Source organism: Sapajus apella, unplaced genomic scaffold, assembly GCF_009761245.1.
Source record: "Sapajus apella isolate SASKATOON/1434 unplaced genomic scaffold, GSC_monkey_1.0 scaffold19, whole genome shotgun sequence".
NCBI lineage: Eukaryota > Metazoa > Chordata > Mammalia > Primates > Cebidae > Sapajus > Sapajus apella.
The window spans coordinates 21,592,377-21,703,269 of NW_022436959.1; the positions used below are offsets into that span (position 1 = coordinate 21,592,377).

The following is a 110,893-nucleotide window of genomic DNA, read 5'->3' on the forward strand; positions in this document are numbered from 1 at the left end:
TGTGTGTGTGTGTGTGTGTGTGTGTGTGTGTGTGTGTGTGTGTGTGTTTCTCTCAAATAAATTCTGGAATCTGTTTAAGAAATAAAAATCTTGGGCCAGGTATGGTGGCTCATGACTGCAATCCTAGCACTTTGGGAGGCCAAGGTGGGTGGATAGCTTGAGGCGGTCAAGAGTTCAAGACTAGCTTGGCCAACATGGCGAAACCCTTTGTCTACTAAAAAAGAAAAATTAGCCGGGTGTGGTGGAGCATGCCTCTAATCCCAGCTACTCTGGGAGGCTAAGGCAGGAGAATTGCTTAAATCTAGGAGGCAGAGGTTGCAGTGAACCGAGATTGCGCCACTGCACTCTGGCCTGAGCGACTGAGAGAGACTTCGTTTCAAAACAAAAAGAAAACAAACAAAACAAAAAAATAAATCTCACAGTACCAATCTTTCAATCTGTAGATGTACATCTTAGAATTAACATCAGTCTATTCTTTTCTTAGAATTACTGCAGTCCAGTCTACTACTAGTCTTACAACAGTAATAAATAAAAATTATTCTAAATAAATTTTCATAAAAATACAATGTAAGTGAAAGGAGTATTAAGCCAACACTCTATGGCTTCAAGTGGAAATCTGTCACAGATCAATAGTCCAACTTACCATAAATTCTATCATACATAATACAATGTGTGTGTACAAACATATGTATGCATGTATGTGTGTATATGTGCATACACACACTGTATTATGTATATATATAGAACTTATGTATATATAAAGGCTGCTTCACTGCTTCAAGTTTTTCTCATAGTACAGTGGCTCCCCTAAGAGGGTTACAGTATTCCATTGACCGCTCTGTGAATTCATTTTCTGTGAGTTATTTCTGGCCAGCGGAAAGCATGCAGTTACCTTTTGGGTATCATTCAAGTAGGCATTCTATGATTTTACCAGAGGTTTTTCCTGTAGAAATAAATCTGTGTATTATTTGTCTAGTCAGAAACAGAGGATGCTGACATGGGATCAGTGGGGGATTGGAAAATGGATCTGAGGTTGAGAAGAACATGTAAGAGGGAATGTACTTATTTTAATAATACACCCTGGACAAAAAACCAAAATTTATTCTTTGAAGTTATAGAAATAATGTGTGTATGGATGCAGGAAAACCTTAATAGGTTTAATTCCTCTACACAAGTACTTAACTCTCTTTTGTGTATGATGTAATTTTATTGTCATTTGATTTCCATTTTCCTTATTAATTATTGTATTTCACCACTTTTAACACCATCTTGTTGTGCTTGATTTAGGAAGAGATGTAAATATGGAGTGTTCAAAATCCTAAAAAAAAATTATCTACTCATCTCCCATCATACACATACCTTAAAAAAAGCCTATGTATGCACACATGCACACACATGCCACAACTTTTGACTTTCCATCCTAAGAATACACACAAAAATGACATTGTTTGCCTATCACAATATCAAACAATAATGCTTTAAAGCTCTTTCCATCCTACTTCCTTTTAAGATAAGTGAATATTTTTTACATTGAAAGGATACATAGTTACCATCTAAAGTAAACCTCTAGATTTAGAATATTTTGGCAGTAGTGTTTTTAGTGGGTATACAGTGATCAATACAGACATTGTTAAAATTAGAGGCTGAACATGTTTGATGTTTATCTTCCCTCCTTCTCTTCCTTTCTCTCATCATTTTATGAAAGCAATGACTTGGATTTTATTATAGAAATTATGCCATTCTGTTTAGAGACAGTATTTTAAAATTTAGGTTTAGGTATATATTTGTCTAATAATTACTAATACTACCTGAGTTGATAGTAAAATTACCATTCAGTCAAATTCAATAAGATCTAATTTAAAATGTGATAGGGAAATGTTTTCAGTGTGTTTTCTTTTTACTTTTATGAAAGTTTTGTATGCATATCAAATGCCTTTATATACAGTTTTCTTTTCATAGACATTGTGCTACCTATAATTCTTGATTATCAATTATATTATATTATAACTATCAAGCCTTGGCCTTGATAGTTACATCTAAGGTTAGATTTGCATTGTATGTCTAAAATAAATCTAATAGAATTTATAAAGTTTTTAATCACAAAAAGGCCAAACCGACAAACCTTATAATCTTAGTACTAAGCTGGACACCAGAGTTTGTGCCTATAGTCCAGCTATTTGGGAATCTGTGGAGCCCAGCCTGCATGACAGAGTAATATGTCATCTCTCTAAAACAAACAAATGAACAAAACAAAACAAAACCCACCTCACTATGACTGGACAGTCACATGCCAAAAAAAAATAATAATAATAATTTAGACTCAGACTTTACACTCTTCACAAAAGTTAACTCAAAACTGACCACTGACATACATTTAAAATACAAAACTATAAAACTCCTAGCAAATAACATAGAACTTCTAGACAATCTTGGGCATTGATCACAACTTTTAAAATATAACACCAAAGGCAAGATCCATGAAAGAAATAACTGATAAACGGGACTGCCTTAAAATAAAAAACTGCTGCTCTATGAAAGATGCTGTCAAGAGAAGGTGAAGATAACCACAGGCTGGGAGAAATTATTTGTCCAAGGCTTAACTGATGGGCTGTTTTCCAAAATACACAAAGAACTATTACAACTCAACAATAAGAAAATGAACAACTAATTTAATAAATAGGCCAAAGTGCTAAACATTTCACCAAAGAAGATATACAAATGAAAATAGCATATGAAAAGATGTACTCCATCATATGTCATCAGGGAAATACATATTAAAACAACTGTGAGATATTTTGACTACTAAAATAGCCAAAATCCAGAACACTGACAATATTGAATGCTGGCGGTAATATGGAGCAACAGAAACTGTCATTCCTTGCTGGTGGGAATGCAAAATAGTACAGAAACTTTGGAATATAGTTTGGCAGTTTCTTACAAAGCTAAACTTACCCTTATCATATGATCCAACTGTCACACACTTTGATATCTACCTGAAGAAACCAAAAACCAAAGAGATTTATAGAAGCTTTTTCATAACTGCCAAAGCTTGAAAGCAAACCAGTATCCTTCAGTACATGAATATATAAATAAAATGTTGTACTGTCAGACAATGGAATATTATTTAGCACTGAAAAGAAATGAGCTACCGAGTCATGGAGAGATGTAGACGAAACATAAATGCATTATTACTAAGTGAAAGAAGCCAAATTTTTAAAGGCTACATACTTTATATTTCCAACAATATAACACTCTGCAAAAAGCAAAACTATGGTGACAGTAAAAAGAACAGTGGTTGCCTGGGGTTTGGATAAAATAAGGAATGAATAAGCAGAGCACAGAGGTATGTTAGGGCAGTAAAACTATTCTGAATGATGGATACATGTCATTATGCATTTATCTAAACCCGTAGAATATAAAACACAGAGAGTGAATCCAAATGTCGAGTAAGACTTTTGGTGAAAATACTGTATTAATGTAGATTTCTTTTGTAACAAATGTACCACGATCATGCCGAATGTTTAGTTGCGGAGGAGGCTGTATGTCGAGGTGTGGGAAAGGAGAATATAGTAATTTTCTATACTTTCTCATTAAATTTGCTGTGAACCTAAAATTGTTCTAAAAAATAATGTCTATTGCAGAAAAGAAACAAAAAACAAAACAAACTATAAACACACACAAACAAAAAGCCTTAGTAAAATGTTTTCTTTTAAGGAAATAAATAAATCAAATTACATTAAAAAAAAAAAAAAAGTATCCATAAAGCACCTTCCTGCCCAGGTGTCAAAGTACTTTTTAGCTGTCAGCTCTTAACGGCTATGTCCTTGAAGGCTTGTCAATACTTGCCAGGAATTTTTATTAGTCATCACCATAATAATTATTGAAGTCAATTATAATGCTTAACTTTTATTTTACAGATGAGAACATGAATGGATTTCAAGCCATTACATATAAGACTACTTGTTGACTTTTGGCAATGATGTAGAGAGGGAAAGAGTAAAGCAGACCTTGCAAAACTGCATATTATCTGAAACTTGCATGCTAATTTCAACTTTATTTTCTATTAAATCATTTTTCGAGGTGATAATCAAGATTGGGCAAATTCTGTCCCATTTATGCCTAGTGTTCCATTATTGGAATGCTAACCATATGGGAGTTATTTATATCCTATTGCTCAAGAAGATCGCCAAGGGCTGATTGCAAAAATTCGAGAAATTGCAACTTCAGGCATAAATGGGTTAATTCATTTAATGCTTTCTCTTTTTGGCCCTGCTGTCTTTTCTTGTCCATACTTTTTTCTGCCTTGTCCCTACCTTTTGAAACTGCAAATTAGTAATGAAAAAGTCTAGAAGATAGACAAATAGACATAGGAGAAAATCAGTGAGTTTGGATTTCTCAATACTAGGCAATTCAGATTTAGCTGAAGTTAGCAGAATTTTAGAAATTCAAAATTTACAGTCCTCAAAACTTATCTAATACTGGGATATGTACAATAAACCTGATTTCCAAATGTAGATGAAGTCCAGTTAATTTTTCATGATTTTCCAGAACAGTTTAAAAATCTTAAAAAGTCACCATTTGCTTTATTTTGATTAAGCTTTTGTTTTGTTATTTGACTTATAAACCCTTTGAAGCAACCAGTTCCCTTTCAGGCAATCTGTAATTCTGCCACCTCTAACCATTAATAGCTACAGATATATTTCCCAAATAGAATACAAAATCCATGACTAATATAAATGCCAGTGGGACAGATGACTAGGCAAATCTTTTCCACTATGAGAAACAGTATAGCAAGTGTTGAACATATTTCAGTTAATGAGTGAATGACCTAATGAAATTATGAATGGACATTCCCAAAGAATTCCCATAAATAAACCTAAAAATCATCATTTAACATGAAGATTTTTAATGCGTGGGAGTGAAAAGATAATATGAGGGTTTTTTCTTATAGTGAATTTTACGATGGTAAAATTTATATTGATAATACCCAACATGCAGGATTCTAGGAACTATTCCATTTGTAATTCTTTAAAATCCTGTCTGCTGCTGGATGAAATGGGAACTGTTATAACCACAGGCTTCCTATAGCACTGTAGTATGAACGGTCTTTTTCTAAGTGGCATTTCTATCATGTGGATTGAATTTTAAACTTTTTTTTTCAATGACCAATCAGACATTATAAAATAGTAATGCTACTGACTTGGTATGTGTTCAATGTCAAGCCATGTTTTTCCATTGACAGCTTGAGAAGATTGTAAAACCGCTAAAAATTTAAACTTGTGGTTGAAAGATACTTCTGCAGTTAGGCTGCTTTTAATTTTTCTCATTCCATTTAGTGAACACCTGCCTTTCATTGGATATTAAATCAATGCAAAACCTTTTAGATTTTGTTTGGAGCCTAGGTAAAAACAAAAAAATTAAATATTTGGATAAAATAAAAACAAAAGGATGGATTTATGTATAGTAAGACCCTACATTCTCGTGAGTATGTACTTGTAAGACATATTTTTTAAATTATGCTTCTTGTTACTTAAGATAACGGAATATTATTTAAGGAAGAAAAGGCTTGCTATTTGATTAAGGTTGGAGGCCTCGAAGAGTAATTTAGGATGTCATGGCCTGATGCTACTATTACTATGATCATAATTGCTAACTTGTTGGCACCTAACTAAAATATTAATTCATTAATCTACCATGTATAACAACAACTTATATAGAGGCCAGCACGCAGAAGGCATTTGGTTTACAACTGTTAAATTGAATTTTACTAAACGATCTTTTGAAACTCAGCATTTATTTTCGATTAACAAACTTTTGAGCACTAACATTATATCAGATGTTCTTTTAGATATTTAGGCTACCAGGATAAAAAACATAGTCATCTCCTCAAAAAACAAAACCCTAGTAGAGGAGAAAGAGAAGTGTGTCCTAATGATCGGATATGGCAAGTGATCAAGAACAGGGTTCTAAATCTTCATGTCACATTATGACCAGCTGAGAAGTTAAATAAATCTCAAACCAGTTGAATCAGAATGTTTGAAAGTGGTTTCAGGCCATCAGAATTTTGAAATGGTCTGTAGAGTAATCATCATTTTTAGGAGGCTGAGGAAGACTGTGCTTGAGGCAAGCCAGGTGATAAGAAAGGTGCTCTTGATTCCATCTGGTAGAAACAGGGCAATAGATCCAGGAAAGGCGATGCTTAAACTAAGCTTGAAAGAATGCTTGAGGTCAGTCAGATGAAGACATGATGAAGGTCATTCTTGGCAAAAAGAAAATAATGACTTTAGGAGAGGAAGAACATTACACATTTAAGAAACAGAAAGTAGTTGCTGTGATTAGTATTTAGAATATGTGTAGGCAAATCTGGAGCAATAACATGCAAAAATCTAATGTTACATGAAATATGCAATTAATTATTCATGTGAATATTCATTCAATATTTATTATGCACCAGATACTTATTCTCCAGATATTGATAAATCTATCATAGTAATCTTATCCCTTCTTTTATGATTGGCTCAGGAGTAGATTTATCTAAGTAAATTTAAATCAAGGAGAAATTTTCTTCAACTCCATGGAAAAGAGAAAAGCCTTTTCTGCAACCAGAGGGGTGGTGAGAGGTGTTTCATGGTTGCTGCTCCATGAGAGAATCCAGATTGAGAATAATTAGCTGATACTGGGTTACAGGCAGAGTCAAGAAAACCTGAGAAGCAGGGCTGGAAACTTGAGGTATCAGAAACTAGAGTCCTTAGCTGTTTCTAAGCTTCATGTGATGTGAGATTTAAAATATTCTTCTTGTGAAGCCATTTTGGGTCTGGATTTCTTAGGAGTGAATTCATCCAATTAATTCATCGAAGAATTTTCATTATGAAAACAATGAGGTAGCATTGCAGCAATCTAGGAAGAGGATTTTAAAAGATAGAAACATTCTGCTACCTTAAAGTGGGATCTTTATATATACCAGGTAGTGTGTGTACATTTTATATATGTGTAAGAAATCATAACCAGATTTGAGTTTATTCTTCTGGTAGTAACATGTAGGTTGGATCTGAAGAATCCTAAGCTAGAAACAAAAGAATATCGAAGTTCTTTTACAGACTCAGCTATAGAGATAATTATGAAGAGAAAAACGAAAGAGCCAATATATATTTAGGAGATGAAAGTTCTAAAATTTGACAAGCAGTAGAATTGTATGGCTAAGAGAAATGGAAGATTCTAGAATAAACAGAACTACTTGTTTATGTCTAAGTGAGAATGGACTATACTGAATGTGAAACACTGGCTGATTAGCCCTGTTTTGGAGCAGGAATTTAACTTGAGCAGAGCAAATTATGCACTAATAAAGTTACTCAAGCTTTCAAATTATTCTGTGCATAAAGCGAGTGTAAATAATTATAAATTGTTAAATCCAAAGATTTTATGCACAAAGAAAATACATTTAAAAAAATCTGACAGAAATTCCAGCAAGGACAGGTCTTAAAATTTTCCTATTGGGCAGGTGTGGTGAATAAAAGTAAAATGCCTTGTATCTATTTTACTTACTCTAAGTGTGTGAACTATAGTGGAGAATCCTCTTATATCATGTATTATAGTTTTATTTCAAAGGTTGTAGAATATTGGTCAAGGTTTTCAGTCACTTTAGTCCCTTGGCTTTCAATTCCTTATGTAATTTTCATTATACTGGTAATTCTCCTTCCCTAGGAATTTTCATTACCTTCAGTTGATGAAGTATATATAGTATGATTCATTGATTCATATAATTTCTCATATATTAGTTTCTATAGCTTTATATTACATGCCATTATTCTGTACATATCACATATATTAAATGTTGACTTTTATTTACCATCAACAGCACAGTGACATTGTACTTTTCCCCAATGTTTTCTTTTTTTCCTTTTTCCTTTTTTTTCATTTGAGATAGAGTCTTTGTCACCCAAGCTAAAGTGCAATGGCACAATCTTAGTTCACAGCAACCTCCACCTCTCAGGCTCAAGTGATCCTCCCACCTCAGCCTCCTGTGTAGCTGGGACTACAGGCCTGTACCATCACATTCACTAATTTTTGTATTTTTAGTAGAGGTGGGGTTTCACCATGTTGGCCAGGCTTGTCTCCAACTCTCAACCTTGGGTGATCTACCCACCTCAGCCTCCCAAAGTGCCGGGGTTACAGGCATGAACCACCATGCCCAGCCTCCTCAATGTTTTCTATACAGAAATCTATTGATATTACTGAATGATGTTTTTGAAATCCAGTCTGGGATCTTGTATCTGTCACATCAGCACAATTTTGAAGTTAATAGAGATAAGTACCAAAGCTAAAACATGTACATTGGAAGGAATGTGCCTAGAAGCCAAAATTGTTTTTAACATTTTACATTATATCTATTTCCATCTATTGATAAGCTATTAATCAGGAAGTCCTCAAATTCATTAAAGTAACATTTGGAATACACATTTTCAATTAATTTTCAAGTTAAATTGTACTATAAGTCAGCACTAAGTCAGCTTTAAATCAAATTAAATATTTCAATGATCTCTTAAAAATGAGAAATTATACAAATGATGTTTATTGCATGCTTTATGCTTGAGAGGCTATCAGAGTTATAGAATAATACTAACAATTGAGAGTAATAATTATTACCCTTTGCCAAACACTGCACCATGTACCTGACATGAATACTTCATTAAATCCTCCCACCAATAATCTTTCAGGTATTATGCCCACTTGACAGATAAGGAGACTTAAGTAAAAAGAGGTGAAATAACTTGCTCAAGGTCATGTAGCTATAATGTGGTAAAGCCAGGCCTCAAGTCTGTGCATTTTGGTCTGCTCTTAAGCCGTTTTCTCCCTAATGTATCAAACTGCTGCTTCCAACTATAAATCTATAAAGATAAGACAATCAGAACTGAAACAATTCGGGTGAAACATTTTCCAAATTCATATTACCAGTTATAAATGCTGTCCATGCTTGGAGAAAGTAGAAAATCAATAAAAACTTCAAGTCATAAAGGCATAGATTTTGATTTGAAAATGTTGAACCTCTGTGATTTTTGCTTCTAATTGCTGTGGAAACTTGGAAAAAATATTTATTAACATTTTATTGGTAATTTGTTTGAGATGTAACTATTCTCTATGTAAGCATTTTGTTTTTAGATGCAATATATACATATAATATATATATATATATAATATATATTTTATTTTAAGTTTCCACGCAAAAGTAAGTCTTAAACTCAGTCTTAAAAAATTTAGAAAGCAGAAAAAATAAAAAGAGAGAGTGAAAGAGCAGAGGAAGAATTATCTTGCTCTATCTCCAAGCTCTATCCATCTAATGAAGATGGGCATACTCCTGTGTTTAAAGGAAAGACACAAACACTTCAGTGAAACTCTCTTTATGGAGATTTCAATGGGTTAAACTAGATTTGAACTCTCTGTTTGAGAAAGAAATATTTATTTTGCTTTTTCATACAAAGTCTGCCAGGTATAATTATCTCTGTAAAGTTTAACAACTTTGTTTTCATGTTGTTTTAAGAATCAACCTAACAGATCAAAAAACATTTCTGAGGGGGCAGAAACCATTTGATTCACCAGACTACCATTTATGTCAAAATATAAGTTCTTTTATTAATAGGAGGATGCAAAAGACAGATTTTGGCCAGTTTTGGATACATAAACTTTTAGGGATATAGATAAATAGCCATGTCTGTTTATATTATTTAATGTATTAATTTTCAAAAATATACTAAAAAATTACACACCAAATTAAATTATATATGATTTGGAAATGTAATTTTAGTCAACTCTCTACTTTTATTATAGAATTTCATTCACTGCATTGGTCTGAATAATGTGTCTCCAAGATTTATGTGCACATGGAAACTCAGAATGTTCTTTTATTTGGAAATAGGGTATTTATAGAGGTGATTAGTTAAGTTAAGGCCATATAAGATGAGAGTGGGCTCTAAATTCAATATGGCTGGTGTCATTATAAGAAGAGAGACATGGTAATCAATGCCATGTAACTATTGAGGCAGGGGGATGTAGCTGTAGTCAAAGAACACCTGGAATTTCTAGCAATCTTCAGAAGCTAGGAAGAGGCAACCAAGGATTTTTCCCCTGTGCCATCAGAGGGAGCACGGCTCTGCCAACACCTTATTTCAGACTTCTAGCCTCAAGAACTGTCAGAGAATAAAATCCTATTAAGTTACACAGTTTGCAGTCATGTGTTATAGAAGTCATAGGAAACTATTTACTCCTGTAATATGCATATTTAACACCAGTTGATTCATCCATGGTCCATAATGGAGTCATGTCTTGTGTTTTTCAAGGCAGTTTTCGAGAGTACATAAACCTTACCTCCTTTTAAAAGAGACAGAACGCTTTTAAGACTGCATAATTATCTCACTCAATATTTTGTCTCAATTCCTACACCAGTTTAAAAAATATTAACATTTTGTTTTTCTTGAAAATTATATATGCTTGATCTCACAACTTCACCACACTCTATTTTTAAGTAATCTTTAAAAGACTTCTTTGCAGCATCCTAAACTAACGTGTTATTCTGAGGTAATTTCCTGGGAAAAATGTTAAAAAATTTATTAAAATTTTTTCCTCATTTTAAATTATTAATTTAAAAGTATGATAAACATTAAAAGCATGAATTGACATTGTTTTAGGTTAACATGTCTCTCTGAAAAGCGGTTTATAGCTAAAAATAATGTAACTGAGAGAATGAGCCATATCAGAGTATGTAAAGATTCAGTGATTCAAACTATGACATCCTATTTCCTGTAAGATAATATTGGGAAAATGCATTGTCCTAATGTTTGAACAAATATGAGTGTTGCTTGACATAACTCACTGGTCAATTCCACATTAATACATTCTTAGAAAGATGCTGAAGCGATTTAAATTTAACAAAGTAATTTACATATTTGTGTGAAAGATTAGATCTTTTGCAAAATTCTTGACTTGTAGGGCTTAGCACTTTACTCTGACATGTGCCTAAAATTGCACATGTAACAATTTCCTGAACACCTAATGAGATAAACACTTAGCTTTTTTTTTTTTTTTAACCAAGTTCTTATTGGTCAGAAACTTGATTCCCATATTTCTATTACAGAATTACATAGCAGAAAATTTAGCAATTGCTTTATGTATTGTTGATTTTATTATTTTTTCTAGATTTAATTACAGATACATAAGGAGAATGCTGTATGCCAAATTCAAACATCTTTAAAATGGGAGGTCAAAAAGAGAAATACCCATGGAAAAGAGAAACCAAGACTGCCAAGCAGCATATTATTATTTAAAATCAAAGTGATAATCTTTTCAAAACTCCACAATCCCGTCCCAACATATGGAAAAAAAATTCAGATTTTTACTATTTTTTGTGACAGAATCTCGCCTTGTTGCCCAGGCCTGAGTGCAACGGTGCAATGTTAGCTCACTGCAACTTTCACCTCCTGAGTTCAAATGATTCTCCTGCCTCAGCCTCCCAGATAGCTGGGATTACAGGCGCCCGCCACCATGCCCAGCTAATTTTTGTATTTTTAAGAGACAGGGTTTCACCATGTTGGCCAGGCTGGTGTCGAACTGCTGCCTTTGTGATCTGCCTGCCTCGGCTTCCCAAAATGCTGGGATTATAGACATGAGCCACCATGTCCAGCCATATTATTTTAGAAGTAACATGTCTCTTCTCTCTTTTCATTTAAAGGAAATTTTCCACTTGTATTCATCTTCTCTGACTTCCAAAAATATTGGTGTTTTCATATTTTTTGCCATTTCCAAGTATTTCTCAGTTATCCACTCAACATATATTGAGCCCAGACTTGTACAGCCATGACAGCATAATCACTTTCTTTCCTTTGACTTAAATTTCGTAAGGATTATTTTTTAGGACAAACTAAATAAACAATAGCAAAAACATTTTCATTGTCTTTGCTTCTCTTTTAGATGGCTGCCTTACATTTTTTCCTGTTCATATCTAGATTTTTGATAAACCCTGCATCTGTTTTTCCTTTTCTTGCTATATTATAGGTCCTCTGTTGTTCTGATGAAACATTCTCTATACTTAATCGCATCCTTCTCTGGGGCCTTTCTCAAATATTATCTTGCACAATATCTCTACTTGAAGCTCTTCATCACCCATTTCTAGAATTTTTCTCTCCTCGTGGCTTTCTGGATAATGTACGTGCTTGCCCCTTGCTTCTCTAATCATTTCTCTGATAAACCTTCCTTATGAGATTTCATCCTTTTCTTTCTTCCTGAGAGTGAGAGCCATTATTTTTGTATTGTCACTCTATACCATCTCAGAAAGCTTATTTATAATCATAGTCTTAGTGATCATTTGGCAATCAAGCCCTAATTTTATCCTTACTTCTAATGCAAGTTCCAAATCATCAAATAAAGAAATAGATTCAATAGGCCACCATCCACTCGAATTGCATGTATTAAATACATGCAATAATAATACATAAAATAATACAGAAGCACTCACCACCTTCCTCTCTAGATAGGTCCTTGTTGATATTTCTAATTCTGTCAAATATAACATCTCCTACTCCCAGGGGGATGAACTGCATGGCTACCAATTACTTTTAAATCCTAAAATACAATCAATTGATAATTCTTACCTAACTTTCTGCTTCAAACAATGCACAAGCATTCTCTCCAAATGAAATTTCAAACTCTCTTAAAATTTATGCTGTTTTATCTTTCTAGAAACCTTTTGCAGGCCACTCTAACATGTAGTCTCTGTTTCTCTCTTTCTCTCTCTCACTCCCCAATCTCCTCCCTCCCTCCATTTATGAATTACAGAAGACTATATATATTCTTGTATTATTGTCTAGCTACCTCTTATATGTAAATCTTATCTTTCTAGAAATCCAACAAGTTTTCTCAGGAGAGCAATCTGTCTATACTTTTCAAATCTGTCTATACATTTACAACTGAGTACCTCATTAGACTTTCCACTGGAATTTTATCATTTTATTTTACTTTAATTATTAGATGATTAACAGTTGTCTTGCACAGCTAGATTAGTGTTTAGTAATTAAAGCTAACATACAAACCTGAAATGTTTTAGTAATCATTTATATATAGTGTACATGTACTTATGTATAAAGTATAACTTATGTACTTACATATAATGTATATTTATTTAAAATTATGAAATTGAAATGGGAAAAGTTGAACCAGAAAAGTATGTTTTGATAAACAGTTGTCACTTATGTCAAACAAGAACCAATGTAACAAAATGATGGCAAGTTTAATAATCTGTGTATGCTTTGGTGCCTATGAAGTAAGCACTGATTCCCTGTTTTACAAATGTATAGAAATACATTTTATATTTTAAAGTATATTTATTGATTGTTATTCTGGGATTTTTACTATAGAAATAAATTATTAAATTAATTTCATAATTTTTGTTTGCACTAAATAGTAGAATATACATGGTTTATATGTAAATTATCTCTCAGATAAATCAGTAATATTTGTCTTCAAGAAATATGGAATGATTTTTACTTTATTTAATAATTCTGGTTCAGTATTGACATATTTTGACTAAAAATGTAATGTCATCATTAAAGTTATTTGCAGGTCATATAATCGTTAAAACCTATCATGTTAAGAAAACAATTGTGGGCATTCGTGCTAAACACATTCTCCTATAAACTCCGTTATTTCAAACCTACACACATTGGTGAAGGCAGTCTTGTTTACGGTTTCTACTGATTCAAATGCTAATCTCTTCTACCAACACCGTCATCAACACACCCATTAATAATGTTTTACCACCTATCTGCCCATTCCTTAGCTGAGTCAAGTTGATACATAACATTCACCATTGCAATTCACCATTGGTTGTCTGCTTGGCACCCATATGCATGTCCTTTAACCCGACTTAGTTTCCAAATAAAGACATAACAAGGCCATAATTCTGCCTTACATAATACAATTATCTTGCATAAAATGGAAATGCGCTAATCCCTTCCATGTCTATAATCCCAGCACTTTGGGAGGCCAAAGTGAGAGAATGGCTTGAGGTCAGGGGTTTGAGACCACCCTGAGCAACATGGTAAGACCCATCTCTGTAAAACATTTTTAAAAATTAGCTAAGTGTGGTGGCACACACCTGTAGTCCCAGCTACTAGGGAGGCTGAGGCAGGAGGATCACGTGAGCTCAGGAGTTTAAAGCAGCAGTGAGCTATGATTGCATCACTTCACCCCAGACAGAGCAAGATCTTGTCTCTGAAAAAAAAATTAAAATAATGTTGCTCAAATATTTGCCCCAAGAATGTACCTATTGAATTAATAGACCAAGAAAACACAGGCATGGCATTTGAGGGGCCATTTCACTGGCTGGATTGCATATATTGGAGAAATTAGTGGTTGGTTTTTAGCTTCTATCTCAAGATCCATTTGTTTCTTGGAATGTGTTTCCTAAAAACAAGCCAGGTGCAGTGGCTCATGCCTGTAATCCCACCACTTTTGGAGGCCAAGGCAGACAGATCATGAGGTCAAGAGATCGAGACCATCCTGGCCAACGTGATGAAACTCCTTCTGTACTAAAAATACAAAAGTTAGCTGGGCATGGGGGGCATGTGCCTGTAGTCCCAGCTACTTGGGAGGCTGAGGCAGAAGAATCTCTTGAACCAGGGAGGTGGAGGGTGCAGTGAGCCAAGATTGCACCACTGCACTACAGCGTGGCAACAGAGCAAGACTCTGTCTCAAAAAAAAAAAAAAAAAAAGAGCAAAACAAACAGGTTTCTTCTGATATTTAAGATTTGGAAACTTCTCCTTCGGAAGGTTCTCATGTCTTTATTTTACATTATACTTTAGTATATAATGTATTGACTTAGTTATTTAATGTATAGTCTTTATTCTACATGTACATTTTGTTTTATCAGATTGTACTGTAAATCACCACAAAACATTTCTGGAAGTAGGGATTCAATTATTAAAGAATGTGTTGTAGTTACTTATTACAAGTCGCAGGAGCCAAAATGGCATGGGTTTAAACTGCTTGCCTGTCACATCAGAGAAAGCAGTTTCAACAAAAAGCTAAAGTATAGTTAAAGTATGCAGTTTTATAAAACTTTTACCATGTCACAAATGCACATTTTAGTCAGTACTAAGCAGTACATTGAGCTTATTTCTGGCATACCTTATATATAGTCACTGTATGAATCAAGCATAAGTTATGTAAATAGATGTTAAATCTTAGGTTCTATGTTGTTCGTTTTATGAGTATTTTATTTCATTGTTAGTATGCTTATTTATTTCGAGTTAAGGAAGTTGCATATTACACTATAATTGAGGTTAGGGTTAGTCCGGTAGATACTATCTCACTACACCTCTGTCATTATAGCACAGTTCATTATCTTTGAACTAAAGGCTACATCCTGTACAACATAAAATCAAATTCCACTATAAATTTATCAAAAGTGCTTTAGATAAGAAATGACATATGGCTTTTTCTTTAGAATTTAATAGTCCTTTTGACCATATGAAGCATTTTTGTCAGGCATCTCAAATTCCAGGTTTTTATATGGCAACAGTTTTTGTTTCTGTTCAAAAACTATGACTTCGAAGGAAGTGAAATATGTATAACCTAAATGTATGATCATTTAATTAAAAATGTTGATAAGTTACATTAATCATTAGCATATTATTTATTTGATCAACAAGTATTACCAGTGGAGGATGTCTAGGTTCCTGGCATTTTGAATAAAGACTTGGACAAAATGCACAAACAAAGCAACGAAGGAAGAACACAGGTTTATTGAAACGGAAGTTCACCCCACTGAGTGGGAGCAGGATTGAGCAAGCTGATGGAGACCACTGGTTACAGAATTTTCTGGGGTTTCCATACCCTCTAGATCTGAGGTTTCCCATTGGTTACTCTGTTTACACCTTATGTAAATGAAGTAGTGGTCCACAACCAGTCTGATTGGTTGCGGAAGGGGACCAGTCAGAGGTACTTTTTCATTTTTCATCTGCCAGGTAGAAAAGGGACAGGTTGCAAAGGGAGTATAGCCTCGATCCTTCTGTTACCTGGGCGAAAAAACTTGGGGTTTTCCTTTAGATTTTATTTTAGGAAGTTAGTGTGAATTGGCTTTAGGTTTCCTCCCTCCAGACCCTGCCTCACGAGCAGTTATGAAAACTTGACCTAGACAAGATTTCTCATTAGAGTGTTATTTGGGAAAAAAGGTGGAATGAATGGTTAGATATAAGTAAATACTCCAAATTTTTCTTACAAAGCTTGTTTTAGACAGAGTGTGGCTTCTTTTTAGACGGAACATGGACCTGAAAATTAATGATAATGATGATAATAAAAATTAACATAAAGATAACATCTGTTATTTATAAATACATTATGTATCAATTTACTATCTAGTTGAATAACATTTAAATTATATAATGTAATTGTCAACATAAAGCTATAGAAATAAACATCTTTATTTTAGAGATGAGGAAACCTAGACACAAAAATATTAATTACTCTGGCCACAATCAAAGGGCTGAAAATGGACAAAAACAAGACAACCCAAAGTATTCTCTTCAGAGGCAACACTACTAACCCCTATAAAATAGATAGTGTTGGCTTCAAAAATATATAATGTCTCACTGGCAATAAGTCTGGTTTACATGGAGATTGGCATCACAATTGATGTCGCAATATGACTGCAGACACTTGTAGGCAAATCCCCAAAGAATTTGAAACACTGTCATTGCATAGGGACACAACTGTTGTTCTAATTTCAATGAGAATTAGAAATGAACCTCTGCTCAAGGGCAAAAAAGAAAGCAAAAAAATACTAAGTAAAAAGAAGCAAGCAAACACAACACAATACAGCACAACACAAAACAAAACCCTGAAGCTGGGATGAGTATTTAATCAGTTAAAATTAGTTAAATTTTCTTTACAGTTGTAGAAGCAGTTACATTTCCCTGATGTGCCACAACAGCTACTTGGGTACTAAAATCTAATGAGGAGGTAAAACGCTTAGATCTAAATGCTCTGTTAAATATATATACTGAACTCTTATTTTGTGCCAGACATTATGCTAGAAAATGTTAACATAAGATGCCAGCAAGACACAAGAAATATAGAGTTTAGTGATATGAATTATGCCTATTAGGAGTAAATTTGAAGTTTGTCAAAACCTGGTGTAACAGAAATATTTACTGCTCACCAAAGAGCCCTGTGCTTCAGAATTATTTTCTAGTCCTTTCACAGGTATGTATGGCTTTGTTCTGGCCCAAGAGCTGTGAGCAGAAATGGCACCTATCACCTTTGCCTCAAAGTATGTAACACCAAAGTATGTGACCCTCCACCTCTTTTTTCCCTTGCTGTGGATCTTGGAGACACATGCTGAGATGACTGATTCACAACGCCAACTGCTGACTGGAGAGCCAACCATCTTGTGCCACGCTATGCAGGAAAATTTTCCAAGGCAATGAGGTGCAGAGGTAAACTTGTGACAGCATTGTCTAGTCCATTCTGAATAACACACCTGGCTCTTCTTTCTTCAAAAAGGACATTGTCAAGCAAGCCCTTTCAAGCCTGTCAGCAGTTAACAGTGATGCTCCTGATGAACAGAGGAATAACAAACGTCTTCACGTAGGGGTTTTTGCTGTTTCAGGAATTTCCTGTATTTCCTTGAGATGTTGCTCTGGAGGTTTCCAGGTGTGGTACCACATTGTGAAGCTCCTAATCATGGGGTCAAGAAGATCAACTTACAGAGAGACTTTAGATCCTACATCATTTTGACAGATATATATGTAATTTGGTACCTTTTTGCAAGGGGAGGAAATAAAAGAGAGAAAATCTAAATGACATCCTCTGGCCTGGCACTGTCCAATGTAAATCATATAGGTCATTTTAAGTTTTCTAGCATCTGCATGAAAAAAGTAAAAAATAAAGTTAATTTTAATAATTTATTTAGCCCAATGCATCCAACCATGGTTATTTTAATATGTAGTCAATGAAAAACTTGGTTAATTTCACAAGAAGTCTTTGCGATCTGGTGTGGACTTTAATCTTCAAATAAATCATAATTTGGAAAAGCCACATTTCAAGTGCTCAACAACCACATGAATCGTATTCCACAGTGAGGTCTAGATAAACAGACCTCAAATAAAGTACTGGTCTGATGATGGAGGATAAATAGACCTCAAATAAAGGCCCCAAAATAAAGTACTGACTGGTGACTGAGAGGAGTGTGGAGTTAAGTAACATTAAAGAAGTATAATTGGGAATACTGTACTTGATGATTGATTGCATGGGGGGAAAGGAGAAGGAAGGAGGGGCTTGGCAATTGTGGGTTTCTACTTCTGACTTAAGCAACTGACTTGTCAATAAGGCTGTTTAGAGAGAGACTGACACGGGCTTTGCTCACTTAAAATTGAGACAGCAATTTTTGATCACTGGAATTGCTAGTACAGTACAAGGAAAATAACCCACGGTTCAACCCATGGTTCTAGTTATGGCAATATTTTACACAAATGCCAGATTATAGTGATCTAACAATTGCTTTTTAAGAAAAATATTGTTTATATAACAGAACTATACATGGATTAGCAAGTCTTTAATACTGTTACAGGAAGAGACACCAACAGCTAATTCAATAACTTTAGATTTGCAGTGCATAATATTTACAAGCTACTACGTGCTTCTTTATATCTTTCTTCTCTAAAAATACACACTAGGCTTTATTGCCACATGTGCAACAGTGAACATTTTTGCAGTTTTATACTTATGTGCTTGTCTTTGGTTCTGGAAGCAATATTCCAAGTAATGCTACCTGGGCCTGAGACCTTTCCCTGGCAGGGTCTATCTGATGAAGGTATGATCAGATCTTAAAATCCAAAAGACTCAGCTTTCAGCTTTGATCAAATCACATCATTAACTGCAAGAGGTAGGATACCAGAGGTAACCAAGAACAAAATTTGTAGAAATTCAAACATTTCATAAGCTGCTGGCAGGTACTGGTAACCCACAGATGATAACTATGATGAAAAAATAAAATAATTAACATGGAAGGTCACAAATGTGCTGTTTTTATTGCTCTATAGTTACTATGTCAAAGGAATATTCTTAAAGTTGTTTGCAATACATAGAGGTATTATTATATTTGATTATGGGTCAAGTCTATTTAATTTGACCTTGGTATATCTTCAGAGAAACATTGCTGTCACTTTAACCAGCACATTCAGTCATCTTTAATAAGTTATTTGCAGAAATGCTGCTGCAGATTACTACAGATGCCCTAAATTAGAGGAAAAAATTGTCAGTATTCTTTTACTCATAAAGTCCATTTTCAACATCAGTTGTCAGTTTGATTCTATTTTTTCATGAAGGATTACAAGATTGTTTTGACCTCTTCAGTCACTGTTCTGCTTTTTTATTCATTAGTATTTTATACCCTCAAGAATGAGTTGTTAGAGTGGAATTGGACCAACGTGGAGTCCCACAACTTTGAGCTTATAGGACAAAGGCATGCAAAATGCATGTCTGGAGGAGAAAAATGAATCTTTTCTAGTCACTCTAAGTGTTGAAGAGGTTCCATCTAGCATTTATACAGCCTTACGTAATATAAAGAAAGCTTTGTTTTGATCACAGGTCCTTTTGTGGATGAAAACAACTGTTAGCTGGTGGTATGACAAATTGGCTTGTCCTGGGCCTTTGAGCTCAGAGCTGGTATTCCTCCTGGGTTCTGGTTGGTGTTTGGTACAGAATTTCCTTACTTGTGCTTTGAAGTACTCTAGAGTGCAGTTGGCCCAAGACTTGTTTTTTCCCTCAGACACTAACAGCTGTTGAAAACCAGCTTATTATCTTCCCATATACTATGACCCCAACTTAACAAAAATCATCCTCTAAAAATAGAAAAAAAATTTAGAAAAAAACCTTTCGATTACAAGGAGTTTCAGGTTACGAATTTGTAAGATGAAAAGGCAGTGATTATTCAAAACTTCAGATATTCAGTAGCCTACACATGTCTAAGCGTTGATCACATGTATATCCACATTTCATATTAATTATTTGAAACTGCTTCTCAGATTAGTAATATTTCATTATTACTTCTATCAAAAATATATATGCTATCCAGTTAAATATGAACCTTTCTGATTATTTATTTTTAAAATTCCAATTAAACTAAGATATGAACCTGAAATCTTTTTACCATGATCATATGTGGCTTACAATTTATGTATTAACAAATTTAAAATTATTTTTAGTATCTTTAAGTTTATCTTACTTTCTGCCTTTTCACCTGCTAAATACTGTTCTGATTTTTTTTTTTTTTGACCAATTCTGACCTTGTTTCCTAGGTTAATTGAGACATACATAGACAGTTGTCATTTAATCATTTCATTCTTGATTTTATCTATTTCCATAGGGCCATTTCCTTGTATGAAACAGTCCATATCACTCTCAAAATCTTCAAAAAAACCCTGTGCTGCATCAAAGTACTATTATAATATTAAACTCTGAAAAATATGCTTTTATAAGAGATCATGTATTTGGCTTTAGCTTTTCATTTTGTTTGGTATACAAATATACAACATTTTTCCTTTATCCCTAAAAAAAAATATTGACATAAAAGGCAGCTGGTGTTTCTTTGTTGAGTCTGAATCATATAAAATACGAGTGTGCAATTAAATATTTTGGAGACTATACTAACAGCTAAAACACAGAGATTTCTAGTAATCCAAATAATAAACCTGAGTTCAAAATGGAAAAGCCACTTTAAGAATAAAACTGTCTATAAATTGATGAAGTATGAAAAATAACAACACACAAGAAAAACTTATCATAATGCCTCAATTACATAAGTTATGTTAAACTCTTCAAGTTGGAAAATTTAAAACAAAAGACTAAGGTTTATTACAATTCCCATCTGTATTTTCGATTCCATTTTTCTTCTCTGAGATTTGTGAACTTTTCTAAATTCAGTTTATATAAAAAGCATTGCTTTTTTAAAATATGGAAGAAATACATGGTGTGATTCTCTTAAATTGTGGATAGAAATGTAATGGTTATGAGTTTGATGCTATAGAAAATATAACAAAATATAGAACATTTCATTATAGAATTATCTTGAATTAGTGTGGCTATACATCTCCCTGTTATGGAAAGGAGACAATTTTCAATGACAAAATTTTGAAAAGGCTTACATTTATCAATAAAAATAACAAATGAGGTGAATCCAAATGTAAATGTAGAAATTAATTATTGTCTATTAACATTATTATGAGGTAACTATCAAATAATTATGGATTTAAACGGGTGAACAAAAGGAAGTCCAGTTAGAAGTTTTTGATATTTGAGAGGCAATCAATGTCTTCCCAGTCTTACGACTACTCACAAAAAGAGAAAAAGAAAGAAAAAAGATCATTAGAATTTTATTAACTGTATGAATACATGTTATGAAAAAAATGCATATATTTTGAATTTTTAATTCAATTGTTAAGATTTAATTTTATTAGTCCTAATCTGTATTGCATGCTGGCTTTCTAAAGATTAGCTGTTAAATTGTTCTAATTTTGATATATTTTGTTTCATCTCTTATTGCTTTAGGCAGAATTATATTTAGTGTTTAGTACAGTTTCATTGATTATACTATACAGTAATTGAATTGAAGAAAACCACCAATTTCTGAAGGAAATAAATTTAAATGCTGGAAGACCTAGAAACTAGAAAAACAAAGTGTGCTGGATTTTTTTACAGTTTAGAAGTAAGGTTTTAAGTATTCATTTCTTTTGGTACATGTAAAATGAATGTAACAAGTTTTATTGTGAACCTAACAATTAGTGTTATGTAAAAATAATAACACTTAAAAAATGTGTATAAGTATATGGAATCAGTATGGCGTTAGCCGTAGCAAAATTGTTCCATAAATTTTATAATGCATAGTTCCTGGGGAAAGTCAATTCCTTAGTTTTATAAAATGAAGTACGTCATAAATCACATAAATTACCATTGGGTATTTAGCATATTTGGATACATTTTCAAAATTCTTTATTTCAGAATAACCAACTGAAGGACATAACTGCTACTTTTTGGCAAAATATAGCAGAAATAATATTTCTATACTCAATAAAGTTTTCTGAGATAAATTCCAATATTAATGTAATTATCCACACTTAAGTTCATATATTATGACTATATGTTGCCAAGGAAAATTTATCTATTAGTTAATTCAAAGTAGAGTTTTGTATTTAATTTTAAATATTTGAAGTTCCATGATAACTCATGTCATACGTGTGCAGAAGAATGGCAACTTTTAAAAGAATCATCATAAATCTTAAAGTAAAATTTAAATATAATTTTGTTGGATTGCTTAATATGTGTTCTATTCGTTTTAAAAGAAAATAGTCCTAATAAAATAAATCTCTACCTTTACTCTTAAATGTCATTTCATTTAAGCTGAGGAACCAATAAATATACACACTTACCAAGTTTAAAGAAGCTAGCCTAAGTTTAAAATAATTATAATTGTGAACCCTACAAGAGCTAAGGAGCTTACCTTTTCACATAATCAACCTCTTTATAAGGTGTTACTTGATATTGAAATCTTTCATGAAACATTGGCATCGATATACCTTTTCTTCAGGAAAACTCAAGTATATTGTGAATGTAGGATAAATACTACGTAATGTATGGTTTTAAATGATGTTTATATGGAAATTTTATAATAAATTTTATAATTTTTACCATTCTTCTTGATATCATTAGGTAAAAAGGCATCTTTTCAATGTTGAATTTTATGGATGTGAACACTGAAGTAGCTATTATAGGAAATGCTAGAGATTTTTTTTCCTGTTGTTATTACATTTTCAAATTTTCTCTATAACCTACAACATAAAATTCAGTATTCTATCTTATTCCAAGTAATATAATAAATGAAAATTTAAAAATCTTTATATAAAAATTAATACATATTTAGAAATCCAGAGAAAATTGAAGTCATATTTAATTCTGGAATTCACCAAGACTTCCTTTTTAGTCCTTCATTTTTTCTTTCCAAATATTTTCCTTATATTGTGTTTTCTGTAAGAAAACTGGACCTCATAATTTTTGCTGATATTAAATGTTTTCTGTCTTCAGTTAAAAAGACCTTTCTTGCTAGCTTTGTTTTCATTGCATGCCTTCAGAATGACTTCCTCCTTTTCTAACCTTTCCTAAATTTTTCTTCCCAGGTTCCTGGCCCCACAGTTCCAGAGGCTGACTGACTGGGGCAGGTTGTAGAGAAAGTTCTGGACATGTTGTTAACATCTGACACAGTGAGTGAGAAAAAAATCCAGCACAGTCACTGGGCAGGTTTAAGAAGTGGCAGCTCCTGGAGATGAAAGGTTTGTGTGGGCTTGTTTCTAGTTACCTGCAACACACTGGTTAAATTCAAATCCAATCATTTAGTAATTGCTTAGCTTCCTCTAAACCATTGTAATGCAAACCAAAAGGACCATTGTGGATGTTTTGTACTGATGTCTGCAGATCATGTGTTATTTTAGTCTGTCTTGTCTGACGTTTTCCACAATGCTTTTGGTTGACAGCATTATATTATGTAAATATTTCTGGTTAGGTTTATTGAGGTGGTTGCCTAAATCTCACTTTAAATAAAGCCTTTAATGCTTTCACCTAGAATCCATAGAGAACCTACATGAATTGGGGAAGTTTGGGGTTGCTCTTTGTACTTTAACTTTTAATATTAAAGCACATATTGAAACCATAAACACAATGAAAATACAAAAAATATTCCAACGATATTGGAGGACTATAACTCCCCCACCTCTTTTTATTCTTAAAGAGCCAAGGGCATGGGGAGTGGCAGGAAGAAATATTCTTAAGATCTAAGTCCTGGACGCCATCCTGCGAGTGCTTAAAACCCCTAGAAACGTGCAACCTGAACATCACCCCCTTTCGAAGTCTAAAACAATATTAGATTCCCAAAATGTCGGTAAAGAAAATCTTACCGTCAAAGGCTTGCAGCAGGTTTCAGCTCAGACCCAGACTGAAAAGCTGAGCAGCTGGTGAACAAAAGTTTTAGTTTTTTTTTTTTTTTTTTTTTTAAACGAAGTCTGCAAAACTAATTTCCCTCAAAATAGAGCTCAATTTCCGTTAAAGAAAGCAGCGCTTACAAATCTCAGAATTCCTGATCAACCCCCACTCCACCCCACCTCTAAGCAATAGAAAACAATTCGATCTTTCACACGAATGTTATTTCGAAGCCACCATTCTGCAGCGTGACTTAAAAGAAAAGAAGATAGTCAGGCTTAAACAGTGGGGCTGGAAGAAGAGGGGAAAGGTTCTGCTTTGGGGACACCTCTCAAAGATTAATCAATACTTTTTCCTAATTCAAACCAGATGTCTAGCCCAGTTTGCTGTACCCATTAATCCCATTAACAACTTCAAAGACCTGGTCATCATCCTCTGGACACCTGAGACAATGAAAATAACAGGGCGACACTGCTGGTGGTGCATTCGGGGCCCTGGGCGAAATAGGTGACTACAGATATTCTCCTGATGCGACACGTCCCAGATGGGACATGACTATTCCTCCTGCTCATTACAGCACCATTCACTTGTGTATAAACGACTGTGCCCCAGCGGATCTTGTCGCCCACCAAGCAAGTGGCAGTATCAAAGTCCTGTCCTTGCTCTCTCATGCTTACTGGAGGCAAGTTATCGAGTTTATTTTCAGGGATGCAAAGATGTAACCAAGTGCCCAAGCTTAGTGAATTCTTAGAGCTATCGAAATTTAAGATTTCTCAGTAAATGGAGCCGTGGTGGTAAGAGATACGATTAGTGGATTTATTTTTGAGCAGAAGAGAGTGGATTTCTGGAGGGAACTGAAGAGCCCTGGGCTAGCTCCTGAGGGGAAAGGCAAGAAATGTGCGTGCAATCTACACATCTCATGTGACCGGGACAAAATTGCTTGGAAATAATTCTTGACCCACGAAAATTTCTTCTTGGTGGACAAGTGGCTAGGAAATTAAGCGAGACCAGGAAAAAGGGGGGAGGGAGACCCCACCGGGCATCGCACGTGAGGATGCCAGGGAGCAGGCATCTGCAACCCTCTCAGACTCACGCTTTCCTCCCACTTACCCCACCAGGTCTTCCTTCTTTCCACACTGAGAACCACACTTTCCAGGCCGTGGTGCACATCCCCGAAACCTCAGACCTGGCGTCCCAACCCATTAACCACCCACCCACAGAAACTAGCTGCGAAAACCTAGGCGCACTGCGGCGCCCAGGGCACGGGAAGAAGCGAAGTTTGAAAAACTTCGAGAGTGCGCCAAACTAGCTCTGATCTTTTCCCTTAACCCTATCACTTCTTTCGTGTTCCTCAAAGGCTAGGCGTAATCCCTAGCTTTTCCGCAGGTGACACTTCCCAAATGACACTGAAAAATTACGTTTTCCCAAGAGAAAAGTTAGTAGGTAGGAAACAGGGTGCTCGCTTGGCGCTGGTGCGCGCCGCGCCCTGGCCTCCAGAGTCTGAAGGGTAGAGCCGCTGCCCTCCTGGGCGGGATTTAGACGCTGGCGCGCCGCTTGTAGTCCTGGTAGCTGGCAGGACTAGGCGGGCGTGGACGCTCTGCGTCTGTCCAGCCGGCGATAGGAAGTGGAACTGGGAGCGCGCGCGTGGCTCAGACTGAGCGGGAGTTTTGGAGGGAGTTTGCATGTGGTCAACTCTGGGCTCCTAAGCCAGCCCCCAGCTCACGTTACAGTCTATTTATAACCTCTCAGAGCCATTTCCCACTGAAGGCAGTTCACTGGGACCACCTTCTTTTGGCTTCAACGTCTCCCACTCTTGACATCTGAGTAGCTCAGGGAAGCTCTTCCAGGTCCGACTGTTCATATGTAAAGGAGACTGGCCGCTAGGGCTCAGGACCGGGATTATCCGAGGTCCGCAGAAGTGCACGGCTATTGCTTTGAGAGGGGGAAAAGACATCACACGGTTTCCAGTGAAAAGTGACAGAGGGTGGTGGCCTTTGGAACCGTCGTGAAGTCTTCTGCCTGGAACCCGAAACTTGCATGCTATGGAACACCCGCTCTTTGGCTGCCTGCGCAGCCCTCACGCCACGGCGCAAGGCTTGCACCCGTTCTCCCAATCCTCTCTCGCCCTCCATGGAAGATCTGACCATATGTCTTACCCTGAGCTCTCTACTTCTTCCTCATCTTGCATAATCGCGGGATACCCCAACGAAGAGGGCATGTTTGCCAGCCAGCATCACAGGGGGCACCACCACCACCACCATCACCACCATCACCACCATCAGCAGCAGCAGCACCAGGCTCTGCAAACCAACTGGCACCTCCCGCAGATGTCCTCCCCACCGAGTGCGACTCGGCACAGCCTCTGCCTCCAGCCCGACTCCGGAGGACCCCCAGAGTTGGGGAGCAGCCCGCCTGTCCTGTGTTCCAACTCTTCCAGCTTGGGCTCCAGCACCCCGACCGGGGCCTCGTGCGCGCCGGGGGACTACGGTCGCCAGGCACTGTCACCTGCGGAGGCGGAGAAGCGAAGCGGTGGCAAGAGGAAAAGCGACAGCTCAGGTAAGAGAGCGCCAGGCACCCTCGAGAGTGCGCGCCGGCCTGGAAAGGGGGCGGGGAGATGCCAGGGAAGAGTCTGGCACTGGAGGGTGGCGGCGGGGAAGATGGGAATGTGTTAAATTCGGCGGTGAATCTTTGGTCCTGTTATTTGGGGACACGTGTTTATCCGAGAGCAACACAGCTAGCAGCTCTAAGCTCTCCAGGGTTCTAAACTAGTTTACCAGAAGGTTGATAAAAAAGGACAAGTGGCTGTGAAATCGATTGCGAAGCGTGACCTTCCATCCCAGCGCTGGGGAGGGAGGGGCGTGTGCCCAGGGATGCGGCGTCCGTTGGGCAGGCGTGCCTGCGGGTGCCGCTTCTTGACTTTTCTCTTGCAAGTTCCCGACTCTGAGTGGCTCGATTTTTCCCATCGTTAACTGGATTTCCAAATTATTGCACAACATTTGGAACTTGCAATGGAACTTGGCAGAGCGCATGAGAAAAAAAAAGTTTTAGTTTAAAAAAAAAAAATTCTTGTTTGAGAGTTCTTTAAATAGCACCCTATTTCAAATGGTAAAAATTTCCCCTTCTTGGGGAAGAAGACATTATCTAGGAATTCAGATTTTAAGGAATGTGTCAGAGAATTGTAAATAAATACATGCTCACGCTGGAAGAAAGACGAACCTTAATATAGTACACGTTCGTGTGGTGTAAGTTAATCACAGAATCTAAATTTCAAGAGTGGAAAATAAATCCTTCTACCAAGTGGGTTTTAGCAGCGGCAAATACTGGGAAGCGAACAGCAACTCGGGTAGTGTTAGTTAGCTACGTGCCTGAAGGTGGTATGCAAGGGTGCGCGCAGGAGGCGCTGGTTTCAGTGGGGATAATTTGAGCAGCGACGCAAAAAGGGAACCTTCCTGACCTCTGGTGCTTGAAGGGACAACTTGCCGAGTAAATTGTAGCAATCCAGAGAAACTAAAAGTTTTCCAGGCAACTTTTCAAAGCTCTTACCTACTTCTATTATCATAAAATTGTTAAAAGATACTTTAAAATTGAGAGACTTGTGAGTTTTCTTTCGTGGCTATGGTGCAGACTGGCTTCCATCTTTTTGGAAGGTGTCATTTGTTTAATCTAATATTTGTATATTTTTCTTCCTCTGCGGAACTGGGTTAATAATAGTCCTAGTAGGTAATCCCATATATTGGTTTGAAGGATTGGAATGTTTATCCTTTATAAAGCTTTAGGTGAGATGTCACATAAATGAAAATGATTGACCACATGTTTAATATTCCTCTCCCCTTCGCAGCAATATCAGTCGTTCTTCAGCGTTAGCATGGGATAGATTCTTCTGTCAGAGTTTCAAAAACTAACTTTTATTTTCCAAGGTCGGGGTGAACTTTTAATGTTCCATCACAAATTAGTTTTTATAAGAAAGTTAGCAGTGGTGTCACTGATATTTACTGTATTTTCCTAACTATAAGTGAAATTCCCTTTAGATAGTGAAAGGTTAATCGTTGTAAGAAGGTTTCAATTTTTATTAGAAAAACCATCGATTTTAGAATGCAGTGACAATTTTATAAACTGAACATTCGATATCAGTGTAACTTTTGAAAGAGATCCCAGTTCAGGCTGATGAGAGTACTCTTGCAATTCCCATAAGCGCTTACTGTTCATTTTATTTTTCTGCAATGAGAAACCTACGTGATAGCCTTATGCTTCCAGAACTGAGCCATTGCCCCTAAGTTTTTTAGGGCAAACTGAATTTTCATACAAGCACATGTCATTTTGTTTGGGGGAAACCAAGAAAGTGGAATTCAATAACTGATTCCCTTAATTTATTTTAATAAAACGTATTTTTTTTAAAAAATGGAGTAATTTAACAACACTTATTTATCTCTTCCCCCAACTGTGTGGGAAATAGCCATTTAATAAAGTTAAGTTCATTTCTACATGTTGAAGCGGATAATGAGGGTAATGGAAAAACAAACAAATATAAGTGTTTGCGTCAGCTGAATAAATTATGAATAAATTAAAACTTGAGTGGAAAGTACAATTAGTCATCACCAAGGATAAAAATGCTGGGTACTTAGAATGAGCTTTTCTTTCGTTTGGTATTGTGAAGCTATATTGATTAAAAAGAAATATCACAATATTTTCTGTTTAAAGCTATGTGTATTTATTGAAAATAAAATTTTATTTGCTAATTTCAGCTTGAGGTAATTAATATTTGTCAGATATTCAGATAGATTTAAATTAAATATATATTTCTCTTTAATGATGGCATTAGGTTTTCTATAAGTAAAGTTGAAAATGATTATGATCCTGATATGCTATTAATACATATATCTCTCATTGCTTATAGCACATTTTAGTATTTCAGTGTTTCTAAAAAATAAAATTGAAGTGAGCTGTGAACTGAAATTTAAACTTGTGTTAGATAAAAATCTCATCCTATATAGTGAGATGATTTGCATGTTGTTAGGTAGTTTATAATTACTTTGTATTAATAGTTGAGAGAAAATTTAGTACATAAATCCAGGGTTAAGTCAGGACCATAATTCTGTATCCCTGCATCTAATAGCTAGACTGTATGTGTCTGTGCCAATTACTGTGTTAAATTCTAAAAGAATTTTAAGCACCAGAAAATATTGAAAAGCAGCTTTAATATTTATAAACCTTAAAATTTTATTCATAGTAACGATTTAAGACTGTAATATGTAAGCTTCTCTAGCATATATTTTTATGCATTTTCCCTCCACAAATGTACATGGACACACACATATACAAACTCTAGAAGCTTCATGTTTTGGAAGCAAATTTTTATGGACTTTAGGCTTCCTTTACAGTTTGTTGACAATTGAAAATAACCAAATTTAATAGAAAAGCACACTGTTATATTTTATATGTGTTAAACATTTTTGTAACTTTGAACCTGCTACGCTTTCCATCATTATTAGCAAAGCCAACATCTGCCACGTCTTCAAAGGGACTCTTAAAAATCAAAACTTTACAACTGTGCTGAAAAAAAAATCACTACAAAGCAGGTGATTCTGAAAAATGTCTATAAATAGTGTGAATTACTTGGCTTCAATTACATTTGATTGCTCTTTGAGCAACCTAGTAGTAGGCATAAACTGCCCACTTTTAGTTAAAGTAACTACAGTTGATTCATTAATCTAAACTTTGCTTTTCTGCATGCATTATACATTGTACATATCTAGATATTTTCTATTCAAATTAATTTATGAATACATATTTTATAAAAAATGAAAAGTATATCAAAAAAGAAATGAGTGATTTGGGGAGGTAGACTTTACTAGGTTTTGAATCATATTAGGTTCTTGTAAAATGACAAATATTTTATTTATAGCTACTATATCATAAAGCCTTTGCTGACAAATTATATCTGTCTATATGCTTGGCTATGCAGGATGACAAGCAAATATTACATTTAATAAGCTGGAAGTTAAACTCAGAGTAATATCTTACTCAACTTCATTCAGAATTATATTGTAATATTTCCAAGATATTTCAGTCATTGTGTGTTCTGAAAGGAATAAAGTAATGTTATTCATTTCTGTGTTACTGGATTGTGGCTTTTCAGCATTTGCTTTAGAGTTTAAAAAAAGTATACTGGACCTTGAAGATTATAGGGAAGTACTGAACAAATCAAATGGAGTAAGAAAACACCACTTTCATTCTTTTTCTTGGAGTGGTAGATTAATTTTAGGTGTGAACATTTAAAAATGTTAATCTTTTTGTCCATTTAAAAATGGACATAAAAAATTCTAAGTATCATCATTGACAAACATGAGTGTTCTAAAATGATTACACTCAAGTTAAAAGCAACAATTCCTTAGGAATTAACATGTTTTATTATTGAATGTTAACAATGAATGGAGGGAGGAATGCAAATAAAAGTAGGAATAGTTTCTACTTCTGTGTAAATTTCTTTATTTATTGTTTATTTTAAAAGGAAAATCATACATGGAAGGCATGATATTGCACAAACTTTCACTGGGCTTGGAATTCCAGCACTTAGTATTTAAAATTTTAACATTTGTTTATGATAATTATCAATGGAAACCATTACATTGACCTCTTACAAGCTGATTTTTACTAATAAACTGAAAAACAGTACTTCAATTAGTAACCCATTTTCCCTCTGTGTTTGAAAACATAGATAATTGATTATAACCCTGGAATTTATAAGTTGTAATATTTATAATAAGATCTAAACATTCTAAGAACCTAATTTTAAGCAAAAATGAAATAGCAGAAAGTATCAATCCTTTCTCTTAGATTCTGGAATATTTGGGAGGTGAATTCTGTATGTAATGGAATAATTACATTTATTTTTGCACTTAAGAAATGTAAATCTATAGATGAATCAATAGCTGAATTATGTAAAACATTACCATCTATAAGACCACTACTTAGCCTGATAATGCTGCCTTGCTTGTAAAATTTTATTCATTTAGTATTTTTATAATGGCAGCTTAACACACAAAATCAAACATGAAGGCTTTTTAGATTTTCATTTCAAATGAGAAAAACCAACATAATAAAACAGTATATTTTAGTGTTGGACTATAGTTACTTCAGTAATTTATTTCTAAATTTTCAGAGCATATCTCTTTTTTCAAGCACTGCTATGAGGGTTGCAAATGTCTATGAGTGATAAATACTAAGGATGATGCAGAAATATTAGAAAATAAATTACAAGTAGGAATTTCTTAAATACTATTTTAGTTGTGGATGATTGATCTCTCCCAAATTTTCTTTATTTTTGTCACTTTTTAAAAATAAATAAAACATTTTGCGTGGGAGGATACATAAGCACATGAAGTGAGACAGCAGTACTCCCTTTGAGTGTAATCATAAACATTTTCCCCTTGATTGTACACGTAAAATGAGAAGGCTTAATTCTTAACTGGCCAGTTATGTTGTATTTCTTGGCTTACAGTGTTGGTGAATGATTTCAATGGTTAAAATCAAAAGCAAAATAAAACAAAATAAAATAAAATAAAGCACAAACTAAGGCCCAAGTCCGCAGATTAAAAATTGAACTAGATGTGATATATTTCCTATTTAGCATATTTAAGAAACAAGACACATTTTATAATCACGATTTGTGCTTTAGATATTATGTGCTTTAGATATTAATGTGGTTTACTGACATACACTTTTTGTAAAGATTGTAAATATAATGAAGCACTAACATTTTGCCTACTTATGGTGCTCTTATGTCGATTTCTTTTATTAGCGTGTTGAACTGAACCCCCAAATAGAGAAGGAATAATGGTATAGGGTAAAGTTTGTTTCAAAACTCTCTGCAATACTCCTAAATCATAGTCATCCGTGAGATTCAAAATCCCATGGAGAAAACCTTGCAGAATATTTCATTTGTTTTAATGTGGTAAACATACAATGGTCAAGGTCATACAGGACTCAGCCTTCAATTTGTGTTAGAGGCAGAATTAATCTAAATCTGATGCCCTTTTAGCTAACAGTTCTTCCTATTTTTTTACATCATTATTAAAATATTGGATTTTTTTTCCTCTAAAAATGTGTACTAGATAGTATTTTGTGATACAAAATAATCAGTATTGCATCTATTGATCCATTTGTGTACATCTCAGAAGTTGTTTTTATGTTTCAGCATAAGTAGTTTCATTCAAAACCTTTTGACATTATTTATTACTATATTAACAGTAAGTTACATGGCAAGTGTATGATCGAATGGGTTATTAATTTTCATGTGTGATGTGTGGGTCATTAATATTCCTCTATATTTGAGATTTTTGATATATAACAAAGTATCTCATTATTCCCGAAGCTTTTATTTATAATGTTTTATTGTCTACAAGCAACATAATATTTTTAAATTTATACATGTGACTTGCTGTAAATTGGGTACTATATTTTTTAATATTGGTTTCCATAGTGTTATGAAAATAATTTACATGTTTTTGGTTTCTTACATCGGCATATACACAAGAATGATCAGTTAGAATCTGTATTATACCTATACATTTTTGGAAAGGGTTTGTATGAAGGAGAGAAAAAGCCTTTCAAAAATAATTCCTTGTTTTATCAGTAGAATTAAAAATTAATAAACTAGATCTTAACTTGTATGATAATATTGCTATCTTATTTTTAAACTTTGCCATTTATTTAAATGTTTAATAATTCTAAAATATTTGTGTACCTTGATGACAATTCCTATGTCCTTAACATATTTGCTAGGTAATAACTCACTGTGGTAAAATCTTTAGGGTATTGATTATAGCTTTAAATTCAAAAGCTGTTATTCTTCAAAATTTCATAGAATCAATTCAATTTGAACGTTTCAAATGTATTTTTAAGTATTCTGCTGTTTGTGCTCATAAGCTTTCTTTCTAAGATGTTATAGGTATGTTTCTTAAAGCTTGTGTAGGCTTCATTGATCAAAATTATGATTATAAGCTGCTTATTTTTCATAGTTTTAATTTTTATTGTAGTCTAGTAGAGAGGATAATGGCAAGGAAAGGATAAAAGGGAGGGTGCTGAATTAACTAGGACATGGAAGCTATACTTAAAGCACATCTTAAAAAATTACTTTATATATGTATATATGTAGATATATATATACACATACGCATATATATATATATGCATATATTACTAGAACTCCAAATTTAATTTCCTGACAATAGTAAATCTGAATTAGAGAGGCCTTATTCAATACCATATGATTATAAATGTTCCACTTATAAAATTAAATATTAAGCTTGAAGCATATATGGTTGTGTGAAGAGTCCAGCAGGCTTCAGCTGGCAATCAATGATAGTCATAAAAGTCAAACATGCCAAGTCCCCTGCAGTTTTTATTTTCTTTTGTTTCTTTTCTTTCTTTAGCTTATTATTCTCCACATACTTCAAGAGATTCCCATAATGCTACAAGAAAAAAATAAGTTTGCAGTTATCTTACATGACTGTGGGCAAGAAAATGACTAAGGTGAAGTCATCTGTCAGGCTCTGCAAAACTTACAGGAGGGCCCAGCTTCGGTTGGCAGATGCCAGAATTTTAAAGGCCTAGAATTTTACTCTTTGAAAATATAGTGTTCAATTTTTGCCAGAAATGACACCCAAATGAAAACTTATTTTTGCAAAGTGATAGTTATCTGCAAATGCAGTGGTGAAATATATTCAGAGTCTGTTGAGGTAGCTTGTCCATTGTCTGGACTGCACAGTAAACATTTGGATGATTATTCTTAGCTACCCAAAAAACTAGCCAACTAAACTGAGGTGTATTCTTATTAATAGAAAAAAATTAAATGGACATGACTCTTATCAAATTAACCATGCATGCAAAACAAATTTCACAAATCATTGATTTAAGTTGGTAGGTAACACATGCAGTTTAGGAAAATAAATATGTGTCATCAAAAACGTAATGGGGACTTGCTTTGATTTTGTGGGACAACAGGAATTTAGCAAATAACTTTCACATTTAAAGAACCATCTAAATAGTGCTTTAGCATTCACTGTGTTGTTTGGAATCAAATGATGTCTTTTATTTAATATTTTTCAAAGGTAAAATGAAATCTTAGTATGTTTACTGCCTTTAACGATTAAAATTTTCTCACCTGTAGGCTCTGGTAACATGAGAATTTCTTTTTCTTATTTGAAGTATAAATGGGTCTGGATTCATTAAATTAGGCAGAATAGATGTAAATGATTGAGACAGATTGAAATGACAGGAAAGTCAGAGTTTAGGTATTTTTATTTAGAGGCTTGCTGCTGTCCATATTTCTAGGATTAACATCTTGTGAATGTCCACACTCAAAATTCAGAGAATTATAAATAATTTTTCCTCCAGAACTAGTCTTTGTTCCTGGAAATAGAGCTTTATAATTTATTTTTCTAGGATTCCCAGATGTTTAGGAAAATATAAAGAAGTGGCAACACTTTTGCATATTTAGCCATTAGTTGATAAATTATAAATGATGTATCCTATTTCTTAGTTATCATATTAGACAAGGAAATAAATGTCACACTCAAAGGTATAAGTGAAGAGAGTTTGATGATGGCAATTTGATGATGGGTAGAATGTAGGGAAACCACAGGAAATGATGAATCACCCAGGGTCTGTCCACAGTTGGAAAATATTAGCTCCCCTAACCTGAGGGGGCAAACACAGGGAGCTCTTCCCGGAATCCAATGAGAGTAACAGGACAGAAACCTGGAAAAGCTGGGACCTCAGATGGAGGATTGCAGCTCATGTCAAATATCATCCAGTAACCCGTCTTCATGTCTTCCAATCTCCTTTTGTTGCTTCCATTGACCAAACAGTATCTGAAGCCAGAACCCCAGGGGGCTAGGTGGATGAAATCCTAAGAGTCACCTAAAGAAGAAATGAGGCCAGTCAATGCACCAGTTGATTCTCTCTGGGAGAGAGAACACAATGGTTAGGGCTAAACCCCCACTCTGTCTCTTACTAGTGTCACCCCTTGGCCACAAATTTAACTTTTCTGTACCATTGTTTCCAAAAATAAAATTGAGTTAATATACACAAAGCAATTAGAACAAAGTCTGGCTTGGTTAATGTTAGTTATAATTTTTATCATCTACCAGTGAAGGTGCAATTATGTCATACATATGCACCGTCTGAAAACAATTTGTTTTATGCCACCTGTTTGCATTTTATTACAAATACTACTATAGGAAATGTAGCTTGCCTAAATGATTACTAAAGATTTAAAATAATCATTGTCCTTAGAATTGTAAATGGCATGAAAGTTCCCTGAAATATACGGTGAATTCTAGCCAAGTTATGTAAGAGGCTCAGGTTGCCTTTCCCACCCTTATCCTCAGCCTCCTTGCTTAGGGCTCCCCTAACTGCCTCTTCTCTTTGTCTCCTGCTACTTGGCTATTGAAAAGAACGTTTTCAGGAAGAGTACATATTGAATAAAATAAAGAATAAAATTAGGACTTTTTCTTTTTCAAGAACAAGTCTTGCTCTGTTGCCCAGGCTGGAGTGCAGTTGTGCATTCACAGCTCACTGCAACCTCTGCCATCTGGGTTCAAGCGATTCTCCTGTCTCAGCCTCCCAAATAGCTGGGACTACAGGCACACGCCACCACACCCAGCTAATTTTTGTATTTTTAGTAGAGACACGGTTTCACCATGCTGGCCAGGCTGGTCTCAAGCTCCTGACCTCATGCAATCCCCTTCCTCGGGCTTCCGAAGTGCTGGGATTACAGGTATGAGACACCTCGTCCAGCCAGGACTTATTTTTTAAAAACAGTGTATGGGGAGTGAGGCACTTAGTCAAGAGGAAACACAGCTTAAATGAAAGGAATTCAAATATGACAATGAAATTTTGGGTCTCTGTTTTAGCTGTTAACTAGGAGGGTGGAAATGACATTTTCCTTCTATGTTAGAAACTTTATTGCAGAGAGAATTTTCTTATTGTAGCTCTGCTATTTTTAGCGGTTCCAGTTGGAGACCCTTAAGAATGGCAGATGTGCAAATATTACTAAAAGCTGAAAACATATATGTCCCACACAAAATGTATAAAAATTATTTTATTTTGGTGATACTTCTTTTTACAAAGCAAACATTTTAATTATTTGTTTGTTCACGTTTGCATATTTATACGTTATTGAGAAACACCACTTAGATTGAGGTAACAGGGAACAGCAAAATTCCCTGGAATTGCAAGTCCTGGGTGGCTGACTGCGTTGACTCTATTTAGTTTAGTTACCTCTCCTACATCCATAATGCAGTGTGCAGAATTCTGAAATGTACGTCAGAGAAATTTTAAATGATTATATATGCTAGACTTCTACAGTGCTTTTGAATAAATAATAGAATCAAACATTAAGATCCCAAATGTAGAGTTAACCCTTTACACATTCTCAGATCCACAGCAGTTTGATCCCTAAAATGAGAGAAGTGTAAAGGAATAGAGACTGCTTCTCTGTTATATAATAGAAGAACTGGGAAGGAATAGGGAGAAGAGTACAGGAAGAAGAACAAAATATTAAATGTTTGCTAATACGCAGCAGGGACAACAAGGGTCCAACGGTATCAACTGGTGCATTGACTCCTTGATTTTAGAGGAGGCTTGATTTGCCGAAGTTTTCTTAATGAATTGTAATCTGTATTGTTTAAACAGATCATTAGAATCAAAATAATCAAGACACTAGAAGAGACTCAAGGCGCTACCCAGTTCAATGAATGTATTACCTAGATGAGGGACTGTGCCCAGAGAAATTAAGTAATGTCTGTCCATTTAGCCAAGTAGTGGCAGCTGAACTTCCATATCCTGACTTCAGCCTAGTGCCCTTAAAAGGAAAATCTCATAAAATATTTTGAAGCCTTAAGTTTTTAGTCTTCCCAATAAAAATAAATTTCAGCATCACTTAAAATGTTGGCTACTGCTTTTGAATGAACAAAATGGAATTTGACAAAGTGCTTTGCTTGGGTGTGAATTACCTCTCCCAGAATCTGATTTCATGATTCCCTCAGTCATTTTTCAGGCTTGTTTTATGAATGTAAACAGTGATCAACTTTCTTAGCTTCTAGTTTTTAATTTTTTACTGATGTAGCTCTTGTGGTCAATTACCAAAGTACCTGGACATATTTGACACCTCAATATACCACTGCATTTTAAAGTTTAATATCTGGCAATGTGCAGATGGGCTTGCTATAAATAGTAGCATTTATGTAAACAGAATTAGATTTTAGGTAGCTATTTGTGAACTGAAGAATCTGTTTTCTGTTTAAAAATTTAACATTTAATCCAAGTAAATTTTGTTAAGTTGAGCATTATCTATATTGTATTTGTCTTTTTTTGTGTTTAAAGTAATAAAAAACATTGCTACAAGTAGACACCAGGTAACCTTCCCTTATCTCAAGTCCTTAACTTTATTCTCATTTTTAGAAAACCAATGATTTTAAAAAATTGAATAGTCTTTTTGCACAGAGTATTTTGCTGAAAAATATTAGTGATTAGTCATTTTTCTTATGCTAACCAGACATGCTTTCCTTGTTTCTCCTCCTCTCCTGTTCACACCCATCCTCCCCACAATCTGTAAACACCAGACCCATCTGTTCCTCTCTAATACAATGAACTGTGTAACCTTTGTAACACTTTAACATTGACCTCTTTTGTCTATTTCAGATCCTTAGCTCTTACTGGACTCTCAAAACACAGAATTAAATATCAGAAATACCATGAATTATTCCATAACTTCTTTCCTTTTATTTTCTACAGACAACTCCATTTTGAAACACACACACACACACACACACACACACACACACACACACACCTCTTTTACCTGATTTTAGTTTACATTCAAAATGCTTTCACATTTATAGTCTCAACTGATGATTTCTCCTTTTCTGTTAGACTTATATTAAGACTGTTCCACTACTTCATCTTACCGGAGTGTGGTTCAAATCCGTTCTATTCCAATTCTTCTACATCGTTTCTCTACCTACTGTCAAGTCTCTTGCACTTAATTTAGTTCTTTGCCCAGGACTCCTGAATTAGGTATTCTCTGAGCATCTTTATCTCTTGTCATTCTTCTCTAATTAAATGCTATAGAATAATACAACATGTAGTAGTATTTTGACCCTATCATTTCTCTTCATGAAATTCTACATTAACCTGAAATTATTCTACACTTAAAATACAAATATTTAATTATTGGCTTTGAAACACATGACACACAGAGTGGCTAATGTCAATCAATAATATGTTTTTAGATATTACTTGTACTGACTCTTGTACGGAACTAAATTTTGTTTAATTTTATAACTATAGACAGATATGTATTATTATATCTATATATCATCTATCTATCTGTCTATCTATATACACATACACATACATGCGTGTGTGTATATTTAGAGCAGTGCTTTTCTGGAAAAGTGATGTTTTCACTTAGCATTTGGAATATGATGCTAAATGTTAAGAATTTAAGGCAATGTTCTGATATTTTCTAATGTGACTATCTAAATGTTTACAGTTTAGCTACATTTAAGTTTTCTACAGAGTTTTCCACATCTGTTAGTCAAGAATCTCCAGTGACATGCTGTTTTACTTACTATCTAATTTCCCCAGAAAAGAATTTAGACTATATTTTCATGGATTTCTGTCTACAATCTCTCATCCTAATTATTACAGTCTTTATTGACCAGTTAGGGCCATTGTTGTTGATGTTGGTTTTGCTTTTGTTTTGACCAATCTTTTATTTTTAATGTAGACTTGTTTATGCGTATTCTTCATCTAAAAAAATCTTTATTTTGAGATAATTGTAAATTTACCTTCAGTTGTAAAAAGTAATACAGCAGGAGCCCTTATTCAGATTTCACTGGTTTTATATGCACTTCTGTGTGTATATTTAGTTCTATGCTACCTGCCAGATTTATTTTTTATTTTTATCCCAGAGCCTATAATATATTTTTCCAATCAATAAGAATCATTTTCATTACAATGTGGATGGTTACACCTTTTGAGATCAATACCGCCCTACACTAATCATTACATTTCCCTTGCCATGTAATAGCTATAAAGTGCAGAACACACTTACATTTTCCCTTATGGTTATCTTTGTTTTCCATAGTTCATGTATCTCTGCTTTTTTATTTGGATCAGAAATATGCACTCCCTGAGGAAAAATTAGTGTTTTCTTTTTCTTTTAGTGTGTTTTCCAACATAGGCTTAGGTGCACAGTTCTTGGTAAATCCTGTTTCTGGCATAGAAAATGTTTCCCTCATAATGAGTGAATTCTCTTTGTTAGGGGTGTTTTGAAAGTCTTGGTTCCAGGCTTTTAGTACTAGGGCACATTTCCAAGATGCTTGGGCAATCCATATGAGAGCTGAATAACTCTCCAGGTTAAGTTTAATTATCTATGTTTGTGTGTAACTGATATTTATGGATACTTTCTAAAGTGAAGTACCTTTGATTATATGTGATATATTTACAGTTATTAGATTAATCTGGACAAAAATAAATATGCATTTTTAAAAGTTTACCACAAACCAGCGAAAGTCTATATTTTAAAAGGTAAGATGTCCATATTTTTAAGAATTTGGTAACTGTCAAGCCCAATTTTCTAACAAATGAGACTGCCTCATTACATTATTCTTAGGTAAGACATAAGATTCTATATACATTCTGTGCTGTTATGTTAGGGTTTGTTGAGCTTTTGAGCATTACATACAGTCAAGAAACATAATATTTAATATGCCAGTCTAACGGAGCCAAAACATTAAATAAAACATGGAATTATTGGACGATTGAGAAACATTAGGAATATCAGGCAATCTGCATTATAGTATTGGATGGTGATGCAAATAGTCGATGATTTGAGAATGCAAAATAGATTAATTTCAAATTGACCACTTTTTTTTTGAAACGGAGTCTTGCTCTGTCGCCCAGGTTGGAGTGCAGTGGTGAGATCTCGGCTCATTGCAACCTCCACCTCTTGGGTTCAAGTGATTCTTCTGCCTCAGCCACCCATGCAGCTGAGACCACAGGCATGCACCACCATGCCTGGCTAATTTTTGTATCATTAGTAAAGACGGGTTTTACCATATTGGCCAGGCTGATCTCAGACTCCTGACCTCAAATGATCAGCACTTCTTGGCCTCTCAAAACTCTGGGATTACAGGTGTGAGCCATCATGCCCAGCCCAAATTGACCAATTTTTTTAAGAAACTAATGAAAAATCCTCCTTTATGAGGACCTTGCTACAATGATACTGATTTAAACTGTAATAGCTGTGTCATATCACTCTACTTTGAGTGTGACTGATTAACCGTATTCATCAATGCTGTTTGTTTAGAGAATGTGGTTACGAGACACTGACAAGTAACCACACTGTGGCCTGGCTTGTAAAGAAGGAGCAATGATAGTGAGGGGTGCGCAAGCTAATAAAGTCATTTCAGCTGTGGTTCTGGGCTTAGTCACATAAACTGTCTGATAAAAGGGAAGTGGGCAATAAGTCTACTTGTGCAATTGAGTTAGCATTTATTTCTGTAAGGAACTAAAACTCAATCTGTATTGCAGTACATTTTGATAGGTTTTAAAACATCTGTTAAATCTGATTTTTTATGTTCCCCATTACTCTGATACTGATTACACTTTAGCAATTTCTTTAGTTCATAAGAACAGATAACTGTCAGACTCTCCATGCTTATTTAATTTGTCATAAAATTATTCTGCTTAGTAATTCTCTCTCTCTCTTTTTTTTTTTCCTGTGACAGAGTCTCACTCTGTCACCCAGGCTGGAGTGCAGAGGTGTGATCTTGGCTCACTGCAACCTCTGCCTTCTGGGTTCATGCGATTCTTCTGCCTTAGCCTCCTTGGTAGCTGGGACTAGAGATGCATGCGACCACATCCAGCTAATTTTTATATTTTTAGTAGAGACTGGGTTTCACTGTATTGGCCAGGCTGATCTTGAGCTCTGGACCTCGTGATCCGCCTGCCTCAGCGTCCCAAAGGGCTGGGATTACAGACGTTAATCACTGCGCCTGGCCCTGATTAGTAATTCTCAACCCTGATGTTAAATTGGAATGATATGGGCATTTAAAAAAAATATTGGTACCCCATAGAATATGATTAAGTTCATCTAGAATGGAGCTGGCATTTAAAAATTTTATATTGGAAAATTGCGGCATTTAAAAATAGAGACAATAGTATAATGGACTTCTGTGTTCCCATTATGTTCAATATTTATCAATCCATGGCAAATCTCATTTATTTGTACTGTTTCACTACTGCCTCATATTGTTCCAATTATTTTGGAAACATCTCAGATACCTTATTATTTTATCTGGACATTAGTATTTTTAAAAAGGTTCCAGGTGTTTGCAATGTAGAGACAAAGTTAAGAACTACCAGTTTAGAATAGTCTTGTCGCTGAATTGAAAAGTTCTGAGAGTCAAGGACCCCGTAGTCTAAATACAATCCTTTTCTGCACATGGAGAACAGTGTCAGACAGGATTGCTCAACAAATATTACAAATGTGCTAGAAATGACCATTTGTACATATATGCTTAGCATCAATTATTGTAATAATGCTTTATGCCATGTAGTATGGTATGTAAAGCCACATGTTGCTATCTAAATTTAAATTTTAACTAAATAAAATTAAAAATTTGATTATTTGGCTCCACTAAGCACATTCCAATTACTCAATAGCTATTTGTGGCTGCTAGCTAATATATTGGGCAGTACAAATATAGAACATTTTCATCTATTAGTAACTCCAATTGGACAGTCATTCTAAACAACAAAACAAACTTTCTTACCCTTCAGTTACTGAGAAAGGCATCAAGGATGGGGTTCCTTTCCCACCTCAATGGACAAAGAAATTGTGAGAGTCAAATACCACAAGAAGCCAATTACAATGAAAAGTTGAAGCATACCTAAAGGTGAAATGTGAAGAACACTGTTTTACCAAATGTCTTTATGGATAAATTTTTGCTTCTAGAAACCAAATATTGATGAACATAAAGTGCATTCATTGTTTTGAAGTGGCCAAAGTGCATCCTAAAATAATTATTAGTTAAACATAATGCATATGCCTAAGATATGGGGACTTACCAAAATAAAAGCAAAATCAGAAATATGAAATCATTGAATTGTAGATATCAAATTAAAATGAAGTAAGGCACAACATAACAATGGAAGTGAATGTAAAAAAAAAAAAAAGGAGAATTTTGGAAGTGGGAAGGCAAACAATAAAAGCATATTCAAGAATGTAAGGTCAACTAGGGAGATTCTTCCAGGCCTCTTGAGGAATGGGGAGGAGACATTTTTCTGGGAAAGGATGGGGAACATGCCAGGAACGAGGCTAGATTTTCCAGGGGGAAAGTATGAAAACTTAATCGAATCAGACAGTGGCAACTAATGACCTAGAATCATTAGCCTTAAAAGCCTCTCAAAAGATGTAGTCTTTAGTAATCCCTGGTCTGAATTCCAGAATTGCAACTCAGGTAGCTGAGAAACAGGAGAAGCTACTAGAGAAGTTTTTAACTTTTTAGCAGGAAAATGGGAATAAAGTATTCATCTTGGCATTAGAAAAGAGCAAATGCAAGTAAGAGTGACGTATAGTGAGTCTCTGGTCTATACCGTGAAACATCTGGGTCTGTTTGGCTGTGGCCATACATTACACAATTCAGCTGCCACGACTGCAGAGTTTTGACTATGTGGGAAGCAGGAGGACTATTCACCAGTGAATTCATTTTTAATAAAGATTAATTGGGAATTAATTGATGGTTAAACTGCCAGTGATTTGTGGTGGAAAAGGTAATATTAACACTACACATTAGGGAAAGATATTATGGGACATATTCACATTAGAATTTATGAGTTGAGAGTGTGCATTAAAGTATGAAAATGTAGAAAAAATCATAAGGATGGCATTCAGGATATCTTAGTAACACGGTAAACAAAAATACATATTATAGCATGGAGCCAAATATCAATAAGTGCCCAGGCACCCCTCATTATTCATAAGGAGTTTTGGAACAGAAATAAATCCAGACTAAATGTAATTTGTAGTAAAGTTTTATTGGCAGTATAGAAGAAAGGTAGAGAAAACCTTTCAGTAGTTTTCATTGAGTTACATTTATGAGTTTACTTTTATATTGAAACGTTACTCATATGATATTGGTGTCGTTGGTGTGTAAATGTGTGGATGCAGTAATGTGTATTTTTAATGTCAATTGTTTTTTACTTCAGATTAATCTGACTTTTTGCAAATTAAGAAAATGTGCTATTGTTTTTTTCCATGGACATAGTAAGGAGAAGTAAGAGGTGATTTTTTAAATGGAAACCACTTAGAGGAAATAGTTTACATATGTATAGCATCCTATTAGAGACACTAATTAAACTTATGTTAATTAAATGCAGTAAAGTACAGTTGACCCTTGAACAGTATGGGAATTCGGGGTGCAGACCCCCATGGGCAGTTGACAATCCATGTATAACTTCTGAGTTTTAACTGCTACTAGCCCAGAAGTCTATTGCCCAGAAGTCTTATCAATAACATAAACGTAGGTTAATATACATTTTTTATGTTATATGTGTTATATACTGTATTCTTACAACAAAGTAAGCCAGAGAAAAAAAAACGTTATTTTAAAAAATCATAAGGAAGAGAAAATATGTTTACCATTCATTAAGTGGAAGTGGATCATCATCAAGGGCTTCAGTTTTTGTCACCTTCAGGTTGAGCTGGCTGAGCAGAAGGAGCAAGAGAAGGGAAAGGTCTCCTGTCTCAGGGAGCAGAGGCAGAAGAACATCCACGCGTAAGTGGACCCACACAGTTTTACTCCTTGTTGTTCAAAGGTCAACTGTAGTTAAATGCATGTCATTACACAGTAAAAATAGTTGGTTTCCACATTGCTTGGCTCTACCTTGAAAACCTGGGCTGTGAGAAAAACAAATTAAACCAATAAGAAATTTAAATATGTTATTCAAAGGAGATGGAATAAAGTCAATCTGTTATTTAATGGAGTCCTGAAGAGGTGCTGAACTAGGGAGGGACTGCTTAACACAGGAGTCACAAACAGTATGTGATTAAGGGATGTTCTTCATGAAGTAGCTGTACTATTCTAAGATCAGATATAAATACTTCCTCACATGTTCTCTACACTTCTAATGCCTTTTTAAAACTTTCTCCTTTTATATTTCCTGATGAAAACATACTTCACTTAAAATCACCTATTAACCTTAGGAAGCACATTAGTATTTTAGCCCAGGATGAATTGGTAGCTCAGAAAAGAATGGTTTTCATAAATGGTTATTCGTTTCAAATTGCAGCCTACCCCCAACACACACACACCAGTGCAATAAGTGTTTCAGTAGCATTGTAATTAATAAACTTGTACATAATTCCCTAAGTTCTGGGGACTTGGCCTATGCTTTGCGTACGCTAAAATGAAAAGAACACCTAGAGGTTTCTGGGAGGGTCCACAGCACAACAGGGAAGCCAAAAATGGAAACAAATGGTGACAAAGTGTAATAGAGGGTATAATTACGCAGCAAACATGATGCAAATATACAGAGGAATATCCAGGGAGGTTCCAGGAAAAGGGTGGCGACTGCCTCAGCTCCTCTCACATCTTATTTCCTACTTCTAAAAAGTGATGAGTACATGAAAATCTAGTAGAAGGTGGCTGGGACCAAAAGCATTTTGAGGAAAAACATACGGAACCTTGTCAACTGATGAGGATATTTAATTCAGTGTAGCTTTTGGGTTCCTGGAATCCTGCCCAAAATCTATTCCTAGGATATTCTTCTTCATATCCTCAGTTTTTAGCATTTGAATATTTCTTTGTCTCATGTACCAAGATTTGTGAAACAGTAATTGATCCAAAGTTTAATTGAACTAAACTTTCTATTTCAAAAATACAATTCTTATAGGACATCATTAGATAAAGTCACAATGAAAGGCAGGAAATTTTCGTAGCTGGTTAAATATATATAAAGTGTATTAATTTTGGCATGATATCAATGCCATTTTGATAAGGTAAGGGAGGATCTGGCTTATGAAAGTCATTGAGAATCACATTTACAGGCATGACTGTGACTGTATAAGCTCTCCCGTGTTTCAAGTGCTGACTTTAGGTGAAAATTATGAAACAAGTGATGTGACTTTTAGCCCTTTCTGAGTTTCTCTCCATTGGTCTTGGCATTTCTTCCTTTCTTTCCATCTTTATCTTGAGGGCTGTCAATACTTTCATGCAAGCCACATTTGAACACATTCGCAGAATTGAAAGGAGTTCTAGAATCCATCACAACCACCCTCTCAATGTTAAAGGTGACAAAAATTGAGGCTCAGAAAGTGGCACCCCTAAGACCATATATGCAGAGCTGGGACTAATAGCATCCAATTGAGATCTTCTGTAATCTGCTGTTTGAACATTTAATTTCATTTATTTATTATTGTGTCAAGTCGATGAAATTTTACCTTTGAGGATTATTCAGCTGATCACTTTTAGCAATAAGGTAGATATGAATATGTGGCTAGATTAGGAAAGTAGATTCATATCTACTTTCCTAATCTAGCAACATTATCATTACGTTACTTCTGTCCACTTGATCTGAATGAATACTGTACATTAGTTTGCCAGTACTTTAAAAATTGAATCTAAAAGGGATATAATTCTTATTGTTAAGAGCTCAGTGTCTGACCCGCATGACATTTACTACATGGTAAAATTGGTCATTTTTGGGGAAGAATAATTTGGACCATTCTGGACTTGATATTTATTCTTCAAATTTATTTTGAAAGTTCTACTTAGCATTAATGTATTTCATTAGTGACTAAAATGACAAGTAAATCTATAGTGCTGTTGTATTTGAAATACTTCAGAATCTGGAGTTTCAGGGTTTTTCTGTATTCTCTTTCTAAGTAACAGACATCTTACTTGAACTCCTGAAATTAATCTCTTTTTGCTTTTAGTATTCCTTCAAGTATTTTCCAAAAGACAATCAGTGTTACTAATTCATTAAGGTACTTTTTTCCTCTTAATTTAAGGTAAACTTAGTTTTCTTTGCTCATTTTATTTTCCCTAGATTATTCTGGAATGTTTCCAGAGGAAGTCAAACAGATTCACAGATTTGGTGATACTGAATCACATGGCTCTGGTTCACCGAAATGTGTGACATTGTCTTGACCACTTAGAATGTGGTTAGAAATAACTCTGAACTGTAAGAAAAGTAGAGGCTTTGTGTGTGTGTGTGTGTGTGTGTGTGTGTGTGTGTGTGTGTGATGTCCACTTAATAATAAATCTGTCATCACTGACTGGTTTTCATTTCCTCTGAAATAAACAAATCACTACTAAGTCCTTTGAAAAAGGAGACTGCCAGGAAACACAAAAGTCACTTTTGCTTCATCCTCTAAGATAAAGTATTTAATATGTGGAAAGGAGATGCAACAGAAAAAGTGGTGGCGTCTTCACACCTGCTAGAAGGCCCAGCAGTTATCCACAGAGCACAAATTCAAACAAATCTCAAACCTAGACATTTAGCAAAAGTGCAGGGACTAAGCCATGAAAGAAATCTATACAGCCTTTGGAAACTTCTTAATTAGAAAGACTGGTTTGTGGGAACATAGGAAGTTTGAAGAGAAAATGTTACGAATTATAGCTGGAGGGCTGTCTCCCCCATCCAAGAATTGGTCCTCAAGTATTTTTATCTTTAAATTATTTAATATTCTACTGTACATCAAATGGCAGCTGATCCATATATAAGAACTTCTACTAGAAAAGTGGGGTCTTGCTTAAGGAGTAAACATCAAGCGTCTATTGCTAAGCGTTTTTGTTGTTTGTTTGCTGGCATATTTGCTTATGTATGTATGTATGTATGTATTTTTGAGATGGAGTTTTGCTCTTGTTGTACAGGCTGGAGTGCAATGGCACAATCTCAGTTCACTGCAACCTCTGCCTCCCAAGTTGAAGTGATTCTCCTGCCTCAGTCTCCCGAGTAGCTGGGATTGCAGGCATGTGCCACCATGCCCGGCTAATTTTTTGTGTTTTTTAGTAGAGACGGCGTTTCTCCATGTTGGTCAGGCTGGTCTCGAACTCCCGACCTCAGGTGATCTGCCTACCACAGCCTCCCAAAGTGCTGGCATTACAGGCGTCAGCGACCCCACCCAGCTTGCTGGCATATTTGATGTTGGAAAATTTCAGAGATACGATTCATTGTTATTTACCTCAATCAAAACAAATGAGTACCTCCAAAGTAATTGCATGTATATTCTCGCCAGCAATTTAATAGGGAAATACAAGGTCAGGTAAGAGGTAAGACAAAGAGAGAAGCCAAATGTACAACATCTAGAGAGATCAAAAAGCAAATAAAACACAAGCAGAAGAAACAGACATTAAGAGGAAGACCGAACATGTATTCAAAAAATTAAATTTTGTATTATGCTTTTAAAAGCATAATACAGTGCTTTTAAATTTAATTTTTGTTCATTAAGTATTTTTTTAATCCCTTAATTTTTTATTAATGAATTTATTTGTCTCAATGACAGAACAAATACCTCTTAACCTATCTCTCACATTTGTTGGCTCTTTAAGTACAGTCAACTGTGATTTATATTTGATTTAACCATCATGATGCTAAAGTAAAAACAAAACAAAACTTGATCTGAACTAAAATTTTCATTTGAACTCAAAATTTTCTTTTTCTCAAGATTTGATAAATTTCTTAACTCAGTTATCTATGTCTGTCTGTCTGTCTGTCTGTCTGTGTGTCTATCTACACATTTCAAACAGAAGGTATTGAAAAGAACAAAAGCCTAATTAGGAGATCAAATCACATGTTACTTTGTCTTCTCCAGCAACTTAGTGATTGAAATGATGCCGTCACTTTGAGATATGATTTGCTTCTACTGCCTGCCTTATACTCATTGATCTTTCTCTTCAGATGCGTGCTACTGTGCCATTATTTATAATAGTCCCAGCCTTGAGAAAGCTTGCACATTGTTTTTGCCTTTCAAAAAATAAGTTTAGTGCCATGTCACTCATATATATTAAAGATTCTTATAGAAATTTATCTTGCTTGACATTAACACAGTTGACTACAAGATGAGTCCTTATTGTCTTTTTTGAAAATTGAATCTTCTTACTCATTAACTGTCAATAATAAATTTATAATTATACTGATTTTCAGAGATTCTTGATATTGTTTAAACAAAATATTATTTGTGGCTGTGAAAGAGTGTCATGCCTGTGTGTTCTGTGTGCCCTCAGTCACCGGGAACTTCAGTAGGAAAGCTGATAATCTATCTGTAGAATAGATTTACAGACTGGTTATTTATAGATGTGGGAATGACCACTATGTCAGTATAGTTAATGCCATTTACATCCATGAATTATTGGATAAAATGGTATGGAGGTCTTTTAATTGTGGGTCTTCTGTTCCCAGAGTATTGATAATAACTTAGACTTTGACCTCCAGAACATAGTGCACTGTCTGTTAGATTATTGTTTTCTAACCATGGGAATCATTGATTGGTTTCATGAACTGTGCTTTTAAATTTTCATATGGCCTGCATTCAACCATAAATCTTTTGGAGTGGTTTCATTTTTTTAAATCAATCTCAGTATGAAATACAAATAAATTGACAAAAAATACTCTCAATCACTGCACAGTGTGGAATTTAAAGAGGATGTGGAAAAATTTTGAAGGAATGGGGGCCTGCTCCATTGTTCAAAGCCAAAAATATCAAAATTTGGCTTGTAACACTATGGAAACTAAAAAGTCTGTGTATTTCTATAGGGGATTAATGCATTACTCAGCATTGAAAAATTATATTGCCTGGCACCTACAAAATATGTTTAATCTTCCCAGTCCTTCTGTCTTTATTTCTTTATTTCGAATCTAGTATCTTTCAAAAGTTCTGTTCTGCTGACAGTTCAAGTCTCATTACATTTGTATTCATGCTATTGGAGCAGTTTGGTGTACGTACTTTTAAAATTAACTATAAATAGAATTGTCTCAAGCTTTCCTTCCTTCTCTACTTAATTGCTTTTAATTTAAGAAAATGGAGAACTGAAAACCCCTATAACTGATACACATCCCTAAAGAAAAATATTATGTATAACATTAATATTACATTCTTCTTTGAAGACCTCAAAGTTTCTAAATTTAGAATTCTCTAAATAAGTCTTTGATGGATTTTACTTTTCCTTTTCAAAAATTAACTGAAATGCAAATAGCAGTAGTAGTGCTAATTTTCTGTTGTAGATTTTCTTAGTCAACAACAGAAAAGAGAATAAACCAAGTTGGGGTCATGGGGAATGGGGGAACACTGATCTTTTCTTGCTTCATATGAAAATGAAATTGTTAACCTTGCAAAGTTCTGTCTAAATACAAAACAAGTTTTTTTTTTAATTTTACCCTATTTAACTTGACTCTTTCCACTGCATAATGCAATTTTATAGTATATGGTTGTGCAACTATGGAGGTAGTAGCATCTATGCTTCCCACCCCAGCCAGTTATTATCTGTAACTGAATAATTTGTCAATGCTTAAGCAGGTAGAGTGGTACTAATAATGCCAAAACCACAGGCTTAGGTTTTGAATGAACGTTAGCTTCTCTCAGAGAATGACTTTCTTTTGTGGCTATAGAGCACTGCCCTAATCATTACCAGCCATATAATAAATGCATTCTGTGTTACACAGAGAACTTTGTGTGTTTGCCTTACCGTAAATGGAAAACCCATCAAGAACGCCACTTTGAAATGGCTGTTCATATTTTTTAGGATGATTGATTCACCTCCCCACTCCTTCAGTCATTCAGTCACTTATAAAGTGCATATTGAGTCCCTCCCATTGGCAAAATGATGGACTTCTAAAAACATGTGGTTGATTTTAAAAGCAAAATGCATTCCAAAAGTTCAAGCCCCATGTGTAGGTGGCCATTTGATCAAGTCAGTTTGGTAAATATATTAACATGTTAATCAGTTATAAAGAAAATGGAGAAATTGGAATATTCCTCTCTCAGACCGTAATTAGCTTAACTCTAAGAAAAATTAGAGATGTGAGTGAATACAGTTCTCAGTTTGTGAAGTCGCTTAGCTATACGTCATGGCAAATTTGATAAGGAAAAAAGCCACTGATCAACAGAAAAGCTATTTATGGATTTTTATCAAATTTACATTCTGAGCAACTGTGTAATATTTCCCTAAATGCAGTTTAGAAATGCAATTATTCACCTGTCCCTCTTCAGTGTATTCTAATGCTTCCTTCAGGATCTCGGCTCACTGGAACCTCTGCCTCCCAAGTTCAAGCAATTCTGCCTCCTCAGCCTTGCAAGTAGCTGGGATTACAGTCACTTGCCATCATGCCAAGCTAATTTTTGTATATTTTTGTAGAGATGGTGTTTCACCATGTTGCATAGGCTGGTCTTGAATTCCTAACCTCAGGTGATCCACCAGCCTCGGCCTCCAAAAGTGCTGGGATTACAGGTGTGAACCACTGCATATGGTTCCTTTCTCATTTTTAATGCAATTGTGACCATGGATTTAGCCATCATTCTTTAAGCACTGTATGACAGCCACGGTGTTGAACCTTTAATGTGGGATCAGTGGTTCTCAAATCAGAGTGATTTTGTCCCTCAGGAGGCATTTGGTAATCTCTAGAGACAAATAGTTGTCGCAAGTCGGAGGTAGGAACAGTGCTATTGGCATCTAGTGGTTAGGGACCACATTGTTGCCAAATATCGTACAATGCAAATGGCAGTGCCCCACAAAAAGGAATTACCTCATCCAAAAGATCCATAGCGCCAAAGTTGAAAAATCCTCGAGGCAGTAGGGTGGACAGGATTTAAGGAATAGGGTCAGGTTTCTATTCCTCAGGCACCCTCATCTAATACTGTGCTGAGTAAAATTCTTGATTTTTATTTATACTCCCTGTTGCTCACAGCCCACACTCTCTTGCTAATTTTTTATACTATTCTCCAGTATTCTCCACATGCTGGTTTTAGACCCAGGAGAGTATGTTTTTCCGCTGGACATTCTGTGCTCTTTTGTGTTTCTAGATTTTGTTCTTGCTATTTCCTTTGTCTGGAATACCTTTATTTTTGCATCTCTAGAAATCTCGCACATTCTTTAAGATCCAGCTCAGGGATCACTTCCTTCTTGAAGCCATCCTTAGCTTACTCAAGGAGGAAAGGTATTCACCTTTTCTCTCAATACTATTATAGATCATTGCATTATGCTTTTATTTTTGAATAAGTCATTTTGCAATGAAATCATTTACTAACTTGTGTCTCTAAACTTGATTGCAGAGATCAAGCCTTTAGTTCTCTGTGCTTAAGACAATGACTGGTACAGAGTATCTACTCAAGTATTTGATACAAGAATAAAATAAGTATTTGAATAGTTGTGAAAAGAGAATAAAGAATCTATATTGCATAAAACTTCTAAAAATCAACTGGTAGTAATGAGTTACTCATCCTTTACCCCACAGGGATGGTTTCAGAGCAGGCCTCGTAGAATCCACACAGTATTAATGAGGAACCACGCAGTGTTGATGAGGATGACTCCCTACACCCTGCCTCCGTGGTATTAGTGAAAAGCTAGTCTTATCCTTGCCAGCTAAGATGGTGTTATCAGAGGCCTAGTGGGGAGCTAGAAATCTTACCTCCAGTTGGCAGTAATCAAGACCACATTCCCCACTTTTGATGTAAGCTGAGGCTTAGTGGGGAACTTATATTTCTACTCTCACGTAGCAGTAAGGAGCCTGCGCCACCTACCTCACCCCCTCATTCGCTTACTATCACAGCAGTGTCAAAAGAAGGCTGCTGAAACAGAAGGTTTAAATGAGATCCATAGTACCATACATAATGCTATAACTATCCAGGTTTCAGTGAAAAAAAGCACTCATTATACCCTTACCAATAGCCAGATAAATATAAAGTTGAATAAAGAATGACCATCATTGCACCTTAAAATTGAAATAATAGAGAAGTTAGATGTCTTAATTAGCTGAAAATTTTTTAAATCAATAATCATAAAACCTTTCCAATGATTAAGTACAAACATACCTGGAACAAATGATAAAAAAAATTTCAGCAAAGAAGAAAACAATTCAACAATGCTCAGGAAGACATAAAGGAGAACCAAGTGGAAATTTTAGAACTAAAAATATACTAACTAAAATAAAATTTCAATGGATGAGCTTAATAGCAGGATGGAGAGGACAAAGGGAAGAACTGGTGAACATGAAGTTAGAACTACAGAAATTAATCCAATAAGAATGACAAAAATGAAAAAAAAAAGATTTTTATCTTATGGATCTGTGAGACTGTGACCAAAAGCCATCTAATATTTGTGTAATTGGAATTCCTGAGGAAGAGGAAAAAGAGGGTGAAACTGACAGAGTAATTGTTGAAATAATGGCTGAAAATTTTCCAAATTTGGCAAAAGACGTAAACCTGCAAAAACAAGCAACTGAGAGAATACCAAGCAGGATAAACACAAATGCATTTGTGCTAAAGATGTCACAGTCAAACTTCTGAAAACTAAACACAAAGAAAATAAAATTAAGTCTAAAGCAGTGAAAGAGAAACTACACCTTAGCAATGGAGGACATTTTTTGAACGATAGTAGACTTCACCTTAAAAACTATGGAGATCTGAAAGAAGTAGTACAATATTTTTGAAGTGCAGAAAGAAAAGAACAGGCAACTCAGAATTTGGTACCCAGAAAAAATATTCTCAAGAATGACAGGGAGATCATGACATTCTCAAGTGGAGTAAGACTAAGATAATTTTCTTACCCCAAAAGAATGACTAAAGAAATTGTTTTGAAGAAAAAAAGAAATGATGAAGGAAGTAATCTTGGAATATCAAAAGGAAGAAAGAATAATGGCAAGGGTAAAATTATAGATAAATGCAATACATTGTCCTTCTTTTTTGAGTTTTCTAAGTTATTATTGTTATATAAAGCAAAAGGTATAATGTTGTCTTATGTGGTTTTAAAATGAATATAAAGGATATATTTAAGACAATGTTTTTAATAAATGGGGGGGTTAAAGAGGAATAAGAGAAGGTCAGATTTCTACACTTCACTTAAACTGATGAAATGAAGATACCAGTAGACTGTGATTATTCATATCCAGCACAACCTCAAAGAGATATGCTGAAAAACATAATACAAATCAAAACTGTATTATAAATAAATATTCAGTAATCAAGAGAATGGCAGAAAAAAAGAAAAACATGAAAAACAGGAGGAAACAATGAAAAAACAAAAATTAAAGGGCAGACTTAAGCTCTAGCATTCAAGAATTATATTAAGTGTTAATGGTCTAAAAACACAGCAATTAAAACTCAGAGATTGATAAAGTGGATTAAAAAAGCAGAAACCAACCATTTGTTGCCTACAAGAAACTCACTTTAAATACAATGCTAAATGTAGGTTGAGAGGAAAGAAAATTTAAAAAAAGATTTACCAGGCAAACTCCAATCAAAAGATAGAGTGGCTATATTAATATGAGATAAAATAGATTTTAGAGAAAAAAATTACCAGAGAGACATTAAAAATGATAAAAGTCAATTCATTGAGAAGATATAGCTATTCTAAATGTATATTCATCAAAAAGCAGAGCTTCAAAATATATAAAAGAAAAACTGATAAGAGAAATGGACAAATCCATTATTATAGTTGGAGATTTTAATATCCCTCTCTCAGTCATTGATAAAACACCTAGACAGAAAACTAGCAAAAATATAAAAAAACTTAACAACACCATAAACCAACAAAATCTAATGGACATTTGTAGAATAGTCTATCCTGAAACAGTAGAATACACATTATTTTTAAAGCTTACTAAACATATATCAAGGTACACCATAACCTGGACTATGAAACAAATCTTAACAAATTTAAAAGAATTAGAATCTTACAAAATGTGTTTTCTGACCAAATTGAAATCAAACTAGAAATTAATAACAAAAAATTTCTAAACACAGATATTAAACAGACTTCTAAATATTATGGGTCAAAGAAGAAATCTTGATGGAAATAAAAAATACATTGATCTGCATGAGAATGAAAATACAACATTGTTAATTTTATGGAATCTAGTTAAAGCAGTCCTGAGAAGGAAATTTATAGCAGTAAATGAACATTAGGAAAGAGAAAAGGTTTCAAAACAATTGTCTAATCTCCCACCTTAACATCTAGAAAAAGAAGAGCAAAATAAACTCAAAGCAAACAATAGGAAGGAAATAGAAAAGATAAGAAAAAAATCAATGATGGTGAAAATATAAAAATAATAAACAAAATAAGTGAAATAAAAAGCTTGTTCTTTGAAATGATTTATACAACTGATAATCCTCTAGCAAGACAGATAATGAAAATCAGAAACCACAAAATGCCAACATTAGATATTATATAAGAGGTATTGTTACAGATCCTGCAGACAGCAAAAGGACAAAAACAAAATACCATGATTAATTCCACTCATGTAAATTTGACAATGTAGAATAAATTGACTGATTTCTTTGAAAGCACTAACTAGTACAATTCACCCAATATGAAAAAAAAATAATTTGAATAGTTCCAAATTTATTTAGGAAATTGAGCTTATGATTTAAAAATGTCAAAAAAAAAAAAAAAAAAAAAAAAACTATAGGCCCATATGACCTAATTTGAGAATTCTACCAAACTGAATTAAGAATTAACATAATTCTGTATGTATCTGCCAGAAAATAGCAGAGGAGAGAGTACTTTCCAATTTACTTGATGAAGATAATATTATCTTGATATCAAAAGCAGACAGTATAACAGAAGAAAACCACATGAATATAGATGTAAAATTATATTGGTGGCGGAAAATTATTTGACAAATTTCAAGATGCATTCACCATAAAACCTCTCAGAAAACTAGAAATGGAAGCAAACGTCCTTACCTTGATAACAATGAATTTACTGGCAGCTTACAACTAACATACTAATGATGAAAGTCTGAATGCTTTACCCTTAAGATCAGGAATGTCCTGTCAACCCACTCTTATTCAACATAAGACTGAAAGGTATAGCCAGTTCAGTAAGGCCAGAAAAGGAAATAAAAGGCATACAGATCAGAAAGGAAGAAAAAACGTCTGTCCTTATCTGCAGATGATACATGTATTTTCAAGACAAAACCATGGAAATTACCAAAAAAATACCCTAAAATTTTATAACTAATATGTGAGTATAGCAAAGTTGTGGAATGCAAGATAAACATACAAAAATTACATAATTCTATTTCTATTTACTGGAAATTAACACATGCACTCCAAAACTGAAAAACAATTCAATATTCAATAGCTAAAACAGAAAAATATTAGGTATGAATATTACAAAACACTCGCAGGATCTGCATGTAGAAAACTACAAAATGCTGAAGGAAACAAAAGAAGATTTGAATAAATGGAGAGACATGTTGTGTTTATGGAAAACGTAACATAGTAAAGATGTCAATTTTCACCAATTTGCTCTGAGTTTTACATCACTCCTATCAAATTCCCAACGAGAATTTTTGTAGACATGAGATTTTTTTAAATGTATATGAAAAGCAAAGACACTATAATAGCTAAATAATTTTGAACAGGAAGAATGAAGTGATAAGAAGTAGTGGATTATATTTCGATGTATTACATGCCTACATTAATCAGAACTATGTAGTATTGGTGGAGATATAGAAACATAGATTAATGAAAAAAAATAGAAAATCAAGAAACAGATACAAGACCAATATGTCCAGTGGATTTTTGACAAAGGTGCAAAAACAGTGGAGAAAGCATACTCTTTTCAACAAATGGTGCTAAGGCAGTCGGACAATGATAGGTAAAAAAGAATCTTGATCTAAACCTCAGACCTTATACAAAAATTAACTCAAAATGAATCATAGATGTAAATACAAACATTCACCTATGATATTTGTAATAAAATATATGAGAAAATCTTTTGAATCCGTAGAGCTTAGTAAAGAGTTGTTAGACTTGACATCAAAATCATGATCCATAAAAGGAAAAATTGATAAAGCAGACTTCATCAAATTTACAAATTTTTGCTCTGTAAAACATTCTGTTAACAGGATGAAAAGACCAACTGCAGAATGGGGGAACATGTTAACAAACTGCAAATCTCATAAAGGACTAATATCAAAAATACATAAAGAACTCTCAAGTCTTAATAATAAAAAAATCAAACATGAAAGTGGGCCAAGGATAGAAAGAATTTTTTTTTATCAAACAGGATATGAAGATGGCAAATAAATACATGACAAGTGTTCAACTTTATTAGCTATTTGGAAAGAGCAAATTAAAACCACACTGAGATATCACTACATAGCTACCATACCGGCTAAAATTTAAAAATAGTGATACTAACACATGATGGCAAGCATGTGGAAAAACTGGATCATCCAGACACCACTGCTAGTGGGAACATAAAATGGCCCAGCTACTCTGGAAAAGAGTTTGACAGTTTCTTAAGAAAACAAAACATGCAACTACCATATGACTCACCAGCTGAACTTTTGGGTATTTATTTCAGAGAGATGAAAATGTATTTATACAAATATCTGTGTGTGAATAGCCACAGAAATTTTAATCATAATAAACAAAAACTGGAAACAGTACAAATGCCCTTCAATAAGCAAATGGTGAAACAAACGGTGGTACATCCAAACCATAAAATACCACTCAGCACTTAAAGATAAAGGAAATGGGTATATATTTACAGCAACTTGGATGGATCTTCAAAGAATTATGGTGAGTGAAAAAAGTCAATCCCCAAAGACTAACAATGTATTATTCCATATAAATAGCATTCTTGAGAAGACAAAAATTATAGACATAGAGAACTTCCAGAAATAGAGATTGCATGTGAATCAACAACTATCTCAAAATAAAAAGATGAACCTAATTAAAAATATAATGAATTGGTTTTTTAGAATATCTTTATTTGTATTATATGCTTATTTATTTATATTTTTACTTCTTATATGGGCCATGATACGCTTTGTACTCTTTGTAGATTTTTTTTTCCAATGTGGTAATATTAGTGCTGCTTTCAAAATGGAAAATACTTCTGGCTGAGAATAGAAAATCTGCTTACCTGACTGGTGTTTACAAAAGATATTGCGACATATATTACATGCTTTTATGCCACTTACATTTTGTTAAACATATTATAGATTACTTAGTGAGAGTATTCAGAATGCATGAGTAATTACATAAATGTTTTCTGCTTTATAACAGGTTTCTAAAGGGGCATCCTAAAATATCCTATAAATCAGTCACAGCTAATTCACCTAAGACTTCTTTTGATCAGTAAAAACATGTAACTGAGTTTGAAAACTAATTTTCAGAAAAGTCCAACGAAAATGAATTAATTGCTGAGAAGCCTATAGGTTCAAAGCAGTTAAGTCTTATCCCTATTATCTTAAAAGTCTCTTTCTTTTAAAGATGGTGTTTGTAAGCTCTTCAGATCCTTTGTTGGTAGAGCCTGAGACTCGGAAGAAGATGAGTTAATCATTGAATGTGTTCTAGATTATTCCTTCTTCCCAGGATATGCTTGTTAATATTCAGTTGTCTTATGTTGGGGAAGTGAAATTACTGAGTAATGTGTGGGTCTGTTAATGATGTGGTAACCAGTGTAATTGAACACCCTGAGATTTTTGAAATCGTGTGTGGCTTTGAAGTTTTTCAGTAGGGAAAGTAGAAGCCATTAAATGTTGTTCATGTCTTTTCTCCTTATTTTTTTCCTTTTTTTTTCAGTAGTCTTTCTTAGTATGGGTTCAAAATAGACCATGGACAAGGAGGTCTTGAGCACTGATTAAGAGCACAGAGTCTAGTGGAAGATTTCTCAGAATTAAATCCCACTGGCTGTGTGACCTGGCATGTGCTTCTGGACCTCTTGTGCCTCATTTTCCTTATTCTTGACATGAAGCATTGTGTAAATAAATGTAGGTGCTTAGAATACTGCCTGGTACATAGTAAGCACTCTAGAGATTAGGTATTATTAAGTCAATATCAAGAACACTGTAGAAATATACTATATTCTAAACTAATTTCTCTTATTTTAAATCAGAGACATTTTATTATTATTTTTTGACGATTAAGATCATGGCAGAGTTAACTAATTATTTTTTGTTCAATATGTACAATGTAACAGCAATTCATATATAATTATCTGTCTCTAATTATTCTGGGCAGGATAACTTCTCAGAATATCCAAGGAGCATGAAGATTTTCATAGCAGTATTAAGGGAAAGTATATCATATTTCATCTATACATACCAAAGTTAGACATTCAAACATATTTTATTACCTGCTCGCTCTCAATTTTAAAAATTACCAATGGCTTCCTATTAACAAGACAGAATACTCAGTATGAAAATCGAGGACTCTCACAGGCTGTCCCCGGCCTCATCTCCCGTTTTTATTCCACATCCTTATTTCTAGCACTTTCAGGAAGTGTTTCCAGTATATTCCACATGCTCTATCTCAGTTCTCTGTTCACTTGTCTAAATGCAATCTTCCCTCATTTCTCTTTTAGGCAAACTCCTCTCCACTTCCAAGTCCTGACTCATACTTACCTTCTCTGGGAGTCCTTAATAAAAGGCAGGCAGATTGAGAGCCTCTGTTCTCTTTTCTTGTGTTCTCTTCTTAAACCACTGTGGAAATCCCTCCATGCTAATAGCACTTCTTTCATTGTACTGAATTCAAAATTTTAAAACTATGGAAAAGTGCAAAAAAAATGAGTGTCAAATTTCTTTTTTCCCTATTTCTTTTCTCCTCTTTCAATGCTATGATCCTTAAGGGAAGGAATAATTTCTCACTTATCTTTGTGTCCCTTCAGTGCCCTGCACAGTTACTGGCATATGGGAAGCATTCAGTAAACATCTACAAATAATATATTCACAATAGACGGAATTAGTCTGAAATATGTAACGAGATCAGCATCACTTGCACTTATAAAATATACAGTGGTAAAATCGAAACAATTTTCAAAGGAACAGTAAAACAAATTGAAAGGTATCTAGACGGTAGGTTAAAAAAGTGTGAATGGTACTAAGAGATTATTGCAGTAATCTTAGCACAAGATGCTGAATCTGGCTCAGGTGTTGCTTGCCATCTCAAGGGCAAATTACACAGAGCATTGCAACCAGGTTATTGGGTATGGAGAAAAGTGGAAAACATTAAAACTCTTTAATGATTTTGAGTCCACAAAATTGGGAGAACTGTGGTGCAACTTACAAAGAGGTTGGCAAAGAAAGCAAGTGTAGCTTTTGTGAAGAAGAGTTTAACTAAATCAGTTGACTTGTAAGGGATGGCCAGACATCCAAGTGGAATTTCCTAGTAGGCAGTTAAAAGACCTGGACTGGTAATAACTCTCCTGAGATCGACCTCTATTTATTCGTGATCCTTAAAACCTTTCATCTATAGGCCTGGGCCTATCTGGTCACTAACTTTGAGGGAACAAATTGCTTTGCAACAATTTAATATAGTTCTAGCACTCTGCTTAGTTTCTGTAGTGTTGGCTTAATAGGGAGAGCTTCTGCCTTGCTTATCCAAAAATACTAGACTCTCTTCTGGATGATATGCCTCTCCTAAGTTCCTGATGTCTTACTAGAAGCATAGTATCCTGATCTACCACTCAGCCCCATGGTACCATTGCCCAGAAACCTGTACTTTTGTAGTAGCCCATACTTGCTGCTGTCACAGAACAGTTTTTCTGCTCAGAAATGTTCCACTTCGTGCCTCAGCCTGTTATTCATTCAAGGCATTGACATGGCCTGAACTATGTCTCTGAAATGAGCTTTACCATCTCTCCCATCTATATTCAAGATTCTCACTGTTTCTTGTACCCACTAGTCAGTCCCTAACCTTAAGTTTTTGTTCTTATTCTTCTTGTCATCTAGAAAGCTCTTTTCAGCTATTGTAGAAGGTCTGTCCTTTCTTGAAGAACTATCATAAATACATTCTGTTTGTGAAACTTCATAATTCTTCATTTACATGTTTTTTCCATCTTTCATTATCCATAGATGCTTGTATCTCTTTTCGAGTACTAAGTATGTTCTTTGATGTTTTTAGCTGTTTTTTGAAATTGTTTTTATCTCTGTTTCTGATGTCTCCACCCACCCCTACTGCACACTATTTTTATAAACTCATTAATGAAGTTACGTAATAGATTACTTACAATTTGTTTCCTAATGATTAAAACAATATCAAGCATTGTAAGTATTCAATAAATACTGTATTTGTTGAGTGGAATTCATGTGGTAGTTAACACCTTAAAAACTGAGAACTGTTTAAGATGTAGAAATTATTTATAGAAAAGATCAGCATATGCATGGCTATTGCAGAATTTTCCATTTTGGGCGGAAAGAGTAGTGGAAACAGAAATGAGGACTGCTAGAGACGGTGACTAGCTTTGTTACTCAGGGAGTTGTGTAAGGGCCTCCCAGAATTCAGGTCAACTGTGTCTCAGCAAGTGAACAACTTAATTTCATGTAAATCAGCTATTATTAATCATTTATAGAGTGAGGCATTTCTGCTCCTGTTTTATAGTTGTGCTGGCAAGTGGGTGCCAAAGGAAGAGGGAATTCCCTGGGTAACTAAACTCCAACCTCAAACCTCTTTACTTCCTCTGGGTGATAAATTATGTTACAAGGTTCTAAACAAAGAACCCTTGATTCAGATTCTGAAGCGCTAGGTTATTGATGCTGCAGCACTTTCGCTGCATCCTAGTTCAGTTAGATTTTTCTCAAAGCTAGTTTCTATTTCTGGCAGTAACTCTTCAGTTCTGGAACCTTAGTCCCAGCCAAAATAAACTATTGTCTCAGGTCTGTATTTTTCCTGAAGCACCATGGCATTTTTATGGAATGTGGAGACAGTTTTATGTAAGACTTTAATGGTAACAATAAAGGACCCAGATCCCTTTCTCCGGCCTGCTATCCTTTCCTCTATATCCCAGCCGTGATTATACAGTTTCCAAAGAAGAGCCATCTTAAACCCTCCAAATACAATCTCTTTTTTATATACTTTGGCATGTATTTTACACATTCTTTTTATTCCTTTATCCACACTGGCATAAAATTATATTTTATGTATAGTTGGTTACAATTTTAAAGAAAAAAGCAGTTTCCTATATTACGAATATAGGAATAAAATCGCTTTATATTCATTTAAATAATGCTAATTCAGTTTTACTTCTTTAAGTAGCTGTGTTTTATCTGTAAATATTTATTCATGCTGTTCATAATAATTCAGAGAAGCAAATATTACATTAAATCTTAAAAACTTAAAAATATAAAACTGGTAAAGTTTGTCTACTTTTGATTTTTTAAAATTAACTATAAATTAAAAATACATGTTGTTAAGGATGTATTTGTATGCTATGCTAATATCTTTAGCCTGATAGTATCAACATCTTAATATTCAGCATTTAGAAGGCCAGATTCCCCAACTTCAAAGATTGAGTAAAAGAAATGCTTCTGACACTATTATGTTTCTATTATTTGAATTTGTCTTACAAGCCCTTCAAAACATGGTCTGTAAACTGAGAAGTTTAAAAATAAAGTAGAGTTCTGAAGTCATTTCTTTATTAGAAGATGAGCTAATGTGTACATGATAATCCTAGAAACATTTCTTAAGGCCAATTAAATTTTAAAAGTCCTGCTGTTTTATTAAGTGATTATCTTTTAAAATGAGAAACTATACTTTAGCAAATTCAAGAAAATTGGAATCATAAAACTTATCATGATTTGTTTTTGTTGTTGGCTATTACAAACAATTATAAAGTTTCAACCGTCTAGCATTGCCACTAGCATGCAGTGAGTATTCACAGCAGCTTTAGTTTCATGTTCCATAAAATTGAGCTTCCTGTCTTTACATTTTAGAACCTAGATCATTATCCTTGAGAATGTCTATGCTAATGCATAAGGTTGCTAAGGAAAGGAAATAGTGTAATACGAGAAGACAAAGAAATTGAACCATCAAAGTAGACTCTTGCATAACAAGCAAAATCTTAATGCTTATTGAGCTTAGCTAGAGAATTTACTAAAATGTAGTTTTGAGCCACATGTCTGGAAATGTCTTACCATTTAATGCAGAAAGCATGAGAACCTCTCTGGGATACTGCTATGGTGGGTTCGTGAGGCAAACTTGGATTATTGGTAAAAATAAGCAATTGTGATGTTCTTCCCACACTCATTTTATATATGTCTAAGTATCATAAATTTCTGGGAATTGGATGATTACTTTTTTCTCAACAGAAACTTTAATATTTTTAAGGCAAGGTATCTATCAAAAACAACTATACTTAGCTAATAAAAACTTTCTTCCTGTAGAATTACTGAAATACCTAAATTAAGGAACATTTCTAATATATTAGTCTTAGGAGCATCAAACAAAGTACAAGCTTTAGCTATAATTTAACATAATAAATGTATACTTGCTATATTTGTTACTTGGGTGGGGGGGAGGGTTGTCCAGATATATAAATGTACTGAATGTGTACATAATAATGTATAAATTGCCTTTAATGTAGGAAATATATTTTGACATAAGCACTTCAACATAGCCAATATAGTGTTTTGAAGATAACAGAATACTAATAAATGGAAAACATTAATTGAAATCAACTGTCACCTTAGAGAAGAAGAGTAAATACTGATTCATTAATTTATATATCAGTCTTTCATATTCTGAACATTAGTTCAATGTAATTTTTTTAAAGTGACAAACATTGGCGCTGTTTTCAAATTTCTGATTAAATGTAATTATGAATTATGAAGATTTCTCCTCCCATTATAAAAACCTTCTTATGTTTCTTGAAGTACTTTCTTTTTAGAATGCATTGCTTCAGAGATAAATATGATAGGGTTCTGCTTGTAAAATAATAAAGATTTAAAATATAATCAAGCAAATAATATTTTCACTAACCCAGAGTTTTAGCATCATGGATTTTAATGACTATACTTTGTCAGACTCAAATTTTGAACTTTATATGTTACAAAGAGGATGTCCTTCAGTTGAGAAATCATATATTCCAGAGCAGAAAAAAGTAGATGTGTAGCTATGTGAGAGATGATAATGGGATAATGGAAAGCCAATGTCACTTCATCTGAGGTTTGAGAATGAAAAAATACAATTATATTGTGAAGATATATTTTCAAAGTGCTATAGAATGTTTTCAAAGATGAAATTTATGTTTCTTTATGGGGCAGTTTATGAAACATTTTCACATATATTATCCCATTTGTTCATTTACAAGAATCTGTAAGTCAGGGAGTAAACTAAGAATAGAGGTGTTAAAACTATCAGACAATCAGGGACTAGAACTGAGGTTTTTTTTATGCCAAGTTTGTTGCTATTCTTATTTTCATAACTATCACCACAAAATGTAGGGTTTTAGTGCAGAGTAATGAGCATTTATTGTGTGGCTACTAACATAGATATTAAATCACCTAAACATCCTTCTTAATTTTGAATAGTAGGTGTCTAATTATGAAAGATTCCCTTTGATCCTGTACTTAAAGAGAATGTATAAAACAGAAACACTTTCCTTTAGTACTGCCATGAGGGCATACACACATGCACACACAAATGCTTGTGACACAAAAACATTAATATACATCCTCAGAATACAAGGTTTGTATATATTTCTGTGATAATTTCCCTTCTTTTTACTACTTGTAAGTTAACTCTTTCTAGTGGTCAGGCACTCTGTATATTTTACTTACATTGTCTAGTACTTAAAATAGCATGACAGTCAAGAGACCACTTGAGAAATACTTCTTTCTTTGTTGACAGTCCCCAGATAATTCAAGTACTCAATTACTACCAAGGGTGTTTTTTACCAGCCAGTTCTTTAAATTTCTGTTTGTTTTAAGTTGTAAATTCCTTAAGTAATTTCAGTATAGAAATATTTTCAAGTAAAAATAATTCAAATATCCATCTTAAAAGGAAAATATTATTGCAGTCATTGGGAATTTGGTGTTTCTTTTCACTGGTGTGAAACCATGTCTATAGTTTTACATTTTAATATTTGGATATCAAAGGATAGTTGGTTTCTCCTTGATATCTTTTTTCAATGCTTTAGATTTGTCATGGGTATTATTTCATTTAAAGAACACTGCTTTCTCTGTGTTGCACATAATTAAAAACAAATCTTTTGCACTTATGTATGGCGACTCCTAGCATTTTCCTTGCTCACAATGACATTTTCATAGCCTCTGTTATTTACCTATTTTGGTGAATTGACTGTCAGATTAACAGTACAAGAAAGGTTATTAATGAATCAGAAAAATATTGTCAGTTTTATAGATGAACTTTTAGATATAGCTTTTAATACTGCTCTCTGATCATTGAGAGAACTTTCAAATTAGCTAATCATACATCCTGAGCCTAATCTTTCTTCATTAGGTTATCATTAAGGAGACTGGCATCTATCATTTTATGGCGACTTCTGAATACCAGGATTTAGTTTATGAAATAGTAAGGGTTATTACAGCAGTGAGTGTTCTGGGGCTGGTGAGTGTTAGGGGCTCTAGGAATCTGTCTGTTAACTTTTCAGGAAGTTTGTGACCCTGTTGATAACAACTTAGTTTACTGGTTGGAATCCCCTTTGATGGGCGTGTTTACTTCATGGAAGGTGGCAAATTGTACAAAACGAGCATTTCTTCCCTCCTTCCAGCACACAACTGGGTATAATTTATTGTAAATTACTCTAGTAAAAGATTCATGTATTTTATAAGTAATTGACAATTTTAAAAAATCTAGATATTCTTTTCAAGGCCAGGCTTGTGTTCTCCTCCTTCTGGGTTCTGCAACTATACAAAGCACGTCCAGAGCACCTTCCTCAAATCCTGGAGCAAGGAGGTGAGCTGCAGAAAGTGACATCATAGGAAAGGCTGTGCTGTAGATGTGCCCAAGGTGCAGGAGCAGATTCACCTTCTCTTGGAGAACTTGTCTGGATCCAAATGCTTCTCTATCCTCCTCTGTTTCAGGCCTAGAAGTATTTTGACCTTTTAGATTCCTTGCAAAACACTTTGAACAAATATTTTTAAAGAAAACACTGAAATTCTATAGTAAGGGGCAAAAGAGAAACGCTGGGGCATCATATTCAGCCATGGACCTCTGAGATCCTAGCTATAGGAACAGGAATTTCTGCAACCCCTATAGACCCTTGGACTGGCAGAGGGAGCCAAATGAAGAACATATAGAGGCATTGCTTGAACCTGCATAGAAGGCTTTACTATGCTGGGCAGCTGCAGTGAAAATGTGATTCTGAGTGCTCATTTCTCATGGTCCTCATCCTGCACTGTATAGCTGCTGCTTCTGCTGTCTGCCTGGCTAGGAGAAAACAGCACAGGCACTCTCACGCACCTAAGGCAGGTCGACTGTCATTGTCAGGGGACCAAGATGCATCTTAAACACATATCTTCTTGCCGACCAGCCACCCCTGCAACCAAGACTGCCTGCTTGGCTGTTCCTGAGGTGGGGCCACAGCATTGCCCTGTTTTGTTGGTGGCCTGGTAGTAGCTCACCAACCTCATCACAGTTGATGCTTGACCCCAAGGGCCAGAGGACAAAACTGCTGATCTGGTCCCAGTTCCCCAGGACTCAAGCACACTGCATAGCGGCATGAAAATGGGATTGATGGCTTGATCTTCAGTACAGGAGGAGCCCCCCACTGTTAGAAAACAGAAGAGTGTGGCAGCACAGGGGCTGGGCACCCCTCCCTTCATGAGACTGGAATGTGAAGGATGTGTGGCCTGATAGCTGCAGTTTTTCCCTCAGCGAGTCTCATAGTCCAGAATGCCTAAAATGGCTCAGTGATCTGAGGACAATCAACTTGGGGTGAGCTCAGTTCTGTTGCTGGGCTGGTTGTGGGAGGGAGACTCCCCTGGGCATCTTTCTGCTGGGCTGAAAACCCCAGGTCACCCCTGTTCCCTTATGCGAACTCTGTGGCACAGTCCTTCCCTGAAGGGTTGGCCCGGTGGCCTGAGAGCTGTCCCTAGGCCCTGACTGAGGTCCATGCTTGTACCTGCCTTTGATAGCCTGGTGGCTGTGTTGCCTTACCCAGCCCCACCCAGCTCTGCCACCTCCAGATACTTTGGTAGCAGAGTGTAGAACATACTCCCAGTACCCTGCTTCAACAGAGACATACCAGTACTTCCTTTGATCAACAAAGGCCAAGCAAAAATCCCATTGCCAACTGCAACAGCCTCTGAGCTGCAAGCATTACCTAGTGGCTGGGAGGTCAAACTGCATGTCCCATCACAACTTCTGGCATCATTGTAAGGCACTCAACTGACTTTTACTTGCAAGAGCTACCTATTAGCCTGTAGCATAAACTGCACAACTCAATATAATTGCTGACAGAACTGCATAGCACTGAGGAACAAGATAAGCCTCTCTAGGCCACGAACATCTTATCTTTGCAGGAGACAGTGAGTCTGACCACAAGCACAGCACATCACTACTACAACATACAAATACTTAACACTTGAGCAAACCACTAAACTAATGTTCTCCATAGCCAAGGAATTCATATAGAGCCTTGGCCCCCTAAAAGCACAAAGAAGCAAAGCTAAAAGACCCTACCCAACATATGCAATAGTTACACCCTCAAGTGGGGGAAACCTCCACTCAGATGAAAGTAAATTCAAAAATAAGAAGTGACAGTTCTGCAGATGAGAAGGAACCAGCATAAAGAATTCTAGCACCATGAAGAAGCAGAATGCTGTGACACCCCCAAAGGACCATGTTAGCTCTTTAGCAATGGATCCTAACCAAAATGAAAACTTTGAAATGAGAGATAAGTAATTCAAAACACGGATTGTAAGCAAGATAAATGAGATACCAAAGAAAGTTGAAAATCATCACAAGGAAACCAGAAAATCAATTTAGGAGGCAAAAGGCAAGATAGATATATTAAATAAAATGAAACAGAACCTTCAGAAATGAAAAATGCTCTGGAGGAACTTCAAAACACTGTGGCAGACTTAACAGTAAAGTAAACCAAAGAAAAAAAAAATAAAATTAAGAACTTGAAGACTGTACTTTCGAATTAACTCAGTCGGACAAAAAAATAAAGGAAAAATAATTTTAAAAAATGAACAAAGTCTTTCAGAAATACGGGATTTTGTGAAGCAACCAAACCTATGACTTGAAGGCTTTCCAGAGAGGGAAGACAAAAAAGTAACTACCTTGGAAAACATGTTTAAAGGGATAATTCAAGAAAATTTCCCTAGTATCTACACAGGTAAACATCCAGAATGAAAAATGGAGGGAATACCCACAATATACCATACAAGATGAACATCAACAAGACATACAGTCATCAGGCTATCCAAGATCAAAATGAAGGAAAAATCTTAAAGACAACTGAAGAAAAGAGTCAAATCACCTATAAAGGAGAAGAATTTCCTTTCTAACTCATTCTACCAGGATAATTTTGATCTCAAAATATGGCAAGTCCACAACAACAACAACAACAATAAAAATGAAATTGTAAGCCAATATCTCTGATGAAAATAGGTGGAAAACTTCTCAGCAAAATCATGGGAAGCTAAATCTGGCAACCTATCAAAAAACATAATTCATCATGATTAAGTAAGTTTAATTCCAGGGAAGCAAGGATAGTTCAACATACACAAATCAATAAATATGGTTCACTATGTAAACAGAATTAAAACAATCACCATGTGATAATCTCAGAAAAAGCATCTGTTAAAATCCAGCATCCATCATGATAAAAACCCTCAATAAAAGAGGCATCGAAGGAACACACTTCAAAATAATAAGAGCCATATATGACAAACCGGCAACTAAGATCATACTGAATGGGGAAAATTTGAAAACATTCCCCTTAAGAACTGGAAGAAGACAAAGATGCCCACTCTCACCATTACTATTCAGCATAGTACTAGAAGTCCTAGTTGGGCAAGAGAAAGAAACAAAAGGCATTCAAATTGGAAACAAGGAAGTCAAATTACCTCTGTTCAGATGTCATGATCTTAAATCTGGAAAACTCTATTCCTTCAAAAGACTCCCAGACTGGATAAATGACTTCAATAAAGTTTCAGGATTCAAAATTAATGCATAAAATTTAATTGCACTTTATACAACAGTGCTCAAGCTCAGAACCAAATCAAGAACTCAGTACCATTCACAGTAGCCAGAAAAAACCAAAACCCACAAAACCCCAATGCAGCATCGACAACAACAAACCTAGAAATACATTTAACTAAGGCAGCAAATCTGTAAAATATGAAAAACATAAATGCATACAGACTTTCATAACCTATTAACTTTTTAAAAGTAAACATACCCAACTTTTGCTGATTGTCTAAAGAAATTATGAAGATTGTGGAAATTTTAAAATACACATGGGTAGAAAGAGGTAGGAAATAAAACTACCTTCTTTCTAAGTTCAGTATCACTAAAAATGAAATAAAGATGTATTTCGCTAAACGTTAGGTGTTAAATGAGAGTTAAATGATTCAAACAAAATTTGAAAACTAATAAACTTGACTTAGAAAAGGCCAAAAAATATGACAGTACCATCTTACTAATGGTACATTTTAAGTTTAACTTTACTAATAGTAGGTTTGTATTATTGAATTGATACTGTGTCTCAGATATACACACTTTAAATTCCCTAATTCTCCTCTTTTCAACAATCTTGTGGATTCTTAGATGGGGAATCTAAATTTCGAAAGACTTACCAGGCTCAGATGACCACACAGTAAGTAGCAACCATGGATGTCCAACTCAATTCTGCTGGCTTCAAAGCCCCTGATCTATTCCCCAGTCTTTTTTTCTTCTAAATATTAGAGTTTTAAACAAAACTATATAAGTTATACAGGTATAATTATAACTACAATTCTGTTTAATCAATGAAAAACATAAAAACTGGATAATACTAATATTTTTCTGCTTATTGAAAAGTATTGCAAGATTAGCAGATGGTGTGTTTTAAGTGTGTGCATGTGTATGTGTGTGTGCGTGTATTGGAAAATTGTATTTTAGGAGTAAGCATGTACCCTTTGTGGCTGGCAGCATAAGTGTTAAGTAAAACAAAAATGTTTATGCTTCAAGTCCCTTTCTCTCCACCGTGTAATGGAATACTGAATGCTATCTAATATCTAACTAACTGTAATAAACTTAAGAATTATTCCAAAAATTATAAGCTGTAACGTATGACATTTGAAAAAAAATATTGTGAGTTTTAATGGAGTGCCCGAATTTGTTATAAAATTACAACTCAAGGATTGCCTGTAAGACTTAGATGAAAGCTTCACATTCACATAAACTTTAATGCCGTATCATTTATATGCTGTCTTGGTAGAGATCAGCAATAGGTGTAGAAAATGTTTTACATTTAATCTTAGCCTCAAAAATATCATGAATGAATGGATAATTCTGTGGTCTGACTGTGTTCCCTAAAATTCATGTGTTGAAAACTTGATCCCCAGGGAAACAGTGTTGGCAGGTGAGGCCTTTTGGGAGATGTTAAGGTCATGAGGATTTCACCCCCCATGAATGGATTAATGCCACAATAAAAAGGGCTTGTATGGATGGGATCATGCTCTTTTGCCCTTCTGCCTTCTGCCATTAAGGATGCAGCAAGAAAGCCCTAACCAGATGTTGCTGCCTTGATCTGGCACTTCTTCTCAGCCTCTAGGATTGTCAGAAATAAATTTCTGTTTTTTAAATAAATTACCCACTCAGGTATTCTGTTATAGCGGCAAAAAATGGACTAAGGCAGATAATAATTGCATATAAGTTCTTAAATTTCTATATAGCATGCATAATTGAATTTAAGATTTTTCAAAGAAATGGTTTAGATGCTCTCTAATTGGGAGAAATCTTTGCAAAAACAATCACAATTTGATTATAAGGCAGATTCATCAACCTGAGATTGTTTTCCTTCTTTCCAGTACCTCCGAAAACATGAAATAATTCACAAAGCATTTAACTTCGCTAGTACAGTCAAAAGGAAACTGATGCCTGGGCTAGAACCTTATGTTGTTTACTATTTTTAAATTAGGTTTATTTCCTTACCTTTATGCATTGTTTATTATTGTTTATAATTTGTCTATTATACTTTCAAAATAAAGCAAATCAGTTTATAAATTCTTGGTCATTAATCTTCCAATATGATTATTTCAGAGAAAAAAAATCTAAGTGATTTTCTTTTCAAATCCTTTATATGAAGAAACTCGTAATTAGAGAATAGTTCTAAGTAAACAAATAAGAACACAATACTTAAGAGAATTGGCTTGTGTTTTCAGTAAATACTTCTTATCTTGGTTTTTCTAAAAATCCACTTAAAAATATTAATTAAACTTTTTATACCCTAACAACTAGGTAGAATGTGACTTCTGTGGTCCTAAATGTTTGTACCTGTATGCCAGGACCCTAAAGGACGAGAAACACACACACTCACACAAACACAAGCATACTATCTGGCTCCGCTTTGTTGGACATGCCAGGTTTGGTTATGTTTTGTTGAATATCCCAATAAAACTTTCAGAGGAAATAAAATTTCATACGTTGATACAACTAAGACTTGTAAAGTGTCACTCCCCCAGGTTCCTTGGAAAATCATAATTAAACCTTTAGCTTCATTTGTACATTAGCCAAAAATAATACACAGCTACTTTCAGGGACCCAATCATTTTTTCAATGTAAAGTAGAACTCTGCTTGTCACTATGTAAATTCCTAACTTCTTAGATTTTTAGACTGAGGTTCATTTTAAAAACAAAATTTTCCTACACTTTAAAAAACTAATTCTGATACACGATTTTATCAAATGCATAATTTTCAATTGCTAAAGCCTTAGACCACAGTCCTCTCCTAATAATGGCAGAATTTATAATTGATTATTGAATACCTGCAATATGTAGGCATTGTTCTATGTGATTTGCTTCATTTAACCCTCTTCACTTAAATTCTGTGTTAAAGATGAGCACAGTGAAGGCAATAGGGGTTGAATAAGCAGATAAGTAGCAGAGACCATGCTCTTAATATCTGTGTATTTGGAATCTGTGGTAATCAAGATTCTGTTTAAGTATTTTAACTTACATAACCATATTTAGTATCACAATTAAATGGTAGTGCTCCTCAAATCCTTGTTGTGAAAAGGCCATGCAGTAGATAAAGGATATTTCAGGAGTTCATAAAATGTATTCCTGTTGGTTTCTATAGCTGAATGACACAGGCCTAGAAACACTGTGTGACTATATGTGACCACTGATGAGCCCTTTAGCTACTTTGAGCCATACCTTTCTCATGTAGACAGCAGGTGGAAATTGATGGTTTTTAAGAATCTCCTCAATTTCTAAAATGTGTGCCTACAAAGTCAATATTTAATAATTCAGTCAGTATTTATTACATTATATATATGTAATCAAATAATTGATTTATTATTAGCTCTTATGTGCTTTGATGCATCATAGAAACATATTTCCCTCTGAAATTGATTGAAAAGATCACACCTCTAAGGGATGACTTAGGGACATGGCAATTTCTATGGTGATGCTGTATGTGTCATTTTACTGTTCTGTGTGGAAAGTCCTCTGAAGTTATGAGAGGCACTTATTCTGTAGTTATGTATTTGGTGAAATAGCAAAATCTCTTCTTGGACTATTTTATCAGCAAATAATCTCATCAATATCTTGGAGGAGATAAGGCTTGACCACAGTATAAAGGTGGTGTTATTTGTACATAAGCAATGCACTCTAATTTATGAATCAATTTCTAAAATGTGTGTCATTTTAGAAATGAATAAGCAGATAAGTAGCAGAGGTTGGTCTCTCCTAGAGAGAGTTGTATAACTGAAAGTTATTGATGTCTTCATCCAAATATTATCTACATGCAATGATTCTCCACTGGGAGCAATTTTTCCCCTTAGGGTACATTGGCAATGTAAGATTGCCAAATTTAACCAATTAAACTACAAATATCTGATTAAATTAGAATCTTCAAACAATAATAAACATTTTAAAATATAAGTATGCTTTGTGTAATATTTGTAACATGCTAAAACTTTATTGTTTGTTTGAAATTCAAATTGAACTGGGAGTCACATATTTTATCTGACAACACTAAAATTAGTCTTGGGGTTTGCTACAGGCATCTAGTGAGTAGAAGCCAGGGATGTTCTAAACTTTCTACAATGCTCAGAACAGTCCCAACTTCACACTGGATATCTTTATTTTGAATGTGTTTATGTTTCATTGAATATAAATGTGACAAGAATTATCCAGTCCAAAATGTGAATAGAGCTGAGGTTCAGAACTCTGATCTCTGTACAATATGTTCCTTCCCTTGATATAGCATTCAATCATTTTGGTTTTAAGTTTGTAATAGGGACACTGATTTGGTACTTTTATATGTGAACATGTTTGGAGATATCATTATATATATAGAATTAAGATAATATTACCTGTCTGCCATTAGTTATATGAGATATGTGTAAACATGTCTTAAAAGTTAATAGAAAGCAATATTCAGTGATTTTCCTTTTTGTCAGCTGAAGGTCAGTTAAATTTCTATACCACTACAAGTCTCCTTAGGTAACTATTTTTGTCATTGTAGTCTATAACCAGGTCATAAAATCAAAGATACAGCAGAATATTAGGTGTTTAGTATTAGAAATACAAAGATGAATAAGTCAAAATTCGTAATCTTAAATTACCTAGAGTCAAGAGTCCAGAGAAGCAAAGCAGACACGAAGATAAATGAAAAGTTCAATACTTTCTATGTCACTACTTAAAAATACATTAAAGTCATTATGATGACTTGCTACAAAAATGGCTCAGAATTACAGCATAAATGCAAGTCCTTACACTGAGAAGGTGTGAGCTTGTCTTCCAGAATATAAATGAAAACCTCTATGGAAGTTTTCCTGTTACATGTCCAAGGGTTTTACTGCACTACTAGCAGAATTGGTGCTGAATTTTCTGGCATCCCACTGCACATCTGTATGGTGTTATCTGATGCCATAAGAAGGCTCGGTCCTTTATGCCCTGTTGACAGCTGTAAAGTAGAAGTGTCATAATTCTTTTGGCAGTTGCCAAGTTATCATTGTCCTTAATTTGTGAAAATAGTTTCTTTCCCTCCTCATCTTCTCAAAGATGCAGTAATATCATGTAATTTCAGGCCATTTGCTGACATAAGAGCTGAATAGTAGGTGAATGGGGGACACATATGGAAGATTGAGTTCTCTTCACTGAATTGCTTATTGCTTCTGCATGTATTAAAATGTAAGTGTGAATGAAAGTATTATTATTATTATTATTATTTTTTGAGACAGAGTTTTTTGCTCTTGTTGCCCAGGCTAGAGTGCAAGGGTGTGATCTCGGCTTACCGCAACCTCCCCTTCCCAGGTTCAAGCAATTCTCCTGCCTCAGCCTTCCAAGCAGCCGGGATTACAGTCATGCACCACCATGCTCAGCTAATTTTTGTAATTTTAGTAGAAACGGAATTTTTCCATGTTGGTCAGACTGGTCTCAACCTCCCAACCTCCGGTGATTGCCTGCTTCAGCTTCCCAAAGTGCTGGGATTACAGGCATGAGCCACTGCACCAGGCGCAAGTATCAGTTGTGTTGACTTCCAATGTCTGAATAAACTAGAACAGGAGATGGCCTCAAAAACTTACATTCTAGTATAAGAAAGAAATAATCTGTACAGTGGCAGAAAGTAGTAAGCATTGTTAAGAAAAGAACAAAAAGGGTTTGAAGGGAGCCAACAAAAAGGGTGCCCTCTTTAAACTAATATAAGCAGGGAAAATGGAATGAAATGTTTTACGTCAAAAAGTCTTAATTAGGACCTCCAGTCCCACTGCAGGTTCAAATGATGACCTTTGAGAAGTCCTTTGCTATTAGGCAGATTCAGACACATGTGCCTTGTTTTGTTGGATGGATGGCCATGATCTTTCTCTAGTTTATGTTTTCTCCCTGGATATAGCAAGAGCCATAAAGTCAATCCTGGGCCCTGTAACATCTTTCTAAACCTAGAAATGTGTAGCAAAATCTACAAAGTTTATTTTTACCCAGAAGACATGGGCTGGTTTTGTTTTTGTGTTGTTTTGAAGTTGGTAGTTAGAAGAATGAAATCTGTGTCAAATTTGACTGAAGTAAATTACTACTTTGTGTGTATCTGGCCTTTAGAAATATTTTTAACAAAAATACTTTGTGTTAAATGTTTTTGGAATTGTACATTAATCATGCTATTCATTTCATCAACAGTTTTAGTTCTTTTTGACTTTGACTTTATACTTAGATCATGGAGGGAGAACCATTGGGTTGGCAGCTTCATATTATGAGGAAGAATTGCATAATAATAAATTATAGAAAAAGAAGGATAAAATTAAAACTAAATGACACATTAAAATCTCATCATTTAAAATTAAGGGTCTCCACTAAACAGGCTGTAAGGTAAAACTGAAATCATATATTGATGGGCACAAAAAGTAAGGAATTAAAATGAGTTATGTACTAGGTGCCTATTTTAAAATGGCTAAAATTTCTGTGGAGAAGAGAGGAGGAAGCAAAAAGAAAGACTTTTTTCTAGTACTTGCCAGTTTATTCCAGGAATGTAATGCAATACCAAGGAAATATTATTACCTAATTCAAGGAGGCACCTACATCTAAGGTGTGGAGGACTTTAGAGACCTAAGTATTTTATTTTTGTATAAACTCTGAGATGTGTGGTTGCAAATTTTTCTTATACATATTCATTCTAAGTTACTAAATTTCTACCATTTTAGGAAAATCTTGTGCTATTTTCTGCTCTGTTTCTCTCTCTGTCTCTACATACACCCCCCCCACACACATACTGTACACAAACACACACACACACACAAACATATTTAACCTTGGCTTAACTTGCTCTTTTCTTTTTGGTAAAATTTCATAGCCTATGATAAATGTGTGATGAGATATTTCCAAAAATTAAAATTATCTTTCATATTAAAATAACATATAACTATATAGATTTTATAAAGCAGCTCAAATCTTCATACTTTTATGTTTTATATCATTGCTTTATATAGCATAAATTGTTTTATGAGTTAGCAGTTGTAATATTTTCTTATGTAAGCAGATATTACTAAATACTGATGCAATTGTGTGCATAAAATTTTGGTTGGTCTCATTTTAAGAATTAGTGGTGTAAACACAAGCCTAAATAAATATAAGGAGAAAAAGTCAAGTCTGTAAACTTAAATTGAAGTACTATTACAAAAAATTTTTAGCTATTCAGTTACTCTTTTAATATAGACCACTAAATATGAACTTAAATTCCTTTAACAGGAATAAATAGTGTATCCTCTATAAATTACTTGTTCAAGACATATAATCAGCTACAAAAATATAATAAAAACTAATCTATCTTCAATTTTACTAATTTGGGATTTATTTGATTTATTTCCCCCCTGAAAGCACATAAGACAATCACATGAATATCAAAATGTGGAGCAGAAAGGGCAGATAGTGAAAAAGAGTACATCTACCAATTGATAATCACTGCTCAGCAGGCTCAATGATTTCTTATTTTGCATTTTGAAGACAACTATTGCAATAATAATTACAAATTTATGGAAATTCCTTTTTGGGTGTGTGAAATTTGGGTTTGCTTTATAACAGAAAGTATTATTATAGCTATCAAAGAGGTAGAAGAAATAATAGATGTTTTCTGTGCTATCCTATTCTAGATCTAACAGTGGTTTTCCATTCTATTTTTAACTCCTCACACACCTTATTGTATAATAGACACATTCCTGAATCATTGTAGCTCACTATGACTGTGGTTCTCAAATCTGGAGAGTGGATTGGCAAGAGGATTTAAAAACTCCCAGAGAAGGTTATTTACTTTGAAAAAAGAAGAAACACTGAGAAGCTGAAATGCCTACTCATTAATAAGCTGGAGTAGCAAGTTGGATGAAAGCCCATAAAGAAGGCAATTTCCCTTTTAAATGTGAAGATTACTAGCACCAATAGGATGATTTCACAAATTTTTCTGCCTCCATCCATAATCCCTATGCCTACATAAAAATTATTCGCTTTCCATAACTACAGGCTTATGCAGTTTTGTTAATAAATAACAGAATATCTCTCATTTTGAATAGTTTACAAAACACTGATACAAAAGTTACATCAATATGCTGAGGCTTAGTATTAATTTTTCTTCAGGATATGAAATAAGAATTTATATTAGTCCAAGCTATATAGACATTGCATTCCATTTTGATATTTTACAGACATAGGTAAATTATGTTCTTCATTTAAACGAGCTAATACTTTTACCCAGAGTAGCTAAAAATATACTCAATCATTCTTTTATTTCTCTTTTACTAAATGGCACTCTGCACCACTAGTGAACAGACCAAGCTCTCCCGTTACTTGTCTTCAATAAAACATTATTATCTTTTGGCATTCTCTTGCACTAGGGGAAATAAAAAGTCACATGTGGAGAAGTTCTAAATGCTAGACAGAAATGATCCTTGAAGGGCAGTTTTTATCCTCCACGGAAGTACTGCAGACCTCTTCCATTAGCGTAGTCCCAGGGAGCAAAAGGTTAGAGACCTGGGACTGCCAACCATACCTGATCACATAAGTCAGCATTTTCCCGAAGTGGTGAGAGAGTGTGTGAATGGACCCACAGGTGCATTAAAGTATCTGAAACGAAAAACAACAACTGTAGTATTTTACATTGGAATATGCTGTACAGAAGGTGACATTTTGTTTGTGGTTGTAGGGAAGAAAGGAAGGCAATATTCAGATTCCGCCCTCAAAACGTACCATTTGGCATAGGTTATGGGAGGTTGAAGACAAGGGAGGGAGTTTTGCCTCACTTAAAACAGCTGGGAAACAGATGGAAACTGATGTGAAGATTATCAAATGCATGGTGCAAACCTTCCACCCACTTTCTACGAAAGAAAGTCCTGTTAGGTGATGGCAGTAGAGGTCTTAGGGTCAGCAAGTGATAGGCTTTGGAAACTGTAAAGAAAGAAGTAAAAAAAAACTTTCAAAAACCCCTAAGATTGTATGAAATACGAATCCAGAAATGCAATTCTAAGAAGCATGTTTTCATAAAAGAGAATGAGAGTTGTGATGGAAACCACAAAAGAATCATATGTACAAGGGTAAAAGTAGTGGCTGGATTAATCAACACATGAATGTTCTCTGTCATAGGAAGTGATATTAAGAAGCACTCATCCACTCTCTGTCATCTAATTTAATGTAATTTAATTATAATTTAATGGTTCCTTCTGTGGCTATCATAAATATGAGGAGTGTGCACAACTTACTTCATTTTAGTCATTGGGTTTCACTTTGTGAGCAATTTTTAGTTTGGTATTCAGGCACTCAGTAAATAATTTATGGATTTAAACACTGAATTACAGCCAGATTTTTGTTTAAATTTAGTCACTGGCTGTATAAATCTCCTGTTGTATATTTCTAGTTACAATGGGTGTGTACATAGATCCATTACATGTGAGTGTTCTTCTGACCATTGGCCCATATTTTGTGTTTTTGTTTTTGTGACTTTGTGATATTTATGAAGTATTTTTGAAGATCGCAAAGTTAAAGAAGATCACTTTCAAAGAAACTCAAATAAATAGAAGTCAATAGGCTTTCCTCAATTTGAATTTGTTCATTCATGCTTACATAAGGGAATATGCTAACCATGAATCATTCAAATTGAATTGCTCATGAGAAAAAATGTGCTGGTTTTACTGTCAGTTTCCAGAGTTGCTTGGCATAAAGGAAAAGAGCATTGTTTCCACATAAAGAATAATCAGCCACATATTTTAGGCAAAGTGGGGATCCAAACTGGCAAAATTTCTTTCAATTCACCTGAAAACATGGATGCTTATGAGAGGGTCTTGTTATCTGAATATTCTGTACTGTGACTGAGTTTGCAGACTGCAAGAACAGCCCACAGAAAAGTTAAAAAAATTCAATCATTTGAAAATGTTGTTCACACAGTGTCAGAATAGCTAAATGCTCCACCAATGTGAATGTTGGCAAATCTGTAGCTAGAGGCAAGTGGATGATAGACTGTAGTTTTTACTTTGTAAGTTGGCACTGTGTAAACATGGCCTACCTGAGAGCACACAAATCATCTCTTATGTCACTCACCTGGTCCCAGTGGGCCTGTCAACCTGTGCATGACATGTCACAAACTACTTTTGTGCTGGCTAAAGCCCCACATGCCCTTCTAAGGTTAGAAGCTAGTCGATACAGGGATAAGTGACATCCCAGAAATGGGGTCAGTGAGTGAATAATTTTAGATAGTGCCAGTGCACCAGTCAGTGAAACAATCTGTGATCCTTCAGAGGATAAGTAATTGTCAGTTTGCCAAGTTGATGCAAACCTATTGCTGCTGCCGCTGCTGCTAGATCTAGAAAACTTTACATCTGGCTTACTTAGATTCTGCTAAGAATCAAAACAAAAGTGTTTACATTAAAGTGCTGTGTCTAGTGACTTGCCATTATGTAGGATCCTCTCTAGTTCAGTTAAACATCCCTCAGGCAGATAGAAAGAAAATGAACACTAAAAAATTCATTTTGTACTTCTTAGCATATTTCAGCATTATTGCATGAAAAAACATAATGTAGAAAGATCCTTTATAAGCCATGCCATCTTACCTTTGTCAATTAAAAAAACAATTAATATGTCACTCTTTGAAACCTTTGGTTAAATGGTCATCTTTCTACGTCAATTTTCTATCATTTGGGCTACTAGAAAAGTTAATTGTATTCACACTTTGTTAAGATATCACAGCTTGTGTGTACATGTGTAAAAATAACTAAATACCAGAAATAATTTTCAGGAGAGCATTAATGTGCTCCCTTATCTTGATTATGTTGATATTTCAATGAGGATAAATTTGCCATAATTTATTAGAGCTGGGTATGATTACTTTGTACTTGGAGTGTGTATGTTTGTGTGTATGTGTGTGTGTTTTTACTATTGATACACGTTCGGTTTTTAGTATATTAAGAATCTCTTCTAACCCCCATTTCAGGGATACTGTGAGGATAAAAGAAATGCTATATGTTAATTATGTCTTGAATCCTTATGAGGAAAAATGGAATGATATGCTCAAAATTATTATTGGTATTTTACATTGCATTATGATGTGAATAACTGGTGTTACGTGTTGTGCATTTTATGTTTATCTTATATATAATGAAAAACACATTTAAAAATTCAGTTCATAGTTTAAGTCATATGAACACAATTTTATTTATAGATTCCATGTTGGACTAAGTATTATATAAAATAAAAGAACATTGCTATTGCCCTCAAGACTTTTACTTAAATACAGATAAAAAGGCCAATAAATACACACATACTTTTATATATGCTCAATCTGAGCATAACATTTTTTATGGTCCAGTTGCTAAACGTTTGAATTCTCAAATGCTCATATACTGAGATGCCACTTTTTAAAGGACTACTGTGTTCAATCTTACTTAGACCTCAAGTACGTGTGTTCAACAAGTTATGAAACAAAACTTCGTGTCTAAAATTGTTTTCTAGAGAGGTTTTTGTTTATATTAATATATTACAAGCAGTTAAAAATTTTGTTAATATTTTATAAGAAGAAAATTACATGCTTTCCCAATTAGGCTGTGAATTACCTGCTGGAAGATGAAAAACATAAGAAGCATATCTCCCCCTGTTGAGCTGCCATCAGTCTTACTGTCTTTTGTCTCTCTTTATTCCATGTCTGGCACAGTACCTGGACAAGTAGTAACTCAGTTACTGTGAATGATATGATTGCATGTGTTTGAATAAATGAGTTGTTACCAATTCTGTCTCCGTTTTATTTCAGACTCCCAGGAAGGAAATTACAAGTCAGAAGTCAACAGCAAACCCAGGAAAGAAAGGACAGCATTTACAAAAGAGCAAATCAGAGAACTTGAAGCAGAATTTGCCCATCATAATTATCTGACCAGGCTGAGGCGGTATGAGATAGCAGTGAATCTGGATCTCACTGAAAGACAGGTAAAGCTGGACATTGTCATTATATGATCTTTTTTAATTGCTTTGGGTCCACAGTCTTCTATGCCATTTTTGAAATACCTAATCCAGAATTCTTGAATATCATTTGGAAGACAGATATACTATTCTGTGATAAAATTTGCCAGCAAAATGAAAAAATGAAAAATAATATAATGATATTTAGAAGAAAACCATACTTTTTGAGTTTAAGAAAGAATCCTCCTGATTATGATCCTTCTGTATTTTTTGGTTTTAAAATGTTATTTCTTTTACATAATGGTGGCATGCAATGAGGAATTGTGTGTGCTTATAATTTAAAATCTTGTTTGGCATATTAGAAAGCTGGTAACCCTAGATTAGTTTTCTGTATTGCTCAGGATAGGATATGTTACGTTGCAGTAACACATTAACCCTCAAATCTCAATGGCATAACACTAAGATATTCATTACTTACTCACCCTCCATACAAACTCTACATGTTCAGCATTCCAAATAATCACTCACAGACCCATTCTGACTCTCTTACATCTCAACATGTGGTGTCCATGGTAACCACAGGAAATAAGAAAGAATTGGAAGTTTATGTAGTGACCCTTAAATGTTTTCGCCTGTAAATTACCCATGTCACTTCTATTTACACACCAATGTCTTGACTAGTAAAATGGTGCAGCTTAGGTGCAAGATGGCTGGGAAATGATGAAAGGCAAGGACACATAGATTGTTGGTAACTATTTCTGCCCCTTTATCCAAAATTTTTTTGAAACTGTATTGGTCTCAGTAATTCAAAATTCTGCTACCCACTCAGAGAATACTTTGAAAGTATTGATGTTTTTGGACCCCAATTAATGAGACCTAAATAATATTTTTAAATTAATTGCTTTTTAGGTCCCTTTCTTACATTTTTTTGAATGGCAAATGATTTGCTCTAATAGTGCTCCCAGTGGATTCCTTGTACTTATTCTGGTTTGACTGAGAAGAATCTAGCCTATTGCTGGCTAACAGTTGCTAATCTTTACAAAAACATTCCTGAAAGGCAAATGCAAACATCTTTATGGACAGTGCAGTTATGATTGGCACTCTTAGGGCTAGAGTCTCATTTCCTCTTTCACTGTGTGTACCTCCTCCAGGATCCCATTGGAACCAAAGAAATATCAACAGGGTGTGGACAAATGAATGCATGTCTTAGGAGAGCAAGTTATTTTATCCAATTTCTTAAATAATCTGCTTTCTTTCTGTTAATTTTTACATTTCAGCTTTGGCAGGTTATTTATGGGTAGTATAAATATGCAGAGGAACACTTTTTATGTGGTTTTATTTATTGGCAGTTTATATTTTATTAAATATTATGACTGGTACCTATGTTACGGAGCACATTTTCCTTCCCTTAAACTTCACATACAAAATTCCATCTATAAGTGTTCAACATTTGGCATACTGCAAAGCAGGATCCAAAATCTACATCATCAGACCTCTATTTTATTTTTAACAGAGAACAGGAAAATAAAAAGGTGTGTGTGGAGGGAGAATTACACACTAATGTTCTTATATAGAGATGGTGAACTCTAGGAAATGGAACCATATTTTATATAGTGCATGCAGGAAACTAGGATTTGCTTCCAATCTGTAGAAATGGCAGGATGCAGTACTGTGCTCTCAGCCACAAGGAAAAACAGGATTCTGTACTTGCTAATTTGGGGACAGTCTGTGGTTATCTGTCATTATTTGACCATGGAGGAGAAGTTTCACTTTTGTCTAAGAATCATTTCCTTTTAGAAGCAGTTTTATAAATCTGGTTTGAAAATTTTGAAGATGTCTTGGATATTTCTCCTTTCTAACTGACTTGATAAGCTTTGTAAAGGATTGCATGCAAGAATTATGTATACCGATACATACTATTTTAAGGTTTTTTGAAAGATTCTTTTAAAATTTTGTGTCAGTTACCCTTAACTGTGTAACAAACCACTCCAAATCTTAATGGCTTCAAATAATAACGAAAGTTTTATTTGCTCTAGATTATGTAGAGATTTTGACTGGGCTTAGTTGGACAGTAATACTGCTGGCCCCACATAGAATCCTCATGGAACTCCCATTAGCTGATGGGATGACTAAGAGATGGCTGGGCCTCAGCTGGGACAGCTAGTCTCTTTTGCATATGGTTTCATCTTCTTATAGGCTAGTTTGGGATCCTTCCAATGGTGATAGAAATATTCCTGGGAACACTGAAGGGGAAAACTTCAATGAGCGAGGGCTTTTCAGGCCCCTTACATCATATTTACTAATGTCCCATTGTCCAAAACAAGCCATGTGACCTAACTCAGTGTCAGTGCAGGACAGGACCACTTCACTGGAAGTTGTTCCTGAAGTAATCTAACCACAACATTATGGGAGAAAAATAGCAAAGAACATGAGAGAGAATTCAGTTCATTGAATTGAAAATTTGTTATTGTGCGCAAGATATTTTTATTTCATAAGTTTCTATTTGTAGTTTTGCAAGTGAATGCAAAAAGATGTGTACATGCAGAATTTAAATTTCTAATCAAAACTAAGTCTTTAGAGGGCCTCCGTGGGTTAGTAAAAAATAATTTTATTGTTATGAAAAAAATCTGAATAAAGGTCCAAGATTTGTCCATTGGATTTGTGTGTTCTTAAGTAAGTAACAATCTCCCTAAGGCACAAAAGGGAAATTAAAACTACCTGCTCTTTCTTCTACTTAGATTTATATATCATAATGGATATGAAATAATTTTTAGCATAAACTGTAAAACAGAGTTATCACCTAGGTGGGAAAAACCTTTGCTCTGCAAAGCATGTTGAATTAATCCTTTTGTAACACAAATATTTGTTGAGCTAAGTGCTGGAAATAAAATCTTAAAATATGCTAGATAAATACTTGTTAGAATTCACAGAAAAGGTAAAAATCAAACAAGCATTCACAATTGTTATGAGTGTAGAATGTCACAGGAGAGGGATGATATAATTGTATTGGATAATGTTTCTGATTGCACCATTTCATTCCAACATTTCTGTGCACACATATTATCTTAAGTTTCTTAAATTAATCTGTGCACAAAATATCCTTAATTAAGAATCAGGCTGGCAGTGGGGGCTCACACCTGTTAATCCCAGCACTTTGGGAAACCAAACCAGGTGGGTCACTTGAGGTCAAAAGTTAAAAACCAGCTTTCACCATGGTCAACATGGTGAAACTCCGTCTCTACTAAAAGTACAAAAATGAGCCAGGTGTGGTGGCAGGTGCCTGTAATCCCAGCCACACGGGAGGCTGAGGCAGGAGAAAAACTTGAACCCAGGAGGCAGAAGTTGCAGTGAGCTGAGATTGCCTGACTGTACTCCAGCTTGGGTGACAGCAAACTTGGTATCAAAAAAAAAAAAATCACATACTTAAATTATGTATCTATCTTAAATTATATTTGTATTTTGGGCTGAATTTTACTGTGTTGAATTTATCAGAAAAATGTTGTATGATGTCAGTCATCAACTTTGCTATTCTTGAAGGTCAGATGGCATATTCTTTCAAAATGCCAGGGCTCTGATCCCAGTGAAATATTTTCAGTTCTTTTATTTATTTATTTATTTATTTTTGGAGGTTGGGCTTTTAACGTTATTGACAGAATTACATATAAAATGCTTTAAAATCCACCTTCTCTAATTTGCAGTCCAGCTTGTCTTAGTCTATTGGGGCTGCTATAACAAAATACCATACCCTGGGTGGCTTATAAACAACACACATTTATTTCTTATGGTTCTAGAGGATGGGAAGTCCAATATCTGGTATCAGCAGATTCAGTGTCTGGTGAGCAGACACTTCCTCATAGGCTTCCATCTTCTCACTCTGCCTTGACATGGCTGAAGAAACTAGGTAGCTCTCTGGAACCTCTTTAATAAGGGCACTAATATGAGTAATGATAGATTGGTTCTTATGACCTAATCTCATTTTAAAGGCCCCACTTCCTAATGCCATCATCTTGAGGGTTAGAATTTTAACATGATAATTTGGAGGAGTCATAAATATTTGGACTGTAGCACAGCTATTCCATTACTTTGATTTTTTTTATTAATCTGTAAATACTCTGTTTATCTATGTAATCTATTTCTTGACCCTATATAATCTTAAACAACATCCTTCCCTATGATTGCCACATGTAAAATATCTAATTATAGGTATGCTGTCTTTTCATATCCATTCTTTAAGACTTATTTTTTTCAAATGTTAAAATAACCTGAGATTCAATAAAATAAGCATATACAGCAAGGAATATTACATCTAACCTCATATTCTTCCATATTTTCCTTAGCTTTAATAGAATTCTTTGAATATAAAATAGTTTTCTTAACATTGTCAAGGTCTTTTGAGATTCAAATGCACAGACAGGACTTATATATATCCTGCAAATGGGGAAAAACAAGTATTATTTTCTAGATCTATAACAGAATTGTTTTTGAGAAATGATTTTCTCCTACATGAAAACTTACTTGATAATCAGAACTAGTCTTTTGACATATTGTCATGTTGAAATTGTACATGATTGGCTGTAAAATATGCATGTCTATAACTGATGTTATTTGTGGCTATCCCTACTTTACTTATATCAACGATCAGTATATCTAACACAAATTTTATGGTGGGTTACATATGTGTCATGAAGATTTACAGTAATAATTATATCTGCTTTTAGAAAAAGTAAGATATGTTAAATCCTTAAATATCACTGAGGACTTGAATTTCCAAATTCCATTCTGAAGAATAGTCATGGAATCACACCAAGATGTTACACTCTTACGTTTGCATCTCCCAGAATGAAATGTCAGGGTAGTCTGTAATTCTCTTTGAATTTCATCTGGCCAAAGAATAAGAAAAAAAAGAGGTTCATTCTGAAAAGTAATTCCATGTTAGACCACAGGTGTTAAAGAAAATTATTTTACATTAAATAAAAATGCAGAACCTAGAAAGAAGCAGAGCTTCAAATATTTTTATTATGCAATGTTGTTTTGTTGAATAGTTACAGATCACTCCAGTAAATCTTCCAGCTTCTAACTTACAGCTTCTAGTTTACAACATATTCTCGTAAACCTTTCAAGATCAACAGCTAATAATCTTCAATTGTCAGGGTTATCCCAAATGTTTTGCAGAGAACTCAGTCTAAAGACACTGCAGTTTCAAGGTATTTTTAAGTTGGATAAGCTTATTCTGGCTTTTTTCTTCATCCAGATAAACTTGGAGAAAACTCCCACCAGATTTTTAATATCTCACAGTGGGAAGATGAGAGAAAGCAGCTGCAGAACATATAAAAGAAGTGGTAAAATGGACATTTTTATAGCATTAAGGCTGCCAAATATAGAAAGAATGGGAGATCCTTTCACTTCAAAAAATCTTTTTCACAGAGCTAATCAAAGGTGCAATGTTGCAGACTTGTAAACTAGTTAAGATTACTGGAATAAACAGACTGAACTAATGATACTTCTGCCGTGATAAATGGAAAATCCCACCTAGCTAGATCATACTCCATTAGTGGAAATGAGAGGGATTATGTTTTGTTTTTTACTCATAAATCATCAAATGGCCCAATGCCAAATGTTTTCAAAATAGCTATCCTTTTTCTGATGACTATGAAGGAGAAATTTTTTGTGTGCCAAATGGAGTGGTTTTGTCTTTTGCTCAGCTATTTTATACAATTTATCTGCTTCATAGTTTTATTTCTACAGATTTATACACTTAGTTACTTAGCTAATTAAGTCTCCATAACTAGATTTATTGTCTATTCAAGTTAATTCAAATCTACCTATGTAGCCAGTGATTTTAGAATATTTCTTCATTTTACAGCAGTATATAGCAGTCATCTAGAGAAACAGTAAGATGTTTTATTTGCTTAATTCACAATATGACAACTATTAAGTATAATTTGACCACAACTGGAAAAATGGGAATAGTATAGGGTAAAGCAGTTGATGATGGGTTATGAGAGGGAATTTTAATGTTAAATGAAAAGAGGCATTCCTGATAATACTTTTGTTTAAATAAAGAAATGCATATTGACAGTATTTGGTAAACTCCAAAAGCCAGGCTCAAAACTACTTTAGCTTCCACAAGAAAAAGCTTATGATACATGAAAAGTAACTTAAGAAAGATGAATAATAAAGTAAGATCTATTCAGTGCAAACAATATTTTAACCTAAAATTCATTTTCAGAAATATTACCTGTATAAGATAAAAGACTGAGAAATCTATTAGAAATTAGATCCCTAATAAATGCAAATATTTAAATTTCAAATAATATTTTGAAAACCAAAGAAAAATAAACCGTATCTTTATTGAACTGGCCTTGAGAATATATAATCTGTTTTCTTTTAAAATGTTATCTTTCTTTTGATGTAGATAGACATATATATACTTAGAGGTATGAATATGTATCTATGTATCTAGATATCTATATGTATACACACACACACATATATATTCTGTGTATTTGTGTGTATGTATTTGCATATGTATACACACACACACACACACACACACACACACAATAAGCCTTTATTTTAGAAATGTTAGTGAAATTTGCTCCATGATTCTTGCTGTAAATGTTCATCAAACTGGTGTAATAAAAGGATAAAGATAATTCTTCCCAGCAGTCTAAGAATTTGCCACATTTTATTTCATAATTTCCTCAATAGGGAAGCAAAAATATCAATTTATATTTAATTAACAAATTGACAATAATGTTCTGAAACATATAATGCATTGCATCACAGGATCATCACTTAAAGTGTACTACTAAAGAAAGAAACTTCTGTTATGGAATATCACTCCATGCATTCCTTTTCAACACTATTCTTGCATCCATAAGTTCTTTTCATGTTATTAAAAAGAATTCTAAAACTGAGAAGCTTCTGGATATTTTGAGAAACTGGTGCAAGTTTTGTGTTGGCATTTTCAATGTTAAGAAAATTTTCTATCATCTTCATATGTATATGGAAGAGTATATACATATGTTCTGTGACGTCTATAATATAATAAACCCAAGCCTAAGACAACTGACAATTTCTAGAGACTTTGAGTATAAAAGCATTTGTACCAATTATTCTTCATATTTCCATGTCTCCCCATGAAAAAATCAGAGATACATTTAATTTAGAATAGACTTTGAACCTCAGATCCCTCTTATCACTTCCAATTTTTTATGCTGAATGTATGCTTTTAAATTGTTGAAGGTTTTGAAGTTATTAAAATTATTGACGTTTTGTGCATCAGTGTATACTCACTCAGAAGTAATGATTGTCTTTATAAGTTCATATAATAAACTTGGATCTAAGGTGATAGTCTCTAAATCTAATAAATGAAATAACCAGGGCAGTAGAGGCTCACATATATTCTGATAAAGAACTTAAACAATCAGAAATGATCAAAATATTAATATTTACAATCAGAATATAACTTTAGATTAAATCACAGTAAAGTTTCAATATTCTACTTTATTTATAAAAAGGGCAAGTTCCTTTGTTTCAGCTAAATATTTATATTCGGTAGGTTATACTTAGAAGCTGTTAGCTAAAATACTGATGGTCTTATGTTGCTAATTGTTGTTAAACATCAGCCAAGAGATTGGGCAAGATATTGAGATCAAAGACCATCATTCTAGTTGGTCTTAGTAGCTTGAACAAGATAAATATGAAGTGGTGGCTCAGAATATACAAATTCCATGTCTTCAAGTATTGCTATTCAGTAATTTTATAACACAATAAAGAAGAAAAGTGCCTAATTTAGTTTTAATTTTTTCATTCAATTCGATATAGTCTTTTATTCATGATATACTTAACAATATTTTACTTAAAATAACTAAAAGCCGTGTCTATTTTTTATGTTGTGTAAAAATAGGATTAAGAGTAGTGAATTTTCACTGTAAATGTAGTGAGACAAACCATTTGAGTTGAATTTTACCAGGTATGAGAGAAAGAGCAATGCTTTACTATTACTGTGACTTTTCTAAAAGACTGAGTTAAAATAAATCAACCAGATAACCACTTTGCCTCATCATGTGAATGGTTGCTTTTGGTTCATTTTTGGAAAGATGAATGAGATCATAAGGTTGGCTTGTAATTGTGCCTGTGAGATTTAAATCTGTCATGGAGAATTTCATCTGTTGCCCCAAGAAAGGGTTAATCCTTGTTCGAGATGTTATTTGTCCATGGCTGTCTATAGCTAATGTGTATTCAGTTTGATTTAAAAACATATGAAATATATAATTATAAATGTTATAATTACATTAATGAACCTGATTCACAAGACTTGGAAAGAGAAAAAGAAGAGGCTTCAAAACTAAAAATTACAGACGTGGGAAAATGATTCCCAACGTGCTAAATTAGAGGATAAAGGTGAGAGGCAGCCCTGTAAACAGGACTTCAGCCTTTAGTTGTGAAATATGTCCTAAGCCTCCACAGCCTCCCTAACACACACAAACACCCTTTAATTCTGGTAGAAACAACAGAGTCAATTAGTGGCTCCAGAAAGCTTTTGGAAATAGCTGAAGAATTCCTTCTTTTAATCAGATATAAATCTATCTATTCAGGAAGAGTAAAAAAAGTTTGATTTTCACCATTTTTTACTTTTAAGCATTCTTGGTTCTAATTCTAATATTAATAAATCAGTAGTTCAGCTGCTTTGTCATTGAATTACTTGAATAGGTCTTTGGATTTACTAGATACACTGCCATGACCAATTTTAATCACTAGAGATTCGATTAAATCTGAAAATTTTATTTATACAATTATTATTTGCATGTTTTCACATCTCAAAGGTGTAAATAAATATTTGTTAGACAATGTCTACAGTATTCCAAATGCTCAGGTAAAAATGGAAACAGTTGGAATATTAAATCTACAAATCCCAGATGTTTAGAGGCATCTGAGTATGTCACTGAAATTTTTATTTTTCATCCAGTTGTTTGGTGTTATGGTTGATTCTTCAAAACACAGACATTTATGGTATTATATAAATCTGAGTTATGGCATTATATAGATTTAACTTTCTATCAGCCTATTTGCCTCTGGACACCTTAGGAAATTGTGTGACAATACAGATTCAAATTTCATTTATTTTGCCTTGTGATATATTGTGAAATCTAAGAAGACTGATATTGTGAACTTACACAGTCAAGGCTGTAATGTGCTGGCCAAAGAAGTTAAATTTAAATTTCCTCCATTTTCTTGACTGTGAATATCTTAAGGGTGGGAACCATGTTTTATTAATGCTTCAACACCTCCCATCTTTGATCTAACATAGTACATGTTGTTGGACATTTCGTAATATTTTTAAATGCATGAATGAATGAATAAATAGAGTTCCAAAGTCACCAAGGAAATGTGAACATTTTTGTACCCTACATAGTTTATAAATCTTATTATATAAAATATGCTCATACATTTTAATAAAAATAATTTGAATACTTTTTTATAAATAAAATTTTAGGCATTTGGATGACTATAATTTAGCTGTCTTAAAAACAAAAACTAAAAGAAAAAGTTTTTTTTCATTCCAGTCAATAAAGCTGGGTTAATAAAGTGATACTAAGTTATACTATGAAATCTCTTATTTATAAATGGACTACTGTCTTACATTAATGACAATATTGATTTTTAATCTGGAATTAATTTTGTAGATTTTGTTAGGGGGGTTGCTAATACTATGATGCTAATTGAAAACTATGTTTTTCCAAAACTCTTTCTCCACTTATTTTATAGTATATTTGAAAATAAATCTGAACATATTGACTTTTAGAGTTCTATATTTTTCCTTCTCTTTTCTAAAAGATATGACTATTATGTATTTGTTGCTATTTTTTGTCCCTTACTCAGATGATGGAATTTCAGTGTCAGATATATAATCTAGCCTTGAAAGAAAATAATACATAAGGTATTAGAGTTACTCTATACAATTAAATGCATATTCATATATGTTTGTATCCATATGTATATACATGTAGCTACTACTGGCAATTAACTATGCAGTCTTTTATCAGTCTATTTTAAAAAATGAAATGGTAAAATTTTACATAATAGACATAGCAACACAAAATAGGCTATATCTAAAATCAATACCATATTCTTTACATTTAGAGTTCTCTCATTTAGCATTACCCATAACAGGTTTTATACTTGTTTTATAGAATTACTATACCCTTCTCCTAGAAAAGGAAATACATGTAGGTTTTAAAAAGTATATTTTGCCTCTTTTTCTGCCAAGATCATTTAGACTGAATGTTTCAGTTATTGGTAATAATGATGATGATCATGGCATATGTATTTCTTCTATCTGGAATTGTCCATGAGAAAATATCCCTATAGGGAATCTTGAAATGGCTCATGATTCCAATATTAGAAATATGAAAATTGAGGTAAAGTGTAATTTTCTCAAATTCACACAAAATGGAGAAGTGAAGCCAAGAGCCGAACCCAACTCATGTGAAATAGATCTAATGCAAAATGCAACGTCAAGCTTGCAAAGGTAATTAAACTCAGTAGTATAATTACCTCAATTACAGTACAGGAAAATAGTATTATATTTACAAACCTAATCATATTAAGTGGGAGAATTACATGAATGATAGTACTAATATGAATGGAGTTCACATACTCTATATGCTTTATTTTTTTGTTCTTAATGCTTTAAAAATAGGAGTATAAAATATAACAGGAATCAAAAAAAGAAAAAACCCAGAATCTGGAACCAAACAAACCCCAGCCCTTACATTTAAATCCTGGCACCACAGTTTTCCTTCTGTGTAATCTTAGGTAAGTCTCTTAACCTTTACCTCAACTTTCTCATCTATAACATAAGACTGATGGTAACAATTTCTGGGAAACTATTAGAATATTGTATAAACAGTACCAATAGTATAGCTGTCTATTCCTAAGTAGGTATATAAGAGGCAATTACTGATCCTTTTGGTTAGTAAGTAGTAATAATATGTGAACACCTATCAACTACTTTTTAGTGAATCTTTTTAGTACTATTTTTTCTTATTTTTCATTGTCAAGTTGATTAATATATGTGTGTGTATTATATGATACATGAATTCAATTATGGCTCAAAGTGAGACCAAGAAAAATCCGAAGTAGTGAAATACCTCAGTTTAAACATTTCACTGTGAAAGCATGCTGATGAAGCATTGTGATTTGAAGATCAGTGCTATGTCTTTGGAAATTTAATATATTTTTCTTCACTTTCTCCATTGCACTATTGACAGCAATTGAGATTATTTCTAAAATGAAAATAGAGAATATTCAAAATATTTCTAATGTAGAAGAATAAAACACAACTATCCCTAGCAGATATGAAGGCTTATTATAAAATTATAATTAATAAGATAATGTGGTTTTATCATAACTACAGAAAAATTGTTCAAGAAACAAAACAGAATACATCAATAAAGCTATGCATATATGGAAACTTGATTAATGAACAGAGATGAAACAGTGGTCACTGGAAAAAAGGTGGGTTATTTAATAAATGGACCTGGGACAATGTGTTACCCATTTAAAATAAAGTCAATTTAAGCCTATTCTTCAGACTATATACTAAAATCAGTACTTCATGGATTAACTACTTCAATATGAAAGGCAAACATATTTTCTTTTTGAGATAGGATCTCACTCTTTTGCCGAGGCTGGAGTGCGGTGGTATAACCACCACTCATGGCAACCTCAACTCCTGGGCTCAAGCAATCCTCCCACCTCAGCCTCCCAAATAGCTGGGACTACAGGCACTGTGCCATCCCACCCAGCTAATTTTATTCTATTTTATGTATTTATTTGTAGACACAGGGTTCCACTTGTTGGAAAAGGCAACCTTTAAAACTCTTAGAAGACACAACAGAATACCTTAGTGTCTCAGAAAAGAGATTTTTTTTTTATAAAGGAAACACAAAAACACTAGTCATAAACAATAGATAAATTTAAACATATTAACATTAAGAGTTTCTGATTATCAAAAGATACTCTAAGAAAAGGAAAAACAAACAGCATTCATTGAAGAAGATAGATAGTGGCAGCCATGTAACTGGAATCTCTAGGGAAGTTCCCATCATATGCTTATCAGAACATAAACGCAAGAATGTCTATAGCAGTGTTACATACAGGAAAAAAAAGAATTCAAATATTCATGGACAGTAAAATGGAAAAATGGTGCTATATTGACAGAATTTGGAATATTATACAGTGATAAAAAATGAATAAATACAGTCTCTTGAATCAACATAGATATGGCAAAAAGCCTACACTTAAGAACATTCTATTCCGATAAACCTAACAAACCAATAAAATTAAAGAGTATATTTTTAATGTCACATGTTATGAAAAAAGTTTGTTTTCTTTTTAAAGAAAGACTTGGAGATGATACCCAAAACTCAGGCTTGTGGTACTTTTAGGTGGTATAGACAGAGAAATACATTGTAAAAAGAACACTTAGCTTACTAGAAGCTATAATCATGAGAAGTGCAATGTGAAAGAAACAGATTTCCCCCTAAAAAAGATGGAATAATTCCAGTAATATTCTAGTTCTGATAATAGATAGACCTTTAATGTCTGTTGGTTGCCATATATATTTGTGTGTGTGTGTGTGTGTGTGTGTGTATGTGTGTGTGTGTATGTGTGTGTATATATATATAAATGTATTAGGCAAATTCAACGAAGCTTTTAAAAGGAAAATACCTGTACAAAGCTGATGTGAATGATGTAGCATATAATCTCGGTGTTAGCATTTAACAAATGTGAGAATTTTATTACTGTGACCATATTTTAAGAAATCATTAGATCAAATATTTGCAAAGTAACATAAAAGAATTAAGGCCAAAAAGAAGACTAGTTCAAAAGAAGATAGGCTCAGTGTGAGGTGGAATGGTCAAATAAAGTTTTGTGAAAATGGCAGTAGTTTCTTTTCGTTTGTTTGTTTTTTGACTTTTTTAAAAATTATTATACTTTAAGTTCTGGGATACATGTGAAGAACATGCAGGCTTGTTACATAGGTATACACGTGCCATGGTGGTTAACTGCACCCATCAACCTGTCATCTACATTAGGTCTTTCTCCTAATGCCATTCCTCCCCAGCCCCCCAACCCCCCACATGCCCAATTTGTGATATTCCTCTCCTTGCGCCCATGTGTTCTCATTTTTCATCTCCCACTTATGAGTGAGAACATGGGCTGGATAAAGAAAATGTGGCACAGATACACGATGAAATACTATGCAGCATAAAAAAGCATGAGTTCATGTCCTTTGCAGGGACATGGATGAAGCTGAAAACCATTATTCTCCACAAACTAACACAGAAACAGAAAACCAAGCAGCAGTAGTTTCTAATGGTAGAGAATGGCCTTTCAGATACAGCTTAATCAGTAGCTCCCTGAGCATGTTTTATATTGGTTCAGGAAATGACAGCTAGACATCAAATCAAAGAACTTAGGAGCGAGGAGGCTTTGACCAAGACCAATATTATGCTAGCTCCAATTCATGGAAACTCTATATAGACCCAAGTACTTTGAGTGACCTAAGTTTTTGTCTCTTTCACATTGTATGCTGTAAAATACAAAATATAGTAGTTTGCACCTTTTGAAAGTTGAAAAATTACTGGCCGGGCACGGTGGCTCTGTTGTGTAATCCCAGCAATTTGGAAGACTGAGGCGGGTGGATCACCAGGTCAGGAGATCAAGACCATCCTGGCCAACGTGGTGAAACCCCTACTCTACTTAAAAAATAAAAAAAAAGATAGCCAAGTGTGGCAGTGCATGCTGATAGTCCAGCTACTCGGGAGGCTGAGGCAGGAGAATCGCTTGTACCTGGGATGTTGCAGTGAGCTGAGATCGTGCCACTGCACCTCAGCCTGGACAACACAGCAAGACTCTGTCTCCAAAAAAACCATCATGAACATGCAACCTGATTTAATTCAATGTAGATTTGTTTTTCTATTCACTCCTTCATGGTGTCTTTTTATAAGCCTTTGAGGAACTACTTTTCACTAATGACACTAAGGAGAAAAAAAAGTCATTTTAATTATTTTTTGTTTTGTTTGTTTGTTCCCTTTCTTTGCTGAAGGTGAAAGTCTGGTTCCAAAACAGGCGGATGAAGTGGAAGAGGGTGAAGGGTGGACAGCAAGGTGCTGCGGCTCGGGAAAAGGAACTGGTGAACGTGAAAAAGGGAACACTTCTCCCATCAGAGCTGTCTGGAATTGGCGCAGCCACCCTCCAGCAAACAGGGGACTCTCTAGCAAATGAAGACAGTCACGACAGTGACCACAGCTCAGAGCATGCGCACTTATGATACATACACAGAGGACCAACTCCATTCTCAGGAAAGAAATGTTGTGATGGCAACCCTTACCCAAACATCGTTTACACAGAGAGATGACTATGGCAGTGATGTTTAATATTATTAAATCCAGGCATCTCGAATCTGTTTTTCATGATTTATAGAGGGTTTACACTAAGTGCCGCTTATTAAAAAGCTTCCACAATGAAGATGGAGAAGGTGAACTTGCTTTGAGTATTCCAGATGTGTTTGGTCGTGTGCATGGCAGTGAGCAGGTATGTGTTTGCTTTTGCTCGCAATGAAAATTAAATTGCTATCAAGACCAAACTATGAAACGTTTTTATTCAAGATGCCTCCAGAGTGAAGATACCGAAGATGAACTTGCATTGAACATTCCAGATGTGTGAGGTCATGTGTATTACAGTGGGCAGGTATTTGCTTTTGCTTGCACTGAAAATTAAATTGCTATCAAGAATAAACCGTGAAACATTTTATCCTGAATAGCCACAGTGCCTGAAATCACTCAAATGGATAAAAAGTGTATTTTAACTCTGTATATATTACTCTTAAGTCATTTTCCTGTCTTCACTAATTTAGCAATGCATTCATATTAGCTGATGAAAATAGGCACTCACAATGACAACCAGAGCCAGCTTCTTGTCCTTTTTATACATTTTATCATCCCAGAGACAATCAGTATGTGCTTACTTGTGTTCAAGTAGAGAAAAATACAGTAGAGTCTGATAGGACATGTTCTTGTACCACAGACAAAACAAATCTTATGTTGCATTTACTATCAACTGCTGCTAATACGTTATTATAAAACTTACCTAGCTCCTGAATTCTTTCTATCTTATAGCTTAAAAAAAATTAGGATCATAGGCAAATCAGTTACCTTGCAGAAAGAGCTTTGTATGGCAGACATTGTCTTATTTTATTTCTATAAAGTATTAGCTGTGTGAATATGATTTAATTAACAAGGAAATGTCTCTTCCTGATTGGCAACAGTGTTAGACAAGGTGCAAAGCAAAACTGATTCCTCAAGTTGATAGAAAATAAAATTCTGAATATCTTCAAATGAAATTCAGTAAAAACACATTATTTTTTCGTATGTGATGTATTCATGCAGAACAACAATCTTTGTATTTTGTTTTTCAAATGTGTTTAATAAATGATCCTTTGTAAATAACTGGTCTCCCCACTGTAATTTCCTTAATTTTTACAGATTTCAATATCAATACATAACCAAGTCTCAAATCTATCTGCTTTTGTGCAAATCCAGATGATTATAAGTGAGTTATTTACAATTTTTTCATTTCTAATTTTTTATTACAGCAGGAAAAAAATTCAGTCCTTGTGTAATGAAAGGGCACCTAAGAATGTGCATATATTAAGCTGTTTCTCTAATTTGAAGAATATAGTGAATGGATTTTTTGTGTGTGTGTTATGAAGCCACAGATAAAAGTAGGAAAATAGTATTAAATAATATCATTTACCACAGTGAGGGAAATAAAATAGTCATACATTTTAAAAATCATGTCTGATATATTTAAGTTAATCCAACAGTGGCTTTATAGTATGCAGAGCCTCTGGTGTGAAAAAGAAGTTAAACAAGCTAATCAGAGTCCTCAGTCCTAATGGGACTAATGTAAGAAGTCAAGGATGCTATTAATGTAATGTGTTTGCATCATGCATGGTTGCACATGCACGCAATGCCCATATTCTACTCATAACTTTATCACATTGTTTTTCATTTGTTTCATATTGTGAGCAGAAATGCTTGGAAACATTGCCAGCCTCCCTTCCCTGCCTCGACCAGAAACAAATACAGAAAAACAATCAGTAAAAATTTCCAAAAACTCTTCAGTTGATTGATTTCATTTGCTTTATAATGATTAGACTGACAACAATTAGATTCAATTATTTTAACTTAATCTAGCATGATATATAGAGAGTATTCCAGAAATAAAGTAAATAATTATTTTATTTGTATCACATTTTCCTTTTGTGATAATAAATTTTATCTCAGTGTAGTTATCAGTATTTTTAAATTAACTGAGAATAGATCATTCAAATTGAAGTCTTCCAGGCATGAAACAGACAGTTTTTTTATCAGTCACTTGAATAAATACAAAGTCCATTTGTGCTGATGACATCTACTTGGGTGGACTGACTTTCTTACTGTAGAACAGGATTCAAATTCAAAATGTCTTGACAAATTGGTGAAGTGGGAAGATATAACTCAAACTGAGTTCAACAGGGACAAAGTGGAGGATAATTCATTTGGGCAGGAAAATAATTTCCAGAAATAAGAGAAAAGGACGCCTTAGGAGTAGCTAAAAAGAGAGGTAATGGTTGTAGCCAAATAGACACAAGAATTTCAATGTAGTATGATAAATGAAATAGGAAAATGGGATTGTGAATAGATATGACATTCAGGAAATGGGAGGCTTTTATATCGTGGGCCATATCTTTATTAGAGAATTGTGAGCAATCCTAAAATGAAATTTGACTCTAGAGAACACAAAATGGTAAGAAAGGCCCACATGACTGACCAAAAAGAGACATCACTTTATGATGAATTAAATGATCTACCACATAAGACCCCTGACACATTATCATATTGTCAACACATTGACAATTAAACAGGCAAGTCAGAGTAATTTTTATTAGTGGAAATTGCTATCTTTTTAAAGTATTTCAGTATTTTCCTGTCTTCAAACTGATCCATAGGTTAGTTACATGATATCCCAATATCCTTTTAGAATTAAAATTCTTTGAGGAAACTTAAGATTTTTCTCATGAGCTATCTGGGTTTAATTCAATCCCAAGGTGCCAAAAATCTAAAAGAACTCTACTTGTTTTTATTCTGTACTGGGCTCCTGGCATGCCCTGGTATCTTATCACATAATGCCCTTTTCATGTAATTCTATCTCAGACCCTGTGGCTCTGATAGAAATTCATAATAGCATAAAAGCACCTTTCTCTGAAAATAGTATGAAATCATGGTCAGGATGATTTTTTTTTTTTTCTGTAGGATTTGGAGTGATGAACACTAAAACTTTTTCCAAAGGCTGATCCACATATTTTTAACTCTTTATTCACAAGATCCCAATTTCTTCCTACTTCCCATATTTACCCACTGCTGTCACACTATATTTTCTTCTTCAGAAACCATGCATAATACCCGAGTTTGCAATTTTGCTTTCTTTAAGATGAACTAAATGCATTTACAGTAATCCCATTTATAGTTTTAATATACTTATGAATACCATTACATGAAAAATGTGTAAGAATCACTTGTGAAATTCAATAAAAGCTTTTCTCAGACCAGTAAAATAAGATTAGAGGCCAGATTAAAACAAAGTAAGTTATAAAAATAAATATTTTATATTTCTAATGCTACTAGTTTTTGATAACATTTCTTAAATTACTGGTGTATTTGACGGCAAATGCTAATTTTCGCCTGACAGAAGTTTAGAGAAACTATAGATTTAAAAATTAGTCTCAAAAAAAAATAAATAAAATCAGTCTCAAAAACACAGAGTATCCTGTTAGTGACTAAAAGGTTTAAAGAAAACACTTCTCACTTTAATTTCTAAATACACTTAGGCTGGTGATTTTTTAAGAAACAGCCATTTATGCCATGACTTATTTTCTAATAAAATGCATTTAAAATAATTCACTTAATATTTGAGGTGACTGGTATTTAGACTACAATATAAATTCAAAATATGAACTACAAATACCTGCCTGCCATAGTTCTTTGAGCTATTTGGGGGAATAATTGTATTTTCTTGGCAGCTCCCTTTGTTGCATTCTTTCAGTAAAAAGCAATCTAGAAATAAAAATAAATTTAAGCTACAAACATTCCAGATCTTACAAGTGTGGAATATGTAGGACTGATCTGCACATACTGTCATAAAAGTGGCTTTTTTGGTTATGTTTTTGTATCTCCTGCCTAAAGCTGGTCAGGGTAATTGAATAACAGTCCTTGTGGGCACCTCAACACTTTGCTTTTAACTCTTGCAAAGTGTTGCTAAAGTAGTAGACAAAGGATGAAAAATGGCTCCAGAAAACTGGATTACTACACCAAACTCTAAGAACCTATAAAAATATGCAGCTCAAAATTTAAATATTTTTTTGTTTAAGTAATTCTTATGTATTTTTACAATACTCTTATATTAACATTTACAATGGTTATATATATTGGAAGTACATTTAAGACTAAAAAATTTTTTATGTCTTATTTTTCCCCTTAATAGCTAACTTTTATTCGAATGCAGCTTCAAACTGTGGTTTGAAACATTTTAGAAAACTTTTTATTGCATCACAATGTATTCAGACAGCTCAGTAATTCCCCATTAAAATATTGTTTACTTTGGTTACAGATGGTTTTCAGAAACAGCTCCCAAAATAGAATGAATTTCCAAATCCAAATTATTGTCACATTCGTTTCATGGAAGAGATGATACAGTGATTTGAGTATATAGTAATATCAAGTTTAAGCTGTACTTTGTATTTCTGTACTTTAGTAATTCACTGAGATAGACATGTATTTTTTTACATTAAAGAGTAATCAGAAGGTTTGGGAACCAGATTATACTATAATTATTTAAGTGTACATTTTGTTTTTGCATATGCATAATAACTATAGTTGAAAACATTAAAAATTGTCTTTCTTTTGCTGAATAAATGTTAATTTGAAAAACAGTCATTAGAAAACACTTGTCATTATGGATGGGTAGTTTTGTTTCATCATTACTGGCTTTGTTTTTCTTTTCTTTTCTTTCTTTAAGTTTATACTACCTTTTACTGAATATGCTACTGCCAATAAATGAAAACTATCAGTAAAGATGCTCCTAATTTTCCTGTTTGATGAAATCTTGGACCCAAATTGTTATTTAGCATCAAGCTATCAATTCAATTGGATTATTTCTTTGGCTTTCCTTTTTCTAGGGCAGAGTTTAATAATTTTCTTTGGACTCATCAACATTGAAATCCAATAATTTTTTATGATCACAGATATATATGGTGTAAGAGAGTGTTTAGGTGTTAAAAAAACAGTGGAAAAAATTGACAGAAAAGGATGCTCAACTGAGAGAATTTGAAAATACTTCTAGAATTGTTCAATAGAAAAAAAGAAATTGTCTCATGAAATTGCATATTCTAGAAAAGTATCACCAACTTAACTTCTTTTAAAAGAATGTATGCAATAAGCCTTTCAAAGTTGCCTCTAACTACTACAATTTTGGGCAAATTTTTGCTTACTGGAGGGATGTGATTGTAGCCCATCAAAGAATGATAGTTGGGCAAAATCTTATCATTTGTATCTGAAATAAAATATTTGCTAAATGTTATTAAATAAAAACCAAAGGAGACATATCTTGTTAGAATTCAATTTTTAACAGCAGACCACAAATCAGATTGGTTAAATGAAGAGACGTTTAATCGTGACCATACTCTTATCTGGAAACCTCATACAGATTTAGGCATCCTTGCTAACAATACATTACACTTGATCTTAGCCAAAAGGCTGAGAAGCAGTGCTAACATATATTAAATCATGTTCAGATATTTCCTTAAAATAAATGCTTTTTTTAAAAAAGTACATAGAAGAGAAACTTTTGGCCCAGAGCTGTGGCTCACACGTGTAATCCCGGCACTTTGGGAGGCCAAAGAGGGTGGATCATGAGGCCAGGAGTTCAAGTCCAGCCTGGCCAACATTGTGAAACCCCATCTCTCCTAAAAATACAAAAAAAATAGCCAGGCATGGTGGCAGTTGCCTGTAATCTCAGCTACTCAGGAGGCTGAGGCAGGAGAATTGCTTGAACCCAGGAAGCAGAGGTTGCAGTGAGCCGAGATTGTACCATTGCACGCCAGCATGGGCAACAAAGTGAGACTCCAACTCAAAAAAAAAAAAAAAAAAGAAGAGAGAAACTTTTTATTCACGTGGTACAAAGTTTTAGAAAATACATATCTGTATAGATATAGATTTTTAAATAATTTTGGAAATATACTATATATGCTGCTCTGTAAGCTGCGGTGTTTTTTGACATAATAACATAATATAAATTTATTTAATAGCTGAACAGTATTTCTTTTTATGAATCTATTATATGCTCTTTAACAATCCCCCACTATTGGATATATTTTTTTCTCCAAGTTTCCCTTTAATAACATTGAACTATTTTTTTTACATGCCTCTTTGTAAAATCTAATTTTTCCCATTAGGGGTTTTTGTAGAAATTGTATTATTTAGGACAAGTAAGTATGTTTATTATTAGGACTTTAAATACACATTGTCAATTTTGTATTGCAAATTTACACTCATTCCAATCCCTATTTCTCCATAAATATAATTTTAACTATTACAATTTTTTAAAAAGTATTTAGAATCTGGTGATAAAGCATATTTTAATTTGTATTTGTTCAATCACTAATGAAGTTGAACATCTTCATGTATTTGTTTATAATTATATTTTTTGAATCATTGATCATATTCTTAATATTTTTGTGATGTTTGCATTTCTTATTAATTGGTAGGAGATTTTTACATATTAAATATATTAAGTATATGTCACATATTATATATTTATAAAATTATAAAGTTAAAAATTAAGAATTTTGCTACTTTAGTAAATTTCCAGAGTATGTTGTTTTTTCAAATGCAACAAGTAATTAGTAAAGAAACTGACCAAACAAAAAAACCTATACATTCATAACTCATTTCTTACATATGTAAGCAATAGACTAAATGAATGTATCTTCTTTTTTCAGTAAAGCTTTTACTTATTAATAATACATAAATTCTAAAATACTAAATAACTACATTATTTTACTTATTAGGAGGTCATGCAAGTTACATCTTAATAGTAACAAATACAATTATTATTAAATGTCTTAAGTCTTTTGATTTAGGGAAAACAAAAAGAACACAGACAAACTTTAATGTCTACCTTAAACATATTTTCTTCCTTTACTGGCAATAGTATATCCTCAAAAAGGTAGAAAGGTAAAATAAACAGCTTTTTTAAACAGGAAAACAAAGCCACAACAATAAAGCTACCTATCCATAATGACAAGTATTTTCTACTGATTACATCTTTACAATTTAGATTTCTTCCAGAAGTTACCAGCCATGTCTTCCAGGCAAGTCATATATATAGCTGAGAAAACACTAGATGATAGAGTTACAAAGATAAAAATTTATCTTTAAAACGTACCATTGTGTCAACTTTCTTTGACTGCAGTAGAACCAGACATGGAGGAGAGGGTGAGTGTGATAACGGCACCTTTTAATGGAAGCATCAGGTTCTGAGGAAGAGACAAATACTTTGAGGGAAATTGTTTCCTGGTCTTTTATTTTTTAAAGGAGCAATCAAAATGCACTCCAGATGTATTAAAGGTCCTGTGTAAATGCTAATGTTAATTATAAAATTATTGGTGATAATAAAATCCATTGTTTATTAAAATTTTTCCACTACTCAGGATGCTGAGGCAGGAGAATCACTTAAGGCCAGAGTTGGAGTCCAGTCTGGGCAACAGAGACAGACCTTCCATCTCTAGAAAATAAATTTAAAAATTAAAAATTTCATGCAGGCAAAACATTATATAAGTTGCTATAGTGAGAGTCAAATAGAAACAAATAGAAAATCATTTTTTGTTCCTCCTGAGGACTTTGTTAATTCTTTTAAATGTACTTTAAGCTTATTGAAAGACTTTAAATTATTAGTGGACACCATTATAGAGAAGGGTATTTAACACTCTGATTTTATGAAATTAATAAATCAAAATTTCACAATAACATGACTTTAAATTTGCTTTAATTTTTTTCTCAGGCTACCTCAGCTAATATTTTGTGATAGTCAATTTAATTAATTCATTCATTCTATAAATGTTTCTGTACTGATTTTAGGTAATGCTCTGCTCAATCTTCATTTACTTTGCTGTGTTCTTAATCTCTGTTAACATATTCCTCAATTTAGGAGGACATTTTAAATAATTTCCTATTCAGCATTTCTGTGGACATTGTTCAGTCCAATTCCATTTTGTTAATGCACAAAGCAATTCAATTTCTGTGAATGTGGGGTAGGAGCAGCCAAAGCTGTCCTTGCAGTACCTTCAGAGGCAGTTAATAAGCGCTGACATGTATGACTGATCTTTTCTGTGTGTTTAACTACTATTATTTTTCTGCCAGTAAATTTTCAAGCTATTGTGGCAAAACCAATATTGATTCTAACATTTATGCTTTATATTTTGAAATTTATTTTGATCATTACTTATTTTATTGCTGTTATTTTGAAAATATTATACATTTTTTATTGTATAAAATGTCATTAGATCAAGCAAAAAGTTTATTTCTTATAAATAATTACCTTAGGAGGTTGAGTGCATCTACAGTTCCCTGTGTTATTCTTTCTAATCAAGAGTCCAATAACATAATCAAAATGTGACTTAAAGATGTTCAAAATAATTTTGATGAACATGTTCAAAACTTTAAAAGCCATCTGCATTAAAAAAAATTTTATTAAGAAAGTTGTATGAAACAGTGACTTTTTTCCAAACAGCGGTAGAAGTTCTAGATTGTTCCCTGAGCAAGAGGACAGAAGAATACAATGTTCTGCATTGAAGTCACTTGACAAACTATCTAGAAAAATGTAACACATGCAAATAACTGTACCCCCTGTTTTCCATTGTTCTTTTGCTGTATGTAATCAATTTTCTACACTGCAGCTAGAGCAGTCCCTCTAAAATGCATAGCAGAATAATAAGAGGTTCATAGTGACTTGCAAATGTAAAATACCATGTGAAGGCTGTAGTGGCCCTTAATGAAACATTTTTACACATTTTAAAACGACAAATCAGATCATAGCCCTTCTTTGCAGAAAACACTCCAATTACTTAAACTGCTAGATTCTACCTAGGCCTCAAAACCCTGTAATATCTGGCTACACACGGGTTATCCATCTTGTTGCCAACACTTGCTGAATAGCCTCAGCTCCAGTCACTCATGGCTTCCTCCTGATGTCTTCCCACATTGAGATCACTCATGTCTCATTCAGGCCTTGTGTTCCCTACTCCTGTTGCCTGGAATGCTCTTCTACCACATATACTTTGACTTATTCCCTGATTTCCTTTAGGTCTTTATTTGTTCATATAGCAAATATCTGATCTTCTCAAAGAAAATGACACTATTTTTGACATTCTCCCATTTTAAGAATACAGACTGCTTTTCTCTTACCTTTTGGGTAGTTTTATCCACTGATCTTTTCCCCCTTATTGGGTGTAGGTTTCGTGAAAGCAGAGACTATTATGTTAACGTGTGTCTCTAGCACTTTGAATGGTCTCTGGCAGCCTCATCACCAACCCATATCCAGAATTTGAATGAATTAGCAAAGGGCATTACTGCTTCAAACACTAGCCTACCATTGCTTGGAGAGCACCATAAAAATAGTATAACTTTATGGCAATTGTGAAGCAAATTATAACCCTTGGAGTTGTGCAATTCGTAATTTGTGCAATTATAAGCACTGACTCTGAATTTGACAATTTGCAATGATAAAGGAATTTTTTTATTAATTGCATTAATTAAATGGCATGAGACCCACCTAAAAATGTTTGTATATCTAAATTAATATAGTTGAAAATGGAGCCCTAGAATATTATTTTAATAGGAAGTCTTCAGAGTCACAAATCAATACAAAAATCTGGTTATGATCTTTCAAACATCATTGCACTAATAATATGCAGTCAGAAGAGAATAAGTAGAAAGAAAAGTTAAGAGCATGTTTTAACAGATGTTCATATATGATTTGGAGAAGAAGGGAAAATTTTCCTTCTTCTCAAATGCCCATCTTGAAATTCTCACAATTTTTTGCAGACAGTTTGGCTGGTTTCCAGCACACATCATTGCTTGTCTGGTATGAAGAATGCCATCTGTGCAGTATGGAAGTCCCTTTTTAAAAACGGGCTGCTAATTGTGCTCTGGGCAGGTGCCCTTAAAGTGAAATCAGGTGTCAAGCTTACAATTGCCCGAAATGACTAAGTTATACTGAGAAAGAATGGTATTCCATATTGTAAAATGGAATTTAAGCGTGGCATGTAAGCATTCCATTTTTTGGGTGTTACAGAGGTCAGGTTGCATAGCAAGGCTGTAAAACGTTTAAGCTACTTCAATTCCAGCATCAAAAATAAGAGAAAGCTTTACTTTAAGAATATTGACTATATCAAAGTTATATATTTTCTCACTACAGTATCTTTCCAGTTATATAAATGAAAGTGGATGAAAGAGAAACTGAGACCTGAAAAGTATGACAGCCAATTCTAAAATACATAAGTTAATTTAGCAAAACTAGAATCAGTCTTCCATAGTTATTAATTGGAACTCATTGTATAATTGCAGGAAATAGGCCTCAATGGAGTTATTTAGCTCCCTGCAGGAAAAAAAAAAATGATCAATTTCTTTTCTTTTTTTTTTTTTTTTTTTGAGACAGAGTTTCACTCTTGTTACCCAGGCTGGAGTGCAATGGCGCGATCTCGGCTCACCGCAACCCCCGCCTCCTGGGTTCAGGCGATTCTCCTGCCTCAGTCTCCTGAGTAGCTGGGATTACAGGCACGCACCACCATGCCCAGCTAATGTTTTGTATTTTTAGTAGAGACAGGGTTTCATCATGTTGACCAGGATGGTCTCGATCTCTTGACCTCGTGATCCACCCGCCTCGGCCTCCCAAAGTGCTGGGATTACAGGCTTGAGCCACCGCACCTGGCCTATTTTCTTTAAATATATTAACCATTAGAAGTATTACAGCTTTTCTCAGTTTTACTACAGATTCATGATGACACATTGATACTGTTCCAATCTTCAGCAAAGTAGAAAATTCTATTGTAGATAAATTTTAAAGCATGAATATGAATATTGCTACTACAATTAGAAAAGTTTATCATAATTACATGAATCTAACTTTGTTATTGCCTTTATATGTGACCTATTTGCTGCTTGCAATACAGGTAATATATTCTGTCATTTAATCTTCACGGTAGCTCAATGGCTAGATTCCATTATCATTCTAGGTTTCAGGTGAGATTACTGAAGCTTAGTTGAAGCATCACAGAGGCCAGTAAGTGGCAGAGCTCAGGCTTCTATTTATCTAGATCTGTTGAACTCCAAAGCCTATGTTTTGATTACTCCAGAAATGGTCTTGGATTTCCCTTATTAGCCAATCTAATCTCAATGGAAATACTATTAGCATAGTAAACTATTATAATGTACATATTACTGGTCACAATCAAAATGTCAGCCACTGTTGACAAGGCAAACAGAGCCACAAAAAGATAGCTTACAGGCCCCCCCCCCCATGTAATTAGTGCGTCTGTTAATGCCAAGAGACATAAAGTGGAAGGCTTATTGTTACATCCAATTTCATCTAGTTTAGTTATCTTGTTTCTCATCAAGCTGTGGATTAGAAATATCAAGTAAGAAATGGAAAGTTTTTGCTGCCAGACACAGGGCTATGAATGGAATTAGCAGTTTAAATATGAAAGAATACAGAATAAAAACAAAAAGTAATTTGTAGCTGTTACCTTTAGATTAAAAACCTCCCATTATAGCAATATAGGAGGATTTGGTTATTATGACCTATAGATAGAAGAATTCACTGCAGTGGGAACTTGCTAGAGATGCAAATTCTCAGGCTCTACCCAGACCAACTGAACCAAAAGCTCTAGAAATGAGCTTAGCAATCTATGAAGCTACCAAAAAAAGGGGATCATTTTCTAGAAGCAAAATTTTTGAACCGCCCTGATGTGTAAAGAATGACAATTTTCAAATACCATTTGGCCTGAAAAAATATTTCTAAATCTATAATTTTAATTATCCTAATTGGTTCTTATTTTTATCTAGTAAAACAGCAAAACTTCTAGAATACAAATATCTTGAGGTTAATTTTGTAAAGTGTTTAATTATCTCAAGTCACATACTTGAAATTTGGAAATAGTATTGATGACACTGGTGGCCCACCTGGAGCGGCCACCACCACGCTGCTGGCTGCATTGGAGGTGTGGCAGGGCTGCTATCTCAGGGGAACCAGCAGGAGCTGGGAGCAGGGAGGACCCCCCACTCTTCCCGATGCAACTGCAGCTGCCCAAATCGTGGCTCCTATGGCAGGCCTCCCTGTATGTACTCTTGGGAGCTGGGAGTAGGCAGCAGCACTGCCCTTCTAGGCACAGCTGCAGTGGCCCAAGTCACAGATGTGGACCCGGGTCTCCCTGCGCTCTTGGGGGCCCAGGAAGGCCCTCCGCCTCTGCAGGTTTGGAGATGTCTGCTCCTGCTGCCTGGCTTCACGTCGCTCCTGGCACACATTCTCTGATCTGGAGTGAGGTCGGGGCAGAGCCTGGGAACTGTTGCAACCCAGCCAGATGTGCATACTCTTGGGGGGAGCGCTGACACATACCAGCCCCCTGCCACCATGACCGCATTAAACTTTGGGCACCAACAAGCATGGGAGGGAGACTGAGAGGGGGCTGAGGGCAGTTAGGGGCTGAGCTGCAGGCACCCCTTGACACAGGCAGCCTGAGGGCTATGAATGGGAGGGCAGGGAGCAGGCACGCTCCTGGGCAACAAGGGGCGGGTCTCTGGTGAAGCCCTGCCTGTAAGCCAGGGAGGGCCTGAAGCCTGGAGACCCAGCTGCTGGTCCTGCAGAGCTGAGTGGGGGTTTGCGGAGCTTCTTCCGGCTGCAGCCCATGGACCAATCAGCATGCACTTCCTCTCCTCTGAGGACCGTAAAAGTCACAGACTCAATCAAACTCAAGCAGAGGATGGAAGGACCAGTTGTGGAAAGGAGTTGCCCACCCGAGGGGCTCCTCTCTGCTGAGAGCTGAAGGGACAACAGCACGGCCAGCTGTGGGGAGGAGCTTTCCGCTCCAGGGTCTCCTCAGCTAGAACCTGAACCGCGGAGAAGAGCTACTCAACTGTGAGTCTCCTCTGAGCTATTCTATCACTCAGTAAACCTCCTCTTTGCCTTGCTCACCCTCCACTTGGGTATGGGACAAGAACTGGGATCCTGCCAAATGGGGCTAAAGAGCTGTAACACAAACAGGGCTGAAATACACCCCCTGCTCACCATGTTACTGGCGACAAGGAGAAAAATGAGGAGAGAAGAGCTGTGGCCCTTCGGAGACCCCAGACCCAGGAGCTCCTCAAGCCAGGGCTATGACACCCTTGTGGGGCTCTGCGGTTCCTGGCATTTTCAAGTTTCTGAGCACCACCACATTCCTTGGTGTCAGCATGGAAGCTGCTTGTCCAGCCACAGTCTCGCAGGAGCCAGCGCCTGTGCTGGCCCCACGCTTGCCCACACACCCCTCTCTGCATCCTGCCTGGCTCGCCCTTGGCAGGTGTGGGATTCAGGCCGCTAGCTTGAGCTAAGTGCAGCTTACCAGGCCAGGTGTGAGGAATGAGCCCAGCAGGCCTGAGCAAAACTAGGGCAAAAGTGCCACTGGCCACAGAGGTTTCCAGCTGGAAAAATACTGCCCCAAGAATCCCGTGACAGTATATTTAGTACCCCAAATAACGATGATTATTTTTATTAGCCACAGATAGTAACTACATGAAGTCTATCTTCCCCAACACCTAAGGCAACAATATTAGTTTGGAGCATTAGGGAATTAAGCATTTTTAAAGTTGTGGAAAGCATATTAATGGACTTATATATAATTTTAAAATGAATTTTAGTTTGGAAATGCTATTATTTTCACTAGTAGAAAACACATGGGCACATACACACATACAGCCTTCCAGGTTAATATCTAATCATTTAAAAATACCTGCCAAGATTAATGAGTCCAAGTGCTAAAACCCTATGGGGAGCACAAGGATGAAAAGGAAAAAAGCGATATTATTGTTGTATGAAGAACCCAATGCAAAATGTGCATTTAAAGTGCAGTGTCAGTAAGAAAATGAAGTAGTTAAATATTAAAAACATCAAGCAGAAGGAACTCCCTACATCATCACTATATAAAAAATACTCAACTAAAGTCAGTAATAAAATATTTACTATTTTTGTATTTTTAATGGAATCACTACCCCATTTTAAGTACTATGGTACTGCTCTATTGCAATCCTGAAGTACAGTAACTTATAAAAAGACCAAACTTAAGAGGTTTTATTATTTCTTCTGCAGCCATAAGAACCTACAGTTGCCTCAGAAATATGTACTTTTTGCTATTCATAGATAAAAACACAAGAAATCCTTGCCCTCCACATATTTTATGCTTCTCTCCAAATTTTATTCCTTCTCCAAATTCTCATCCTAATCATTCCATCATAAGAATGAATGATGGCAGAAACAGTCATGAAAGAAAGAAAAACTCAGCTTCTCGGTATAAGCTGCATGTCTGATCCCACAATCTGACATGGCGAATATAGGTTTCCCTAGATATTTATCGCTTCAGATTCTCTCCAAGCCAAGTGAATCTGACATTATCCAATCCCACATATTAAGATGAAAATGGTCTGAAATATTTTAAGAAAATAAGTGAGTGCAAATCACCACTGTCTACCTTTGTTCAGTAGAGAAGAAAAAAGAGAGGACTATAATATTGCTTGAGGGAAAATGACATAGACTAGAAATATTTTCAAATCATGAAATATCTATGATTCTAGATCTCTTGATGCTTAAATGTAGGGTCCAAAATACCTTTCCATTTCTTCCTAAAATATCTCCAGTAGTTTACTTCCAGTGTTGTTCTATGCTGATAAACGCTAGCCAGCATCTTGCAAATTATCATGCTTTTCCCATCCTACAAATGGGTCCTTTTTAAGGAGAAATGATTGTATTACTAATTTCACAAATTAGACAATTATACATATGGTGTATTGAGACTATGATGAAATTATGACATTGTAAATTCTTTTGCATGCAATTTGATGTTTAATGGCAAGAATTAACTATAGTGTCTGTATGTACCAAATAGTATAGTGTCTGTCAGTACCAAAACACATAACTATGTATTTTTAAGTAACATGACCATAAATTATGGAATTCACTACATCGGCATAGGATAACCAATGCTGAATTGTACCCAACATTGACTCATGATTTCATAGGGACTATTATATTACCTAGACCTTGTTATATGATTATCTTTCTAGGGAGTTCAATGACTTGCTGTGTCCATTTCTTAAGTAAATTTTCTTATTAACTTATTCTATCTATCTTTGTTCATCAATTAATAAAGTGGATTTTTATTAAAAATTCATTTTGGCTAGAAGTTTAGGTCAGATACTCCAGGGTCCTACTTTCACAGGTTTGATCTACTCTAGATGTTAATGGGGTTAGCCAGGCTTCCACCTGAGTGTAGGATTCTGGAGCATCTCTGAAAGTTGTTGCAGGGACTTACTTTCAACAATCAAGGCCTTTTAATGTCTTGGAGTAGCTTAAAAAAAAGACAAAGACTAATCTGGTTTATAATATAATTTGCCATTTTCCTTTATCCAAGGACATAAAATGATGCCTAAATCTCATGTCAAAGGTGTAGCTTTTTCCTTTTTACAAGACTTATGTAGTCATAAGGAACTTTTACACATCCTTCAATGTATTTATAGCCTTCTCCCATTTTTAGCTCGTAATAAAACACCACATCTGTCGACATCATATGACAGGAGACTGGAAAGAACTAATCAAGAGAGAAAGGTTTAAGAGTTTCCACTGTAACTTGCACCTTTGCCTGGGACTGCTCCTCCTAATCTCTGTGTAAACAGTTGGTAGCTTGTGACATTTTACACAAATGGAGAATAAGATTCCATGTTCAGAAAAACATCATATACCATATAGATCTTATGCAGCCAGTCAAGAAAAAGGAAGAATAAAATATTATAAGAAAATAAGCACATATTCAAACGGTACGGAAAGAGAGTGTATTATTGCTAAAAGCACAAGGGCAAGATGCTGCAGTTTTGCCTAACCCTGGGACGGTTAGTTAGTGTTATAGAACTCCGGTGTCAAAGGGAGAGTTCCAGGACAGCTGGACACATTAGATTGAAGTAAACTTTACATATGTATGGGCTATCAAGACTGTAATTAGGGAATCGTCTTCTTTCAACAACAATAAAGTTTATTTTTTCCTTTGTGCCTCTTATTAAGCTTTCTTTAAACTTTGTGTTTTGAATTCATTTTAAAGATGATCTTTAGAAAAAAAAAAAAAAAACCTGATAGGAAATTACAATTATTTTATCTTTCATTAACTCATTTTGATGATTTTCTTCCTTCCAAAATTCCATTTAAAATTTTTCTGAGGCCAGGCAAGGTGGCTCATGCCTGTAATCCTAGCACTTTGGGAGGCCGAGGTAGGTATATCACGAGGTCAAGAGATCGAGACCATCCTGGCCAACATGGTAAAACCCCGTCTCTACTAAAAATAAAAAAATTAGCTGGCCATGGTGGCGCATGCCTGTAGTCCCAGTTACTCTGGAGGCTGAGGCAGG

The 110,893-nt window shown here is 34.5% G+C and overlaps 1 protein-coding gene and 1 long non-coding RNA gene across 2 annotated transcripts; one reads left to right on the top strand and one right to left on the bottom strand.

Annotated features, from left to right (window-relative positions):
* Positions 1-14,866: 14,866 nt before the first annotated feature.
* LOC116557566 lies at positions 14,867-25,558 on the bottom strand. Its single transcript, XR_004271577.1, has 2 exons — positions 23,989-25,558; positions 14,867-17,909 (listed from the first exon to the last, which is right to left on the bottom strand). It is a non-coding gene; the product is annotated as an uncharacterized LOC116557566 (long non-coding RNA).
* A 52-nt stretch (positions 25,559-25,610) lies between these two features.
* Positions 25,611-95,602, top strand: MEOX2 (mesenchyme homeobox 2). The gene is made up of 3 exons (XM_032287059.1): positions 25,611-26,566; positions 79,933-80,105; positions 94,201-95,602. Exons 1-3 carry the CDS (start codon positions 26,053-26,055, stop codon positions 94,423-94,425), a joined length of 912 nt encoding a protein of 303 aa, XP_032142950.1. The 5' UTR covers positions 25,611-26,052; the 3' UTR covers positions 94,426-95,602.
* The last annotated feature ends 15,291 nt before the right edge of the window (positions 95,603-110,893 follow it).

Coding starts and splice junctions, on each gene's coding strand:
- MEOX2 (XM_032287059.1), top strand. CDS start 26,053: ATGGAACACCCGCTCTTTGGCTGCCTGCGCAGCCCTCACGCCACGGCG. Junction 26,567..79,932: donor GAGGAAAAGCGACAGCTCAG/GTAAGAGAGCGC, acceptor GTTTTATTTCAG/ACTCCCAGGAAGGAAATTAC. Junction 80,106..94,200: donor TGGATCTCACTGAAAGACAG/GTAAAGCTGGAC, acceptor TCTTTGCTGAAG/GTGAAAGTCTGGTTCCAAAA.